Source organism: Coffea arabica, chromosome 10c (assembly GCF_036785885.1).
Source record: "Coffea arabica cultivar ET-39 chromosome 10c, Coffea Arabica ET-39 HiFi, whole genome shotgun sequence".
NCBI classification, from domain to species: Eukaryota; Viridiplantae; Streptophyta; class Magnoliopsida; order Gentianales; family Rubiaceae; genus Coffea; species Coffea arabica.
The window spans coordinates 6,464,170-6,572,115 of record NC_092329.1 but is presented as its reverse complement, the minus strand read 5'-3'; the positions used below and the strand labels follow the sequence as shown (position 1 = coordinate 6,572,115).

At 36.2% G+C, this 107,946-nt stretch overlaps 20 protein-coding genes and 1 non-coding gene across 64 annotated transcripts in view; 10 read left to right on the top strand and 11 right to left on the bottom strand.

The window, feature by feature from the left end:
• The first annotated feature begins 2,724 nt into the window (after window positions 1-2,724).
• LOC113714768 (exocyst complex component SEC6) lies at window positions 2,725-17,015 on the top strand. Of its 2 annotated transcripts, none has more exons than XM_027238829.2 (25): window positions 2,725-3,003; window positions 4,698-4,736; window positions 4,891-4,979; window positions 5,125-5,215; window positions 5,394-5,483; window positions 5,586-5,665; window positions 6,350-6,442; window positions 7,434-7,460; window positions 7,661-7,768; window positions 7,928-8,066; window positions 8,210-8,245; window positions 8,653-8,708; window positions 9,330-9,438; window positions 10,616-10,756; window positions 10,860-11,039; window positions 11,847-11,930; window positions 12,027-12,113; window positions 13,437-13,481; window positions 13,984-14,062; window positions 15,140-15,209; window positions 15,372-15,459; window positions 15,575-15,664; window positions 16,019-16,135; window positions 16,252-16,314; window positions 16,682-17,015. In XM_027238829.2, the coding sequence occupies exons 1-25, from the start codon at window positions 2,875-2,877 to the stop codon at window positions 16,811-16,813; spliced, it is 2,262 nt and encodes a 753-aa protein (XP_027094630.1). In that variant the 5' UTR covers window positions 2,725-2,874; the 3' UTR covers window positions 16,814-17,015. The 2 variants fall into 2 exon arrangements, with proteins under 2 accessions (XP_027094630.1, XP_071925252.1); XM_072069151.1 differs by having other exon boundaries at window positions 7,661-7,792.
• A 1,343-nt stretch (window positions 17,016-18,358) lies between these two features.
• On the top strand, window positions 18,359-18,805 carry LOC113713206 (ethylene-responsive transcription factor ERF112-like). The gene has a single exon (XM_027236868.2). The coding sequence runs from the start codon at window positions 18,359-18,361 to the stop codon at window positions 18,803-18,805; it is 447 nt and encodes a 148-aa protein (XP_027092669.1).
• A 2,873-nt stretch (window positions 18,806-21,678) lies between these two features.
• Window positions 21,679-22,629, bottom strand: LOC113713341 (uncharacterized). Its single transcript, XM_027237053.2, has 2 exons — window positions 22,201-22,629; window positions 21,679-21,990 (listed from the first exon to the last, which is right to left on the bottom strand). Exons 1-2 carry the CDS (start codon window positions 22,489-22,491, stop codon window positions 21,907-21,909), a joined length of 375 nt encoding a protein of 124 aa, XP_027092854.1. The 5' UTR covers window positions 22,492-22,629; the 3' UTR covers window positions 21,679-21,906.
• A 6,137-nt stretch (window positions 22,630-28,766) lies between these two features.
• On the top strand, window positions 28,767-36,024 carry LOC113714551 (somatic embryogenesis receptor kinase 2). The gene is made up of 11 exons (XM_027238457.2): window positions 28,767-29,565; window positions 30,152-30,284; window positions 30,402-30,473; window positions 32,733-32,876; window positions 33,092-33,163; window positions 33,302-33,373; window positions 33,458-33,570; window positions 33,927-34,058; window positions 34,137-34,478; window positions 34,765-35,159; window positions 35,414-36,024. The coding sequence occupies exons 1-11, from the start codon at window positions 29,463-29,465 to the stop codon at window positions 35,726-35,728; spliced, it is 1,893 nt and encodes a 630-aa protein (XP_027094258.1). The 5' UTR covers window positions 28,767-29,462; the 3' UTR covers window positions 35,729-36,024.
• A 1,565-nt stretch (window positions 36,025-37,589) lies between these two features.
• On the bottom strand, window positions 37,590-41,697 carry LOC113714576 (uncharacterized). Of its 2 annotated transcripts, none has more exons than XM_027238486.2 (7): window positions 41,371-41,697; window positions 41,141-41,260; window positions 40,764-40,896; window positions 40,533-40,636; window positions 39,134-39,305; window positions 38,876-39,016; window positions 37,590-38,798 (listed from the first exon to the last, which is right to left on the bottom strand). In XM_027238486.2, exons 2-7 carry the CDS (start codon window positions 41,182-41,184, stop codon window positions 37,800-37,802), a joined length of 1,593 nt encoding a protein of 530 aa, XP_027094287.1. In that variant the 5' UTR covers window positions 41,185-41,260; window positions 41,371-41,697; the 3' UTR covers window positions 37,590-37,799. The 2 variants fall into 2 exon arrangements, with proteins under 2 accessions (XP_027094287.1, XP_027094286.1); XM_027238485.2 differs by having other exon boundaries at window positions 41,141-41,194; window positions 41,371-41,506.
• A 506-nt stretch (window positions 41,698-42,203) lies between these two features.
• On the top strand, window positions 42,204-43,834 carry LOC113715019 (transcription termination factor MTERF15, mitochondrial-like). Its single transcript, XM_027239170.2, has one exon. The coding sequence runs from the start codon at window positions 42,333-42,335 to the stop codon at window positions 43,497-43,499; it is 1,167 nt and encodes a 388-aa protein (XP_027094971.2). The 5' UTR covers window positions 42,204-42,332; the 3' UTR covers window positions 43,500-43,834.
• Window positions 43,835-44,490: 656 nt separating this feature from the next.
• Window positions 44,491-45,639, bottom strand: LOC113715017 (transcription termination factor MTERF8, chloroplastic-like). The gene has a single exon (XM_027239167.1). The coding sequence runs from the start codon at window positions 45,637-45,639 to the stop codon at window positions 44,491-44,493; it is 1,149 nt and encodes a 382-aa protein (XP_027094968.1).
• Window positions 45,640-47,050: 1,411 nt separating this feature from the next.
• Window positions 47,051-48,951, bottom strand: LOC113713213 (uncharacterized). Its single transcript, XM_072069413.1, has 2 exons — window positions 48,775-48,951; window positions 47,051-48,683 (listed from the first exon to the last, which is right to left on the bottom strand). Exon 2 carries the CDS (start codon window positions 48,479-48,481, stop codon window positions 47,531-47,533), a length of 951 nt encoding a protein of 316 aa, XP_071925514.1. The 5' UTR covers window positions 48,482-48,683; window positions 48,775-48,951; the 3' UTR covers window positions 47,051-47,530.
• Window positions 48,952-49,464: 513 nt separating this feature from the next.
• On the bottom strand, window positions 49,465-51,634 carry LOC113713215 (transcription termination factor MTERF8, chloroplastic). Of its 2 annotated transcripts, none has more exons than XM_027236879.2 (2): window positions 50,434-51,634; window positions 49,465-49,834 (listed from the first exon to the last, which is right to left on the bottom strand). In XM_027236879.2, the coding sequence occupies exon 1, from the start codon at window positions 51,615-51,617 to the stop codon at window positions 50,448-50,450; it is 1,170 nt and encodes a 389-aa protein (XP_027092680.1). In that variant the 5' UTR covers window positions 51,618-51,634; the 3' UTR covers window positions 49,465-49,834; window positions 50,434-50,447. The 2 variants fall into 2 exon arrangements, with proteins under 2 accessions (XP_027092680.1, XP_027092681.1); XM_027236880.2 differs by having other exon boundaries at window positions 49,465-49,825.
• On the top strand, window positions 51,629-52,449 carry LOC113715016 (protein GRAVITROPIC IN THE LIGHT 1-like; the record flags this gene model as incomplete). Its single annotated transcript, XM_027239165.2, has 1 exon — window positions 51,629-52,449. A coding segment is annotated over one exon (639 nt), but the record flags the coding sequence as incomplete, so codon positions are not given.
• A 1,860-nt stretch (window positions 52,450-54,309) lies between these two features.
• On the bottom strand, window positions 54,310-58,638 carry LOC113714548 (uncharacterized). Of its 9 annotated transcripts, XM_027238449.2 has the most exons (6): window positions 57,198-58,634; window positions 56,858-56,922; window positions 56,528-56,652; window positions 56,333-56,421; window positions 55,561-55,799; window positions 54,310-54,628 (listed from the first exon to the last, which is right to left on the bottom strand). In XM_027238449.2, exons 1-2 carry the CDS (start codon window positions 58,338-58,340, stop codon window positions 56,878-56,880), a joined length of 1,188 nt encoding a protein of 395 aa, XP_027094250.1. In that variant the 5' UTR covers window positions 58,341-58,634; the 3' UTR covers window positions 54,310-54,628; window positions 55,561-55,799; window positions 56,333-56,421; window positions 56,528-56,652; window positions 56,858-56,877. The 9 variants fall into 9 exon arrangements, with proteins under 9 accessions (XP_027094250.1, XP_027094246.1, XP_071925511.1 ...); XM_027238445.2 differs by having other exon boundaries at window positions 55,561-56,421; XM_072069410.1 differs by lacking the exons at window positions 56,333-56,421; window positions 56,858-56,922 and having other exon boundaries at window positions 57,198-58,638.
• A 225-nt stretch (window positions 58,639-58,863) lies between these two features.
• On the bottom strand, window positions 58,864-61,653 carry LOC113714549 (transcription termination factor MTERF8, chloroplastic-like). Of its 3 annotated transcripts, none has more exons than XM_027238454.2 (2): window positions 60,051-61,653; window positions 58,864-59,155 (listed from the first exon to the last, which is right to left on the bottom strand). In XM_027238454.2, exon 1 carries the CDS (start codon window positions 61,210-61,212, stop codon window positions 60,061-60,063), a length of 1,152 nt encoding a protein of 383 aa, XP_027094255.1. In that variant the 5' UTR covers window positions 61,213-61,653; the 3' UTR covers window positions 58,864-59,155; window positions 60,051-60,060. The 3 variants fall into 3 exon arrangements, with proteins under 3 accessions (XP_027094255.1, XP_027094256.1, XP_027094254.1); XM_027238455.2 differs by having other exon boundaries at window positions 58,864-59,212; window positions 60,051-61,652; XM_027238453.2 differs by having other exon boundaries at window positions 58,864-59,161; window positions 60,051-61,649.
• Window positions 61,654-62,440: 787 nt separating this feature from the next.
• Window positions 62,441-65,282, bottom strand: LOC113713705 (uncharacterized). Its single transcript, XM_027237492.2, has 2 exons — window positions 63,995-65,282; window positions 62,441-62,935 (listed from the first exon to the last, which is right to left on the bottom strand). Exon 1 carries the CDS (start codon window positions 65,142-65,144, stop codon window positions 64,005-64,007), a length of 1,140 nt encoding a protein of 379 aa, XP_027093293.1. The 5' UTR covers window positions 65,145-65,282; the 3' UTR covers window positions 62,441-62,935; window positions 63,995-64,004.
• A 4,198-nt stretch (window positions 65,283-69,480) lies between these two features.
• On the bottom strand, window positions 69,481-72,002 carry LOC113713369 (transcription termination factor MTERF8, chloroplastic-like). Of its 4 annotated transcripts, none has more exons than XM_072069066.1 (2): window positions 70,603-72,002; window positions 69,481-69,843 (listed from the first exon to the last, which is right to left on the bottom strand). In XM_072069066.1, exon 1 carries the CDS (start codon window positions 71,774-71,776, stop codon window positions 70,604-70,606), a length of 1,173 nt encoding a protein of 390 aa, XP_071925167.1. In that variant the 5' UTR covers window positions 71,777-72,002; the 3' UTR covers window positions 69,481-69,843; window position 70,603. The 4 variants fall into 4 exon arrangements, with proteins under 4 accessions (XP_071925167.1, XP_071925168.1, XP_027092888.1 ...); XM_072069067.1 differs by having other exon boundaries at window positions 69,481-69,818; XM_027237087.2 differs by having other exon boundaries at window positions 70,614-72,001.
• Window positions 72,003-75,246: 3,244 nt separating this feature from the next.
• LOC113713228 (ATP synthase delta chain, chloroplastic-like) lies at window positions 75,247-76,304 on the top strand. The gene has a single exon (XM_027236902.2). The coding sequence runs from the start codon at window positions 75,390-75,392 to the stop codon at window positions 76,155-76,157; it is 768 nt and encodes a 255-aa protein (XP_027092703.1). The 5' UTR covers window positions 75,247-75,389; the 3' UTR covers window positions 76,158-76,304.
• A 1,686-nt stretch (window positions 76,305-77,990) lies between these two features.
• LOC140015722 (protein EPIDERMAL PATTERNING FACTOR 2-like) lies at window positions 77,991-78,659 on the top strand. The gene is made up of 3 exons (XM_072068538.1): window positions 77,991-78,063; window positions 78,177-78,235; window positions 78,376-78,659. The coding sequence occupies exons 1-3, from the start codon at window positions 77,991-77,993 to the stop codon at window positions 78,574-78,576; spliced, it is 333 nt and encodes a 110-aa protein (XP_071924639.1). The 3' UTR covers window positions 78,577-78,659.
• Window positions 78,660-79,198: 539 nt separating this feature from the next.
• TRNAW-CCA (transfer RNA tryptophan (anticodon CCA)) lies at window positions 79,199-79,270 on the top strand. The gene has a single exon. It is a non-coding gene; the product is annotated as a tRNA-Trp (tRNA).
• Window positions 79,271-80,699: 1,429 nt separating this feature from the next.
• On the top strand, window positions 80,700-85,016 carry LOC113714594 (phosphopantothenate--cysteine ligase 2). 2 transcript variants are annotated; one of them, XM_027238515.2, is made up of 10 exons: window positions 80,700-80,839; window positions 81,691-81,856; window positions 81,966-82,089; window positions 82,175-82,219; window positions 82,342-82,427; window positions 82,935-82,987; window positions 83,066-83,125; window positions 83,286-83,387; window positions 84,079-84,198; window positions 84,597-85,016. In XM_027238515.2, exons 2-10 carry the CDS (start codon window positions 81,712-81,714, stop codon window positions 84,834-84,836), a joined length of 975 nt encoding a protein of 324 aa, XP_027094316.2. In that variant the 5' UTR covers window positions 80,700-80,839; window positions 81,691-81,711; the 3' UTR covers window positions 84,837-85,016. The 2 variants fall into 2 exon arrangements, with proteins under 2 accessions (XP_027094316.2, XP_071924505.1); XM_072068404.1 differs by having other exon boundaries at window positions 83,045-83,125.
• A 211-nt stretch (window positions 85,017-85,227) lies between these two features.
• On the bottom strand, window positions 85,228-89,262 carry LOC113714595 (uncharacterized). 2 transcript variants are annotated; one of them, XM_027238517.2, is made up of 6 exons: window positions 88,710-88,872; window positions 88,269-88,302; window positions 88,069-88,143; window positions 86,927-87,066; window positions 85,926-86,063; window positions 85,228-85,591 (listed from the first exon to the last, which is right to left on the bottom strand). In XM_027238517.2, the coding sequence occupies exons 1-6, from the start codon at window positions 88,719-88,721 to the stop codon at window positions 85,382-85,384; spliced, it is 609 nt and encodes a 202-aa protein (XP_027094318.2). In that variant the 5' UTR covers window positions 88,722-88,872; the 3' UTR covers window positions 85,228-85,381. The 2 variants fall into 2 exon arrangements, with proteins under 2 accessions (XP_027094318.2, XP_027094317.2); XM_027238516.2 differs by lacking the exon at window positions 88,269-88,302 and having other exon boundaries at window positions 88,710-89,262.
• A 580-nt stretch (window positions 89,263-89,842) lies between these two features.
• Window positions 89,843-94,913, bottom strand: LOC113713386 (transcription factor TGA7-like). 2 transcript variants are annotated; one of them, XM_027237110.2, is made up of 9 exons: window positions 94,639-94,913; window positions 93,698-93,880; window positions 93,547-93,618; window positions 93,272-93,331; window positions 93,110-93,187; window positions 92,965-93,022; window positions 91,905-92,176; window positions 91,341-91,568; window positions 89,843-90,185 (listed from the first exon to the last, which is right to left on the bottom strand). In XM_027237110.2, exons 2-9 carry the CDS (start codon window positions 93,860-93,862, stop codon window positions 90,030-90,032), a joined length of 1,089 nt encoding a protein of 362 aa, XP_027092911.1. In that variant the 5' UTR covers window positions 93,863-93,880; window positions 94,639-94,913; the 3' UTR covers window positions 89,843-90,029. The 2 variants fall into 2 exon arrangements, with proteins under 2 accessions (XP_027092911.1, XP_027092912.1); XM_027237111.2 differs by having other exon boundaries at window positions 93,698-93,870; window positions 94,639-94,777.
• A 7,611-nt stretch (window positions 94,914-102,524) lies between these two features.
• Window positions 102,525-107,946, top strand: part of LOC113714298 (ABSCISIC ACID-INSENSITIVE 5-like protein 3) — an 8,613-nt gene continuing 3,191 nt past the window's right edge. Inside the window, exons 1-6 of one of the 25 annotated variants that reach the window (XM_072069396.1) lie at window positions 102,525-103,425; window positions 103,801-103,876; window positions 104,307-104,338; window positions 104,425-104,453; window positions 106,546-106,619; window positions 107,328-107,946. The exon at window positions 107,328-107,946 is cut by the window's right edge and continues 2,068 nt beyond it. The gene's annotated coding sequence lies outside the window, so the exon portion shown is untranslated. Of the gene's footprint in view, window positions 103,507-103,800; window positions 103,877-104,306; window positions 104,339-104,424 lie in introns of all 25 variants that reach the window. The other 24 variants (XM_072069394.1, XM_072069395.1, XM_072069393.1 and 21 more) reach the window with 24 other exon arrangements.

The window sequence follows — 107,946 nt, the reverse complement described above, 5'->3', positions numbered from 1 at the left end:
TTACCATTTTTAATCACCAGCTTCTTCAACTGGCCGAGGACTTCCTCCTTTGTCACATATTAATATGCTTGTCCCTTCTTCTGTGGCTGGCCTCTTCTGAAGGCAAAACTTTGACAAGAATCTCTCTCTTCAATTTTTCGTTTTTGCTTTATGTGCATCTATGTGTTAAACAAATTATGGCCATTCCGTCATCTGAATATTGTCTTTCTAATTTCATAACTTTAACGTATTTAATACACGGAAAATTTTGTTTTTTAGCAAGGAAAGAGTAAAATTTAAGATGCGAAGAGGGAGAGATTATGTTATGTTAGTGGCACTCAAAAAATTGTTGTTCACACTCCCTTACAATTCTTTTCACCTGTAAAATGACAAATTTTGGAGAGGGAAAAAAGTGATAAAAGGAGTGAGAATAACGGGAGTTGGACCAATACAGTCAGGGTCTGGTACGGTTCAAATTGTTGTACTTTTACATTATCTTGTACATAATTATATCATATTATTGTATTCGGGATAAAAGTGGTATATATGAATAAAATATTTATCATATACTCAATATAATATTATGATGTATTTATATATAAAAAATTTAAACATGTACAATGTCAGGACAGAATTGTACAAAACGCAATTGCACTGAGTTCTTATTCAAAAATAACAATCTTGAGTGTGACATTAACATTTCTCTAATACACAATTTTTTTATTTCTTTGTTTTCAGTAATGCATATCACATCCACATTTTTGTTTTTGCCCGTATATTTGACAATTATTTTCTTTTTATTTTGGTGTTTTTCCCAAAGATAATGCGGGAAGACACTAATGCTATAATCACTCATTCGCAAGTCTCTAGAAAGTCAAGAATCCGGACTGGAGAATGAGAATAATTGCATTCACACACGTACACATCATAGTTTAAAAGTTCATTAATACTGGCTCCTTCATCAGATAATAAGATACAGAAAAAAAAAAATTATTAAAGCGCCTAATTGAGAACTTATCCAAGAAAATAAATGGACTAAAATATAATTTTGTGAATTAGTTTGCCACTTGAATATTGAATTTCCATGATTCGGGATCAATTAAATTGTTGATATGAAACTTTTTAATTTCCCAGCGAGAGGGATAAACCTCAACTGAAACTGTTACTACAACATATATTCAAGGAGCCTATATATTGCTTTGATCAGATTGTTGATTTCTTGGGAATGATTACGTCTTTAGATTACAGGTAAGTCAAAATTCTGGTGATACTTACTTGATTATGGAATTTCTGCATAAAATAACAAAAAAGTGAAGCTTCTACCTTCGTATACTTTTTGGAGTAAATCCTTTGTTAAGTATATGGTAGTACAAATCAAAAAAGCAAATCATTTGGCCAGGCATCATTTCAAAGCTAGAAAGATTAGAGTCTTTGATCATGATCATCAACTTTTCAAAATTACAAAAGGTATAAAATCTTGATTTCTTTTAATTTATAAAAAGCAAAATTTTATTCCCGAATTGCTGAAAACTATCCAGCATGATTTAATTTACATCATTGTCCTAATGGCCGATTAAACATACACTAGAATTAATAGATCAGATTGCAATTTACATATACAATATATCTGAAAAATCTTGATTTGTTTTTAGTTCCCTTTCATGATTTTGTTTAAACTTTAAAAGGCGTGGAGTTTGAATAAACTGTATTGATTTTGTCAAAGTTTGAAAATTAATTATCGGGATGAAGTTTGGGTACATTGCATTGATTTCGAGGAAGTTTGGCTTTAATTAGTTATTGGGATCTCTACAGAATTCGTGCATTGACGTTCATTAATCTTTCAGTCAAAGTAAATAAAAGCTTCTCTATTGAATTGAATATTGTTAATGATAGTTATATATGACTTTCATATTCTCAAAAAGAGATAGTAATTCCGTTAGGGTGTCACGTAATTAAATTTCGTGCATTGAAATTAAAAAATTTTAATTTTATGCACTTTTTAACTACTATGAAAAATATTGTGCTTTTCAACCATATTAAACATATAATAAAAATTTAATTGTCCGCAGGCGGTAGGACTACTAAGCCAATTATAGAAATTCCATGATCCAAACTACAAATATGCATATCCTTAGTGAAAATTAAATATCTTTTGTGTGACAAAATGAATGGTAATAGATTAGCAATTAAAAGTTTTAAACACCATTTTGAGAATAAATCAAATTGCTTAATTGGAGTAATTACCGATATTCCACATGTTAAGAATATGTAATCAAATGGTAATATATCCGTGAGAAAATTGGTTCCTTTTTAATTTTTTTTCCCGTACAGCTTAAAGGTGATTTAGAACGTTCTCGAAAAGTTTAAAAATCGAAAAATGCGTTGAGTGCATAATAAATTTAGCCAAACTGTATTTTAATAACTTTTACATTATCTATAGAGGCTTTTGGAATTCTGATTATATACCACCACTTTAATTTAGCTGGAAAAAATTAATCTTTTAATTTAGCTGCATATAGTTTTCCAACTTTTTTATTTGTACCCTCCATCTCCCTATTTTACATGTCTTTCGTAGTTGTTTTAATGTGACATGGGCCTTGAATCGAATATTGGCCCGTCGAACAGAAACAATAAAAGCCGCTGCGAGTTCGGCCCAAACTCCAGTCCCATTCGGGTCGGCTCCATATAGATCAGCCGTTATTCGCTGACCCATCGTATCTGAATTGCTCAAACTACACTATTAAAAACCAGAAAAATCAAAATTCGTTGGATTTCATTCATCCAGCTTAGATAATTTCCAAGGAAATTTCATGTAAATTTCGCATTTGATCGATTTGCTGTATGTTATACGCGTAGACAGAACAGTTGTGCATCAGCTAGCTAGAGAGAGAAAAGATGATGGTTGAAGATCTCGGCGTGGAGGCGAAAGAGGCGGCGGTTAGGGAGGTGGCGAAGCTCTTGCCGTTGCCGGAGCTTCTACAGTCAATTTCTTCCATTAAAGCCGATTACATTGCTCGTCAACAGGTATGAAATTCAAGGAAAAAAGAGAAAAAATTGGTCACTTTAGTTCATTTCTTCTGCTGTTTACGAAATTTTCTTATTCGCTCTACATAATTTTGTGGAAACAGTCAAAAGGAAGAATATCTGTCGAATGGAGCATTTTTTGTTAAATAACGAAAAGAAGATCATGTTTGGCTAGGTTCTCAGCTGGTTGATACGTTAATAATTAGATTGAGCTGACAAGCATGTAGAATTCTCTGTTTTAAGTGGCACTTGATATTTGAATAATTACTCGAAAATTATCTGAGAAAAAGCGAAAAGCCCATCAGTATGAAAGCGAAAATTATCTGAGAAAGCCCTGGATTCTGAACAACTAATCGTCTGGTTTATGCCCATTAGTATGAGTGCTTATCTCATTTTGAGTTAGTTTGCTCATAAGATCGGTATCTATCTTATGCTGATAAGAAGAGAGAAGTGTTATACCTGAGCATCTTGGGGGCTCGAAAATTTTTCTATTTAATTGATAGAATGCTTAAGCTTGGCACTTGCACGTCTGCATTGTATTGTAGCTGAATGAAATGTGTTATAGTGAAGTTTTGTAGCCAATGGACTTCTTCTTTTGAAGAATTCAGAGTGCTTCAGTAACATTATATAGTTTTCCCCATTTTATTTTATTTTTATTTTTTTAACTTTTTTTTTTGGACTGTAAAGAGTGAAATTGCACCTGATTTGTGCCTTTGGTTGAGAAGGGATGAAATTATGAAAAAGGCTCTCTAGGCACAAAGTCTGTTAACCTCAATTACCCTGTGGATATCGTGTTACAGACCAACTAATTCTCACATAATCTGCAAATATAGATGACTTACCCCTGTTGCTCTGTAGTTGGAACTTGTGAGATGCCATTAGGTAGTATCATCTTTAGCAAATATAAGCACCTGAGTTTCTCCATCCATATACTCTCCTTGTCCCTGTGTTTTATCCGACAATAATTCCTCAGACAAATTGACTTGATAACTACCTATCAGATGAACGAGTTGCCATTGTCAGAACACTGGTGATATTTTATATGGGTCTTCTTGTCATAAACATTATATTTGGATAATATTATTGTGCCATCTATCAGAAGACTTGAGCAAACCAGCTGTATACCTGCTTGTGTAGTTCTTGGTAGATGTTTTCTTTGATTTTATGTATTTATTAATGAGCCCTGGACCTTGTAAACTTGTGAGTCTTAACTGCACGCTGCACCTCTCCCTTGTGCTCATAATGTGAGCTTATGAGTTATTAAGGATTTTAGTTGAGATTTTAAGTTGACGTGTCTTTGGGGCTTTCGCTACATGTGTTAAAGCCAAAGAACATTATACTGTTTCTATTTCTTGGAAAATGTGAGTTTTGATCATTTTTGCTTGGGATAATCTGATTTCAAGATTTTCAATGTCTGTTTCATTTCTGAGTTTCCTCAATTAACCGAACAGATACATGCTTTTAGCTATTGATCTATCAGTTGGTCAGAGCTTGAAGATTTACACTCATGTATACTTGAAATTTCTGCATGGCTAGTTCTGTGTGGCTATTTCTGCAAGATCAGTAATTCCTTATGTGGATTTGGTGATTTTTGATATTTTGATCAATTTTCCTTACTTGGAAGAGATTGAAAAGACAAGCTGGAAAAGTTCTTTAGATTGTGCTCTCAGCTTCTAAATTCTCCTCCATTTCAGGCAAACGATGCACAACTCAGTACGATGGTGGTTGAACAGGTACATTGCTACTTATATTTTTGTTTATATACTAATTATTATTAAGCCTTTATTCTATGTTCTTGACTTATGACAAGCTTATAGAGACAGAGAACTCTGATCCCAAAGTTTATACCTAATGCATTTTGCTGCAATATATTCTACTATTATGCAGGTTGAACAGGCGCAAGGTGGTCTAGAATCACTTTCATTATCTCAAAAGACAATAAACGAGCTGAGGGAGAACTTTGTTTCCATTGAGAAGTATGGGACTTGTATAATATTTGGTTAATGCAATTATTCCATATTTGTATTAGTGGATCCTAGTCTAGTATTGGTGCAGAAACTGGCTTTAAAGAAATGATGTGCTACGGTCTCGGTTTTCCTAAGAGCTTTGCTTGTGGATCAGGTTATGTCAGGAATGCCAAACGTTGATAGAAAATCATGATCAGATAAAGCTCCTCAGTAATGCAAGGAATAACTTAAATACAACTCTGAAGGTGCATAGGCACTTTATCCTCTGACTTTTTTACTTTAAGCCTTTATGGATCAACTACATAGTTGTGAATTGCTTGAAATTTTCATTAGATGTTTTGAGGCATCTGCAGTTACTAAAGTACAGTCCATACAATATTTTCCTAGGACTTTCCTTGCATCTAATTTCTCATTCTGTTATAGGATGTGGAGGGAATGATGTCAATTTCTGTTGAGGCCTCTGAAGCTAGGGATTCTTTGAGTGATGATATGGAACTTATAAACTCTTACGAGGTGAGCTCTTCTTGTATTACATGATTTCATTTCCTTTTTATTTGAATGACCTAATCATAATCTAACTTTTTGTTGCTAATGTCATCCCCTTATTGCATGTAGAGATTAACTGCTCTGGACGGAAAACGAAGATTTGCATTAGCAGCTGCAGAATCTCATAAGGAAGAGGTTGGTAGATTAAGGTCAGGATCTTATAATGCAGCTCACTAGGGTGCTTATGCTTGTCCTAAATTCCATGTGTTAGCTAGGGTTTTCTCGCAGATGTTGCAAATTCTTTTCACGCGTACCATGCAGCTTTATCTCTTTTTCAGCTGTATAGTCTCTTAATTTAAAGATTTTAGGTCCAGAGTGCTTGAGTTAGCAATATAGCCAATTCCACTGTAATTAGTGAGAACAATTGTTGGCATAGTTTCCTTGTACAAATATGTAAAAGAACTCTTTTCTGAAGTTTGAAATCCAGTAAAGCTTTGACTATATACGATTCACCATTGGCTTTACTCCAAGGTTTATCTAATACTTGGATTGGCCTTTATTTAGTGCCTAGAGAAATTATAATGAGACCGGTCTTGTATCAGAATGGATAAGTACTGTATAGCAGATGTTAATGAAAACCATGTTCAGAAATCCAACGTAAATAAATCTTACTTGCCTTATCTAATACTTGGATTTACCTTAATTAGTCCCTGGAGAAATGATGAGACCGGTATTGTATCAGAATAAATAAGTATCCTATAGCAGGTGTTAATGGAAACCATTGTCCAGTAGTCTAATGTAAATAGATCTTACATGCTTTAGTGAGGTTATGGACAATTTTGGATCAAGTTACTGAAGTTGTTGTTTGACATTAAATGTGTGCCGCTTTACAGAGAATATTTTGAAGATGTAGATCACACATGGGAGACATTTGAGAAGACACTATGGGGTCATATTTCAAATTTCTTTCAACTGGCTAAGGAGAGGTATTTGTTGCCTTATTTCAAGCTTAGATTGTATTTAGGCTGCCAAATTAGATTCCTAAAATGCTCGGATGTCAAGCATGAAATGACGTATGGATCTTTCATTTAAAATGTCTTAGTTGTGTATAAATTTGTTGTCACTGCTGATACTATACAATATTTAGCTAGCTTTCAGTGAGGTGGCTGCATAAGTTAGAGCATTTTTTGGTTGGTGCTGCAATTATCTTTTCTGCTCTCTTAGATGCATATAAAAGATCTGCTAAATTTTTCTCTCTACTTCAACAGTTTTGATAACATGTTTGATCTCAAATATTAAGTTGGCTTGTGTAGCATTTAAGTAGGTCTAAGCGAGATTGAGTATTAAGTTTTGGTAACTGAGTCAAATTTGAGCATATTTCCAGACCTTTCCTGGCTTCAGCTGACCTTGGGAGTGCCAATGTGGATTGAAACCTAGCTTTGAAGTGCATAAGTTCAGCTCGGCTCATTCAATTGCTCCTCACTCGCCTTCTCATAACTGACAAGCTTAGTATAAGACTATGCATATTATTCTAGTCTTGTTATTCAGGTCCAGGTAAAATTATTGTACATAAACAATCTGCATGAGAGCTGTAGTTGACTAATGCTAAGTTTACTTGTGAAAAAGAGATGTAAGTGGTAGTTACATTTTGTATTTGTTCTTGAGTGATGAAGAGAGTACATTTATTTTTTATTTAAAGGTGCACTCAGGGTATGGCAGTAATCACCCTAGGGTCTAAGAAATTCTCATTTTGATATGATAGTTCTGACGTTTGTTACGGTACTAATTAGCTATCATCTTTGGCATATGTTTAGTAGGCTGTAAATTTGGTTGTTTGTTACATTTGGTTGTTTCTACCATATCATGTTTGTAGAGCTTCTTGTGTGTGAATGTGGTCATCTGCAGTCCAAGCTAATATTAATTAAGTGTCTTGTGATTTCTCTGATGCTTATGTGACTTCATGTCTCCTGTTTGCAGCCCGCAAACACTTGTTCGTGCTTTGAGGTGTGTAACTTATCATGTATTCTTGTCATTTCTTTTGGAAAAGTAATGCATGAAACTGTCAGAATAGTATGAGATCTTGCAAATCTGACACATAACTTTTCATATTCTATACAATTATTCAATGACAGCACATGTCTGTATTTTATCTTCCCATCATCCCTTCATTGAAGTGGTGATATGATTTGGTTCTGCCATCCCAGGGTTGTTGAAATGCAAGAGATTCTAGATCAGCAACTTGCTGAAGAAGCAGCTGAGGCTGAGGGAGGTGGTGCAATGGCATCAATTGCTAATCCACGGAGAACTGCCAAGTACCTTTTGAATAGTTTTACAATGTGGATTTTCTTTAGAACTTGCTCATGTTTGCATTATCATACGCATAATCTGATATGAATTTTCAAATACGGTTCCCCATTTGACAAAAATGTTTTGTTGATGTGTTAATTCTAGTGACCACTTGTGGCATGCAGGAAATCTACCACTACAATGCCTTCTTCTAGAAACATTATGCAGCAAAAATTGAAGGTTCAGGGAAAAGGCTACAAAGATAAATGCTATGAGCAAATAAGAAAGTCAGTGGAAGCACGTTTCAACAAACTGCTTGCTGAGGTTCATCTTTCAGATACATTATTTTGATCCTTAACATACAAATTCAAATTTACGGGGCTCTTCCTTTTATAATTTGTGTTAATTTCCTTTTAGTTCTATATCCTATCATAGTGGTTCACCCCACAATTTTACTTATGATGCAGGAAGATTTAAAAGCAGCTATAGAGGAGGCTAAAACGGTAAGCCCTCTTATATTATATTTCACAATATGAATTTTGTTGATATGATGTTAAAATACTCTTAATTTTCTAAGGGGCAGAACTGGAAGAATTGAAGATGGTATTATGCTGTTATTAGATATTTCTTGATTGACATACTACTCAGCATCTTTGACTAACTGGCGACATGCAGAAATGACATATTAACATGAGCATATACATTTTCATATTCTTAGTGACTCGCCTTTTATCTACCATCCTTGTCAACTCTAAGTGTTATAGTCTTTGTTGATCTTTGCAGTTCTGTACTTCTTAACTCTTCATTTGTCCTCATCTTTCAAAGGCTACATGTTTATTTTTTATTTTTTTTATTTGACTTCTGGGTAAGCCTTTCTCCAACAAGTAATTGGATGCTTTATTTTCTTCAGATTGGTGAAGAGCTTGGAGATATATGTGACTACGTGGCTCCTTGCTTTCCCCCAAGGTTTGCTCAGCATCACATACACTTCAATTGGCTTTCTGTTTTTGTTGCAGCTTTTGACTTTACTAGCAGTTATTTCTTCTGATATATTTATTAGTTGAATCAGCTTATTGCCCTTCGTTCAGCCCACTTTTTCATTGCTTTGCTGAATTCAAGCTTTTAATCTTGGATTACTTAAGTTATCTTTTTTCCCCTCCCCTTTCAAATGCTGAATTCTGGTAATTTCTGTTTTTGGACATCTCACTTACCAGTTATATGATTCGTGCATGCCAAAATATTAATCTCTGGTATTATTTACTCAAATGTATATTTTCAGTGAATCTCATAATGGAAATTGTTGCACCTATAATTCTTTACACCAAATTAAGGAAAAGATATATAAGCAGACAAAAAGATCGTTTTCTACTGAACTGTATGCAATATCCTGATTTTGACTGGTTGTTAGTTGATACCATAATAAGCAACACAACTTCATGGGAATCGTCTTCTTTGGTGATGATTTTGTGCAGTTTGTTTCTTTCTTTAGCTTTGCAAATGGGTTACCATATGCCATGAATTGCATCTGTTTAATTGCTGTTGTTTCATTTCTCCAATGTTTTGTAATAACAATTTCCTTGGTTACAGATATGAAATATTCCAGCTCATGGTAAATCTTTATACGGAGAGGTTTATTCAGTGGTTGAGACTGCTCAGTGACAAAGCTAATGAACTGACAAACATTGAGATTTTAAAGGTACTTGCACCTTATTTCAGTGATTCTAATCTTGAGCCATCTATTTCAATAGGAAAGACAGTTAAACCTGTTCATTAGTCTTTGGTCCTTTCTCAGTTTTGGAGTAGTTTAAGTGGAATTGAAGCCAACAATACACTGTTTGATGTAAGATGTTTGTTCTTATATGATGGTGGCTGCACTTCAAACGGTCAAAAAAGTAAAGCTTTGCTTTCTCATTTCACTTTTTAGAAAGATTGTTGAATTTCCGTTTGATGTTTACCAAAGTATTTTTCTTTGCCATACTTTGGCACGCTTGTGCTGCTTAGAGGATTTAAAGGCATCTTAAAGAGGATCACCTGCTCCCAAATTAAAAATATGGGATCAAATGCTGTCACTCTTGGATATGTATAAAATCATGTGTTCTTTTGCTGTATCTATTTTCTTCATATTCTGGATTTAATTGGTGCTTTGTTATAGGTCAGGTTTGAAGATATGATGGTAAAATAAAGAATAGAGGACTAGCCATCTTATATTAGATTAAAATTTAGAAAAATAGAAATAACACATGACAGATCAAAACCTATTCTGATATGTTATCTTTAAGGATGAACTGCAGATTTCTGGATTCTTAAAATGTTAATGTCCTTTTCATCCACTTCCTAATATCTGAGTTTCCCCAGATTCTGAAATTCCTCTCTCAGTACGAATTTGAAATCCCCCAGTAGTGGTGTTATTTTGAAGATCTTTTACTTACAAATTATGTCTGAAACTGTTTCATCATTTGTTTTAAATGTATATTTGAAATCTGCAAGAATTTGTCTATAAGAAATGTCATAGTCAGAAGGTAAGTTTAGATTTTTTAGTGTTTCTTTTCCTGTCAATTCATAAATTAAAAGAGAAAACTCTCAGAAAGAGAAGGTCAGAGATTTTAATACATTCTAGAATGGATTTTGGGTTTTGTCAAGAGTGAAAAAGAAATAACTTCAAATAGGACTGCAAAACCATTCAGCCTAATTGCTCTTTGGTTTTCCTTTTCTCTATATATACACTATGTAAGTCCTGTGAGTATTTTTGGTGATAAAAAAACATGGCGCATATATTGGAAGCGTTTAATCTTCACTCTCTTTTACTCATATCAGTTAGTAATTTGGTTTTTCTTTTTCTTTTAAAGAAATTAATTCTCAATATATTCAATTAGGTTACAGGTTGGGTAGTTGAATACCAAGAAAATTTAATTGGACTTGGTGTGGACGAGTCCTTAGCTCAAGTTTGTTCCGAGAGTGGCTCAATGGATCCCCTCATGAATGCATATGTAGAAAGAATGCAAGCTACCACAAGGGTAATAACTATATGATGTCTACTTGGCTTTGCTATTTCTTCATTTTGCTCCTCTAACAAATATATTCAGCACTGCAAATTTCATTTTTAACTTTGTTCTGCAGAAATGGTATTTGAATATACTTGAGGCTGACAAGGTACAAGCACCTAAGAAAACAGATGATGGAAAGCTTTATACACCAGCTGCTGTTGACTTATTTAGAATCCTTGGAGAGCAAGTACAAATAGTTCGGGAGAATAGCACTGATGTCATGTTGTATAGAATCTCTTTGGCTATAATTCAGGTGAGTTTGAGATAGTTTTGTCAATCATATCATGTCAAAAGGAGCTGTTCATTTGAGGACATAACCGAACCAATTTCACCTCAAGTACTTTACATTTATAGTATTTTTTTTGTTTGTGCTATAGTAATTACTGTGTCAATGAACATTATCTGCTTAGATCCCTTTTGAATTTGCTGCCAACTCATACAGTTAACTGGGAAAGGTCCGAATTGAAACTGCATTTTCGTTGTCACTGTGCCCATTTTGTGCCAGAATCTGTTTCTAGCAATTTTACATGTTCCAATTTATTGATATTAATTCCCACTCCACTACTTGTTTCCTAAAAGCAAATTACTAGAGTAGGTTGGATCTATGTTGCTAGATCATTTAAGCTGTCAAGAACTCTAAGATTGGAAAATGTTCTTGTTTTTGCCTCATCTTTCTAGTGGACGTATTCTTTTATAGTACCTATGTTGTTGATACTTCTGAACAACATGATTAGCTGTATATCACTAAACAGTTTATACATTGTTAACACTTGTGCACAGTATGATTCTATAGTATTTTCTAGTTACAACAACATTTGAAAATTTGTTACTAGTCTCCAGCCTATCTTCTGCATGATCTGTGGTGTGCCCAAGTTCATCAGAAAATTCAATCTACATTTTCATACAGCATAGTCGAACAAATGCTACTACTTAATTTATATCTGGTTTTGTCCCTATCTTAATATATATTCCCTTCTCACTATGTTGTTAATTAATCATTATACCAGTTTGCCCATTCTCTCTCTTATTTTCTGCTAAATTGGTCATCTCTTCTCCTTAGGTGATGATTGATTTTCAAGCAGCTGAAAGGCAGAGATTAGAGGAACCTGCTTCTGAAATTGGTCTAGAACCTCTTTGTGCAGTGGTAAGTGAATTTTGTAAACTTCGTTTAGTCTAATTGATCTTTTATTATGATGACTTTTCAACTTTAGTTTGCTAAGGATATAACTGAATGTGATAGATAAATAATAATCTTCGCTGCTATGATCTTGCCATGGAGCTGAGTTCAAGCACCATTGAAGCTCTTCCGCCAAATTATGCTGAGCAGGTTTGCCTACCTCGGAATACTGTTGCTTCCCCCTCTTTAATTATGCTGGGCTCTACATGGTAGATCATTGTAGCATATGTTTTCTATGCATTGTCCACAAGCATCTATGTGCAACTTCTTGTCCCAAAAAAGTGCTTTCATTTGCTATAACATTCTATTTTAGCCCATCAATATTTTCACTGTCATATTTTAGGTTGTTAGCTTGGGGTGGAACACAATCAAAACAATGTGAGGTCAGGTTATGTGTTGTCAGAAAGCAACATCATTTTCCATGGACAGAAAGTTTATAGTACATAGATTTGAGATGTGAGGTGAGGAAGTACTCCTTTTTTGAGGAAATAAATTTTAAATAAAAAATAGGAAGATTCATGAGAACAAATGGAATAAGAGTAATTAGCAAATCACAGAGCTCTTCTTTCACTTAGCTATGAATCATACTGAAATAAGCTCTCTTCATATTTAGGATTGATCTTGGATCTTGACTACATTAGGTCTGAGGGTTTTTCTGCTCCATCATTATTATCAAAGTTGTTTGTGCATGCATCAAGAGATGGATATTTCAAATTTGACGTTATGATGAATACGTAGATGACTACATGATTCTGAAACCTAAACTCTTATAACTTTGTACATGTCCATTTAATTCTACAGAAAGTGAGATGATTGCATGTTTCTAGTACCTTAGAGTAGTTATCTTCTGATTACTACCTGTTTTAATGAATTATAGATTCTTCCACCAAAAATTAGTGCATATGTAGTTTTGTATTGCATGATGCATGACAAAAAGTTGATTAGATTTCTAATGATGTCTTCTGGAAAACATGTGAATATGTGTGTAAAGTTTTACAGAGATTGCTCAAGATGGAAAGTTAATTTTGTAAACTAGAACTGTGAACACAATATATTGGGCCTATGGTTTAAATGGGGGAGAATAAAGGAAATTGAAATGCGTAGAAAAGTCAAGTGAAATGGGGGGCACAAAGATTTAGAAGGGAGCAAAGAAAACAAGCATAAAGAAAAAACTTTGCTTCAGTCGGGAGGGTGAAAGAGGGTAGGTATTATTGTGTTACAAAACCTTAATTAATCAGGATAGCTAAGTGCATCAATCAGGAGCTACTTTCTTCACTAGAGACTACAGAATGTATGCCGGGCATAGCTCAGAAGATATTCATGCTTATAAATTTCTTATATTGTTGCATTTTTTCTTTTTGGCAGATGGACTTTACTGGCCATTTGCTTTTCTCCCACTCTACTTTTGTTATGCTACATGTACAGTATGATAATTATTCATGTATTCTGACGCGTGCTTACTCACATTTGCAGGTTAATTTTGAGGATACATGCAAAGGTTTTCTGGAGGTTGCAAAAGTATGTTGATGCTCCTACCTTTTTCTTTTATGAAGTTCCAAATCCATGTCTATAGTTTTGAAGCAATATGTATTGCCATTCTATTAGATGCATACAACTAAGCCCTATGCACTGTGTATATTGACAAGATGGGTATCACGTGTATGTGAGAGTTGAAAGAAAAAAAAAAAGTTTCTATCTCTGTTCTTTGATAAATTAGTTTTCCTTTAACCATATGTCCTATTACACTCCTAACCGATCATATTTGCATTTAATAGTGTATATTGATGCATTGTGTACATTTTTTGAGTTCTGTGAAAAGGTTTTCTCTTTTTGGAGAACTTTAAAATTGAAAATATTCTTTTACTAGTAATTGTATTTTTTGGAGAAGGGAGTGATAATGTTAGCTTGTTCTCATTATTCCTTCCGGATTGCAACTCAATCAGCTCTTCTGTGAAGACTCCATTAATTGTGTGCATGTGCTTGAATGATCATGTTTACTTAAATCTTCTATTAATTCCAGGAAGCTGTTCATCAAACTGTCAGCGTCATTTTTGAAGATCCAGGAGTGCAGGAGTTACTTGTCAAGCTATATCAAAAAGGTGAATAAATTACACCACTACACCCCTTCTTTTAGATTCAGTTTTTGGTAAATAAGTTCTTCTATGTCTGTGTTTCCGGAAATTATACTCGGTTTTGTTTTGTGGTAATGACAGTATTTCCTTTTTTGTTCAAATTTTAGTGTAAAAAGAGCCAGCACTTCCAATATCTTCAGATTTTGTAGGTTAACATCTGTAGTATGTTTCTTTTCAGAAATAATCTGTTAAGCGGTCTTGTTGTAATCATTTATCTACTTCAAGTAAGTAGTGGATTATTGATAGAAAAGTGCCATTAGAACTACTAGCCCATTATCATCCTTATAATTCCTGTGTCATACGTTTCATATCTTGTTGAATCAAGACAGCATTTTGAGCAGATTCATCTCAGTTTAGACGGAGAGAAAGAGAACATCCAGCAATACTTCTGTAAAAACAGATGGATGAAGTTACTGGAAAATTGTACATATTGTTGGAAAATTCTTGTTGAATTGCATTGTGAAGCTAGTATGATTTGATATAGCATATAATGAAAATGTAATTTTGTGCATCCACTACATTGTTCCCGTTCTTTTTGGGAAAAATTTTAGCAACTTGTCTCTTCGCCGAAGACTCACATTAACTCCCTAAATGAGTAAAGTGCTTCTGATTTCAAGGACATATTGGGCCTTGTTTTTTTGGGGTGGGGGGGGGGGGAGGGGGTTGTGGAGAAGGCTTTGGCAACTTGTCTTTTCAATTAAAGAATCACCTTAACTCTCTAAAGCTGTAAAAGTGCTTGTCATTCCAAGGAAATCTAACCAAAATGATTTAAAGACAGTTTTGTAAAATGGTTTAATCCTTAATGAAGCTGATAGTTACCTTGCATGCAGATATCCTAAACGATTAATTTGCATTGTGTGGGTGAACTGGATATGAGCTCTGGTTCATCTAAGCAAGTTGGTCGTTTGTATAGATTTTTGCCCAGAAGTTCTTTTAGGTGATCTCACTGTTATTAATTCCTTTAATTAGATAAACAAAGAACTTTTGTTTGCCTTCGGACATGTTTCTATTTGGTCTGCTTACCTCTGCTGTTGTAAAGCCCAGATTGGTTGGAAGGACAGGTCACTGAGTACCTAGTTGCAACATTTGGTGATTATTTTACAGATGTGAAAATGTAAGTTGTCATCAACTTGAGTAATTCATTCATTCTGAGATCCTCAAAGTTTGGCAATTCTGAAATTCCGGGCTGATATAATTTTTAGTTCTTGAATGACCTGCTTTCCGGTTCATGCACCAACGTTGCGTCTTATGATTTTGTGTGCTCTTGTCTAACAAGGTACATAGAAGAAAGATCATTCAGGAGATTCGTTGAGGCTTGCCTGGAGGAAACTGTTGTGGTTTATGTTGATCATCTTCTCACCCAGGTTTCATTGCTACACAATTTGCCATTTTGTCCTGATTCTTTTTGTATTGCAAGTACTTTGAGATGATACTTTTTCTCTCAAGAAATTGATATTCTTTACTGGATATGTTCTATAGAAAAATTATATCAAGGAAGAAACAATTGAAAGGATGAGGCTGGATGAGGAGGTTATCCTGGACTTTTTCCGAGAGTACATCAGTGTTTCTGTAAGTCATTCTCCCTTGATATTTCCATAATTTTTAGATTCCCCTTGCCTTTTGATTCCAAAACCTTTACATTCTTGGCGTCTTTGTATTGACTTATCAGAGGACGACAAGTTATTGTTTGTGAAAATATTACTTTTATTAAATTCCTGTATATAGGTGATTTGATTATTATTATTATAGTGCATACTGTCCCCATCCATTGTTGCATTTGTTGGCCTCTTAACATTTGTGCTTATAATGGATTGCAGAGTTAAGCTATATATTTTTGCATCTGTACGTGGAGTTGGACCCATTTTTCTTCCTCTATTATTTAAATATTACAGCTTGATGTGGATTCTCTTTCCTTTTGGACAGAAAATTGAGGGCAGAATAAAAATACTCGGTGACTTAAGAGAACTTGCTTCATCTGAGAGTCCAGATTCGTTTACTCTCGTTTATACCAATATTCTTGACCATCAACCTGATTGTCCTGTAAGTCCTATTAAGCAGTGACTTTTGCTTCTTAACTTTTTGGGTGTGAGACGCGTGCATCATATATCCATTTTTATATTTGTTTCACCACTATTAACCTCCATTCTGTACTACAGCCTGAAGTTGTTGAGAAAATTGTGGGACTCCGAGAAGGTATACCGCGTAAAGATGCCAAAGAGGTAAATTTACATCTGTAGTAGGTTTGAGAATAGTAAGTTTGAAATCATTTAATCAGGATTTTTTGGAAACTGCCGATATGCTTTGCTGAAGCATCTAAAGAATGCTCTTTGGATTTGAAACTCTTTAGCGCATTTGAAGTAAATATGATCACAGATTCTAGGAAAACATTCTTGATACACAATGAGTAAAAAGTGCGCTACTGGTGAAATTTAGAATCGACTGGTAATTGTTAGTCAACATTTACTGATGTCAAAATGACAGTCTTAATGAGCTAGCATTAGCACTTAATTTGTCTGACACTGGGAGAACCTTGAATCTCTCTCGAGTTATTATGCATATAATAACAAGATTTTATTCGGCCACCAGGTTGTTCAGGAATGCAAAGACATCTACGAGCATTCTCTTGTGGATGGCAATCCTCCCAAGGCCGGTTTTGTATTTCCAAGAGTGAAGTGCTTATCAGTTTCTAAAGTCTCGTTGTGGCGAAAGCTTACATAGTCTGTAATAATCCGTCTATTTCTCTCAATCTTTTACAATTTCTGCACTTGTATAGATTTTTTTTTTTTTGGCATCGACGTTTCATTTGAGTCCTGTCCAGCTTGAAAGATTTCATAGGCCAAGTGCAAAAGTTAAGGTCAACGTTTTTCGTGTGTGTAAAATCTAAGTGTGATTCAAAGAGGCTTTGGTTCAAGGCCCTCAATATGCGTGCTTCCTCGTGACTGCCACGACAATTACTTGAAGCTTATTCTCATTTTGCAACTCCAAATCATCAGCAACCGAGCTCAATTTATCTTCAACACATCCAACATTGCTAAGGTGTTTTCTCCTTTACTTTCTTTTTCTCGTTTGCCCCATTTCCTGGATGTGGGGTTATCGAATTCAACCAAAAGTAGTGATTGATTCAAAAATTAAAGGATGAGGCATGCTTTTGCACGTATAGCAACACATTGACGCAATTATGTCATGTTTGATTTGGAGCCAAGAAAACCACGGGTAGAAAGCTCCATGTCATGTTTCATGCCTGAAATTGACAAATCTCATGCCGCATATTTGTGGGGGTAATGCGTTTATTCTAAGAACGCACTGTGAGTTTTTCCCCCAACAAGGCTGATGGCACGCATCTTTGTCATGCATGTTCGTGCTTTTTAATTTGTAGTATGTATAATTACACATTTTTCCGCAAGTTTGTCTCCCAACATTTTCTCAGCTTGAAGAAACCGTCCTTTGTGACTAAACTCCAATATCATAGCCCTACACACGTGCTAATTATATAATAGCACCAGCTTTCTATCATGTCATTTTGGATATTGACAGACAATGGGAACTAGTTGAGTGAAGTGCAATGCATTGCATCTAAAATATGAGAAATAAATAATTCCTCAGGAAGGAAGAGAGATGTTTGTAGCCAACAAGTGTAATAATGCAACATGGATTTGCAAGAATTTGGGCATTTTGCTCACCTTAGTCATGTCACTTGGGAGGAAAATAAGGATGTAATGCCACCACATAAACGTCCATTAGAGAAACAATTGACTGGTGTGTTTACACTATTATATTGTGATCAAATGAGCAATGCTGCCCAACTCAACTGCCCCACTTGACTAATAAATAGTTAAATAACACTGGGGGTTAGAAAAATGAATCAGTTTTGTCAAATTTACTAGGGATACTCGATGGAGTGTCGCTAAATTGGGACTTAATTATTTAATTTGACGTACCCCATCGAAAGCTACTGTGACATTTATTTGTGGGATTCGAAACCAAAATCATCGAATTAACAAACAAACAAATCCCCTTTTCTTTGAACGAGAGTTTCGACAATTTGATTGAAGTAAGCTAGCGAGCAGGCCAAACCCACTAGGATTTGAAAACATTATCGCGAAAGTATCCGCCTAGTTTTAAATCACAAAGAAAGAGCCACTTCAATTCATGTCATTCGCTAGTATAAATTACAAGCCTCGTTCATTTTAGTTCTTGGGCAGCAGATCTCTGAATACCTATACATATTGTCTTGCTTCTCAAGAGAAACCGGGTCCAAATAACATGGAAAATTTTTCTCAAATGGTCGCCAGAGATCAAGGGAGAAGAAGCTCAAGACGCTCGACTAGATACCTAGGAGTTAGAAGGAGGCAATGGGGAAGATACGCAGCTGAGATAAGGAATCCATACACAAAAGAAAGACATTGGTTAGGCACATTTGACACTGCTGAAGAAGCTGCTGTGGCTTATGATCTTGCGTCCATTTCTTTCAGTGGCATTCAAAAAGCCCGCACCAATTTCGTTTACCCTTTTTTGGCTTTGCCAACACCATCGCCGCCGTCACCGCCTCCGCCTCCGCCTCCACCACCAACTCCTGATTTGGAAGAAGTTGATCAAAGCTGCGCGGAAGTAAGCAGTTTCGAAGATGATGATGATGATGAGTCTCTTTTCATTGCTTCTGTCTTGGAGTCCTTCCGCCAATCCAGCTTTGATGGCATACAAAAGGATTGAGTGCCTCTTATTTATGGATGATTTTTAGTTACGGTTAAATGGAATTTTTTGCACTCTCTCACTATCTTTGATGGTTACAGAATTAAATGTCATTGTTTTTGCATGCTTAAACTGAAATGATCAAATTGAAGGGTTCTTCTTTTACCTAATCTTTTTCACTTTAAGAGGGTGAAATACGACACTAAAAGTTTCTGTGCAATCGTGAAGACATTATATCTCTTACATAATACGGTGTATGCTTGTAATTAGTATCTTGAAAGAAGGAAAACAACCACACCAATTCCTATTCAAAAGCAAGTAGGCTTCCGTTGGCAGTTCATTTTCGACTTCGTTTTCATTAGCACAGGATTGAGGCTAGGGAAATAATTCCTAGATTTTATGCTAACCCTCTCATTTTTGTTCCAACAGACATCCAGAAGAGATATATATTTGAACAAATAGGTTTCACAATTCTAGATTAATTAGCCGAAAGAGCCCATGTGGACCAAAATGACCAATTCTACTATTGCCCTGTGGAGCAACTCGCAACCTTCTATTATGTTTGAGACATGTCTATATATAGGATACATCCTTAATTGATTGAGTTAGAAAGTACAGAGAACGACAGCAGAGATATAATATATTAGTGGACATGAAAACGTTGGTAGGTCGAGATCGCAAAGGTGTGGAGTAATAACATGAATTTCTGTAAAATCGTGGACCTTTGTGTCTCCTCTGCTGGAGAAACATAAATTTCTTGTAACTTGATTTCATATTCTTTTTTATGTTCGTAGGAGTTAGAACTGTCGGTGTATGTTGGTGGTCCAAAATTTTGTCTTCCACGACCACGATTCGAGTTTTTGACAACGTTGTTCTAGAGTCTATGTTTTGCTGTTCCTTTTTTTTTTTTTTTTTGGTGCAGTTTTCCCTAGAAGAAATACAGGAGAATCCAGTCGAATTAACGAAGTGAACACAATCTGGATAAATTTCCAACGCGCTATCTACTCGTAATTGGTTTCTTCAAGGTTGAGAGGAGGAAAAACCATTAGAGAGAGGAGGGAGCACCAAAAATAAGGTAAAAAAGGAGTAGGCTTCTATTCGATGCATTAGAGAGAACTACTCTAGATCATACTCAACAAAATTATTTTAAAAAATTAACACCATTCATTAAATATTTCATTACTTGTGTTAGTCATACAAAAAAATTTAAATAAAATTGATTAAATCTTACCGTCTGATTAATCATTATAAATTTTGTTATAATTTTGACCTATTTTTCAATATTCAAATGTTTCATATAAATTGAACACCAAAATATTCTTGAAAGAACATCATTGTTTAGTATATTAATCTAGAGATCAAAAGTAAAGTAATAATATAATTAGATGACTTTATAAAATTATAGGCTCCGTTTGGATTGGCCTATTTTTCAAAAACTAATTTTTTTTAAATACAATACTACAGTAATTCACAAATTAAAACAACTCAAAAAATCCCATTCATACAATATATTAAAAATAACTCACAAACACACACAAAAAATTAAAAAAAATTCTACAAAATTTTTCTCCTATTACCACCACCCACTACCACTCACCACCCCCACCCACCATCGCCACCACCCTTTCCCTCCTCCTTTCTCCTCCCTTTTCCTCTTCCTCCTCCTCCTTCTCCCTCTCCTTCCCTCTTTCTCCTCCCCTCCCCTTTCCCCACTCCCGCCCCTCCCCTTCCCTTTCCCCCTCGATCTAGTCGAGGCCTCTGGTTGCAACCAGAGACCGCAATCTAGTCACGGCTAGATCGCGACCAGAAGGTCGCAACTTTCTGGTTATGATCTAGCAGTGACCAAATCAAGGGAGGGGATGGGAGGGCGGGGGAGTGGAGGAGAAGGAGAAAGAGAAAGGGGTGGCGGCGGTGGCGATTGTGCTTATGAGTGACAGTATTAATTTTTAAATAATATCCTAAAAATATTTTAATTTTAAAAGTACCCCAAAATATATTCCAAAAATCCCTTCAAAAACATCACCAAAAATTTCTACAGTAAAATTTTTTCATATACACTGTTACAGTAAAATATTTCAAAAACACTCCTAAAAACAGCTAATCCACATGGGTAATATGCTTACAGTTTAGAAACAAAACAAAAGGAGAAAGAAAGCACACAAGAATAGATAGTAAAAAATTGTTGCAGCCTTCAAACGAAATGATTGCACTTGAATCAATTGCATTCAAGATAGATGATGATGTTCCTTGAATGCAGAACCATTGATTCAAGATTGATGATGATGTAGAAGAAATTGCATAGATAAATAATACTACTAAACTGAAGTACCTGGCATTCCAGATACAGATGAAAAGTTTTGGCAACTTTTTATTTTAGTCGCAAATAAGATTCCATATTTCCATTAAAGTTTGACCAAGAATTAGATTTAAATGGACACAATTCTAAAATCCATCATATAAACCAACTACATTCAAAGTTGAAGCTTTTTTTTTTTTTGTGAGGGAGAATTGTGTAGATATATTGAAAATTAAACTAATTCGAAGCATATGTACTGCTACTTCGTAAGTTGAAATCCTAAAAGCTCTCTGTACAATAATCTCGTTGTGGACTACAGTAATGAAATTTGAGAATCCCAACAGTCAGGTATTCCATAGACGCCAATGAGAATCCAATCCGCTTAAATTTAAAAAAAAAATTTTTACTCAACCAAAAAATAAAAAAATCAGAACAAGTAAACAAGAAATTACTAAGCTAAAGCTTGTCAGGCTTATCAATCATCTCTTTGGGGCAAATTGTAATACTAGTTTTTACCATTTTTTGTGACCTTGTTGGTCGGAAAACCATCATGTTTATTTATTTCATTTATATGTTTTCGTTCTAAATAAAAAACATGTTCATTCAAACCACCATCAATGTCTATCAGCCATTAAACACACAGGTAGCAATAATCAGTACGCATAATTTACAAATAAAATATGAAACTTATTCTAGTAATCTCTGTCAAGCCAAAGAGTTACAAAAACCGGGGAAAAATATTCAGCCACAAACACATAGATTATATGTTTGATTATATATGTAAACTGACGCATGCAAATCAAAGAGCAAACTGGTGAAATATTAATCACGAGGAACTGGAGTTGGTTTGAGGATTTCCTGTGCGAATTCCTGGCCTGGGAGGAGTTCTTCCACGCCCTGCTAAATCCTCCTGATTACACTCATAATTAGCAGTACAGCATCAGATTAGAAACCCTCCAAAAATTAATCAAATTTCACATCACACGCGACACAAAAAAGAAATATGAATAAACATGGTACCCCATCAGCTAAGAGGAAGTATATGGGCCAACAATTAAAAAGCAAAAGAAAGTGGTAGCTAAGAAAATGAAAGAATGAATCTAGTAGGTCTCTTAATTACCATGGGGGGATCATCTGCTGGATCCATTGATGAAGGTGGATCTAGAGGTGAGCAGGAGGACTGGTCATCTTGACCACTGCAACCGTTTCGTTCATTGTTAAACTTTTCCTCATCCTTCTCCTTGGAGCATGATGAAGATTTGTTACCATGATCATCAACATATGGTTTTGCTTCATCAAAACCTAAGCACTTTAGCATGGCACTTACAGCTTTCCTTAGAAAACTGCATGGATTACAAACATCATGATCACCAACTCCAGAACTTCGTCTTGTTGAAGTTGTGTCTTCCATATTCTCCTTCTTCTTCTTCTTCTTCTTCTTGATAGCGGTAATTTTTTATTGTGTTCTTCGACCAGTATTTATTTCTACATAGGATACACACTGTACCTGTATTTAATGCGATCGAGATCGGTGGGGTGGGGTTTGGTTAAATTAAATGACTTCTGTTTCTTCCTGCAGTTTTTTTTTTTGGATTGCTCATTTGATTTTCTTATTTTATTTTATTACATTTTTGTTGTATAAAAATACCTCAGGTTTTGTGTCTGATGGAGTTGAACGTGGCACATGCATGTATAACAACGTTGCGTTGTTCTAAGCAGACAAAAATTAGCCTAGAAATTATCGAAATCTGAATCTGATTTATGCTTCAGATTATGACGATTGTAATTTTTATAGGTGTTTTTTAAGAAAAATTATTACAACACTTTTTGCTTTGTTTTATAAATGAATGTATACGTTGAAAATGTAATTTAAAAACGTCTTAAGAAGCTTTAAGAAATGCGTATACTATCACAATTAGATGCATCACATATGCAAAATTAGATTTTAAATTCAAATTCAAATTAGTATTTGTTATACATTCAATGATGATAATGTATATATTGTCAAATATTGTATAAAAGATTAATCCTTTTTTTTTCTTTATCTGTAAATCTTTTAGGTTTCAGGACTTCAATTATCTAGCCTTAAGAAATTACGTCTTGCTGTTAACTAATGCTTACAAGATTGGCATAACTAGTGTCTCGATCGGGAGCATTTATTAATTGGAATTTTGGGAATGAATATTTTGATAAATAAGACTATAAATTGTCTGGCCTTAAGAGACTGAATTGTAATTATATGCGTTAATTTATATTATATAGTAAATCGCCCGTTAAGAAAAAAAAAAAATCTTTTCAAGTATCAACATCATCAGCTTCTTAGATATTATCGTCAGTCAACTGAGATATGCACAGCACAGCTAGGGTTAAACCTAAATTTACTTGTATTTTTTTCTTTTTAATAAAATACTCCACCACTTAATTGGTGCTGAAAAATACCTGCTCCTGGCCCTGGGGGAGGGGATGTCAGATGACAGATGTTAACTGTTGGCCTTTCCTATTTGTCTCGTCCCATAACATTAACACCTGCTCTCTCATATTAAACTTCTCCCAACTAATTAGATTCCCGTATTAAATTAAGACTGGTTTGTTTAAGTGACTACAGTCAAATAAAGAAAACCACAATTAAATTCGCTTGTTCCGTAACCAAACATGTCCCGAGATTTTCTAACGGGTGTCCATTCAACACTCATCACTAATAATTATTACTCTTTTTTGTATTTATCTATTTTTTTTCTATTTAATCTTACTTACTGTCGCTTATACTTATTTTTAATTAACAGGTGTTTAATTGGCACTCATTAGGTAGACCCTTTCCAAATTTTAAAAAAATTGAGTGAAAAGAATAGAAGTTTAGACTCATATAAGCTCTTCATTTTCGTCTTCTATATTTAAAAATTTTTCGGTCACTTAACTTGTTAACTTTTATTTTTCTCTTTTTTTTTTTAAAGGATTTGAATTTAAAATTTTTCTTACAAACTAATAAAGCCAGCCTAAAATGTCTACTTGCCGGAGTTTTACCAAGGTCCCATTATAAGTGATTGGATTTCTATTGGGCTCTGGACGTTCATCTGAAGAAGGCATCTACATGATCTATTGGGCTTTTTAAGCTTTCTAAACGATCCGTTCTGGGGCACTTACGACGTTGGATCCAACTTGAAGAGCAACCGAAAAGCGTTCGCTGAAGGAACCATTTAGGTTGGTTTTCGGGCTCAACAACTCACGGTTGTATCATCTATGTATGTTTCTCCTAGAGATTCTGTTTCTTTTTTTATGCTTAAATCATGCTGACGAAATTTTGATTTTTATCTTCATTTTAGTGACAGATTTTGCATACAACTTTGACTAGGTATTGGAACCCATCCAAATCATTGCACTCCGCAGATAGGCGTTACGTGTAGCAAATTATTCCTAGTTCGTTTGTACTAAAATACATGTTATGATGCTATTATTACTCGAATTGGAAGTCGAAAATTTTGAGTTTCGTCAATTTTTTTCCGAAAAAAGAAAGAAGAAATAGGAATTGATCTTTTAAGGCAATTATATTGTAACGAAAAACGTACTGTAATGATTTGATGTATATGAAATAAAAATTAAGATAATTAAAAGATGTATTCACGAAAAACGTAAATTTTTTTACGCTGAAAACTACAATTCAAACAAAGCATCCCTATCCTTGCAACTAGTCTGTTGCGTAAGAGCAGCAGTGCACCATCCCAATAAGAAATTGAAAAGAAAAAGAAATTGTGCACATGACACCTATGGCAATAATTACGCAGCTTTTTGAATTAGACTAGTGATAATTTGGCAAAGAATTAAGGCAGACGAGAGGTCAACACTCGACACTTAGTTATCATCATTCTAGCCATTTAGTCGTAGATGGATGATGAATGGTAGTTTTTTCGGCTTGAAAAGAAGCAAAAGGAAGATGCCGTATCATGATCTGTTTTCAAAACCAAAGATTGGTCAAAAATTTTCTCTTCTCAAAAACCAAAAAAATCAAGACTTTTTTGTCACTGCATAATCCACTCGTGCCGTGCCGCAAAGCTTATCCCAACTAAGACCCCCCTTTTCCCCAACCTTTGGTATTCTTTGCTTGGATGACTCGACCGGAATCTTACTAATCATCTTTAACCCACAATTGCAAATCAACCTAAGAGGTGGTCGGAGTTGAGACAAAAGTAGAAGAAACTCAAGAAGTAGACAAAATGAAACTAGTCGATTCAGTTCACAAAAATCTTTTTTCCCTTATTCTCCATCTTAACTATTCACGTAAATTCGAGCGATTTATTCGCGAATGACTTTAAAATAATTAGTTTTCTGTCGGAGTTTGAATAATCACCGTAACACAAAAACTAACGTAATTTATTGTCGAGATATATATAACTTAACCTTTTGTCTGCCAACTAAAACCTAGTTCAATGCCAGTGGGAAAATGTCACAGCCAAGTCCATTATTCCAAGATAGGCAATAGGAACAAAGGGAATTTAAAAGCATGATGTTGATTTGGGTTCAATTGCAATCACCCAAAAATTAATTCAAAGTAGGAACAAGAACCTAAACAGTGACCACAACAAATCAAAGACTACGGGACAAAGACAAGAACAAATGTTCCAAACTCTTTATTACCCCATTGAACTAGAAAATGTGTGGAGTCCAAGTTGACTCAAATGTGTACCCTCTGATGGTGATGATGGGATTCCTTAAATTTGTAAACCAGTAGTATTCGGAAGCCCTTTTCCCAACTCCGTTAGTATCCTCAAAACGGAATATTGACTAGGATTTGGACTCTACGACCTGGGCGACCTGGGCTGGGCTCCACACTTGTCCTTAAACGGTGTTATGCTTCTACAGTCCCGTCACTTTCCACGATTTATGTGTTTGGATATCGATGTAATGCAAATATATCTAATCTCACAGGTCACTTTCCAACTATGTGTGAAAGGGGGGAAGCAAATTTGGTGCAGGGCTCCCAACCCAATAACTTACACATTGCACATATTTTCTTCTGAAATGAGTACACCTTGTTTGGGATACCTTTTTTTTTTTTTGGAGTTTTTCAAAAATATTATATTGGATTAATTATATATATACTGTCAGTATACACTATCACTGTTAAATATATGATACATGTATAAAATTTAAATTTGAGATTCAAAATTTGCTCATGTGTCATCCAACCAACCGTAACAGTGTATCCACTGATAGTGTATGTAAAATTTACTCAAAAATATTATTGTAATATTTTGATGAAATGTGGTGTATGTAAGATAAAAAATTATTTTAAAATGTGTTAAAAATATACTTCAAAAAATCAAAATCAGCAATTCTTTTTCTTTTTTTTTTAACAGGATGATCAATAGTGATTTCTCACTTATTCCATTTGATGATTTAAATTCGTAATCTGTCAGTTAAACGTCTTACTAATTATGCTATGTTTTATTATCCAAAACCAGCAATTCAAACGAGACTAAAAGCTTGTTTGGATTGCATTTTCTATGATTTTTTGTAGAAAAATTACTGTAACGATTTGATGTATGTAAGGAAAAAAGGTAATAGGGAAATGTGATCACAGAAAACGACGCAATTTTCCGACAGAAAATGGCTGTCCAAGTATTTGCTAAAAATTACTGGACCAGTTGAATTAACTACAGTCTTATACTAAGTGTCTACTTATAATTGGTAGTTGTATATGCCTAAAGACAGTTCCATGAGGTTTAGTCGTACCAAAAGAAAAACATGGGCTAGTCAATACACATGTCTAAATTATAAAATGGGCTTACATAATTAACTACTATAAAAAGTTTTCCAATAAAAAACAAAATCAAGGAAGCATCTATCAATTCCTTTAACTTAATTGGACAAAGTATTGTCTATGGACTTTCATCCCCCACGTGCAATGCTATTGTTTACGTGCTCCCACGTCCAACCATTTGACAATTGGGTATTTTGCTTAGGATATACTTAATTAAAGAATTGCTTAGGTGTAAGTTGAATTTAATTAACGCGATTACGTCATTTTCAAATGTTAAATAGTGGTAGTCTATGATTAATGATAAAATGACGGCTTCACTAACCATCTATCTAACTTCAAACCACAAAGAAGTATTCTATATGGTCTTTGATTATCTACTTGGAGCAGCAAATATGCAGCTCAGATATTGAAGGACTTGAAATCTACTAGAAGGTGCTACCCATAAAAAAAAAAAAAAGGAATAATGGAATAGTTAAAGAAATTATTATGCTTTTTTGCTTTACTTGTCATAAAATATGCAATAGCAATTCTGTAACTTAAGCACTCAAAATTACGCAAGAAAGATGTTCCAATTACAAAAATATGATGCTGCATGGGACATTTAATAGATCAAATCTTTAACACGCATGTAACTGTATGTCCTGACTATAATTATTTGACCTTTTGCCTATTCGCAAATATTGGCTCTTTCAAGTGCAAAGTTGTACTACCATTAGCTGTTTTTTGGTGTATTTTTGAAAAATTTTACTGTAGCAGTGTATACGAATTTTTGTTTTGAGATTTTTTTGAGTTGTATATATTTGTGTGTTACCGTAATACTGTATTTGAAAAACAGACAAATCTAAACGGAGTTGCCCAAAAATAGACTTAATCAGTTTTAGTGACCACTGAGCCAAAACTCGGTGGTTAACTCATGACTAAAAATGAACGCTTGTCAAAATCAAGGGTTCAACATTTCCTGAATCCCTAAAATGAAACGGAAGATCCAAATTATGTACAATGGATACTAATTACGACAAATATTATAACTGCATCATTTCACTACTTAAATATAGCTATCATTAAAAAATGGCAACCTTTTTAGAGGAAGACTGGTTAATCACTTCTAACATTTTGAAGTATTTCAAATGTTCTTCATAAGTGGTTTTTGAATGGTTGGTCCGGAATCGCGTTCAGATACATCCAATTCAAGTTTGCTGTTCTTGTTGCATAAATCAATTCGGCACAAGTTCCATTGGCAACAATGTGTAAATTAATCCTAAAGGTTCAAGAAAAAGTTAAATCCATTGCAGATATAGATGAATCATATATCCAATATTTGAATCAACTTGGTAAAAGATTCTTTGAATTTAGTTCGTGAACAAGTTAGATCACGATTGAAAAAATATTTTATATTCGATCATTTTAATTAAAAATCGATAAAAAAGTACGTTCAAATTCGATTCAATAAATAAATAAGTCAAATTTATACAAAATTTTAATCTAGTTAAAATAATCAAACAAATCTAAATACTAAATTATTCGATTTGATTAGTCTCATTCACACCCTAATTGGAGAGGCCTAACAAGATAATTGTTGTTGTTATCTCAACATATCTCTCTGCCGCTAAAGGTAGTCAAAATGCACAACTTTAGGTACACTTTTATGCATTTATTACCATCACACTCTAAAAGTAAAGAAAAAAGTTAGTGCTAATCACATTTGTGCATTTAATTACTTTGACTTAACAAAATTGAGGTCATTAATAAAGAAGATATAGTTATATACGTAAATCTTTAGATTTCCAAAACCAAAATGAGAATTACCAGAGAGCTTGAATGTAACAAAAGAGCACAAAACAAAAACAATAAAAGAAAAGGAAACCGTGGTCTGTCAAGACTGGAAATAAGGGAAAGCGCGAAGCTGTTTGGAAGTTAAAAAGAGCTTTCGGGCAGGTGTCCGGGCAACAAGCCCACCGTTCGGGCAACACCCCTCCTCAGAAGCCCACTGCAGAGCGCACACACACGCCCAAAAAGATAATAATCTCTCTCACACACTCACGCACTCTCTCTCTCTCTCTCTCTTCTTTCTCTGTGCAGCAAAGAAACTGAGTAGAGAGAGAGAGAACAGAGGAGAGGCTTCTAGTTTGGAGAGAGAAAAAGCATTAGTACTGTACAACAAATACAATACAATACAATCCACATTAGTCATTACAGAGGTGAAAAGTTTGCAGGGTGATAAAAAGGGGTGCAACATTAACAATGGAAAAAAAAGAAAAGCCCAGAAAAATAAAAGGCCACATTTATCACCTTACTGACTGAGGAAGCAAAAGAAAGAGAAAAAGATAGAATCTTTGAGGGAAAAAAAGGGATTTTTAGAAATGGGTTTTTGGTAAAGTACGGTTAAGTGATAAGATCAGGTTTTTTGGGTTTTTTATTTTTTTACTGTAGTTAATTAATGGTGGTTTTCTTTGGGTGTAAAATGGTGGTTTTTGGGGGAAATGAGGGATAGGGGTTTGCGTGTTTTGTTGTTAATGCTACTTTTAAGTGTGTTTTATTTGGATCTGAGGGATTAATTGTTTTGGAGCTGGTGGGTTAAGAAAATATACGTTCTTATATATGAATTTGTGGGGGTTTTGTTGGTGATAATGAAGTTGAGGATGATGGCAAGGGAGGAGGGATTAGTTTCAGTGGTGCTCTGGTTGATCATGGTTTTTCATCCACTCAAGCTCATTCTTGCTAACATGGAAGGTCTGTATTTTGAAGTTTACTTTTTGTTGAATTTTTAAAGCTGCTTTTTTAATTTTTTGTTGCCTTGTTTGATTTTATGCATGCAAGGGTTATTTTTTTTTTGGTGGGTTATGGAATTTTCGTCAGAAACATTTAAGTTTGCCGTGATAATGGCCATGGTTGTTAATTTGTGGAAATTGGTTTGCGGTTTATTTTTTGTGAGAATTTCTGAGAAGGATGACGATCAAGTATTTATTGGACTTTTGGAGCTGGTCTTAAAAACTAATGAAGTGTCTTGATCTCCTTTCTTTTGTAATGTGGTATTTTCTCGTGTGTGGGTGTCTCTGTGTGTGGTTGCATTACTTGATTGATGTCTCCTAATGCTGTAGCTGAAGATAACTGTAGCATATTCAAATCATATTGTGCATGTGAAACTCGTGACTGTTTTGTGTGTATCTTGTTGATGACTTACAATTTGGTGAAATGCTAATTTGGCAAGTCTAAGAGTATATAGCGAACTGCTTGTTCTAGTTCCTTGATGATTTTTAGAGTTTATTTGACGGACAAAGAAGTAGTATCTCATTGATTTAATCTGGCACTTATGCAGGTGATGCTTTGCATAGCCTACGGACGAACTTACAAGATCCCAACAATGTATTACAGAGTTGGGACCCTACTCTTGTTAATCCATGTACCTGGTTTCATGTTACTTGCAATAATGATAACAGTGTTATAAGAGTGTAAGATGTTTTATTGGTGAAATGCCATAAATTTTGTATTTGGGTTGGTGAGGATACTGAATAAGTCAATTATAGTGTGACTCATATTCATTACATAAACTAATTTTGTTTCTGCAGAGATCTGGGTAATGCTGCTTTATCTGGTCAACTAGTCCCACAGCTTGGTTTGCTGAAGAATTTGCAGTATTTGTAAGCCTTTTGTACAGTCAATGTTTTGTCACTCTCATCCTGTATACCCGCTTTAAGTTTACTTCTGTTAATATTCCTTTGTTCATCTTTGATGTTGCTGTTGCTTTTGTAATGCGGAGCAACAGATTTTATTTTATTTTTTTGACCAATTATGAAGCTGTAGTTCTTATTTGAGTTAATTTTTTTTCTTAAAACCTGTCTTGGTTCCTTTTAGCATAGTATAGGTAGCTAAAGGTGTAAAAACTGTTTATTTTGGTAGTACTGGTACCATTTGAGTTGCCATATAGGCCAAATTTCGATAATGGAAATGGAAGTAGGAAGCAGATTCAGAAGGTTTAATTCCCCAGAAGTTCTCTTTTGAGTATGGGGGAATTGAGGCTGAATGGAATGGATGGCATGGAGAAAGAGCTTAAAACTGTTCAGTTGATCCTAAATTAAAACTATTCAGAAGGTCAATGTAGAAATTGGACTAGGCAGACAAATTTAACAAAATACCTAATATAAGTGATTGAAGGATTGGTGACTTGTGCTGAAAAATGCATTCGAGTTCTCTAAAGGATTAATCTTCAACTAAGTTGATTTGACAATTAACAGCATTTTGAAACATATAACATAAGTTCTCTCTAAAAGATCTATTAAGAGTAGCTGGACTTGAAATTTTATGAGGCAACCTGGACATCATGATTAGTTTCCTGACATCCTTTACTTTTTTCTGTCAAAATTTGTCAAATGAAGGGCCATCATGGATAAGATTATATGGATATTGCACGCTGATAGTGTTGTATCTGACAAAGTAAGATGACAAGCTGACAGAACAACATGGCCTGTTAGATGATTTGCTTGTCAGATCTCTGAAAAGCCGTTATTATATAGATATTAAGCTGATATGAGGAAGTGCTGTTTCTGTTCTTTAAATGCAGATAAAACACCTTCTAGATTTTGATTGGCTGGACTTTTGGCTGCATTTACTGCCCTTGGCATTTAGTTCTTTGCTCTCCATCTGGGTCGAATGAATGATTTAGATGCTTTGTTTTTCGGTTATTTTTTTCATTCTGTTGACATCATTTTCACTTTCTTTGAGAGGGATATCTACTCGGAAAAGCATTACTGGGATGTGATTCTACGCTATTAATGTACTTTAGATGCAAAAGTAGCTTGCGTCCCCACTTGTTTCTTATTCATTCTATATGTTGCAGACACACACACATATACATGTATATGTGTATGTATATGTATATGTATATGTATATCTTACCTAAAACAAGATGAGCGTAAACCAGTTGCTTGCAGTATTTTTTGAAGGTCCTCATTTCTAAGTTACAGGACTGTTTATTCTATTCAGTTTTAACTCGCATATCAAGCTTGATACATGTTATCACAGAGCTAGCTTGATAGAAATTTCCTAAGGCAGTAAGAAAAATGTGCACATTTAGCAATTTTCTTGTATCTCAAACCTCTAATGTAATAAGTTGAATTTCACTAAAGTTTTCTTTAGTTTGTGGAGTTATTTCGGCATACAGGATGGGGCCTGTAGTTCTTGTGGATTGTTCAGTCTTGGTTTTGAATGGATAATTATCAATGATGGAGACTCAACAGCCTCAAACAATAGTAAGAAATTATGAGCAGAAGTCATTTTAAGATGGTAATCACACGTTCGGATTTAAGGCCAGAAGATTGTGGTAAACTGATCTTAGCGGCATCTAAAGCAAATCTTCCTTGGACTATTTCTCCATGTGTCATTGATTAGCTGTTTACGATGAAGGATTGTCATTACTTGCTGTCTTATTTGTGTGGTAAAATGTTATCTTAGACTGTAAATTTACAGGGAGTGGCCCATTTTGCTTGAAAATATTTTCAAGGCAAAGCCAGTACTCAATTATGTTCAGAAGTGAAACTCTAAAACTTGCAAACTTTGGGCATGCCAGTCATGAGTCCAAGTATGGTAGGGCAGTGGTAAATTGATTGAAGAACTTCTAAGAAAAATTGAATGATGAAAGAAGCTGCAGTTTTTGCATTTAACTTGAGGTCGATTTATTTGTTGGAACTTTGAACAGGAGTATATCGTTTATGAATCCATAGAACGTAATCATATACAGTGTCAATTGACAATTGTTTACTTCACTTACCTGTGTATAGCCACCAAATATCTAAAATAAACTGTACATGGGATAATTTGTACTCATCTTGTCAACCCAAATTTTAAGAGGTAAAGATTTTGCAGGATATGCATATTCAAATATTAAATATTTTTGGTTGCAGGGAGCTCTATAGCAATAACATTAGTGGACCAATACCCAGTGATCTTGGAAATCTTACTAATTTGGTGAGCTTGGATCTCTATCTGAATAGTTTCAATGGTCCAATCCCAGACACATTGGGAAAGCTATCAAAATTGCGATTCCTGTAAGTTTGTAGTCATTGATTTATTCATTTAAACTGTTATGACTGGTCATATCTTTGCTTCTCAGTATCACATCCTTATTTGGAAAAATTCCTTAAATAGTAAAAGTTATGCATAATCTAGGTTACTGGTTGCTTGCCAATTATTTTCTGGTTATATCCGTTCAATGGTCTTAATCTTTGTGTTATGTGGTTCTCTGATGCTGGTGTAAGGATAGGCGGCTCAACAACAACAGCTTGACAGGTCCCATCCCGTTGTCATTGACTAACATATCATCGCTACAAGTCTTGTAAGTTTTTTCTTTTCTTTTTTTTCTCTGATTTGAGGTCTTGATCTTAGAAGTGCTGTCTGAACATATGCTTGATTTGGTCTACTCAAACATTCTTATCGCAAGAAGGTGATGGTTTGACATTGTATTCATTTGCAGGGATCTCTCTAACAATCGTCTTTCTGGTGCTGTTCCAGATAATGGTTCCTTTTCCCTATTTACACCAATTAGGTATTTCACTTATCTGATGCATTTAGCATTTTATTTGACTGAAGATCTTGTAGTAATGATATAACCAATTTGTTGAATCCACAGTTTCGCTAATAACTTGGATCTATGTGGCCCTGTTACTGGACGCCCTTGCCCAGGATCTCCTCCATTCTCTCCTCCGCCTCCGTTTGTCCCACCACCTCCAATTGCTACTCCAGGTAGTTGTCATCATTGTTGCTAGAATTGTTTCATGTGTTGTATTGTCTTCCAGGCTCTGGTGTTAACCTTTTTCGTGATCTAGCTATTGAAATACAAATAAAAGAAAAGAAAAGGTTTTGATAGAGGTTTAGCAGAAGTAATCTATCTTGTATCCATTTTCTTTTGAAAGGAGTTCCATTTATTTTACATGTTAGCTAAACTAGAATAATCATTAGAAGGGGCCGGTATTATACTTACAAATACTTCTAAGCATTTCTGGGGAGAATTTGTTTCCCTCTACTGCAAGATACTACAACCCTCTCTCCAGTGAGTATGTACTCAACTATTCATCTTTGGGCATGGTTCTAAAATTCAGGAGGGAATAGTGCTACTGGAGCTATTGCTGGAGGAGTTGCAGCTGGGGCTGCTCTGCTGTTTGCTGCTCCTGCCATTGCATTTGCATGGTGGCGTCGGCGAAAACCACAAGAATATTTCTTTGATGTACCAGGTATGTTGTTTGTCCAAGCAAGCTTGTAAGATGTTATATTACTCTTTTGACTCCATATCATTTGCATTATCTTTGCAGCTGAGGAGGATCCTGAGGTGCATCTAGGGCAGCTTAAAAGGTTCTCCCTGAGAGAATTACAAGTTGCAACGGATAGTTTTAGTAATAAAAACATTCTGGGTAGAGGTGGGTTTGGGAAGGTTTACAAGGGTCGACTTGCTGATGGTTCCTTAGTGGCTGTTAAGCGACTAAAGGAGGAGCGAACACCAGGTGGAGAGCTGCAGTTTCAAACGGAAGTTGAGATGATCAGCATGGCAGTGCATAGGAATCTCCTTCGACTGCGTGGTTTTTGTATGACACCAACTGAACGGTTGCTTGTTTATCCATACATGGCCAATGGAAGTGTTGCATCGTGTTTGAGGGGTAAGCTTGCTTAAGACTGTAATTGTGCTTCACATATTTGTTTCCTTTTCTGTCACACAAAGGATCTTCTGTCCTTATTGTTGACACTTATTCTGCTTGATATCATTGGTCTAATTACCAAGACTTTCATTGATTTGAAAGTGTAACAAGGGTTCCCTCAGATTGTGCTAGTAAATCTGTTGAACTTCTAAATATATGCATTTTCTTCTTGTTGCCAAGCAAATGCTCAAGATAGTCCTTTTTGTCGATCGTGAATGACAGATAAATATTTATCTGTATTTTGTAGAACGGCCACCAAATGAACCACCCCTAAATTGGTCAACCAGGAAGCGCATTGCATTGGGATCTGCAAGAGGATTGTCTTATTTGCATGATCATTGCGACCCAAAGATTATTCACCGTGATGTCAAAGCTGCAAACATTTTGTTAGATGAAGAGTTTGAGGCTGTGGTTGGAGATTTTGGCTTGGCTAAACTCATGGATTATAAGGATACCCATGTTACAACTGCTGTACGTGGTACAATTGGGCATATCGCTCCAGAGTACCTGTCTACTGGTAAATCTTCTGAGAAAACTGATGTCTTTGGGTACGGGATCATGCTTCTTGAGCTTATCACCGGACAAAGGGCATTTGATCTTGCTCGCCTTGCAAATGATGATGATGTCATGTTGCTTGATTGGGTAAACACTGGTCATTTTCTCCTACAAGACAGTACGAGTGTTGGATTAGTGTAGTCACCTTCATCTTTAGGCAGCATTCTGTGTTTGATGTTACTGTTTTCATCCCTTTAAACTTCTGTTTTTCCATTTTAAAAAAAAAAAATTTAAAAAAATCTAAATCCTAACTACTTGTATTGGATTTGTGAATTTTTTAGGCCATGAACTTTCCTCTATAGCTAGTACAAATCTGACACTGAAATAATACTGTATTACAGGTCAAGGGACTCCTAAAGGAGAAAAAATTGGAAATGCTGGTTGATCCTGATTTGCAGAACAATTATGTCGAGTCTGAAGTTGAGCAATTAATACAGGTTGCCTTGCTATGCACTCAGGGCAATCCAATGGACCGGCCAAAAATGTCGGAAGTGGTGAGAATGCTTGAAGGTGACGGCTTGGCTGAAAGATGGGATGAGTGGCAAAAGGTAGAAGTTCTTCGTCAGGAGGTGGAACTGGCACCACCTCCAAACTCGGATTGGATTGTTGACTCAACAGAGAATTTACATGCAGTCGAACTGTCTGGTCCTAGGTGACCTTCTATAGCCAAATTCAAGAAATGAAAATTGTTAGGAGCTCTCCTTTTTTAATTTTTTTCCTCCTTTTTTGGGGTATAATGTTTTCTTTTGTTCTGTTATTTATTATGATCATGAAATTATTGACATTCAGGCCGCCTGCAAGCCCATTGTGAAATGTATTTCAATTTGTGCATAAGAATGTGTATTTGTAGGCATTTTAGAATCCAAATCCTGATGAATTGCAGCACATAGGCGCAGTTTTGTAATTTACACTTTACATGGTGAAGCTTTTGGTTCTTTCCTTTTTGCTTTTAGCCCCTACGATGTTCTCCAGTTTCTCATGCGAGGAGTAAGTCCATGTTTAGGAGGCACATTGTCAGTGGCCCCATACCGTCTTGATTCAAATTCTCTTTTCTGTTTTACTAAAGAAATCAGGAAAGTTGGTTATCACTTATCATTATAGCCATAGGTATGCTAGCAGCTAGATCTGGTTCATTTGGGTCGTTTTTCATCATTCATACCCTCCCTCACTTGTGTGCCTTGGGACTGTACACAACTTTCAAAGAGTACTTGGGACTCGATTGGGTATTGACCTTCCTCCTGCGTATTGGCAGCATTATTTATTGTAGACTTCTGCATGCCCACAGCTGTAGGTACTTGAAGAAACAATTATAGCTTGTGGTAACCAGGGTATCCCTTAGGATACTGTCCTGGTGTAGCCAGAGCAGACCCAATGGGAAAATGGAAATTGGTTGTGGTAAAATAAAAAAAATAGCACTGCCGTGCTCTCTCCAATGCAACGAATTCAGTAATTCGAAATTTTTTGAAAATTTGACAACAGAACTATTAATCAAATTCGATTTTGAATTCACCAATTTCGAATTTGAATTCGATTCACTGAATTTGGAAACCTTTTTTCCCTTTTTCGTTATATGTATTGTTATATAATATAAATTTTATATTGCATATATTATAAAAAATATTATTACATAAAAATATATATTAATATATATATATATACATATATTATAAAACGAATTGAAATAAGAAATTTCTATTTCTACTTCCGATTTCAAAAACTCAATTACCGAATTCGAATCAAATTCGCATAATTCGAAATTAGAAATTTCGATTTCAGTGTCAAATTTCGAATTACCGATTTCAAAAATTTCAAATTTAATTCAAATTCCGTCGATAAATCGAAATTTTTTGATTTTGCATACTCCTACTCCGAATGCATCAGCACTGCCAGGTGTTTCAGGTTTTGAACTTCTAATGCGAAGATGTCCGTTATAACCTCTTAAATCCTACTTGTTATTTGCAGAAAGGGAATGCAAAATTGGAATTCCGTCGATTTTACGTTAGATGAATGTAAAGGCAAAATAGCAAGAGGCATGTAGAAGTCGGTCAAACACAGTTTTTACCAAACAAATTGAGCAATTGGTGCAGATCCAAAAATTAATATTAGGCCATCACGGTAAGTGTTACATATCAATTGTATTCATAAGTTGAGTATATAATATAGATTGATCTTCTACTAACCCACATTTTTATATTTCCAACCATCTTTTTATCTCACATATATCACATGACAAAAAATGCTACAGTAATTATTTCAAATAATAACCTATCCAAACAGACATATACCCCATTATGAGAATTGAATATTTCCCAACTAATCTGAATTTAAATTTGAAATTCAAACTTCACATATATCATGCATCTAACCATAATTGTGTAAATATTGTCATATTTTCTTGTGCAAGTATTGGCACAAACTTGACAGTATATATATATATATATATATATATATATTGTCATATTTCCTTGCACAAGCGTTTGGCACAAATTGTTTGCTATAACTATAAGCTAAGGGGCCTATGTAAATGCCGGTCTTTACTGAATTCCTTCACAACTAGGAAATGACTGACTGCTCAATACATCCCATACAAGCCTCCGATAATCCAAACAACGCCCCTAATTTACGGATGACACTGAATAATCAGAACAATTCCATAAATTCACAAATACTCAAACGAATGACACTCGATTTACAATGGCACTCCATAAATTCACAATGACACTCGATTTACGGTTCGTGCGTGGATCTCGAATGATCTGCAAACGAATTTGCACGAGATCCAAAATGTGAAGTCTGGGATGTGAACAAGTTTGGGTATGAAGGGTCATCATCCATCGAAGGCAACCTCTGAAATTGGTGATTGGCTTCTCCAAGATTCGGAACATGGACATTGGATGGAAAGGGATCATAATCCACTTTATTATCATCAGAGGAAGGGACAGGAGTGATCCGAGGGCCAGTGAGATTTTCATCTATGTGATGTGGGCTTGGGGACCTCAAAACACCATCAGAATCATCTAAGGAGCTTTGATGATCTAAATGAGGTTTCTCTGAAAAGTTGGACTTCTCTGATTCGGCATGGAATGGATTCTCATGATTGCCATCAGGTACCCCGCTCTTTTGCTTGACAAGTTCACTTATCCTAACCTGAGCAAGACTAGCAGCTGCACGAGCAGCAGTGGCAGCACGTTCAGCAGTTTCGGCAGCAGCTTGAGCAGCAGCCAGTACATCCTGCAAATCTATATTGGTCTCGCTTTTGGGTCTTGAGACAGAAGGTGAAGGCTCATCTTTCTTCACAGGAAATGGTGTAGAAGTTTGTGATGGGGGTGTTATAAATGGCACAAACTGTTTTTCCGGTGAATGGGATGAATGACTTGGAGATGATTCAAATTCTTTGGTCACTGATCTCTGCTCTATTACTTTCTCAGGCTTCAAGTGAAATTCCTCTGGTAGACCTTCATCTGTCCCTGTAGGTCTTGAGGATTCATGCTCTAGTTCAGAAAGTGCAGAGGCAGGGAAAGGGAGCATTTGTGGTGCAGATGCATCCCCTGTATTTGACCTCAGTGGCTGCTTCGGAACTTCTGGAAAGTCTAGTGAATCTAGCCCTGCATCAGAATCAGATTGTTCACCAGAGCTTTGTCCAGAACCAGCAGCATACAGCGGTTCTTCAATATTTTCTTTTGGAAGCGGAACTTTGGATCCACTGACAAATTGAGTTGGTCCATTCTGGAACAATAAAGGTCAAATATCAGTCTAAAGAATAAAATAATCAAGCGCCTAAACTTCAAAGTAGTTAAATATACCAGTAAGTCTTCATGTGGCTTCAACAACTCATTTTCGGAGGCACTTGCATCCCAATCAAGCTCATGCTCTTCTGCAATTTCCTTTAATAGCTTCAATTTCACATCAGGAGCAGGAGCTCTAACAGACAAAAGTTCTATTAACTGAAAAATAATATGAAATATTTTGATGAGAAGCAAATCAAAATTACAAAAAAGACAAAAGCAAAAACAAACCATTATCTCAAAATCTTCTCATGCTAAAAAACAAAGTCCAATAACCTGACGATTGACACCACACTCTGGCCTGAGCTCTGTTGCTGCAGCAACAAACTCTTTACCATATTTGGCAGCAAACAGCATTTGAACCTGTAGCAACTCTTGTAAATCAGCACATCTTGGTGCTGCAAAACATACACTGGATATAGCTTCTTTCAAATCTATAGGACATTCCCTGAAAATTGTATTTTAAAACATGGTTCAAAGTCAGATGCCAGTTCAGAAACAATGACAACATGTAACAGAAATCCAGTCGCAATCATGAAATCAATAACTTCAGGTGTTAGTATAAAATGTACTCCTAAAAGAGTAAAGAACATAATCATACATTCATGGGTAAAATCTCAATTCCCATCATGCCCTTTTCTTCCCTAACAAAGAGCCCGGAAGCCAGATACAGCACATCAATAATGGTGAAGAAAATGAAATTCACTTTTAAGAAGTTTGGTCCATAAGAATTACAAAAATTTCTTCTAATACACATAAATTCATCATGGTAAACTACAAAGAGAGTGCAGATGGAGAGGATGAGAAAAGACGTGAATACAGAGAGCAGGAGGCAACAACATTAATGATAGCAGGCTGCAAGCACTTTACCATGTAGAAATTTTGACATAACTGTAACAGTAACAAATTTTATTTACTACATCTTATCCAAGACATTTAAAAGCAATGCTAGCAGTTTGTACACACACACACAAAGTTGGCTATGAAAGAGGTTCCCATGACAATGTTCATTTTGCTTTTTTCAAGATTTCTTCTTCACTGCCAGTTTTGTGGTTGATTAAATGTCAACTTAACCTTATCAACTAAATTGCGTTTGGGAGCCCAAGCAATGAAGAGTTACTTGTGGTGTAAGCATGCACCAACTGATAGAACTACAACTCAAGAACAAAATAAACAAGTAAAATTCCTTATAACTGAGAGAAGATCATGTAACCCCTAATATTCCCCTAAAAGAGAATTAAAAGGACACCCATTATTCCACAAAAAGATGAATTAGTCACAGTTCCCTCCACTCTTAGTACAAAGTATCAGCAAGCAAAGCCAAAAGCAATGCCATAGAATAAGGGTCTTTAAGCAGGTTCTAGAGAAGTTTAAGCAAGAACTTGCTTTGCAACCTGTCATTCTATATATTGTACATATCTTCCAATTTCTGCTTTATAGAAGAAAAAAAAAAATTTTTTTTTTGGAAGAGCCGTACTTCTTAAAATCCTGTTAATTTGTTGAATTTCTCCCTCTCAAAACACACTTGCACATAAAAATAGAGATAGAAGTAATTAATTCCTATACAGGCATACAAACCAAAAACAGCACATTCATAATTACCATTTAAGTACAGAGCAAAGCTAAAAGAAGAATCTTGTAAACTAAATAGTATTACAGATTGTAAAAAAGATACCTTTGAGCTTCGATTATAGGTAGACGAACAACTATAAGCTCGCAGAACAGCTCAATGATCTCTTGAGCAGCCATCATTTTCTCTTCTCTTATAATATGCTCCACCTAAACATAATCACAAAGGAACACAAAAAACAAGTAAACATTAAAATCTTAAACCGCTTCATTCATAAATCCCACAACTTGTTTGCACAAAATGCTCACTTAAACCTCAAAACAGGGAAATCAATACCCGAATTCTGGCAGTAGCTTCTTGACCAGTCTCAAGAAGATTGGCGATATCTCTCCGCATTTGCTTGATCTGGATCTCTCTCCTATTCCTCAATAACTTAATCCGTGGAATCGACAACTTTAGCAAGGTTTTGCTGTCAATTACTCGATATAAACCAGATTAAATCAATAAACAACATCACCCCAAATATCCACAAAACCAGGTACCCCAAAAAAAAAGGAACAAAAAAGCAATACTCAAAATTAGATCAACATGATGACTAAATTTCTTCCAAAAGTGAAAATTCTCGTCAAATTCAATCCAATCATCAAAACCCTAGCTGAACTAAAAACCAAGGAAATTTCAAAAAAAAAATGATAAGAACAAATTAGTAGTACCATTTAGAAGCTTTGAAGCCGCCTTTGCTGAAGAAGGAATCCATAACCGATTATCTGCTCAAAAATTTCAACCGAGGAGTGAAATCCCAATCAAAGATTTAAACTTTTTCTTTTAATTTTCTGAAAAAAAAGAGAGTAAACGAATAGAAGAAAATTGTTGAGAAATAAGTTAAGAGATGTAACAGAGTAATTGGGGGAAACTGGAAAGGTAGGGGTTAATGATGGAATACCTGCTCCTCTATGGGACAAACGACGACGGATTAGACGCGTTCGAGAAGTCCAGTTTCCTTAGGAACGAAGGCTCTTTTAGTTGGTTTCTTATTTTTTGTCTTTTTTATTCTGGAAAATATATAAAATAACTAAAGGTCATTATTATAGGAACTTCCTTTTTTCTGACGATATAGGAAATTACTGAAATTGAAATGAGTTTTGCTGCGTAATACAATATTTTTTTTAATCAAAAAAAGATACATAATTACATAATTGTTTTAAACTGAGAAAAATCTCTTGATTCGGATTAAGATTAGTACAGATTTAGGATAACAAGATGACAAGATATAGCATATGGCCCAATGCAAATCAAAATTAGCCTATGGGCTTCTTTGTCATACCAGGCGATACAGTATGTGGCCTGCCTAATTTGTGTTCTTGTTACAGCCCCCGAGAGAGAGGTGGTTTTACGTTTCCAAAACTCATTTTTGATTGTTCAATTGTTACTTTGAGTTGGAGCAGATTTTGTACTTAAAATCAACCATACGAAAGTTAAAAACAAAACAAAAACCCTCTTTACAACTTAAGGCTTAGTTTGGGAGTTTAGGATAGATAAGAGAAGAAGGGAAAACTTTGAAGTTACGGGAGAAGAGAAGGAATTTTTATGTTATTTGGAGGTTTTGAGAGTTAGTTGAATAATTTTAGATATGAAAATCATTAAATATTTATTCAAGATCTTTTTAAGAATAAAATATGTATTTTTAAAAAAATTTCCCAAGCTTCCTCCAATTTTCTCTTCAAATTTGGAAGGAAAATTTTTATGTACTATTCATCCTCTCATTTCCTTTATTTTCTTTCTTATTATTAAAAACTCACAGGCAAAAGGAAAACCAAACTCCCTCTTCTTTCTCTTTCTTTCCCGTCCAAATCCTCAACTTCCAAACGAAGCCTCAAACCCCAACCCTCCCTCGTTTCATTCGAAATGATGTCAAAGCTTCTCCTTCAAATCAATGGAGTTGGGAGGATTCTTTCCTGTAAGCCTCTCTGGCACCTGCACTACTACTCCTCAAATACAGCGGCATCATCTAGAAATCAACCCCAGAATCCTGATTCCATGGTAGGACACCTCATCGACTCGCTTGGGTTCTCCCAAACCCAAGCCCTCTCCGTCCGGAAAAGGTTGAGTGCCTATAAAAGCTTCAAGCAAGACCCAGATTTAGTCGTCAGTTTCTTTCAAGGATTAGGTCTAGACAAAACCCAAATCAAAAGATTCATTTCTACAGAGCCCAGATTGCTTTTTTGCAGCGTAGACAAAGCCCTCAAACCTAGAGTTCAGATCTTCCAAGACCTTGGTCTATCGGGGCCGGACCTTACCGCGTTCTTGGCTTACCATGCTTACATTTTGAGGAGAACAGATTGTTACATAAGACGCCCGATCGAATGTTTAAGAGATATGTTAGGATGTGACGAAATTGTTGTCGAGGTTGTAAAGCGTTGTGGCCGGTTGCTTGATCCTTATGCACCCTTAGCAATAGAACCAAATGTTGCGTTGCTGCGAAAATTCGGCTGGTCAGGTGACAAGATTTCCAAGCTTATAGTCAACAAGCCTTGGATTATATTGCGAGAGACGAAGTGGCTTGAGGGGTTGTTGCAGGGTGTGGAGACTGATTTTGGGATTCCTCGCGAGTGCAAGATGTTCTATCATGGGGTTTTGGTCTATGCTTCGCTTAAGAAGTCGACGTTTGATGAAAAAATTGAGAATTTTAGGAGCTGTGGCTGGACTGATACGAGTATCCGAAGCTTGGTTAGGAATTTGCCTTTTACTTTCACTTTATCCGAAGCTAATGTTCGCAAATCTGCGGGTTTTTTCATGGGGGAGCTTGGATATACAGACGAGTACTTGGCTTCTCATCCCGTTCTTTTAAGTCTAAGTTTGGAGAGGAGGGTGAAGCCGAGGTATGAGATTTTGAAGATTCTGATTGAGAAGAAGTTGATAAGTGAGAAAGTGAATCATTATAATGCTTTCTGCTTTAACGATCTAAAGTTTGTGAATCTTTATCTTCACCCCTACAAGGATGAGATACCGGAGAAGTATGAATCTTACATGAGTAATTGCAGAAGAGGTATGGTTAGAAGGGCTGAGAATTAGAACCTTGGTGGCACTTTCAGTAGATTGACTATCACTCCTTTTGCACAAAATGGGCAGCCAGAGTTCAAATGCGAGTATCGGATCGTCGGTGCAAGATTATGGATTTGGCAATTCATGACACTGATGAATTGGCTTTTGAAGAGTCTATTATAAAATAGGATGCCATAACATTTTCTCTGTTGTCTCAGATCAGTGATACTAGAAAATATTAAGAGGCAACATATTTTGTAAAATGCACAAATTGTAAAACTAATCAACTAGGCACCTATTGTGATGTATTTGGAGATTCCGCAGCTTGTCTGAACATGAAAACTTTTGCTTTCTTTAGGAATGAAGAGGAATGCGCATTTTGACAAGACATAAACCATATTTACTAAATAGAAAAGAGTCCTCAAATCATATCTGCAACGTATTACAAAGCAATTGCATGATTCAGCTTTGTGCAATGCATATATCCTCCACAACCACAAGGCAATTGCATAAGCAAAGTCCAGTTCAGTTACACATACACGAACAGAAGATATTTCCAAACAGAAGCATAATTCTACTGAAACGGATTAAATAACAATTCCTAGATCTTAGTAGCAGTGATCAGATTGGGCTGTACTCACTACTCACAAAGGGAAGTTTTACTTCCACATACAACTTCTATCTAATCAACAAAAAAATTGGTCTAGAATCCATCTAAGAGTCTTCACTTTCCAGTCTGTTAAATTTTCTGAAATTAGCCTATCCAGGAGGACATTAAAAAATCCTGGGAATTTGCAGCTCCGGGTTAAGCAAAATTCCCCATTTCCATTGCTTTGGTCAGTACAACAAGCTAATCCCCATCTCCATCTGCAGCTCCAGTTGAGTCAGTACACAAGAATATTCCCCGAACAACTACTTCAAAACTGAGAGTCCCTCAACATTTCCTTTGTGTACAAGAAGTAATAAAGAGCACTCTTGCATCAAATTCTGACCTGCCACTAACTAAACTACCTCAAACAAATCAAAGTTTCTCAAATTTCCTATCTTCTAACATCTCGATATATGATCCATAGACATCAGGTATCTCATCCTTGTGAGGCAGAAGATAACGCTTGACAAATTTCAACTCTGGTAAGCAGACAATGGAATGAAGTGACGTCTTTCTCTTGATCAACTTCCTTTCGTTCAGGATTTTCAAAACTTCATTCCTACGCTTAACCCTTCTATCCAAACTCACAGAGAAAAGCTTAGGGTGAGAAGCCAAGTAACCAGAATCATAACCAAGCTCGTTCATGAAAAAATCCAAACTTTTTCTCGCTCGATCCACTGACATGTTAAAAGTTACAGGTAGAGACCTAAACATTCTCCATATATCCGCATCCGACCATCCAAAACTTCTCAAAATTTCCAACTTTCTCTCGATATTCTCCTTACCAAGCAAAGAGATCACGTCAACTGCATAATAAAACATGGGGGATTCGCGAGGAATCCCATAATCATTCTCAATCCTCTGCAATACATCCTCAACCCAATCAGGTTTCTGTATGAAAACCCGCCTGGGATTCCTACTGATGAACTTGGCAATTTGCTCATCCCTCCAACCAAACTTCTTCAACAATACTACATTGGCTTGGATTCGAGTCTCTGCATAAAAATCAAGCAACCTAGGAAATCTCTTTATAGCTAAAACAACTCCCTTATCACTACCCAGCAATTGCCTAAGATATTCAATCCGAGGTCTAATAAAAGAGTCCAACCCTCTACCGAAGACAGATCTACAGCCTATTATAACCTTGACCAGGTCCGACCTAGATAGGCCAAGTTCTTCCAGAACCCTGATTTTGGGTTTCAGGGTCTTCTCCACATTGGTTAACAAGAATTTGGGATCTGAGGAAGCGATGGTTTTCATCTGGGTTTTATCTAAACCCAAATTTTCAAAATAACTGATGAACAAATCGATGTCTTTCTTGTATAATTTGGAGCATTGTACCTTTCCGGCGGCGGAGATGGCTTCTTCTCTGGAGAACCCAAGTGAGCGTTCGAGGCAGCCGATGAAGAGATGATTCTGAGGTTGCACGGCTGCCAAATTTGTTGAGTAGTTAAGGAAATATTTGCAGAACAAATTCCGCTCGCCGCCATTGTTGCGAAGCTTGGAAATGCGGGCAAGCATCGTCTCGAAATTAGACTCCGATAGCAAGCAGCAGCAGACTACTCGATTCGACTGTCGAGCAAATCCCCCGAATAGTCCAACTTTTTTGACTAATTCATGTTTGGTCCTTCATTATTTGTTTTTTCAAATAATATTTCATCTGTATTATAAACACATTTTTAACTCACTTTTTTATCTTATATACATCACATTTTAAAAAGTGTTACAGTAATTATTTCAAAAAATACCAAAATTCAAATCTGACTATCGCTTTGATCCAATTTTTTCTTGACTGCTCCGCTATATTGAAAAGATTTTATTGAAAAACCATTTTATCCCATTTTTAAAACAAGGATCAATCGTGAAACGACTCCGAAGCTTTTAGGCTTTATGTGGATACTTTAGTGGTTACAAGATCAAATTCATTGCCTGCAAGATAGAATGGAAGACGGTGACAGCGACAGCGACAGCGACATAGCCATAGCAAGGACAGAAGGCAAGATTGAAGCTTCTGTGGATAATTTAGCGGGCTTTTCGATGGAACACTGTCATTAAATAGATCGACAGTGATATAATACTTTGAGATTTACTGTGTCAACTCTTGCAGCATTAAGATGAAAAATGCAGATAACGAATATGACACTTTGAGACTTAACCGGCTCTCTCGTATATGATGTATAAAACTACTGCTAACATGAGCATACAGCCCTTCTGCCATAACCCCAAAAAAAAAAAAAAAAAAGAGAGAGAGAGAGAGAGAAGGAAAGGGATTATACGTTCCCAGGAGAGGGGAAAAGAAAATCATTTGGTGTAGAGAATCCATCTATTGATGGCTAGGGTGCATGCACTCTGATTCAGAGTTTGTGAAGTCGACAAAGAAATCCATATTCTTGAAGCGCATCGGCCCTGCGAAGGCTTTTCGGAGAGTAATTCACTAATTTGGCTGGTCCACATCCTTTGGTTCATCATCGGCAAGCCTAATGAAAAAAATTCACTGGCATGGTGGTCCACCGTCCATGTCCATCGGCAAACCGGCAGGCTATCAGAATAATCCACTGGTTGACTCATATTTCGGGTCACCAATGGACTCAAGGGACTTTAATAAGATCCAATGAGCAGAGCAGCCAAGGCGAAAAAGCATGAGAAGTAGCATTCCCATAATAGCGGTAGCACCACCCTCTCTTGAAGCCATTGCCCTTGTTGTCAGAACTGAATTGCTATTGATGCCGTGAAGATTGCTCAGGCTTCCGCTTTATATTCTCAAAAGCTGTTCAGTGAGTGGAGAACCAGGTGTAAGTCAATCAAAGCTAACACGAGAGGTCTTGCACTAGGTTTTACTGGTATTAAGGGGTCACTCACCTTTGTGTGAATTGAAGCTCGGGGAAACTTTTTTTCCAAAGAAACATGAAAACGAAGTGATTTGTGAGAAGTATATTGGAAGAGAGCGCACTACTACTCTTTAGATGCACAAAAAAATGGTTATTTCTACAAACCAATGGCAAGCTAAAGTGAGCCTTTCCATTAAAAAAAAAAAATCCACGAAACATACAAAATGAGGAGACAAGAATCAAATCCCAAAATCCAGTCGTCAGTCTAAAGCATTACAACAAAGTGCATTACCTACTGCATATCAAAGTCTGCAAACCTTCTTCTACCTTGCAACAGCTTCCAGCCATGATTTATGCAGATCAGGTATCTTATCCTTGTAGGGCAGGCAGAAGATCATCCTCAAGAATGTGGATGCATGTTCTATTTCTGGTTTTCATAATAAGCATTGGCAATTTCTCCAATCAATTGTGAAGTAAGACTACCTTCTCTAAAACAGCTACCCATACAAACAAAGAAAATGACAAAGACAAAATTCAGATCTCGTTAATCTTCCTAAAGAAGAGAGCAAATCACTCTGAACAATTTAAAAGTTCTCAATTTTTTTCTTCAGATGTCTTGTGATGTACGATTCATAGACGTCAGGTATCTCATCCTTGTAGCGCAGAAGATAAACCTTGATAAATCTTGATTCTGAGTAGCTCGCGACAGAATACAGGCTTGCATTTCTCTTTTTCAGCTTTTTCTCACTCAGAATTTTCATAACCTCAACTCTTGGCTTTATGAGATCTTCCAAACTCAGAGAAAAAATCTTAGGCCGGGAAGCTAGGTAAGCAGGACTATAGCCAAGGTCATTCATGAATAAATCTAAACTTTTCCTCATTTTAGCCTCTGACACTTTTAAAGTATAAGGTAGATTTCTCATTAGGTTATGTATATCCGCATCAGACCAACCAAAACTCCTCAAAACTCCCCATTTCATATCGATAGTCGACTGTTTAATCGAAGACATGACTGTAAATCCATGGAAGAACATGGGCGTCCCTCGTGGTATGCCAAGATAGTTCTCCACTTTATCGAATACTAACTCAATCTTGTCAGGGTTTAACCACAGAGTTCCCCTCGGATTTTGAATAATAAGCTTGGTGATCTGGTCATTGGAAAAGCCAAGTTTCTGCAACAAAAGAATAATTCCAGCCATTTTCCTGGGCGCATAATAGCCAAGCAAATAAGAACATCTTTTCAAAGCCAAAACTACTTTATCATCACTGCCAAACAAATTCCTCAAGAATTCAAGCTGGGGTTTGATGTGAGAATCTAAACCCCTCCCTAAAAGGGTTTTGTTACCCATAAGAACCTTGACTAGGTCCGATCCGGATAGCCCTAAATCTTGGAGGAACCGGATTTTGGGTTTAAGGGTTCTGTCCAGATCATTGAATAGTAAATGGGGGTCTACCAAAAGAAGACTTTTGATCTGGGTTTTGCTGAAGCCCAAATCTTGGAAGAAATTGACAATTAAACTGAATTCTTTTTTCATGGGTTTCAAGCGCGTTACCTTCTTCAGGGATGAAGAGGAGTTGGCTTCTTCTCTTGAGAACCCAATTGAGTTTATCAGGAATTCTTCCAAGACATGATTTTTCTGGGGTTTTGCAGATGATACTGCTGCTGTAGCGGTGGAGCATTGGAGGAGGGTTTTGAAGACGAACAAATTCCTGGCGCCATCATTGATGTTAAGCCTTCTGGATATATGGGCAAGCATTGTGAAAACTAGAAATTTAAAGCTTAAGAAAAGCAGAAAAAACTCGGCAGAATCAGGAGGAACCAACTGACAGAGTAATCTCAGAGATCGTAGGTGAAACCGCCGCCGCCGACGAAATTTTTGCCCACTCAAATTTTGGAGGGCTTTTGTGTAGGAAATGCAATTCACAACTAAACCCCTCTCCTTGAACTCCTTGAAAGCGTGAAAAGGTCTTGAAGAAAGGAGCCACGCTCTCACGCTCTAAGTTAAGTTAATTTAAAATGCCAGTAGTGTTGACTTAAAGAAAAATGGTACTACGATATTAGAACTAATTTTGCATCATGTCATTCATTACTATTTCTAAGGAAGTAGTAATAAAAGTTTATGCATGATAATTAGGGGAAGAAATGGTATCAATTAAGCACAAAACAGTAAAACACCTTAATTAATTATCCTATAATTAGGAAAAATGGACTATTATCCTGTGATTAGGGATACATTAGGTCATTATCATATGGCTGGATGATCGAATGGAATCTTAAAACCTTAATGATTTAGCCTAACCCAACGGGAGAGGAAAGCTGAGAGCCTGAGAGGTCTTCCATTCCCACATAGGAACCAGCTCCTTCAGTACCTTTCTTCTTCTCCCCTGTGCCAACTGCCAAATTAAGAGAAATCCCATTATGGACCCTATTCACAAAAACTAGAAGCCAAACGCAAAAAAGAGAAAATAATAGAACAACATTTGCAGCTGCTCAAAACGAAAAAAGAAAAATTGCAACTATGATGACATCTTGCGATTATATTACATTCAGGAATCGAAACAGTAATTGTAATGACAGTCTGTCTAGTTTTTTGTATCAATTCCAGATACAAAGTGAACAAGTTTGAGGCTTTGCATGGATGCCGGTCTTAATTCTCATCTCAGTTTCAGAGAATTAGATTTGGATGAACTGATGGGAATGTTTGCCAACAACAAGGCTTCCCAAAACTCTCAATGAAAAAAACTAGAAGCTATCATAAAGGTCCCATAAGATTTCAGGTCCCTTTATGCTACTTCAAATGAGTGCTTTCCGGCAGCTAAGCTGAGTCCTTGACGTTGTGCTCGAAGGATTTTCCGGCATGGAAGTCATAACCCACAACCTACAACAGCTGTGAGCATGTTAGAAAGACAACCTTTGCAGAAAGCCGTAAGGAGAAGATAGGGGATCAATCGATTCATTTCATTCACCAAGAACAGACCCAACTCAGAGACCAAAATTCTTTCATATGACACAAGGATGAGAAAACAAAAGCCAAGCGAAAAAGGAAGCTGGATAGAAACAGAATACTTCAGTAAATGTCAACAAAATGATGGTGAATGTCCTCTACTCATCTATCCAATACTTTAGACCTTAGGTGTGCCTGGTTGCAAAAATTAGTGAGCCTCAGAGAATCGTACTCATCATATAGTGAGCCTCCGAGCTTGAACACGAGATTCTCTCCTGAGACAGCATCTTTGAAGTAAAAAAATTATCCAAATCACAAATTTGGAGAACATCCAGTTCTTGATTTCTGTCACGACTCACTGCAAATTTCTGCAGCTGAGAGGACTCCCAAGTTTTAATTTTTGATAACCAGCCTTAGCAAAATCTACTACATGGTACAGATTAAAGAACAAAATTTCCACAGTATTACCAAAATGAACAAGCAAAGGACCACAAGACAAGAATCAGATGACGTGAACTACCAAACTGAAAATGGAGCATTACCTCAAACCTAGGCATCAAACTTTTTGAACTTTGGATCCTCCAACAACCTCCATGTATGATCGGTATACATCTGGTATCTCCTCCTTGTAAGGCAGAAGAAAATCCTTGACAAATTTGGATTCAGGTAAGGTCACAAATGAATACAGATTCCAACTCCTCTTACTCAACTTCTTTTCATTCAGAACTTTGACAACTTCATTCCTCGGTTTGACCCTTTTCTCCAAACATAGTGTAATTAACGCAGGGCGGTAAGCCAAGTAATTAGAGGTATATCCCAGTTCCTTCATGAAAAAATTCAAAGCTTCCCTAATTTTAGACTCTGACAACCGTAAACGAAGAGGATGCTTGCCATCAATTGTTCGTACATCAGCATCAGACCAGCCAAAACTTCTTAAAATGTCAAATTTCCTGTCAATGGTGGACTTGGCAATCGTACTAACGACTTCAAAGCCGTAGTAAAACATGGGCGATCCACGAGGAATCCCAAAATCATTTTCCACCACGCACGACATTTCCTCAAAATTTTCAGGTTCTAGTATAAAAATGCGCCTAGGAATCCTAAGAGCAAAGTTAGCAACATTCTTATCCGAAAAGCCATAATTCTTCAACAAAGCAGCAGCCGCAGCCACTTTTTCAGATGCATCATAACGAAGCAGCGAAGAACATCTCTTCACAGCTCTGGTTACTTTCTTCTCATCGGTGCCTAACAAAATCCTAACATAAGCAAGTCGGGTTCTGAAAAAATCCAACCCTGACTTGAAAAGATGTTTTTGAAACATAAAAAGCCTGACAATTTCCGACCCGGATAAACCAAGATCCCGGAAAAACTGGAGCTTGGGTTCAAGTGTTTTGTCCGGCTGATAATAGAGTAACCCGGGAAGTACGGAAACAATGCTTTTGATCTGGGATTTGCTAAAACCCTGCTTAACCAAGAAATGAATGACTAAATTTGGGTCTTTTCTGAAGGTTTTAAGAGATACCTTTTTTGAAGCGGAAAAAGCTTCTTCTTTTGAGAAGCCAAGTGAGTTTACGAGGTATTCTTCCAAGAAACGGTTTTTCTGGTGTTCTGGGACGGCTGCTGCTCTAGTTGTGTAGTGAGGCAGAGGCTCGGAGAAGAGAACCACCCTGGTGCAGGCGCTCGTGCCGCCATTGATGCGAAGCCTTCTAAAAATCTGAGCAAACATTTGTGTTTTAGTGCTTAATTGGGGCTTATAGAGAAAATTTCCAGAACCCGCGAGTTAAATTGAGTCCAGATGCTCAATTTTACTATGTTAACCGGAAAATGTTTCAGGGGTTCGACCACGAGACCTTTCACATGGACAGCAGCCTCTCCTCATTGATTCATCCCGATCAGCACCGTCGCGATTGCTTCACTCAGTACCGCGACATGAAAGCCATGGATCCAATTGAACTGTTAGGGATACTTCCAACTTGCAGCTTCGGGAACTTCTGTTTCAAGAAGTATTTGGCAATTGTTCATCCTAAAATGGAGGAGTCGTTATTCGGGGACTTGGAGCAGCGCCGCCTAGTTTTGGCCGGAAACCACCCCAGGAGTCAATTTTATGGGGAGTTTTTGGGCCTTGCTAAGGCAGTTTGGCTGCTACATTTGCTGGCATTTTCGATGGACCCACCGTCTAGTCATTTTGAGGCGACTAAGGGAGCTGATTTCCATCCGCAGTATATGGACAGTGTGGTGAGGGTTCCTGGTGGTGGACGAACGGGTGGTGGCGTGCCTCAGGTGGTGGGCTTTCCGGTGAGTCTTGGGTTTAAGCTTGGAAGTGGGTCGCTAATTAAAGCTGGGGTATACCTTGTTCCCAAGTACTATTTAACCTAGTTAAAACTTCGAAGACATGGACGAGGTCGAGCTCTGAGGTGCTTCGGTTATGGAAGTTTTCTCGGCTATAGTAGATTCAAGTCTTCGGTCAGTAGATTTGTTTAAGGGTGCATAATTCCTCTGTATCTTAAGAGAATTAATCACTATGTTGTAAGATTGATAAAGCTGTAGCATTTAGCACTTGAATGTTTCTTATCTGTTCGCTCGATACTCATATTGCAAAGATCATTCCCGATAAAATTGGAAGAGCCTCTAGAGCTCTCTCAGTTTTTGGGCATGGAACCTGGAAAGCTCATACAGGTACCCTGCATGAAAAAGTATCTCATAAGATCAGAATAATCAGAATATACAAATCTTCCACTATTAAGTACAGTATATTGGTATATGAATTTCTTCCTCTATTTTCTCGCTACTCGAAGGTTTCCCCAATTTGGATGCAAAATGGGTGCTGTCTTGCTTGTCGTAGAAATTCTATTGTGTACTTCTAAAAAAGCCCTTGCCTCGTCGTTGGTTTCTGTACAGAAACATGTGTTTTGGGTGGCGACACCGCATATGTCCTCAATTGGCACAAGAATTTTAGTTAATGGATTTAATTCATGCGATAAAATGTTGAGGGACCAAATCAGCTTTAGTAAAATAGTTTGAGGACTAAATTGATGATTTTTCCTTTTTTTTAATGGAGAATAGTTGAAGATCAAATCAAAAGAAAGGAGTTTAACTATTCAGATCATGTGGTATGACAAATGCATGCTTGCCCAGAAATAAATACATGTTATCAGGATAACGTGCCCTGAACAATTGGATAATTCAGCTATGATGGCATGCAACTCATTTGCAAATATGATGTCCCGGAATTAGTAGATAATTAGACATCTACAACATATTCACAATTTCTAGATTCGAAATCCTCTTCTCCAAAATTGATTTTACATCAGAAAAGTATCGATTGCTAGATGGCATTTCGTCTCTCTGTGCTAGAAACCAGTTAAACAAATACAAATCCCCTTTCTCTGAAGCCACTTTTCTTTCCTAGGATTGACCGGAACAAGTGTGAGTACTTGGCAGCAATTGGTGATTTCTCATACTTTTCAAAAAGCCAAGTGCAAAGATGCTTGATAGCTGCAATCCTTCATTTTCTCCCTCCTTGTTCAACATGTCCCTCAAGGCAGCAATTACACTAGTAGTATCTCTTTCCAAGTGCTAAAATTGAAAAATCACAATTGCAGTAAACATGTTCGAGACAGAACATTCTTCGAGATGTCCCAGGGGCCAAGCTACATAAGTCAAGCATGTAAACCCAAGCCCCAAGGTAAACCCAAGCTACATTTTATCAGCCTTTTATTTGTGGTCTTTATAAAGTTTATTATGATTTAAGAAAATTAGATCAATGGAAGTATAGTTATATCAGATACCAATTATATCTAGGAGTCAGGGCAACAAGATTGTTACCAATGATACATGCATTATCTTACACAGTTTGCAGAATGCATACTTTTATACAGAGGGTCCAACCATTCAAAAGCCGATAGTCTGCAGTCACTCAATAGCAGCAGAAAAAATTAAGTTCAACTTGACACATTACAAGGCATACCAAAAGAATGAATAGAATGTGCAGACCTTGAGCACATCAAAGTGGCTTAATCTTTTGTGCTCCAACCCTTTACAAATATGATTCGATTCATACGTCTGGCAAAATATCCTAGTATGGGAGAAGATACTTGTTCTGAAACCTTTTTCAAAGTTGCTTAATTTTTTTCTTTTGGGTATCTTTTTTTTATTGAAAACTTTTTTTTTTTGGGATATCTTTTGAGTACCTGCAAATAAAATCATAGCATCATTTCATTAGGACATAGTTTACTACTATACTGGTGATGCTATATATTTGCTATGTTCTTTCTGTATCCTGTTTTTTCATGTTTTTGGGATGCTTGGATGTGAAAGGTAGACGATTCTAGAAAGCAAGATCCAGATGACTGCTTTAATCAATCTATCACTTCAGAAAGCAAAAATAATTTTCATCTCTAGAATTAGGGGCTGTTGAATGTTGATGAAGAATTAACCATGCATTTGAATACTCGGATGAACCCTCAACCATTTTCAGTACTATAACCACGTCTGTCCAGCCAAAATTTCTAAATATAGCGAATTTCATGTCAACTGTAGACATGAAGCTTTTATAAGGTACAACCACGTTAACTAGGCTTGCCCCAGATATGCCATGGTCCAGGAGAAACTTTGACTCTAGGTCTCAGGGTTCTGTCCACACTGGAAACACGGTTCTGAGTATGCAACTTCTTTAAAGTGCATGATGAATCGATCATCTGCACTTCTATAGCCCATAGCCAACTGCTAAATCAATTCCTGGGCAATCAAACACAAGTTAAGAACCAGCAAATGCACTACAGAACTATAAAATAATAATCCTAATGATCTACAATCAGACAGGCTTGTTCTGATGTGCAAGAAAAAGACAAATTAGAATGAATTTTCTGGAATTCTCCTCACAGGAAAGTCTGGTACACAGACCAGAGCGACCTTTTGGCATTTGGAGGATTCAAAATTTCTGGTCAGACCTAGAGGTTTGACATCATTTGCCAGCAAAACTTGCCGCCAACAGTGGGCACCTAGAGGGAGGTGTTTCAATAGTACTTCAAACTTGCTTAAAACAGAAACAACATGTTGGTTTCCAGCATAGAAACTCCTCTAATTTGCAAAAGCAGTAAAAATCAGTTAGCAATCAACAAAAAAAAATTTAAATCGCAACTCCTAATAAGGCAAAAGAAAGTCATTCTTTCCTGCGCATCTTCTTTCTAGTTAATCATTAATGAATCATATGAAACATCCCACAAAATCCAATGACCTGTGGCATTATCTCCCTGATGTCAATAATAGCCACAGTGTAAAGCACTACACAGAAATCTTGGTGCCTGTTATTTCCATTACTGAACATTTACCGATCAGAACACTATGCATAAACAACCAAGAGTAATATTGGTATAAGTATTGACTCATAAAATCTTAGAAAGACTGCAGAAACTTTGGATTTTCACCAGCTAAGAGTATAATCACACTTTCAGATGATGAGGTATCAAGACAGTTCCTTGGAGCTAAGCACCAAAGCATGTAACATGGAAAAGCAACCTATTCCTGTTATCCATCATTCACGTGATAATGCTGCAGTGAATTCAGAATTAAAACTAACCACTCAATAATAGCCACCAGAAAAATAAGCAAACATAAAAAAGAGCCAAGATTAATATCACATGAACCACCAATGAAAGAAAGTGTGTTACCTCGAAGAAGGTCAAAGTTTTCCTTGTCTTCTTCTTTCCAGTAATTTGCACACATAATTTCTAACGATCAGGAATATTATCATTGTAGGGCAGAAGATAAACCTTGAGAAACTTTTACCCCGATAAGCACAGGGCAGTATAAAAGCTTGCTGCCCTCTTGTTCAACTTCTTCTCATTCAGAAATTTGAGAATTTTGTACCTAGGCTTTACCCATTTGTCCTTATCCAAACAGAACCGCACTGGATCAGAATCCAAATAGTCAGCGGTATATCCAACTTCATGCATGAAAAAGTTCAAAGTCTTTCTTATCCTATCTTATGATATACCTAAAGTATAAGGAAGGTCCCTAAACATTGTATGTGCATTTGCATCTGTCCAACCAAAACCCCTTAATAAACCAAATCTCATTTCAATTGTTGACTATCAAAGTCTAGATAAAACTTCAACTCTATAGTAAAACATAGTGGAATCGCGAGGAATCCCAAATTCATTTTCCACTCTAACCAATATGTTCTGAAAATACTCAATGTCACATAACTTCATAGGAGTTCCTCAATGTAAATTTGAAAACATTTTCCTTATGAGAGCCCATAATTCCTAATTTCATCCATTTTCCACAGCACACAATAATCGAGCAATCTCACATGATTCTTTAAAGCCATGGCCACATTTTCGTCACTACCCAAGAACTCTCTCCAATAATTAATACAGCGTTTAATATGATAATCCAATCCTTCAACCCAACCCAAAATGTTTTATACAACGTAATAACCTTGATGACGTCCAACCCAGATAAGCCAAGGTCTTGAAGGACCTAAACTTTGCGTTTTAAGATCTTCACCGGATGGAAAAATAGCAATCCTGGGTAAGAGGAAATGAGACTTTTGATCTGGGTATTGTTTAAACCCATGTCTTGAAAAAAATTGACAACTAAATCAGGATTTCTTTTGGTTGGTTTCTATCTTACCTTATTTGAGACAGAGATGGCCTGATTGACTTGACAAGGGATTCCACCAATTCAAAAGAAAGTCGCGCTCTGTCCTATGGATCTTGTTTCTATGTGGCAATGTCTGATGTAAGACAATATGTTACCTGTTATCATGAATCAGAAAACATCACTGAACCATATATGCTTTAAAAATCAATAATCTGCCTGTCCATATAAAATTTAGAGTCACCACCTTCACTCACTACACATTATTTGAATTGAACACCTCGTGAACTACACCAGTCAATGGCAAACTAAGACATGCATATTCCAAGCCATAGAAATACCAGGATATTACCAAAGACATACCTTCACAGGATATATGCCAGTCACCAAATCCATTTTAAGTAGCAGGTGGTAATCTGACAAATATGCTGTAAAAGAAAATTGTCTCATTAGAAATCCCTTTGACCTAAGCACCCCCTACTGCAAGGAGGAAGCCAACCTATGTATGTATTCTTCTAAACTAATCAGACAATATTTCTACTAATTGTTGTATGCCAAGCTAAACTTCCAACAAGTACCCCAGTGGAGAAAAAGCAGAAAAAACCAAAATTCACAATAACTTCATTGACAGAATACATGACATGACAAACTGAAACAGTCTGTTACTTCAAGCACATCAAAGTTGCTTTTTCCGGCTACCAACCTTCTTCAAATATGACTCATACATGTCAGGTAAAATATCCTTGTAAGGGAGAAGACACCTGTTCTGAAACTGCAATTCTGACAAAGACAAAATGTTAACAAGACCGGCTTTGCTCAACTTCTTGTCATTCAGAATTTTCAAAACTTCATGCCTGGGCTTCACCCTGCCTTCCAAACTAAAGGTGAAAACCGAACGTCGGGAAGCCAAGTAATCAGCACTAAATCCAACCTCCTTCATGAAATAATCTAGGATTTTTCTCATCTTAGAATGGGACGTATCCAGAACACGAGGTAAACTCCTAACCATTCTGATTATCTCTGAATTGGACCAACCATAACTCCTTAAAATCTCAAACTTCATATCAATTTTTGATTTACTACCAGAACATAGCACATCAATTCCCTGAGCAAACATGTTAGTATCGCGAGGAATCCCCCAATCATGTTCAAGCCGGTGCAACACCTCCTGCAATTTTTCACTCTTTGCAATGAAAAGGGTGGGACTTTTGAGAACAAATTTGGCAATGAAATCATTAGAAAATCCATTATTCTGCAACACTGCAACATTTTGTTCCATTCTCTCTACCGCATTATTACTAGGCACGAAAACAATCTTCCTCAAAGCTAAAACTACTTTCTCATCATCTCCCAACAATTTTCTCAGGCACTCAATCCGGGGAACAAGATGATTATCTAACCCTCTGAAGAAAATTCGGTGATACCTCACTACCAATTTGACGAGCTCGTACCCTGACAGGCCGAGTGTTTGGAGATAGCTGATTTTTGGTTTAAGGGTTTTCTCGACGCTGGAGAGTAGTAACTGGGGGCTCTTGGAAATAACTTTTTTGATGTCGGTTTTTGTTAAACCCAAATTAAACAAGAAATTGATGACTAAATTGGGATCTTTCTTGATGGCATTCAAGCGGATTAACTTACTTAAAGCGGAGATGGCTTCTTGTTTTGAGAACCCAAGTGAGTTTATCAAGCATTCTTCCAAGAAGCTACCAGTGGTAGGCGTAATTTTCTTTGTTTGAGGGGCGGCGACTAGTGCGGCTGGGGTGGAGCAGTAATCTAGGAGGGATTTGAAGAAGAAAGGACTGCCGCGGCCATGGACGTGAAGCTTGCTGGATACGCGAGCAAACATTTGCACTGTACTGCTCACCTGCTAGTGCCGGCCAGCCATACAAGGGAGAGGCAAGGCCGCCACAATTCCAGCGAGCAGAAACCTAGGAATCGATGCAATTCGTGACGGCAGAACACGCCCCTGTTAGTTAGTCACTCTTCTGGATGGGTACGAGGATATGTGCCTAACCCGAGGTTATCTTTGGGGGTTATTTGACTGGAACCCTTACAGTAAATTGTCGATATCATATCTCAGCGGTTTGGTATGATTATTTTCGCAACACAATTTATTATGTAATAATCGCAGAAAAACAAGTTATTTTGTATCCTTGTCATTCCTCGTTCGTTGCTTTTCAGATTTAATTCCGCTTTATTGCAAAATTAACAGCGGAGTAATTAGCAAATACGAGATGAACATGACTGGGGGAAAATACGCTCAGCCACTTTTGGGTTCAGTTTTGGCATACCATTTCTTGATATTTGCAATCCAGCTTCTAGGATATTCGCTCATGCAAATACTCCTACACGTTATCAAGACCAAAACGGAAAGCGACAATCCAAAGCTTTGACATGCACATCATTAGAAATAGAGCAGTCAGAATGTACACGGACACTTTCAGTCAATGTTTACTTGTCCAAATTATGTTGGCTAAATGCTGAAGGCTAGGACCACAATAACACTTCTTTAGAGCATCTTTCCTTTCAAAAAAATTGAGCTGGCTTAGAGATGGTGCAAATGCTGCAGCTGCACGAATTGCTGGAACTACTGGCAAGAAACCAAATGCTGCTGGAGAGCTGCAATGCGTATGCTTACTGGAACCCAATCTGCGTGGACCTCTGTACCTACAATCGTGTAACATATCAACTTCGTACCTTTGAGTCTCGCGGGACGAGCTGCATAAGATCAAACCCAAAGGCAAACTTGCTCTCAAAATAAATGAGCGTAATTTGGGACCAAACAATCAGTTCTTAGTGAAACAATAAAACAATCAGGATTTAGTGAAGAAAATAGAAAATGGAGGAGAAATTGTAAGGCCAAGAAAGGAGAATGAAAGAGTTTAAAAGAAATTGCTGTACTTATTATCATCTCATTTATCCTGTTCTCAGATCTTAGACGAGTACCCTGGCAACAATTGATGCAGCTGTTTGATAAAATTATGACGTAGTAAAACTTCCGCCTAACGTCAATTCGTCTTTCTTTTTTTGTCTTTGTTACGTATCTTGACATAATAAATATCTACAAACAAAAAGGGGTCTAAGCAGATTTGTACTGTCACATCGCATGATTCAATACTCATGGAATTCAGGTCCAGTTGTTCCAGAAGTCAAAACAGAATTCAGTATCCATCAAAGAAAGGTAATGTTATCCACGAGTCAACACTACAAAATAACACAAATCTCGATTTACAGATAACAAAAAGCACCAATGGGACTTTATGTATTCATACTGATTTCTTCAAATTTACATCTTCTCTATATAATGGGTTTCATAGCCTAATATGATTGTCAATCACGACAACCCGTTAGCAAGTGCTTTTGAAAAACTCAGTGTTCATGAATCATGAAAAATTGCGTCCAGCCACAAATTGGAGCTACTAAAAGTAATTTTTCCACCAAAAGCACCCAAAAGAAGCTTATCAAGAAGATGATAATAGCAACCACAAGAGGACTTGCCAGAACAATAATACAAGAACCACATCACATAAATATGCAACGAAAGAGATTGTGTCACCTTAAGCATTTCATAGTGTTCCAATCTGCTGTGCACCAACATTTCTGACATAGGACTCAAACATGTTGGGAAATTCATCCTTGTAAGGTAAAAGATAATCCTGCACAAACTTCAATTCTCTCAAGCACACAACTTGACAAAGGTCCCCCTTCCTCGTGCTCTTATTCTTTTCATTTAGAATCTTCAAAACTTCATTCCTTGGCTTAACTCGTTTTTCCAAACTCAAAGTAAATAAGAAAGGGCGCGAAGCCAAGTAAGCAGGAGTATATCCAAGTTCATTCATGAAATAATCCAAAGATTTTCTCATTCTATTCCCAGACATGGTTAAAGTTAGAGGTAAACGCCTAACCATTTTAAAGATATGCACATTAGACCAGCCATAACTCCTCAGGATGTCAAATTTGTTGTCGATTGTTGATTTCTGCCTGCCACATAGTATCTGAACCCCATAATAGAACATGGTTGACTCTCGTGGAATCCCCAAAAAATTTTCCACTAGACGCAATTTCTCCTCAATCCGTTCAGGGGTCGTCAAGAAAATGTGTCTAGGATTGTTTGCAATGAAAGCGGCAATCTTCTCCTTTGAAAAGCCATAATTCTGCAACAACAGGACATTTTTGTCCACTTTTTCGCACTCAATAGGACCAAGCAGCAAAGCATATTTCTTCAAAGCTAGAACTACCTTCTCATCAGTACCCAACAATTCTCTCAAGTAGTTAATGCGGGGTTTAAAGTGACCATCCAAACCTCTACCCCAAATGAGTTGTTTACAAGCCAAGATTACCTTGATCAGGGCTGGCCCAGAAACGCCCAGGTCTTGAAGAAACCTGATTTTTGGTTTGAGGGATTTGTCCACCTCACATAACAGCACTTTGGGGTAGGAAGAAACAATGCTTTTGATGTGGTATTTGTTCAGACCCAAATTCTCAAAATAATTGACGACTAAATTTGGGTCTTTTTTGATGGGCTTTGTGCGATTAACCTTCTTCAAAGCAGAAACAGCCTCTTGTTTCGAGAACCCAAGAGAGTTTAACAGATATTCTTCCAAAAAACTGTTTTTCTCCAGCTGCGCCGTGTTTGAAGTGGTAGAGTAGTGAAGAAGGCATCTGAAGGAAACGGTTCTGCTGCCACTGAACTGAATCTTGGACACGTAAGTCATCATATTCTCTGTCTGGGACAAAAAGCAAACAGCTGATAGGCACGGATAAAACAAACATTTAGGTGTACCTGTCAATGATTAATATAGGATTGCCATGGCGGCGGAGCTGCGGTTTAAAAAAATTCAAGGCCTGCAAAACTTCAAATATTGAAAATGTATCTTCAGCATGGCTCCCTAAAGCCGTAGAATGTCAGCCAGTGAAAACTTGCGCCTTCATGCTTGTGCGGAAAACTTGCGCTTTAATGCCTTTTTTTCGTTTTCCTTTTTTTTTTGGGGCGTCATGATTGCATTAGGACAGACACCACACAGGAAAAAAATATGGGTCCGGTAAACTACGAGGATTTTCTTCATTTTATCAAGGCATAATTCCAGATTCCTTCCTTAAAGTTTCGAGTAATATCACTTAGTACCCCTATACTTTTAGAATATCACTTATCGTTCTTGTCGCCCTATCAGCATCACACAACCCTCATTTGACACCTTTACCCTAGTGTCTGGGCTTATCTTGTGGAATATTTTTTCATCAAAAAGGTTTGGCATATTTCTTTTCCTTTTTTTCTTTTTTTAAAATAAAAAATTTTACTCTATCATTTAAAAGAAAAATGCATAAAACTTTAGCACCAATTTAGGAGCCTGTGTGTTTGATAGTTTAATTTTTCGACGCTAATCTACCGACCATTAAAAAGTGCAGTTGTGGAATGAAACTATGCTCTCTCCATTAAAATTCTTTTTAAGCTTACTTTTTTTTTTTCGTAGAAGCCAAACATCTTACAAAAAAGTAATATTGACGAAAATCTCAGGAGATGTTTCAACGTTATCCCTTTTATCAATGGCATGCAAAAAGATTTGGGCTATTACTTCACACAATGCCAAAAAGATTTGTTACCTCTAGATTTGGGTATTATTGAAACGGATTGCTAATTGAGGGAGTACTTTTCAAGAGTAGCTTCAAAAATGAGGAGGCGGCTTACCCCTTCTCTAAGCTTTTATTGCCAATGAAACAACTCATTTCTAGTTTAATAATATCTTTTATTACCCCGAATATTCAGGAGCCATAACTGATTGACTGGTAAAAGTTTTTTGACAGATGGCCCTTAGTGTATATAGTCTCCTGAATACTTGAGAACAGCTTACTGGTTCGTGTAAACATTCCGCAGAAATGCATGACACAAGCGGATGAGAGAGTGGAAAATGAATAAAATTTCAGTAAGATCCCAGAAACACTAGGCTATTAGCAGCAACAATTTATATGCTCTCAACTTGGTGCTTTACTTACTTCTAGTAAATGGGACAAAATGTCAAGGTTTGGATGCCTATCCTCGTGCAAGAAATAAGCTGAAACACGGTTTGAAGTGGCACATCAGAGTGCAGTCCTAATCGTCCTCTTTTGGTTGGAGGAAAATAGGCAATGATCTGGAGCAAATCCAGTGGAAATTCTTTTCAGCACCTAGGCTTCTGAAAATCTCAAATGATGAAACTGAAAGCTGCTTGAAAGCAGGAACAGTTTGTTTTTCCCCTCCAGGCAGCAGGGACCTTTAAAGCAGAATGATTGAGTCCATTCTGCAGTGTTCCCTTAGGGCTTAGAGTATAAGCCTTTTCAAATACTGAAGTGGCAACCAAGGTGAACATTAATCTGGGAGCAAGCTCGCTGTCAACGGTTCAACCTAACTTCCCCAGATGTTCAGAGCCCAATGTACCATATTAGTCTACCAAGGAAAAGATGCCACTGCAAGATGAAAAAACTATTAAACAAAAAAGAACACATGAAAGAAAAACTGACAAGACTGATTTGGTTGTTCTTCTGCTTGAATATTGTGATTTTCGGCAGACCATAAGGGTTATAGGTCCATTGGTGTGAGACCCGACATTCAGGAAACCGGTCCATAATGTAACAAATTCAGGTCATTGCAGAATCAAGTACAACATGGTGTAAGCCTCTTTAGGGTTGTCATGGTTGGGAGAATTAAGATCCAAACCCATATTAGAGTATTACCATTAAGTCAACAAATAAGTCAAGAATACAGTTCCCAGTGCCTTGATTTCAGAAAAATTACATTCAAGACAATGACAAGAAGAATCTAATGACAAAGCACGAAAACATGTTCCCTATTTAGTTATGTTCTCTACAAACAGTAAGGAATTTCATCCTGACGAAATCTTTGACTGCATTATCTGAGCACAGAAAGTGCAGTCCCTCAAGAAAACAGAAGTTTCTCAAAATAATAGCTTGCAATGGCTTTGATGTAAAATTGTTATATATCAGGAAAAGAAGATAATCTTCCATATAGAAAGATTTTAGTTAGCATGACCTTTTGAGTTAAGAAATTTCAGAACTTCAAATAAGGCTTCACTTATTCAAAACTGAAACATAACAAAACAGCATGGCATGCCAAGCAATCAGGGGCATATCTGAGTTCCTTCATGAAGAGTTCCAAACGCATCCTCAGTTTAGCATTTGATGCAGCTAGAATACGTAGATGAATCCTCAATATTTTAAGTATGTATTTACACTGAATTCTTCAAATTTGCATTATTTGGGTTTTACAGCATAATATGATTGTCAATAACACATCCACATGAGAAGTCCCTCAGAAAAACCATAGTATTCACGACTACTAACGAATTACATCTGGCCACAACATTGGAGTTATTAAAAGTTATATTTCAATGAAAAGTACCCAAATGAGAGATAACAGAGAAAAAGAAGATAGTGACAAAGACAAAAGGAGTTGTCAGGAGAATAATACAAGAATCATATCAAACCAATGTAAAGAGATTGTGCCACCTTGAGCATTTCATAGTGGCCGATACTTCTGCTCCAACTTCTTGATGTAGGACTCAAACACATCAGGCAATTCATCCTTGTAAGGCAAAAGATAATCCTGCACAAACTTCGATTCTGTCAAGCACATAGCTTTACCAAGGTCCCTCTTCCTCGTGTTCAAATTCTTTTCACTCAGAATCTTCAAAACTTCATTCCTTGGCTTAATTCGTTTTTCCAGACTCAAAGTAAATAAGAAAGGGCGCAAAGCCAAGTAATCAGGAGTATATCCAAGTTCATTCATGAAATAATCCAAAGATTTTCTCATTCTAGTCTCAGACAGGCCTAAAAATAGAGGTAAACACCTAACCATCCGAAGTATGTCCTCATTAGACCAGCCATAACTCCTCAAAATGTCAAATTTCTTGTCAATTGTCGACTTCCGCAAGCCACAGAGTATTTTAAGCCCATAGGGGAACATGGCGGACTCGCGAGGAATCCCCAAATAGTTTTCCACTAATTGCAACCGTTTCTCAAACCATTCAGGACTCGTCATGAAAATCCGCATGGGACTGTTTGCAATGAAAGTGGCGACCTTCTCCTTTGAAAAGCCATATTTCTGCAACAACAGAACATTGTTGTCCACTTTTTCGTATTCAATGTTACCGAGTAGCAATGCATATTTCTTCAAAGCTACAACTACTCTCTCATCAGTATTCAACACTTGTCTTAAATACTCAATTCGGGGTTTGATGTGACTATCCAAACCTCTATAAATCAGTGGCTTATAACCCAATAGTAACTTGACAAGGGCAGGCCCAGAAATTCCCAGGTCTTGGAGAAATCTGATTTTTGGTTTCAGGGTTTTATCCACATTAGACCATAGTACTTTAGGACAGGAAGAAACAATGATTTTGATGTGGGTTTTGCTGAATCCCAAATTCTCAAAAAAATTGACCGCTAAACTTGGATAGATGGGCTTTAAGCGAGGTGCCTTGTTTGAAACAAAGATGGCCTCTGGTTTTGAGAACCCAAGCGAGTTTATCAGATAATCTTCCAACAAACACTTATGTTGGGGTGCCGCAGTTGGTGAAGTAGTAGAGTATTGAAGGAGGGATCTCCATAAAACTGTCCTGCTGCCACTCAAATGGATCTTGTAAATGTAGGCCAACATTCTAATGTCTGGGACAAAAGAGCAAACAGATGATGGGCACAGACAAAGCTAAGTAAATAAAACGGAATACAAGGTATCTGGACTGACTATAAATGGCTGGTATGGGATAATCAACCATATTTAAATCAACGGCGGAATAAATTGTAGAGGGAAAGACTTTAGGTGGATTTGCAAAATATTAAGGTAAGCCCGAAATTTCCCCTCCGAAATCCGAATAAGCATCTTCGCAAGCCCCCATAAAGCCTTGTAGGCGTACAAGTGTTACCCGGTAAAATTTGAGCCTTTAGGCAGTCGCGGGCAATCACAACTTGGAGTGAAACCGTGTCTATTGTAATCCGATTTTGAGATCGCACAGAATTATAGTTGCCTTAGTTTGGAAATTTAGGTTTGAGAAGGGCAGAAAAAAAGATTAAATTGTATTTTGTGTTGTTTGTGTGTCTTAATTAAGAAGGAATAGGAGAGAAAAGATGAGTAGCATGTTAATGTTTGTTTAATCGGTAAAAATAACAACATTACAAGAAAGCTTACCCCCATTTTTTGCACCCCACCCAAGGAAAGAGATGTGACATTTTGTGTTGGTTAAATCCTTACATTTCTATTTCTATCATTTTCTTGCCAACTCGAATTCTATATAAAATCCATCTGCCTCTTAAATTAAATTGTTGACTATCATAAACGTTCTAAGTGTTTTTGTTGATTGGGAGATCAAGAATTTGAATTTTAATATCGTATTTCTTCTAAATTCAGCTATAAGAGTTTACGGCCAGAACTTCACAAAAGGTTGTCAGATTTGACGCATATTTTAGAAATTATTTCAAGAATATTCTCCAAACAAATTTTCCAACTATATTTGTGTCACGTAGATGCTTATTTAAGAGGCATTACAGTAATATTTTCTCCAAGCTAAACGACTTTCAAAAATTTGAAACTTGTAAGCTTAATCAACTGATTCTCTTATACAGAAAGACACAGCTTAAAAGGAGGCAAGTTCCAGATGGGTGAGTAGGTGGTTCAGTCTCCACTAGTTTTGTCTTGGACTTTTTCAGTCCCCTTTCTATAACATAGAATAAATGTAGATCCATCGTATCCGAAAAAAGAAAAAAATTAAAAGCAGGCAGGTTCAATGGAAGTAGCTGGGATGGGAATAGGATTAAAGATGGTGAAGGTATAACGCTTATACTATATCAATAAAATTTTCTCAAGGAATGGGGATCTGAATCACTGGGCTATATTTGATTCTGTAAATAACAATAAATTATAGTAACTTCTAATTGCAAATTTGTAATTTAAGACAAACTAGGCGGAAAACCGTAGGGCTGTAACTCAATTTGGTCTCCTGCCTAATGCCTATTAGTCAAGCAAGTAATATACTTGCATGAAGAAATGCACCATTGACTCATACATGTATATATATAACGAAATTGCAAATTTCACCGTTGATGGGAGACCATCGGCTGCATAAATGGACTAAATGTTAAGAAACTTGATTTAGCCCATCAAACAAGCCCCTCAAATCATGCGAAAACTCATATGCTCTTCACCGACTTCATTGGTACAGTTTAGAAGTTGACATTGTTACTCTTCTAAGACTGTAATGAAGTAAAGAAACATAATAGGGAAGGATGTCAAAAGAAACTTGAAAGATAACCTTTCAAGGATTTCACTTCAGATCAGTGTCTTTCTTAAAGTTGTTTCTATTTTCTGTTGTTGGTTTTTTTTTCCCACTTTTTCTGGAAAAATATAAGGTCGTCTATTTTTTCAATTTTCCTTTACATGTTACTGTTGGCAATTTCAGGTTGTGTCGCGTATCTTTATTTTGATTGGTTTAAACTTTCCACTTTTCTCAGTTCAAATTTTGTGTAGATTCTGTAAATTGGAAAAACAAGATGGTAAAACAAGGAGTTATTATCTTTTGCAGGGGAAGAAAAAATTAAAACAAAAAGGAAGGAAAAGTGACTTGAAACTCTTCTTAATTTGAAGACAAAAAACAGAAAACTCTTGCAAATACATGGCAGTAAACAACTCATAATTATAGCTGCCTCTTAAGGTTTTTGCATGGACTGGTGTGTTATCATCATACAAACTGTTGACTGCGAGAAACAAATCATAATAGCCGAAAGTTCTGGTACAAAATTTATGAAAACTACAAATTAATGTTGAAACAAACTGCAATGTCTCAGCTGCCCATTATTAATCCCTTCATGCTTCATCTAGACTTCCAACTTCCAAGACGAAAATACTAATTTAAGGGCTCATCTGCCCTTCATTGCAACAAGTAAAGTTTATGGGAATTACAAAGTAATATTACAACAAACTACAAAATCTCAAGCGGCTATTAGTATCATCATGCTTCAACTGGACTTCCAAGAGGTAAATACACTGATTTCGGAGTTGTGATCAATGGCTAAGGTCTCTTTGTTGAAAGATCACAGAAGAAAGTAACCGAATTTGGATGCAGATTGTGGCATGGAGAAGAACCTGAAGGAGGCACGTAACCCTTAGGAAGCATAGCCGAAAATGGCCTGCTGGATGAAGGAACACTGAAGTTCTTGGTCTTCTTTCTCTTGCTTTTCGTAAAACCCTTGTTTTTCTTGAACCCTTTTCGGTTCAAGAAAAATACTTTTGAGTTCTTGAAGTTATAAACTTGGTACTGCGAGGACTGGGAGGGCAGATTGGAACTGGATGGTGCAATGTTGGGTTTGATCAACTGATGATGATCGTCAGATGATGATGATGGTGGTGAGAGAGAAGAACTGGGAATGACAATGAGTAGGAGGAGGAGAAGAAAGAAGAGAGAGTTGCAATTACTCAAGGTATGATGGTATTGATCTGCCATAGTCTACCTTGGTGACTGTAGATTGCGATGAATATGTTTACGTGAAGAAAAAGTGCTGTTGATCTCGAGTAGAGGAAAATAGGGATGGATTTATTGTTGCAAGAAAATAAGGAATGATGGTCTATTCTATTCTATTATATAGCACATTAATATGTATATGCAAATGCAAAGTACGCACATATATTTATATATATATAATGATCTGAGAGGATTACGAGGACAATTAAACAGAAAGCATCTCCTAAGCAAAGTATGAAGCTTTTTTTAAGCCTTGGCCAGACCATCCCTTGACACAAACTGCAGTTTCTCTTGCCCGGAAAATACATCTCCTAGGCATTAAGCATTTGATGCAAGCATGGTTGTCAAAATCGCGATCTGGATCATTAATATCGATTCATATCGTACTCAAGATTGAAATTTGTCTTAATACCAGTAGGATTGTATATAGGATCGCACGATCCTACTAATTGTACCACTTGAAATATGTTCAATGCATAAAAATCTTGATTCACGTGTGATCTTGTGATGTTCAAATTATGAAGCTTTTAAGCCATGGAAAACCATCCCTTTGCACAAACTGCAGTTCTCTTGCACGGAAAATGTATCCTAGGCATTAAGCACTTTTTGTGGCCTGGATCAGAGCTCTGCTTCATTGTATCAAAGTGACCCTTTCCCTCCCGGCTTTCTCTTTTTTTTTTCAACAGCCTGAATCAGACTTTTGTTGTTTTATAAACCTAATCCCAGAATTAACCTCAAAAGCCGGCAACTCTTGAGGCAATCCCAGGGACTTATATCCCAACCCAAACCCAACCCCAACCCCGATGTGGGACAAATGTACCTATAGGGGGGACCTGCTGCTAAGTGGGATACTACCACCCAATACCCTTTCAACTCATTCACCCCTTCGTTCTACTCACGAAAATATATATATATATATATATATATATATATATATATATATATATATTGCTATATCTTTAGCATTTGTGTCAGTTTCATCTTTATATTATGAGTTTACTAGAGTCATAAAATTTTTATCTTGTTTTTTCTTTTAAAGAAACTTTTTCTGAAAAATATACGCCACTGAGCAACAACTAAGCCACGACTACTGCGAACTATTATTATTAACCGAAATGCAGAGCATATCGTACTCTTAACATTGCAATGCAGATTTTGCTAATTGTACTCTTAACATTTAGACAACTAGCTGTCCATATTGGATATTTACAACTTAAAAAATCAATTACTTTCACACTCAAAATCATCTTTGATCCATAAACGGGGTCAGAAGTAAATTCAGTATGGCGTATATATCTAATCTGAGCATACCTAATCAAGGCTTAAAAGAATATAAACAAGTAGCAGATCACAAGATGGTCTAAAGTCTCCACTTTGCAGAAGCACCTTTTCTTCTAAAGAATCAACCCAAATGAAAATGTGTGGAAGTGCCAGGCAGGGGCTTCACTTCCTGAAAATATAGGCTATAAAACGCACTAAAGGTATTTGAAACCTGCAATATGCATTCCCAGCTGCAGCGGCCTTTACATTTGGTCTAAATCATGTCTTTCTACCAGTTAGGAAAACACAAAGTGAACACCTTAGTAAACAAAAGCTTTTTCAAAAAGGTCCAAATGGCCAGATATACACTGATTTTCTACATCAATGGCAGACTCAATGAACGGACTGTATGCTTATCTAATCACATTATTGTAAACAGAAGCTCCCTGCCTTCGTTGCTCTGATGAAACTTTGCCTCACCTTTAACATTCCGTTATAATGGAATGGTGCTTCACCTTTAACAATGTTTGCTGGGACGAAACTCTGCTTCACCTTTAACACTGTCCAGACACAAGGTTAATGACTCTGTTAAGATTAGCAAAACAAAGGAAAAGTGGAAACTAGTTAAAAGCACTGACCATAGAAAAATTCCAAGAACATGTGCTGTCATTTGTAAAATACTTATTAGATGCTATGTGAGCTGATACCAAAGTTTGTGCCAGACATCTACACATCCCGGTAATTCACGATACCTCTTTTCTACTATGCACTTATCAAAACAGTGACAATGATGAGGCACAAAAGAGATGCTATGTAATCAATTATACTTCCTAGTATCAGAAGACACAGATGTGATATGCCTAGCTGCAGTTGCAGAAATTCAGAAGACATGTCAACAGTGTGATATGATACACCGATAATTACTACTCATAGTTGTTTAACTTTACCAAGAAAAAGGAAGGAGAAAATGCTAGCACAAGAGTTTTGCAAAAATCTACTCTAACAAAATAAATCCACGTGGAATAGCAAAAACAACAAAAACGTTGAAGGGTGTCCAATTTAATATGCACAAGGACATTCTCTTGATGAATATTTTCAATTAACTTACAAATTACCTATGAAACCACAACCACTTCAAAGTAAAGATATCATTCCTTTATAAAAGATAAAAGAATCAATCTTCTCAAAGTTGACAGTTAAATAGGCATAACATCCGATACCCCTTGATAAGGGGTCAAGAATATATATATATGAATATATATATCCTTGCAGCTATTCAAACATAATTAGAAATAAGAGAATAACCATATCACTTGAAACACAAGAACGAAGACAGCGTGGCACCTCAAACATACCAGAGTTCCTTTGCCTTCTGTTGTCCAACACTCTTTAGATACTGTTCATACATATTAGGTAATATATCCTTGTGCGGGAGAAGAAAATTGTTCACAAACTTTGATTCAGGCATGCCCAAAACTCTATCAAGGCCTGTATTCTTCGTGTTCAACTTCTTCTTATTAAGAGTCTCCAAAACTCTAACTCTTGGCTTAACCCTTCTCTCCAAGTCAAAACTAAAAAACACTGGGCGCGAAGCCAGGTAATCCGGAGTACATCCAAGTTCCTTCATGTAAAAATCTAAAGCTGCTCCTACTTTACCCACCGACAGGTTCAAAATAAAGGGTAGCTTCCTAATCAATTGGAATATTTCCTCATCAGGCCAGCCAAAACTTCTCAAGTTATCAAGCTTCATCTCCAGTGTTGACTTGCTAACAGAAGCTAGAGCTTCAATTCCATAGAAGAACATCCTAGATTCGCGAGGAATCCCCAATTCATTTTCCACTCTATGCAATATATCCTCTATCCATCCAGGCTTTATTACCAAACTTCGCTTCGGATTCCTCATTATAAATCTAACAACATTCTCATCAGAAAACCCCACCTTCTGCAATAACGAGACAGTGGATGCTAACCTTTCGGGGGCACGATGATCAAGCAACATACCATACTTTTTCAAAGCTAAAGCAACTTTCTCATCACTCCCCAACACAGTTCTCAAATAATTAACATGGTGCTTAAGATGATTATCCAATCCCAATAGAAAAAAGGTTCTATAGTTCATGACAACCTTAACAAGGTCCGACCCAGATAAGCCAATATCTCGGAGAATTTGGAGCTTGGGTTTCAGAGTTTTGTCCACTTTGCTCAAAAGTACTTGGGGTGTCACGGAAACAAGGCTTTTGATCTGGGACTGGTTCAGTCCCGTTTTCTTCAAAAAATCAACGACTAAATCGAAATCTTTCTCGATGGAATTCAAGCGTTTTACCTTGTTAGAAGCGGAGATGGCTTCTTGCTTTGAGAATCCGAGTGAGTTTATCAAGTACTCCGCCAAGAATTGGTTTTGAGGCTTCAGAGCAGCTGCTGGGACGGCTGTGGAGGTGGAGGAGTAGTACTGAAGGAGAGATTTGAAGCAGAAAATCCTGGTAGGGTTCCCCTCAAGCCGGGAAATGCGGGCAAACATTGCTGATAAGTAAAAGCTAAACAGGACAGCGACGGAGTTAGTGAGGAATTGCTGCGGCGGAGGTGAGATCCAGAAAGCTGAAGCATAATATAACAATGTCGGAAGCCGAAGTTTTTGAGCACTTATTGGCGGCAGCCGCAGGGTTTAGAAGTGGCTGGACCAATTTTCAAGCGAATTCCTTGCGGTACAAATCGTGGAGTAAGAGACGCGCCTTCAGTTTGCATAAAGGGAGTGATTTGCTCGGGCTGTATGTGGGCTGGAGAGAACTCCTGTGAATGCGCACCCAATATGGGCTATATTAACAGGCCCGAATTTCACACCACGTGAAAAGTCATGGCTTTTTACACTTGAAAGTTTCCTTTAAATTTTAAGCCTTAAGGTGTAGTACCGTTGAGCGTGTTTGGATGGGAGATTATTTGAGATAATTTTAAAAAAAAAAAAAAAAATATTGTAGCATTTTTTTAATATGACGTATGTGAGATAAAAAAGTGATTGAAAAATGTACTAATGATGCATGCAAGTCAAGTCAGTGTGTAAATAAGGTGCAATCTAAACACATTCTGTATTTTTGTTAAATTGAGAAAAAGGAAAAAGAAAAACACACACACACATACACATACAAAAGAAGAAATTGTTAGCCCATTTATTTGCTTTGGTGATGGATTCCAAGTTTCCAACCATGGATTAGGTGCATTTTTTTTTATAAGACTAAAAGAAATCCATAGTGATAAAATGAACCCAAATCAAAACGCAGATACCGTAAAACATGATGAATCGAGAACTTTAATCTTGTGTACTGGACGAAGGTCGCATGGATGTGTTAATGTAGCTCAGCGGCGTAAATGAATTAACTCAATTGATGATCTATTCATCATGAATTTGATTGGTCAATGTTCGAATTCGAACTCAAAATTGAGCCATACATACGTACGAGGCTCGGAGGCGAGTTCAATCAAAAATTCATATGTTGATGTTAGATAATAAAAAAAATGTGAAATGTGTATCACATTCCTTGTTTTAATTATATAATGTATTAATTAATATAACTCAAGCTTGATTGAGTTTAGTTAATCTAGATTCGATCCAATTTTAGTAAGTTAAAACTTGATCTAGGTAAAAGTTATAAAAATTCAATGAGCTCTAGTTCAACTTTTAAGGATTCGACAAATTAAAACTCGTACATCTTATTTCGAATCGAGTCCAGGTAGTACTACACTACTACTTAAGTTTGAATCAATACAGTCGCAATCCTAAAATGTAGATTAGTTGCTTACATATGTTGAACTACAAAATTCTACTTTGAAGCACAAGAGGAGGATTTCGATTAAATAGAAGGAAAACACGAAGAATTTTCATAGCATAACAATCAAAACTATTTCTATTGAAATCAATCTAACCGACAATCTGCAGTATATAGCAAAACTATTCACTTTGAATCACAATTCTCAGCCCCCCACCTGCACACACATAGAAAGACAGCTTGAGACAAATCCAATGTTAAACTGCCCACTCATCATCACTATACCTGGCAATTGGGCGGGTTGGATGGATTTTAGACGGGTTAATATTGGGTTTTCATTTAAATGGGTTACACCCAACCCCCAACTTTAGATTGAGTTAATTTTGGGTTGGGTCATATTGGGTCATCTCAAACTAGGGCTGCAAACGAATCGAGCCGTTCGCGAGCGGCTCAAGTCGAGTTTGAGCTGGCTCGAGTCAAACTCGAGCTCGAACTTGAGCTCAAAATATTAAGTTCGTGAGGCTCGCGAGCTCGAGTATATATATATATATATATATATATATATATATTTTTTTTTTTTTATTTTAAGTATATATATATATTTTTTTTATTTTAAGTATATATATTTTTTATTTTTTAATTTTAATAGTAAAATTACATATATATCCTTAATATTTTATTATTTATTAAGAAAAAAAATATTATTTTATTTATTTTTTAAAAAATAAAATAATTATTTTTTATTTTTTCGAGCTCGAGTTCGAGTTTTAAATTGTCAACTCGTCGAGCTCGAGCTTGAGTTCGAGTTCAATGAAATTATGTCGAGGCTCGGCTCGATTAGGCCAAAACTCGACTCGACTCGACTCGTTTGCAGCCCTATCTCAAACCCATGATCCAATATATTAATTAATAGATTTTGATACATAAATTCTCTCAAATATATTTTCACGCACAAAAAAAAAAATTTAAGTGGATGCCCAACACAAATACCCAAATCGCACAAAAAAAGATTTTATTCTAATATTTTCACAAAGAAAGTATGGTAATTTTGGATTTATGTAGTTTTTACATATTGAGAATACGGTTTATAAAAACAAAAATCTTTTAGCATGAATGAGTTATGTGGTAGTTACTAAGCACCGAGGGCACGAGTAGTTGTAAGTTGACATTAATGTCTCAAAATTAATTTCGAATTTAATAATGTTCAAATTCTTCATACTGCACATTTTGATGACGATAATATAAATGAAAAAAAAAAAGTCACATTCGAACTCACATTGTCACGATGAATCTGGCAATTATTCTAACACATCTAGCCTTTCCATATCTAGGGTAATACCCTATTAAGTATGTAACCAAGGAATTAAAAATAGGCCAAGTAAAAAAATTTTAACTTGCTTGGCGAATTATGTTATAATCACAAAAGATGTTTATAGCAAAAAATAATAAAAAAAAGTCTACAGTTGATGCTTTTGAGTAACCATTCACCCTTTTAAAATTGTGTTGATTATTCACTTGATTCAATTAGCATAAGTTGGGTAATGGGTGCCCAACACAAATACTCAAACCGCCCAAAATATATGTGAATTTTTATTATCCAATCCAAAATTGATCCAATACCCAACTTACCCAACCCAACCTCTCAAATTAATAGGTGGGTTGGGTGGGTTATTAGGTTTTGGATATAATTGCCAGGTCTAATCATCACACACTAATAAAGTGAACTTACCAGCATATTCCAGAATTTCAAGCAAGCAAAAACATTGAGCAAGTAGACAGACCCGACAATAATAATGCTTTGTTAATTGTGTTAATTAATTATCTTGTGGCTTAGCAATTTGTTTGCGATGTTTTTTCATATCATGGAACAAAGAAACAATAATAATCTCGATATGGAATCTGTTTAAGTAACAATCACTCTAAGCTGCTAAAACAAACCTTTGCCTTTCAGCGTCGGACCATCAACTATTCTAGTTTAAACTTTTTTCATATTTGGGCCAATTCTTTTTTTTTTTTTTAAATTTGCCTGATCCCCATAGATTTATTTATTTATTTGGAGCTTGGGACAAATTTTGATTTATTTTTTCTTTCTTGAGTTAGGGAATGCAGCACCATATCATATGCGACAGCTCGGACTTGAGGAACACACGTGTCACTCTCTTATCTCCAGTAGATAAGAGGCCTTCCCTCTCCTACCGTCGCCAGATAATCCATCCCTCTCCTACCGTTGATCTCCCCAGCCCCCTCAATCCGTACCGTCCATTCCCATAAAAAATAATCCAAACCCTCTCCCCAAAACACACACTACTCTCTCTCACAAGTCTCACCCACACAAACTCACACTACACTCATAGGAAGTGAAATCTGACTGAAATGGCAGCAAGTCTCCAACAAACTCCGATCGCGTTCGGGTGCCGTTCACCGCCGTCGACTCAAATCCCCACGGCACCCACCGCCAAGCTCTCCCTCACTTCCACCTTCACCACCGGCCTCAAAATCCCCAAACTCACCATAAAACCCCGCTCCTCCTCCTCCTCCAACACCAACCGCAGCCACGGCGCCGCCGGGGCACGAATGGCAGACACTGCAGCCGGAAGCTACGCCACCGCCTTAGCCGAGGTCGCCCAGTCCAACGGAACCCTAGAGCAAACCGCAGCCGACGTGGAGAAGATTGAGCAGCTCTTCTCCGACCCGGAGGTCTCTGCCTTCTTCGCAAACCCCACTGTCGACGAAGAGAAGAAGCGTAACGTCGTCGACGAGATAGTGAAGTCATCGGAATTACAGCCCCACGTGGCGAACTTCCTCAACATCCTCGTGGACATGAAGAGAACGGACATCGTGAACGACATCGTAAAGGAGTTTGAGCTGGTGTATAATTCTCTGACGGAAACTGAGATGGCGGTGGTGACGTCAGTTGTGCAATTGGACTCCCAGCATTTGGCCCAAATTGCGAAGGGGGTCCAGAGATTGACTGGGTCCAAGAATGTGAGGATTAAGACTGTAATCGACCCGTCTCTTGTGGCTGGGTTTACAATTAGGTATGGGCTCTCCGGGTCAAAATTGATCGATATGAGTGTGAAGAAGCAACTTGAGGATATTGCTGCTCAGCTTGATCTGGGGGATATTCAATTAGCTGTATAACTTTTTCTTTTTCTTAAACAAAAAAAAAAAGAAGAATTAGTTGTTTTTAGTTTTGGCTTTACGGATGATTTTTTTGTACAAGTAATATTATTGTTTTTGGTAAGGACAAGCCAAGTAAAGATATTGTCTGAATTTTCTTTGGTAGCATTTGGATGCGCAAGTGGGTAAAATTTGGGATCATAATTTGAAAGGTGAAATTGTGGTTGAATGGTATATGGGCTTTTAATGGAGGGGTAATCTACACTAATTTTCCCTAACCTTGAACTCATAGTTTGTAATTAAAAGGACTATACAAAGTTACAAACATAATCATTGTTGGATCATTTTCAGCAATTGTTCTTTTATCAGTTGAAATTAGAAAATTTTAATGACCAGAACTCAAATTTCTTTGGTAAAACACAGGGCACCAATTCAATTGGTACACATCCCAAACACGAAGGACGAAATACACAGGTCTCTCTTGCCAAGAATGGCAGTCATGTTCCAAACAATCTCTTATTCTTTTGTTGCATTTTGTTTAGAAAGTTGAATGGCCGGATGGCATGTATTATTGTTAGGATAGGGCAACAGCCAGTGATTTGATCTGTTGGTCATTATCAAGACTTGAGTCTTGATCGGAGGTAAAAGGTCAAAAATTCAAATTTTATTTCTTACCGGTCACTATTTATAGCTTGCCATTACTTCTTCGATGGTGTCTTTCATTGATTAGGTTTTTTCTAGAATATGATAGAATAGGTTATACAAATGTTATCATTGGTCTTATTTGGCAAGTAAGTTTTTGATCAAGTTTGTCTGCTATAAGTTTTTGAACAACTTTAATTACAGTAACATCAAAAAACTTCTCAAAATTTTTAAACTATACATTTCAAAATGTTAAAAAATTTGCACACTCCAAAAAAATTTTTTTTTTCACAACTTCTGCAATAAGTTATAGTAAAGTTTTAGACAAACATTCAAAAAACTCATTTGTCAAATGTGGCCATTGTTAGAAAAAAAAAAAAAGCGTATTCTTGTGAGCATAGGTAGGGTCTGTTGGGTTGCAGGCTTGCTTTTTCACTTGAACTAATAAAGTGATAAAACCAAAAATGTTAAGTCTGAAATTTCTCCTCATCTTTTGTCCACCAGTAACTTCATATATTCCCACCCATTAATGGAACTGTGAGGAGATATCCTAACCTACTGTAACGTCGTCAACTTGGTTTCTACCTCCAAAGCTGTAAACAAGAGAATAGCATAGAGACATCACCATCCATCGAGAATGGAAGAAGTGAAAGTAAATAGTAGAAACAAAAAGTTCATTTAATTTCATGCCACAGACCTTCACGTTTATGGCAGGCATTCTTCAATTAACTCTCTTTCCTTCCCTTCGCCACTTCTTTTGTCTATGACTGCAATTAAGTCTATGTCCGGATATAGTGCTTCATGTCTCAAAAGTCCATAATTTCCCTCGCTCGATCATTAATTTCTTCAGAAGCAACCTTTTTTTGCTTTCATGGCCGGACGCACCAATAGTTCAAATTGAATGCGGTTTTTTTGTCTCTGTTTCTGCAGAGGAGGAAATCTGAAGCTACGTATTCCACTATTGGTATGCTACTTTGATTTATTTATTTCGGGTGAATCAGTCAAAGAAAGCATGTGAATCTTCAGAAGATGGCCATGTATCATGTGATGTACTGTAACAGATGTGCTTCCTACATTAAAAACCCTCCTCAAAAAATTTCATATATAAGTCAAGATTCCTACTCCCATATTACTGCAAATCTTCAGTTTTCTCTTCTGATCCGTTTAGCGTAATTTTTTTTTTTTAAAAAAAAAGAAAAGGAAAGAAAGAAAATGAGGACCTGCCCCTCAGTTGGATTGCGCAGATTGGCACTTGTGACAGTTTGCTTCACGGTTCTTGCCATCAGTAAAGTCCTTTGACCTCAATATCTTTAAACTCATCAAATTTCTCTTTCATGAATAGATATATACAAGTATTGGTTACTTACAATATTGCTGCTTGATCATATATTTCATCAGTTGCATTCCATGGAAAAGGTGCTTACAAGAGCCATTCAAGTCACATTCACCAAGAAGAGGTTCGTCCCATTTTCTCCCTCTCAAAACACACTCCTTGTATTTCGAATTTTCTTTTTTCACATACTTCTAATTGATACTCTAGTCTCCACCCCTGGTGAGTGGTGACCTTATATACTAGTTAGTATTTGTCAATGTTCAGGTTCAGGATGGAGGAAAGGGTGACCTGGGGATGGAGCTATATCCTACAGGGTCCAGACTGCCAGACTGCTCCCATGCATGCGGACCCTGTTTTCCATGCAAGAGGGTTATGGTGAGCTTCAAATGCTCAAATTCGGAGTCTTGCCCAATTGTATACAGGTGCATGTGTAAAGGGAAATTCTACCATGTTCCCTCCAACTGAGAAAGGCATACATATATATATAGGACGATTAGCTAGCTGGCCAATGTGGGTTCTCTGTTAGTACAAGGATAGTTCAAGATTTGAAGGGTTTTTTTTTTTTTTTTTTTTTTCTCTTTTTGTGGGTTGTTCTGCTAGCTTTTGCTCTATTCAGATGTTTACTAGGGAGTAGTAATTTCTTTTGGATGGTGCGGACATGATCAATTTGAAGCCACTTGGACTTGGTTCTATATATATATATGTCTTGTGGATATTGTGACCGGAAGAATTTTGCTAGCTATTATATTATTGTTCTCTCTTTTGACTTTGTTTATTTAATTTTAGATAACATTTTATTATTATTTTTCTAATGGCTTATTGATTAATGAAATGACAACTCGGAGAATTCTTTCATGAGTTTGTTGAAATTGCGTGAAAGAATGGATAGGGTTTTAGAGAAATAAGAATGTGACTCTTTCCTTTCTCAGTCTGTTGCTAATTAAAAGTTGTCTGGAAAGCTTGGAACGAACCAGAGCTTGCAACTATCTTTGGAAACATATGCACACATACGTTTGCAAGCACGTGAAGGCGTGAAGCTAAGGTACTTTATACTGATATATAAAAGAAAAGATCACTTGCACAAAGTGGATCCGTGGCGCAATGGTAGCGCGTCTGACTCCAGATCAGAAGGTTGCGTGTTCGATTCACGTCGGGTTCAAATCCCGCTTTTTGTTTTACTCCTTTTGGGCTGGTCTTTACTTTTCTTTTCTTTTCTTTTTTCCAAAGGAAAAAAAAAATTAAAGAGAGTATTAGCCTTTTGGTCTGCTCTTAACATAAATGAAATTAAAGTTAAAAAGAATGAACGCCTTTCAGTTTTTCCTACATGAGAAAATAAGTCAAAATTATATAAATGTAAAATCTTGCGTTCTTCCTTTTTATTTATTTATTCTCTATTTTAGTTTTAAAATTTTTTGGTGTGCTATTATGGTAATTTATTAAAACCTCACTGGCTGCTAATTTGCCACCAAATTGGATGGACTAATTCCTTAGATTATATGTGAAAAAAATCGATGAATTGTTGCGTTTTTCCATACTATACCTATCGTGCTGATTAAATACAGCAGGGGAATCATTTTTTTTTTTTTAAAAGAAAGGGTAAAGGCTGCCGTGCTTGCCAACATATATTAGAAAAGATGAAAAAATGGTGGAAGATGTCTATATCGATGAGAGAAGAGGCACTTGATGCCGCACTAAACAATAGCACGTGATTGATAACAATCCATTCATCAGACTGATAGAGTCGCATGTAGAAGAAGAAGAAGAAACTTATAGATTAGTGAAGGAAGAAAAAGAAATGTAAACAGGAAACAACTTTAAAAGTTTTTGAGAAACCAACTTTAGACTATATTAAAAAAAATAAAAAAAAAGCTTTAAACTTTAGATTTCCAGGAAATCAACTTCTCTGAATATTTATTTTCTCTTTCAATATTTACTATGAAAATGTCAATAATTCCGTTAACAACCCAACCCCAATCAAAAGATTGTCTTTTTATCCATTCTTTTTTGCCAAAATAAGGTAAATAAACATTTTACCAATATCCGAACAAGGTTTAAGTTTATCAAAAGGAAGCAAAAATTGCAGGAAAACATTTAAAATTCCATATAAATGAATGTACCACAAATTTATTCCTAAGCGCTATCAAAATAAATTCCCAAGACTTTTCATGCAGAAATCAGCTAATTTGACAATTAAAAATACGAGATCTAGTAAAATTTAAATATTCACATTGACGAAAATAAAAATTTTCTTCTTTTTTAAATACAAGACATCTTCCACCTTTTTGTTTCTTCTTTTCTAATTTTTCTTCTTTTCTATTTTTTTTTTTTTGCTTTTATTTTTTTAATCTCAAGTACAACAATTTTATATCTTTTTCAATCCAAACAATATAATTAATTATGTTAATAATTTTAACTATTTATACCCTAAACCCTAAAACCTTATTAATCGATATGACCCAAATCATTGGTTGCCGTGTTGACTACCTTTGCCGTTTGAAAAAAAAAAAAAAAAAAAGGCTCCAATTCCGTGTTTCACTAGCACGGTGGCTATAACATGGAATTAAAACTTTGTCAGACCAACAATTCATCGACTTTTTCCTTTTTCAGCTGTAATATAAGGAATTAGCCAATTGGATGAGACAGAGAGTATCCTTAGTTCTATCCTCGACCAGTCTTCGGAGAAATTGAGGTTTTCTTGGGCCCTGCTGCTGCTGTTGTATCAGACCAGGTGAAGCTCAGCTCCAGCGATATTCTCCTGTATTTTTTTTCTTTTTATCCTGATTTTTCAAATTTTGGAATAAAATTACTTGAATGCGTAAAGTCTTTCATTTTGGTTTAGATTTGGTGGCATTTTAGTCTGGAAATCGTGTGGCTGTGATCCATATTAATACTGTGGTTAATGGATGCGGATTCTTGTTTCTCTCGTCTAGGATCCAGAGTTCAATTCTCAGCCACCCTGATTCTCTAAATTCACTCTTCGTCCTCCCATTCTATTGTCAAAAAGGCGAAAAGTGAAAATAGTGTGGAGCTTTTACTACTGATTTGAATTTCCATTAGGATAGGCAATTCTTGACTGAATCTTGGGAGATACCTTTTCCTTATCATGGCGAGTCTGTTTATTTTTTATTTTATTTTTTGGAGTCTTGACTGGGACTATATCTAGATATGGTAGTTGCCCGTCTGCACGCTTTAAGCTAGATGGTTTATCTTAACCAACCCCTGTGGATAGTTCGTCGGTTTGTGCCACTGAAAAGGGCAAGCATGGAATCGTGTATCATTGTGCATGACTAGCTGTTGATACTAATGGCTCTTTATCCTATTGAAGCTGCACAATAACTTACTGAATCTTTTTATGTTTCACTTCATGGAGTTCCCAAGATGCATAGCTCTTGATTCTTTTACCACAAGGAAGCCATGTAGCAGATGCAATTCTCTCAAGCAAATAACATTAAGAATATGGCTATTTCAACTTGGGTCGTGTCATTCTTTGTTTGTTGACATGTTTAGAGAGTTGATTGTATTTCTGAATCTGATGCATTGGACTTATTTTGGATTGTAAATGCTGGGAACTGTGCATAGAGGTTTTGATAAGTATCTTCTATGGATGCAACACATTCGGAAGTATTACAAGAAACTCCTTCAGTGGAAATCAAGTCCTTCTTTGATTCAGCTCCTCCTTTGAAGGATGCTGATGAAATCAGCAGAAAGTTGAAAGAATTTGTTGAAAGGAATTCTTCAACACCAGGCAAGCATTAGCATTCCAATCGACAATATGCATGCATGGTGTTATTAGGCTACTTTCTCTCTTTGTAGTTAACATGTCTTTGGTCTATTATTTTGATGATAATTTCCAGAGAATGGAAGAGTTACAAGGGTGGTGTGTGTGACATCTGGTGGTACTACAGTTCCTTTGGAGCAACGATGTGTTCGTTACATTGACAACTTTAGCTCTGGACATAGAGGAGCTGCATCCACAGAGTAAATCGACTGGTTTAATTTACTTGCTTGATTTACACCCAATACAGTGGATATATTGCTGATAAATTGAATGGTGATTATGCAGATACTTTTTGAAGGCTGGTTATTCTGTCATCTTTCTGTATCGTAGGTGTGCTTCAATACCTCCTGTTTTTGTTTTTTGTGTAATTGAATCGTGGTTTCTCCTTCACAACAATGTCTATGCTTCTTTTTTGTTTGAAAGTAATGATGATAACTGGATTCTATATGTAGAGGAACCTGTCAGCCATACTGTTCATCTCTTCCTGATGATCCATTACTTGAATGTTTTGATATTACGGATGATTCCAAAATTCAAGGTTTGTGGTTTCTATGTTTAATTTAAGAGAAATCTACGTAGTTCAGTGCATTTAGTTGAATAAGCATGGTAGGCATAACATCTGGGGATGCTTTAAGATACTTTTCAGTGAATGACCTGCACTACTTACAGTGTGTTAATCATGCATAACTATTCTGATGTAGACTTTTTCTTTTGTACCAGCTACTCTTGTGCTACAGTCATATAATGTCACTAGAGGAGCATCTCATAGATGTAAAAGCATTTAGTGTGTTGCATTGCATGTTATTCACATACTTAAGAAGGAAATGAATCTTACTTTGTCCTTATACATACGAATTTATCTTCTGGCTTTTTTTTTATTTTTATTTTAAAATGTCTTGGCTGTCTATGATGTTTGTTGGGTGTATGCCACTGTTTTGCAGTTTCTTTTGTCTTGCAGATCTATTTCCATATTGAATATATGAAACAATTTTTTGGGTTTGTCTAACTTTGGATTTTGATGGATTAATATGCATCTATATGCCAGTGCACCCATCACATGCTGAAGTGGTGAAGAGAGCCATCAGTGAACATCGTGCGGTATGTATAAATGCTATTTCTGACTTATATCATTCATCTATATTCTCTATAATTTAGAGATGCCAATTGAATATGCAGGCAGTAGTGGGAGGCAACTTGTTGAAACTACCTTTCACAACAATTTTTGAGTATCTTCAGGTTAGTATGTAACATCTGGTTTCACATGTAATTAGTAATCCATGAGTATCTTCAGACTTCAGCTGCGAGTTATTCCATGGGATTCCTATAGCTCACATGATGACCAGGGAGGTTACATGTTTTGTCTGGTAAAGCTTATCATTCATCATGTCTTTGGCAGATCTTACAATTGATTGCAGATTCAGTCAGCAAACTTGGACGAAGTGCTATGTTTTATTTTGCTGCTGCAGTGTCTGACTTCTATGTCCCTTGGGAATTACTGGTATTTCCCTCACCATCCCTTGGGTGTGTCTATGCGCATTCACCATTCATCCCCCAATATTTGCAGTTGTCTTCATCCTGATGTCTCAATTGCTTTTGCATGTCCAATAGTATGTAATCTACTGCTAGGTTTAGTGATACAAAATGGTAATCCATGTTAATATTATTATTTTGCCTGTTAAACCTGTCCATAATGTCAATGAGATATTGAAATCCATGCTCTGTTTAATCAAATTCTTGAGTAATAAAAATGCTCATATATGGGTAATCTAGGCAATAGCATAAGATTTGAGAAAGATAAGTTAGATTTTTCTGAGAACTAATTATATAGGTGATCTTGTTAGATTTAGATGTTTCTTTTATGGTTTATGGGAGTCTATTAGTCTGTTATAGCATGCCTGTAAAAAGCATCCTGATTTAGAACATTTTTTAAGTTTTTCCAATGTTCCTTTGTAAATTTTTTGCTTCACTTGCTCCATTGCTAATACTTCTTCTGTTATCCTTCACTCTTCGCCTGCTACGATTGACTAACACAGTGGGGAGGGAATCAATATTGTTTGGAAAATATATTTCATGTTAATTTGAACCATTTTACCATCATATAAATATTTTATGTTAATTCTTAGTCCTCTCCTAAAACGTGAAGGAGTTTGTTTATCCGGTAAGTTGTTTTTTTCGGTTTCATTTTGCAGACAGAACATAAACTTCAGTCAGCATCTGGTCCTCTAGACATACGACTTGCTCAGGTCCCTAAAATGATTTCAGTGCTGAGGAAAGCTTGGGCACCAATGGCTTTTTGCATATCCTTCAAGGTTGATATTCGGTCCTAGCTTGTCTTTGCTTCTAGCTTATGTTCAACAACACCTATTAGATTATGAAATAAATTACAACATTTGGCACAAAAGTTTTAGGTAACAGGAAAAGGGAACTTGGGAGGAGTGACTGTTCTCTCACAAACGTTCAGCTCTATGAGATAATTTAAAATAATTCTGAACCTCAGTTAATTTGGAAGTGGGATGATCTCTAGAGTTATGCTTTTGTTTCCTGTTAGTATCTCATTTCTACATTATAGATGCACAGACATAAGAGTAAATGTAGTCAATGATTCATCTAAAACATGCAATTGTCAAAGATGTTTCAGTACATGGATTTTCTTGTTTTGCTGATATACGAAACCAAATGATGGTGTTTTTTTTTTTTTTTTTCACAGCTGGAGACAGATTCAAATATCCTTTTAGCAAAGGCTGCCATGGCTCTCAAAAAGAACAAGGTACATATGGTGGTAGCTAATGAGCTTTCAACCCGTAAAGATGAAGTGATCGTAGTTGCAAAGAGTGGAAATATAGTAGTTCGCAGAGACAAGGCTCAGCCAGGGGCTGAGGTGGAGAGCCCCCTTGTTGAACTTCTGGTGGATAGACATTCAGCTTATATAAAGGAAGCTGGTGTATAGTCTCTGCGCCAACAACAGTTGGTGGATTAATCCTCCTCGTACTTAGAGAAGCATTTATAAGAGGAGGAGGAGGAGGAGGAGAAGGGGGGGGGGGACTTCATACTATATTTGGGAAAACATTCATTTGTTGGATAAATCTAGAAAACAATAAAGACAATGGTCGTTGCCTAACTTCTTGCACTAGCATTCTACAAGGTTTAATTTTTTTTGCATTCATCAATGATGAATATCAACCCAGCCAGTTGTCAAATGCTTTGACCAGGCATGGCTAGGTAGACAGCATTCGTTTTTTCCATGGAAGTGTATTTTGTCTTTGGCCAGGCATGGCTAGGTAATCCTCCTGAAAATGGAACGATTGCAAGGGATGAAGAGATTGAAACAATCTCAAGGGTGCTGTATTCACTAATCTTCTTTATATCAAACGAAAATCCGTATGTACAATGTCCTTTTCTTTATATACAATACAACAGATTTCTTTGCCTGAAAAGCCCTCTGATAACATTTTATGGTTTTAAGTACCAGAATTCAGACACATGGATCAACCTTTACAAATCTTCATTCTCATCTTTTTCAAGCTCTAGGCCTTCAGCAGCCAAAAGCCTGCTGATGGCTTTTTTCTTCTCTTCTTCGGCTTTTTTTCGCATTAAATCTCTCTTCTTTAATACCAGTGTATGACGCCTCAGAGTATTATTGAAATTCTCCAAAGATGCCTTCTTCTCTTTAGCGAGTATTTTCCTTTCTTCTTCAGGATCAATCTGGAAATCCCATTCAAAGATACATCCTCAGATAACAATTACAGTCTAAACAAGCATTTAATGAAATTGAGACGAAATGGTAAACAGAAATAGAAACAAACATAAAGAGAATGACAGTGCCAAGTCAGACAGATTATCCTTTACTCCTCACGTCTAAAAGACATAATGACTGAGCATGTTACCAACAAATTTCATGCAGCTGTCCTCAGCATACTTTAGTGAAGCAGTCATCCATATTTAGCGAGAAACAGAAAAATGGTCTCTCTCTCTCTCTAAAACCATCGTGTACGCATTCAAGAATTAAAATAGATATACCAGGGGCGATATATCACACCTTTGATCCGGCAAGACGCCGTACACGGAGATTTAATTCACGCTGCTGCTGTTCAGCCCAGGCTGCAATTGCCATGTCACCCCGCTGATCAAATGCTTTTCGTTTTTTCATGATCCACTCCATCCATGCTTGAGATGCCTAATGCCAAAATGGATCAAGAACATATTCAGATCATGCTATGAAAGCTAGAGGGTGGAGAATTATATATCCCATTTGAAGAATTAAAGCCAAAATGAATACAAGTTATTTGTCCATAAACCAGTACTATTCTCTACATTTTAAACTCCTTTTCAAACCAACTGGTTTTCCCAAATGTATAGAAAAGCCAAAAGTACCATAAAGAAAACTGAGAGACAATTCCTGTTCAAATAGTACTATTTTTCTGTGCAAGTGAATCTTTGATTTTCCAATCTCTGTTCAACTTATACCAGTTCATATTTTGCATTTTTGTAAATCTATTAAAATTTATTTATTCCTGGGAAAGGAGGACTTAGCAACAAGACGATTGTTGACATGCTCCAAACAAGCTAAGTCAGCAAGTGGATGTCTTAAGGGAGTACGTAAATCATTTTAGAAATTTGTATCAGATGGCAGATAGAATTTCAAACCTTTTATACAAATATTTTGGCTTTCAAGTATCATTAACATCCAGAAAAAGCTATGTTTAGTTGATATATGCATCATTAGGGCTCTCAATGAAATGTGAATTATGCCACTTCCTAGAGTTCTATCTAGCTTCACAAGGTAAAGTAGAAAATATAACTATAAGATTGGATGTTTATTTATTTAGGTCTGCCAAAGCCTTCAAGTGTGGTATGCCAAAGGACTAAAAGTGAAGAACGGCTGTATAACTGCACCCACTAGCTCTATGGTTTATGGAAAGCCTACCTATTTCTTCTGTGAGCCATAACATTATAAATTGGATAATTGTGTGTTTAATATTTCCTAACAACGGTATACCTAACCATTCAACCCTGAATTGATAATGAAATAAATTTCACCTTCATTGGATTAACACGATTATCATTGTCATACTGCCTTCGCTTCTCCTGATCTATAAGCAACTCGTATGCAGCCTGAATCTTGATAAATCGAGCTTCAGCTGTTTCCCCTTCCTCAAGAGTCCCTTTACCATCATAAACTGGCATGGATAACACGAAAGGGATTAGTTACATCATTAACAATTATGTCAAAGTTTGAAAGCTTTTGGGAAATTAATTTACTTGTTGCATTCAAAACTTCAGAAAGAAATTAAAGATGCAACATACCTTAAGTAAAAATATCTCTGTCTTTTTTTTAGTGAACAGTTAATAGACTAAGCTTTATACAGACTAAAGTACATTTCATGTCAATACATAACCATGATACATACAACTATTGAGAAATATTCAATAGGGTTTTGTTCCCACATTCACCAAATTCTTTTTAAATCGCGTAAAGAGAACAGGAATTGAAATCATTCAAGATAAAACCTATGGACAAATAACCAAATACACATTGATTCACACTATATATACACAAAAAGTTAATAGAACAGGATGATTCTATATCCAGAATCTTCCAACAGCAGCTTTTACAATACATATGAGAGCACCCTATATTTCAATGACCCGAGAAACCAAGTATATGGACAAACATGAAACACTTCTTCAGTTATAAATTCAAAATACATGAATCATACCCAGCAACAGCAAGCCTTGAACATTTACATAGCATGCCGCTTATTGTACATACTTTAACATTGACAACTCACAAATCCAAACCCTATGCCATCTAAATAACAGTGGCATTAAGCATAGAATTACCACTAACGGAGAAAGGAACTAATAGCAGGTATGCATAGCAAGAAACACAAACAGGCCAACAGCCAGTTTTCTACTCAAGTGACATCAACACTAAGTTAAACCATAAATTAGACTATAAAAAAAGAACCAATGGAAGTGAAAACAAATTGAAATATATCCATGCAAGAGTAATAACTTATCAACTGAGATGAATATTAAAAAAAATCAGTGGTACTCATACACATCTTTAAATTCGAACATATTGAATGCAAATAATGTAGTCATATATATATATATATATATGAAGTAACAGAAAAATTAGATGAGGCACAACAACATTATACAGGTTAGGTACTAACCATCCGGATGATAGAACTTTGCTAAACGTCTGTATGCTACCTTTATTTGCTCCTCATCTGCATCTCTTTCCAACTCTGAGGTAACAGAATCCACTCATCACTTTCAGAATGCTACAAAGACTAAGAAAATGGAAGGGAAAGAAGAAGAACAGAGAGAGGAAAAAAAGGGAAAAAAGAAAGAAGAAGAAGAAGAAAGAAACCATCTTCCTCTCTAATCAAACAAATGCCCATTTTCTAGGCATTTGGAAAAACAGAACAAAAGCAAGCTTGATTAGCTACTATATCATATAAGTAACAACTCATATATTACAAAAGATGTATGATTATCAAAATTTTGCGAAATCTCTATCCTAAGCCGTCTCTAGAACACTAAGAGAGTCATAAAGTAGTCCCCCCTGTTCTAAAGAATCCCTCCGAAATATATTTTCTCGATGTCCTAGTATAGAAATTACCCCACATTTCAACCAAAGAAAATAAAAACATTTCTTTGATTTACTTTACTGGATAACAATTCACCTTCATTTCTTTTACCTAACAACCTAAATATAAACAACAATATATTTATCAAGGTTTTTACGACAATTACAAATATATATATATATATGCAAAAAGGTAAAGCAATATGAATAAGGAAAAATTACCAAGGGTGTCATAGGGAGATTTAGAGTCTGTCCAATTTGAGGAAGCCTTAACCCCCATTCTTCTCTGCTGATTCAATCTCCATCTGGTGGCCCAAGGTTCCATTTTTATGGCAGAATCCAACCCTAACAACGGCGGAGGAGATAAAAATACAGAAACAGAAGATTTCGGTGATAATGATGGAGACCCCAAATTAAAAGGGCTCCCAATTGAAACCCTAACCCTAACCACTGATCGGCAACAAGAGAACACTGCGTACGGCCTACAAATTGCTCTCAAATTACTCATTTTTCCCGTTTCTCTAACAGAAAACTGATGCAGATCACTTGAATTGCTTCAAACAAGGCTCAATTGGCAAATTAGGGCTTCTGAACTCTGCTTTTTCCTTTTTTTTTCTTCTTTTTTTATTTGATTAAATAGTTTCAGATGGTTGAAGGCGTGAAGGAAGTGAAGAGCTGAAGAATTATTGGAATCTTTGTGAATCTGTGTGGACTTTTTGTTTGTCTCTTTTCTATTTTTTTTGGTGGGAAAATATTTACGTTTTATTTTGTGGATAGTTTGGCTCCAAAATTAGTTGACAGTTGGGAAAATATAGTCATATTACAAGTATACCCACCATTCAATACCATCATTACCAAAATAGAAACAGTGAACTCTTCTTCTTTTTTTTTTTTTTTTTTCTTTTTCTTTAAAAAGGTTTTGAGACAATTTCCTGAAACGTAGAAGTTGAGTTGAAAACATCTCGATCTAGTAAAACTTCTTGGACTCAAAAAATTCAAAAAATGAAGAGAAGATTGTTTTCTATTAGACGTTTTCAACCTTTCTGATCTATTGGCCATAATAGTCATGCTAGAGAGCTGGGCTGTTAAAGTACCATAAAATGGCATTCAGCATCATCATCCCTGTTGATGTTCTTAATTGTTTGTTGATAACACAGAGTTAATGAAAACAAGAACGATCCATTTTGGTGGCTACAATTGAACTGATCTTTCCCCAGCAGAGTTGGTTCCATGTTGGTATCTTTCTTCTATGTATGCTGATCTTATAAATGTAGATGCATTCAATTGTTAGTTTCCCTGATAAAGGGTTCTGAAGAAAACTCTGCATTTTGCATTTAGGATAGTCGAGACAGGAATTGAGCATTCTAAAGATCAAACTGAGGAACTATAGAAATATGATTGTATCATCTTAATACATGTATACACATTCTGAACATATAAGTACGACAAGGTGGCTATAATACAAATAGGTTTACATGGTAGTGTTGCTAAGCAAAATTCTGGTTACATATTCTGCTCGAATATGGTTCCTGTTGTAGATGGCTAGGCTGCTGCATCGCAAGGTCGAGCAGCCCAAAGTGAGCTAAGAGCACGGAGACGTTGGAAATACTCCCCAAAAGCAAGCAATCCCCTTGCTGCCTGGCGAGTTGTTAAGAGGCTAGACATTCGCAGCAGAGTTTGCTGCCGAAGGTGATCTGCCTGTTTAATGACAAGCAAGTCATAAGCAACTATGGTCGAAACTGCTGAGGAGTAAACTGGTATATTCTCTTAACCTATTTTCCACATAATGATATTATTTTCGTTGACAGAAGAATCCACTCCAGTGGATCAATTCTAGACTAGCAATCTGATGTTGAGTCTGTGGCACCAAAGAGAATCATTAAAAGAAAAGAAGTTCACCTAGCAGGAAAAACCTGTGATTTGTAGCTAAAACCACAAACTAGCTTGATCAAGTGCAGACATTTACTTCTTTGGCCCTAGCTATTTTATACATGCTGGGCATACCTTTCACTAAGTGTGATTGTTGTTTATCAAAAAATATGCATTTATAGAGGACTTGGACTTCCAGTCGAGAAGTCAATAAATCTGGCAATGGACAAAGCTTTTAAGGATACAGCCAAATGACTAATTCAACCTACAGTATATGGTGTCAGTTCAATGCAGTTTAGTAATTTTTTTTTTCATCTTTTCTAGTATATGCATTGCAAGGGATTTGCTCCTATCTCCAAATTCTGGACAAAAGTCTAGGAACAAGTATTCTGCTACGAGAAAAAATTAGTCCTCTTCTTGACCAAAAAGTTCCTCTAAGCATTTGTTACTACAAGAAGAAGTGGTGCTTGAACAAGCGTATACTATTTTATTTTTTTTTTTTTTAATAAAGAACCACATCTGTTCAAACTAAGAAACTTCTGTGATAGGCTCTATACTGCCAAGGGACCTTGGACCTATTCTGATACATGAGATTGTGGAAGTGAAAAAATATGAGTTTATCCTGATCTCAGCCATGCCTAATAGATGTACATATTCAGTTTTGCATATTCCACACTTACACATCCACCTGTTTTAGTGAGACGTCAGGAGATGCTTAAAGGCCCAGAACTAATGCTTTGGATAAATAACCTAACTCCTTATTAAGGCATGCTCCCAAGTTCTCTCCCTATGCTTGGTTACCCAAACGAAATCGACACAAGCAGTTTCTTCTGGATGTTCATTGCATGTCAGACATATGAAACAATGGTGGCAGGTCTTATTTTTGTTACTGAACTGATCTTCCACAAACTAGACCGAATTGGAAGATAAACAGACTGGGAATATTCATAGATTCTTTTGTGGCGTAAACTAAGATAATATTACCTGGTTAACAAAGGTCTCCAGTGCTTCCAAGTCCTCTATAGAAGAAGCCATCTGGGAACCATAATTCCCCACTACCATTGGATCAGCTGCAATGCTTTGAGCCAGATTCTGCTGTAGCTTGTCAATTCCTTGTGAGAGAGCATCCTCAGCTTGCTGACATGAGTGACGCAGATTACAAACATCAACAAGCTGTTGATCAGTCAAGGGTTCCAGTGCTGGCATTAAAATCTGTTACAAACATGAATTCTATCAAGCTGTTTCGCAAGGACTCATAACTTGGAAGTAATTTCATAAAATTAAAATCTTCCCTGTATGTGTGGAAGTAGAATGAGGCTTATGTGTTATGAACAATACATTATCACTTGTTAGATATATGATATATCCCTAAATTGGAGCTCCTCCAATTTAGAAGACATCTGATAAGATATTGACTTATGCTTCCTTATGTTGTCTGAAGTCTAAGAAATTATATACATAAGCTCTATGTGTGGTAGAAAGACCAACTACTCAGATGATGTTAAAAAGAGATGAAAAATTATGTAGATGGAATGAACCGTGAGTTACATTTACAAGCTCTGATGGACGAAACCCTCCAATCCACTGGAAAAAGCGCTCCACTGAAGTTCTCCAGACACCAGAAACCAAGTAAAAGACATCAGCTTTGGCTGCATCTGCTTTCATCCGGAAGAGATCATGATAGTGGTTTAATAAATTGTCTACAACCATTTCTAGCTCCAAGTCACTTATTGGAGACTGCAAAAGATTCCTGAGTTCTGAAGTTTTTCTCTGTTGCTCATCTACCCAATGACCATACTCCATCTCAAAAGCAGCAATTCCTAGAAAAATAAAGTAAGAATCTCCAAATCAACCCAAGTTGGATTGAATGCATCTGGACAGCAAGCTAAATACTGTGCTTTGGCAATATCTCAGAAATCTCTATTAGCAAAAAGTAGGACTAACAGAACATAGACAAAATAAGAAATCCATTTCCTCAAGAAGTGACAAATCATGGGAAGTTTAAATCACGACTCATATGTTTCTCTAGTCATAATTGGTATGCATAGAGAAATTAATATGCTTCATCACTTGCTAATACTAAACAGCTGAAAAAAGATCTCATGTCATGCCTAAAATGATGTCAAACTTCATAAAACTTTCTGCTGTCCAACTTTTCCTCGGGGAAAAAAATTGTAGACTGTGAATGGTTAATTGATTTAGACTATTAGCTCACATGGCTACTAACTCAGATAAGTTGATCAGAGACTCTGCGAAAGATTCTCAATCACGATAATATCCTTTGCAATTTCAGTGGATTATCTGAGGGAACTCTGTTATCTTCTCTTTCCCTGTTGATTTTCTATACCTGAGAGCTTTATGCAGAATCAACAACCAACAAAAAGCAATGCTAAGCCACAAGCAAGTGAATGAGCCGCTCCATAGATTCTCATGTTACTGGTTGCCTTGATTATCATTATGTAAGTACATAAAAATCATATTCTGAGTAAAAATTCCAAGATTATGGCTTGCATATGGATTGAAGTAGATAACCAAATGAAGTTTATGAAATTAGAAGATTGATATGCCTGAGTGATAGGACCAATGACACAAAATTAAATTCAAGTACCTGGATTTATACTTCCAGTAAATCCCACATTAGCAACTGCACCTCCAATACAGGCACCCTATATGTCATCCCTTGAAATGTTAGGGAATAGGGAGTAAGTAGAATGACTACTGGTCATTTGTTAAAATGATCATAAGATATATACCTGCTGTCTAGCTCTGTCAATTTCCAATTCCAATTGGGCCAATTTCAAACGGCTGGTTTCCAGTTGCTGAACATAAGCCTGTGAAAAGAGTTCAACCATGTTTCAAATGAAGTTCTCCAAATATTGCTCGAGTAGATATCATATGAGCATGCAGTTGCATACCTTTTTCCTTAAACGGCTTTTACGGGCAGCTTCACGATTCTGTGCGAGACGTCTTAGTACCTGTCAGCAGATATTGATCCTTATTTAGTGACTTCATACGTGATTTGCTTTCTACTATTCCAAGTTGTTTAGCTATACTGCTGCATTGTCATGATTATTCATAAACTAATGTGGATTAAACCAATACATATTGCAGTTTATTGGTCTGCATAGACATCCCTGAATAATGGCACTAGAAAGAAAGAGGGGGGGGGGGAGGTAATCTTTGAAATCACCTTATCGGAAATACTTCTTGTTGCTTGACTCTCTATGGGAGGTATCAATGGTTCCTTGGATGTACATTCAGACTACGGAATTCCAATAGAAGTCAGCCATATAGTAATAGTCTAAATTTGGCAATTTCATTAAGAAGTAATAAAGCTTCACCTTGCTACTTAGACTTGGATCCGCTTTTGTGAATATGGAGACACCTGTGTCTGGTGTCATGTGAGCCCTTAATGTGTCTTCCCACATGCTCATCTGCTGCACGGCATCATATATACCCATCCTTCTCGAGGGAGCAAATTGAGTTGAAGAAGCCATATTCATCATCTAATTAACTACAGAATCCTTTATGTTACATCAGATAAATTTGGATTAGCTGCAGGAAAAAGTACTTCATCTTACCATACCTAAAGGAATTTCAGATATACGTCGATTAACATATTGCAACACCAGGAATATTTAAGTTCTACCAAGTATACACATTGGAAAATAGTACTTTTTGCTATTCAATTGGCCTAATAACAAATACTAAAGGAGGAGCAATATGTTTGCAACAAGAACAGAGAAGGTAAAGTAATTCTCATGAGTAAACAGTTCGATCAAGTCATGTCCAAGTGCTCGAGGAACTGTCAAGTTACTATTTATGAAGGTGCCATGTTCCAAACAAGAAACTCACAATCATCAATTCATGCAGAAAAGGCTTTAAATGCGCTTGATCCACCCTCAATCTGTCACAACAATTCTAATTCCTATGCTCAAATCTCTATGTACCAGCAATTTTAGTCAAGATTCGAGATAAGACACTAGAAACACAGACCTACAATAAAGACAATCTTAAAGTTAAAAAAAAAACTTAAATTTATAATTAGTCTATCCCAATAAGCTCAAGTTCTAATATAGCATTATAAAGTTTTAATGATAAAAGCTGTTTCTGCTACGTTTCTGTGTTCAAAAGGTTTACACACACATGAGAAAATATGCACAACGCTTATGATACAGGAACTGAATGATACCAAAAGTGAAGGAGAAGTTGAAGCAGATGAAAAGAGCTAAAATAGTCGAAGCAAAAAGATACTGAATATGCCTGAAGAGACCGACTGTACCTTTTCAGTACTTCACCGCTCTGAAAATTTTGTAGCGATGAAAGGTGACAATTTGCAAAGAGAGCGGCTACACCGTCTGTTATGATGAACCCCCAGAACTGAATTGAAAGTTTGAACCCTTAAAGAATCTTGATAATGGGTACTTATAATGGGGTGCAGAAGATACAACACCATTTATGGCTGTGTTGCAATTATGAGCTGCATCGTAAGGGGAAACTTAATTCAGTTTGACTCGCTAAAGCAAGAGAAGAGACGTCTAAAATACTATCTAAACTGACAAACTGAATTATAATCACAGGCTTTGAAAATGCACAACAACTCTTCCTATCCAACCTTAACAAACATACCCTCAAAGTGTACCACTTTCACTATTCTAATTTGGCTCAATTAATAAAAATGGATCAAAAGCCATGTTATCGATGTAAATATTTTATTATGATTTCGAAAACACAATCTAACCTACACCACCTAAAAACCTCCACCATCACGACCATTATATAGGCTACAATTTATATTAAATTGGGCCATGACACATTTTCACTAAGTTGCTTTAATTGAGACAATTGAAGCTGTTCAATTGGAAACAGTAACTATGGCACTAGTCTGGGTGTGGAGCTCCTACTTCGTATGCTACACATCTCAGGATATTTACAATCATAATTTTACACTTAATCCTTAGGCTAAAAGAATTTTTGACAGCAAGCAGAATCGCTTCAGCTTATATCTCATATATTTTGCAGTCTAGTGGACAAATAGGAATGAAGCATAAATTCCATACGGCACAAATGAAATTATAATCATTAGCTTAATCATAGCTGTGATATTCTTGTGGGCTTTCTCTGTCTCTGTTGCTGATTACAAACTGGATTATCAAATAGTGGTTTGCTATTATTGGAAACCGTGGTTGGATACTGCATAGTCAGGTTAGCGCATGTTGTTATGCAATCCACCAGCAAAATAAAAACACCGACTTCCTGACGTTTGGCGTGGATAAAATCCAGAAAACTGTAGATTATTCCCAAAACCAAAATGAAAAAGAAAATATTTATCTTACATTCTTATATATGCAGAAATGGCTGTCCCAGAATCCAAGAGTTCAGTCTGAGCAAAGATTTTATCACTTGTAGCCCATTTTATTGCTGGTTTAGTTATTGATTCCCACATCCGCCTTCCACATCCTTGATGAAATGCTGATTAGATATCATGCCCTTTTAGTAATTAATATATTGTTACATTTTCCACCAGAAAAAGATCTTCAAAATGTAATTTCTTGAATGCAAGATTATTAATTGAAGTGAAACTTGATGAATCCCATTGCTCTCGAACGGGTCTTACTATTTAATTCTAATGGATAGGGATCAGACTTGAGAGTACGAGGCTAGCAGCATCTTGTCACGTGTGATTTGGCTGTGATAGAATGTCCTTTTCATTTTCCTTTTGGGGAAACTTCCAATCTTTACAGGTGCAATGCAACAGCTAATCTTCCAGCCGAATTGGAAGAAATGGTAAGGCTTGTCCTGTCTATCTCGTAAGGCATTATGGTGGCAAGCTGCCAATACTTTAGGCTTTTACTAAGTTTTAGATACATTGCGTCCTGCCGGGGGAATCGTGGGAGAGGTACCAATAATTACTGAATCCCAGGTACAAAATTTTCTTTTTCTGCACTTTTTCTTTGGCTGGAAGCTAGCTAGCCTAGTTGCATAGGCAGTCCAAAAGTACATCTCTCTGGATTCTTATCATAAGTCACTACAATTTAAAGACTCTAGAAACACAATCGAATTTCGCAGTTGAAGACAATTTGGACGTTGCTGATTACATTTGTGATGACTCCTGCTGTACTAGAAGGTCAGGGACATAGGGCCCCCTCCTATCAGCCAGGCCTTTAGAAAAAGAGAAATGCACAAAGCAAGCATCATCTAACCACCAAAAATGAGAAAATAATGAAAATATAATCAGTTCCAATGTTTTTTGGTATACTATCGTTTATCTATTCTGGTCACTTTAATGATTTTATTTTTTAAACAAGGATAATCTCGATGTATTCATGAATTTCGTTACAGAGGATCGTTTTCAACATTTTAATACGTTAATCCAAATTATGAAAAAGTTATATATATATATATATATATATATATATAGCTTTTGAAATCGCAGAAGATTATATAAAAAATCAGTAAACCATATAACAGGCAAAGTGTATATCACCCATAAAAGATAGTTATTTGCAAAAGCAAAGGTTTGTCAACGTGTTCTACATGCAATAGTTGATGTATACTCCGGACGTCATGAGAGGGCTAAAGATGATCAGTAGAATGCTACCCTACCCCAGTGAGTGACTACTTTAATGGTGTTGCTTTGTCACAAGGAGCTTTGATGCAAAAAAGATAGAAAAAGGTTTTGAATCAGATTAGCATGATACATGGAAGGAAAAAGGGCAAGAAAACAAAGATAAGGGAGAAAAAAGGGCAGCAAAAATATGCCAAGTTGTCACATTCAAAATCATGTATGCCAATTATCAAGGATGCTTTTGTAACATGATCTCCACTGAAAATATTAGCTAGTTCATGTTATTTAGGGGAAACTAATTACTAGTATTTAACTTAAATATCTTGGTGCTAATGGCCCTTCCTCTAACGCCAAGACCAATTATTGTTGAACCCTCCAGATGATAGGGTTGAAGTCCCACGACACTGATAAGTTATTAATGCTAAGTAATATGGAGTTAATTGGTGAGCACAATGTTAATTTATTTGACAACGTTACTTATCTGTTGTCATGGTTTGTGCACACTAAATTTGTAAAATAAGTGATACCTATTAGGTGACTTTTAAAAGGGAAAAGTAAAATAATTAAGCTTTTTTTTTTCTTGGTAAGTGTGGAATATCATGTCCATACTCACATTTATTGACCTTTTAGTATTAAGCACCAGCTCAATTTAATTATACTTTTGCAGAAAGTTGACGCTCGAAACTTACTAAGTGTCTATTTCACCGGACACATGTTACAGAAAAAGTAATAATTGAACGTTTATGTTGCGACAACATTAATTGGAGTCTTGAATTCGAAATTTTTCACTTATAAAGAAAATTTGAAAAAAAAAAAAGAACACCTTAATTGATACCAGAACCTAAAATATTGAATCCTTGTTGTGTCTGCATGTATTTGCTTGCGTAAAGCTATTGACTTAAAGAACTCCAATGGATGAAGGAAACCCTCGTCCACTATTTACACTTTTTGGCTTTAAAACACCTTTAGGATTGGGGATTACTCATCCTCTGTCCTTTTTATCCTTCATCTACTGGCCTTCCCTTCCCAAAGCCCCATCATTCACGCAACGCAAGTTGAAGCAGCTTTTAATTGTATACTTAAAGATGAAAACCTCAAAAAGCAGGATAATGGGATAAATATTCAATTCAATCTTCTTTTTAGAACAAACATGGGAAAGCGACATTTTTATTTGAGAAAAATGAGAGAAAGGTACTTTAGTAGGCCAAACAGCAGTGTTTCTTTTATGTCTAAATTACTTAGGTACATACTTTATACTGCTGCATTTACAGCCTAATCATATTATTGTTTTACACTGATTTGATATTACAGATAGATTTGTAAGGAAATTTTGGTCTAACTATAAAAGAAATTAGAATGGAGGGTTTGGCTGAATGAATTTTTGGGAGTTTAATAAGTTCTTCCTGTATTATGTAAATTATATTCTAAAATTATACGGTCATGCATGTACAAGTTAATTTACATGACAAAGAAACGCAGTCCAATAATTTGTAAGACGCTTCACCAACAATCGACGGATCATGGTTCGAATCATCAAACAGACCCTCTTTTTTTTTAAAAAAAAAAACAGTTAATTTACATGAACAAGAACTTACAATCCTTGCTGTCACGAGAAAGAGAAAAGGAAGAAGAAAAAACTAGTAGGTGATTTATCTTTTGATGATGGGAACTTCAGTAATAAAAAAAACTAGTAGGTGATTAGGTCCCAGTGCAGGGAGAGGTGTCAAATGCTGGTGTTTGCATTCCTTTAACGAACAAAGAAAAATCAAGAAAATTGAGATTGATTGGTCAAGTGGCAAATATAGAAATCTCGAGTAGCATGTCACCAGCAAATTATAATGCAAAAAGCTTGGTATTTATAGATGGGTCAAGATTCAACAAATAGTTCCAAGCCTCCAAGGCAACTACTGAAGAAGACCGGCCTGGAGCTAAATAGTAAATACAGCAGACCAATATTCTGGGAGAAGGCGAACTGATCATGATAAGTGGAAATAAAAGGACCGACAAATGCTTCATTATTGATTCTAATCTGACTTGATTAGGACAACAATTTTATCATATTTCATGTTTCTATTCTACGCTTTTTTTCTAGCCTATGTTGCTCCAACACTTGTATGAAGTCGATTGCTCTGAAAATCCAGTTTGAAACTAGCCAAATTAAACAGACATTTTATTTGAATTTTTCATTGTTGCAGCAGCCGATCGAGTACTTTATATTACGATATTATTTTGATCTGAAAAAAAAAGGGTTCTGTGGACTATTGTCTGGCATAGCTAACCAAATTAAACTTGAAGTGACCAACATATTAATTGAAGCATTTGCCCGTCAGTGTTTAAATTCTGTGTTTGACAGTTGAGGGTGAAAAGGGTGCGAGTGGAGGAAATACATAATTCTTCCGAATAAGTTGACGTTCAAGGATTAACAAATATTACGTGCGTCCGCAAATTTTGGTCAAACTGTGCATTGATCACACCATCACTTTATTCTGGGCTTGTCCTCAATTTCACCGGCAATCCTAACCACTTCTACGGTGATTTTGGCGGTTGGAGAGCACAAATCAACCTGAGCCACTCGACTTGCTTTGCCTAATTCATTGGGTTGGATTGATTCTAAAGTGGGAATTGCACTACCATTGTATAGGGTCCCAATTCTCCAAAGCTGAGGATACTATGCTTCACAAGGCATAGCCATCACCAGCAGAATGTGAATAGATTCTGAATTATGCAACCCCCCATGAAGTCATCAACAAGAACTTTCATGCTTTGCTTCTTTTCATTGATTTTCTTTTTCACACACACACACACACACACCAAAAAGAAAAAAGGGTTAACTCTAGGACAACTCATTGGCCATGGTGGAACAAGTGAGATACAATTGGCCTCTAATGCTTATGCTTCTTCAATTATTTAAGATATAGCAAGTAAATGAGAACTATGGATATGTTCATCTTAGGAATTGTAGCCATAATTTTTTCTTTCTTTCTTTCTTTGTTTTTTTGTTACAGAATTGTTATCACAATCTTTGTGCTTGAGTAATTTGTAAGCTTATGTAACTTATAGGTGAAGATATTATTCTAGAAAAGAGCTTTAGAGGAAAAGAAGAAATAAGAACAAAAAAAAAAAATTAAAGTGAAGTATCCTCATAAAGGGTACCTTTTCCTCGTCGTAATCAAGAATCCGTTATCTACATAAAGGTTTCATGACGCAACCTAAATTGAAAAATAGTACAAAATCAAGGGCTAATTCCAAACTTTATATTTTCGTCTGTTAATTGATTGATTGGGGATAGGATTTATTATGCTACTTGATCTGGAGATTGGCTTTAAAAATTAACTTGGAATCTTATGTAGTGTTGATACAACAATTCATGGCTAAAAGGTAGAATTTTGAGTGTAAGATTTAACGCACGAAAATCAATCTTCTATGACTGTTGATTCAGAATTAGATCATAATTATAAGTGCTGCTACGCATTTCAATTATCATTTACCCAATTCTCTACTATTAACACCTAAATAGTTGCACCACTTTTATGAAGCAAACAAACCATATTTACACGGAAAAAAATGGCGAAAGGAATAGGCTATTCTTTTTTCTGAAGTGTCAATTATACAACAAGGAGAGCAGAAAAGTAACGAATGTGCTTTTGCGCAGGGGAATTACTAATGGATCTGTTTAGATGGTGTGTTTTTTAGGAGTTTTTATAAAATTTTACTCTAATTTACTGTAAAATTTTTAGTCGGCCCCATCTCTCCTATATAATGATTATGATCCCAAACCGACAGGTTAATATTTCCGTTTGTTGAACCTGAGGGATGAAGGAGGTTAGGTTAGTCGAAAGATAATTATCGATTCAAGAACGTAAGGTAACCCTACTTTTTCAGGGTAAGAAGGGATAGAGAAAATGTCTCGAGATAATGTTCGAGTACCAGGCGCTACGACGCTGAAATAACCCATGCTATACTCCCAGGAAAAGCTCGAAATGAAGAAAAGTAAAATATGTGATGTAAAAGTATGGATAAGTACAATTTTTTTTTTTTTTTTGAAAAGGAAGTTAGTACAAAGTTAGTAGTCCTAATTCACAAATTTTAAGGAGTCTGGTGTCTAACATTGTACTTCAATTTAAATGACTACAGATTCACCCAATCGAAAACATAGGGCCTCATTTTTGCATTAGAAAGAAAAAAAATGAAAATTGTCTAATTTGTGAATAAAAACTTTTCCAAAAACCTTAAAGAATGGTCTTATGGACATATGGGCTAATATCATATGACTGACAGATCAGCCTTTTACTTGTTGGCCGAACAGAAGCTGTACAAAACTTGTACTGTGTGCAAACCTCTGAACAAATAGTCAGCCCACACAAACCAACTGATTGTATGTTGCCATGTTGAAATGCCTTTAGCAAACTTCAATCTAATTATAGATTTTTATTTTAGATAATTATTTTTTGTGATATTATATTACCATTTGCTTTTGCGTTCAGATTATGAATTCTTTAATAGCCAAAAAAGTTAATACCTAGAATCAAACAAAGATTGGTTTTTGCTGATCTTGATTGTTTTTAATAATCACAGTTTTGTAAAATCTGAAGTAAACGAGAATGCCAGGCTTTTGAGCTCAATTACTCTTGCTTATTGTACTGTTTTGAGTTTTGACGCTATGAAAAGATTCTTTAAGACTTGTTGGTTTTGTGTAATTTCCATAATCTATAGCCAAAATGATTGTTCAACCCTCTTGGATGGCAACATTCTTTGTTATACTGCCTTGGCTGGAGTTTGGAGTTTGGAGGAAAGATACAGTTGAAGGCAGTAATTTTAAAATTTTTTTTTTGGGTTAATACTGAAATTGCCCCAATATCGTCTGTTGAAATGAGAAAGTAATCATAATTATGCGTGAAATTGGCTCGTTAGGCGGGAAATTCAACAAACCAAGGACGTTAAATTTTTTTTTTTTAATCGAACTTAATACACTAACTCGAGGAATTAAATTGGCTAGAGCATAACAAGATTATCTCGTTGATACCATCATTATACGAATGTTGTTCTTTGCTCTCAGAAGAAGAATGTTAGCTAAAAATCTAAAGTAAAAGTACAAAGAAAAAGGGAAAACAAAACCTATATAGCCCCCAAGTATACAAACATTTTGTATTTTTGTTATAGTAATTTCTTGACAAAGTAAATTACCTTTACGCGGCGATTATGTATTTCAAGAACCAAGAAGTGTTTATTGCAAAAACAAAGGGTAAGGACAACTAAAATCATTAATTCCTGGTTTCCCACTCGAATGTGTGGAATTGGTTAAACACCATGCAGCCCACTTAGTTTTCACAGAGGATCCCAAGAAAATAAAAAATCAATTGAGGCACAAATTTCTAGTCGATCAGGTCCATAACTCCGTTTTTGATCCCTTATCAACCTATATAGTAAAAGCGCGAATGGGATTGTTGAGGGTGGTGGTTGTTCTGCTGACGTGGCTGACTTTTATTGGCTGAAATTTGGTCGTCAATCGCGTGGGACTTGTGTGCTCTTGCTGGGAAGTGTAATTCTTCTTCTCTTGCTTTTGTCCAAGAGAAGAAGAAGAAGGACCTTCGGTTTTTTGGCTGAGATTTGGCCGTCAATCGCGTGGGCCTCGTGTGCTCTTGCTGGGAAGTGTAATTCTTCTTGTCTTGCTGGTTGTGCTGATGTGGCTACATTTCATTCGCTGGGGGGTCGTCGTCCATCACGTGGGGCTCGCGTGCTTTCGCTGGGAGGAGAATTCAGATTCTTGCTTTTGTCCGCTGGGAGGAGAAGTGCAACTGTTTTTTGTCCGAAAGACGAAAATGAAGACCAGCTGACCTGCTGAGTTCAATGTGGCTCAATGTGCTGACTTGCTGAGACGAAAGTGATGGGCTCAATGTGGGTTTCCATGGTTTTACGATTTTGCCCTTCTTTTAAAAAACAGATGCACCGTTGTTTGTTGCTGAGCTCAACCTATTATCCACTGGATTCAATCTAAGACGTGCAGTAGCAGAGAAAATCACATCAATTGAAGGTTGGTTAGTGGCTCGAGGATTACTACCATCAAATTCTTATCTTCTTCCTCTTCTGATTTCTGTACGATTGCGAAGAGGTTGAAGTTTGCTCTCTTGGCTCGAAGAACGACTTGACCATGTTGGTTCCTATAGCAGAAGACAGCCGCATAAGCGAACAAGTCCTGAGGAAGAAGGTATTTTCCTGTCCAACTTCCATTTGCATAAACCAGTAGCATGACACATTCAGGGCCGCCCGGATCATCATCGCTGTTGAAAGCTGAGGCCTTTACTCTTATAGATCTGCCTGGTTCGATCCTAACAATTTTCCTGAACCTATCAGGCCTAGAGCCATCCACCCACATCTTGATTTCTATGTTGAACCAAGTCCTGTTTTCTAGGATGGTAACCTTATTTCCCATTTTCCGACGGAGAGGGGAAGTTCCAGGTGCTCGTGTGCAGGTGTAATAGGGAAGTAGAAACGGAGCAAAAGGTGAGAGAGAAGTCACCGGCGGACCAACAATTCTTCCATACCTCTCCGATTTTTTCTGTATTGTTTTCTCTAAAAATTAAGGTCAACAACAGCCACAGATGATCTTCAATTTTCTAGCTTTTGTTTCTGATCTTTTTAGATGAGATGAGGTACAAATAACTTGTAGAGTTACTCAACTTTTCTCTGTTCTTCCAATGGTCTTTATTTGCTTAAAAATTAATAAAGCTTGGTTTAATATCTCTGTTAGTCAATTATTTTCTTAGCGATAAGAACTTTGATCTTCTAATCTTTATATCTTAAGATTTTTTATTTTATTTTATGTCTCTTATGTTTTATTTATCCGATTTCCTAATTTTTATAGTATTATCTTTGCAGGAAAAAGATGAAAACTTTTATGGGATGCAAATGCAAGTACTTGTGGATATATTCCATCCTTTTCTGTCCTCCAAAGGTCTGTTCTGCTTTATTTATCTATTGATTTATTTGTTTATTTATTTTTTGCCGATAAAACCTTCGTCCTTTTAATTTCGGTCTCTACTCTCAAATCACTTGAAGTTTTTATTTTATATTTTATTTTATTGGATTATACTATTATTTTTATAGAAAGGAAGATGAATTTATTAGGTTTTAGCTAAAAAATAGGCATGAACATCAATGTTTTCCTCTATAAACATTTTTTCTGGTGCTGTTTGACAGAAAGTATCAGTTATAGTGGTTTCTTAAAGCATTCTAGAAGCATTTAATCCCTAAAACACCTATGCATTCTAGAGCCCCTGTTGTAGAAACACTGATTGCTTCTTTTCTTGGCGCACATTCATCTGTGATTTTTCCCGTCTTTTTACTTCGTTTATACTTTCATATTACAATTTGCATTTTTACAGAGTGAGGAAGAAAAGGAAGAACAACCTCTGTGGTAAGAAACTTTTTAGCCCACAAGTTTTTTGCTCTGGTTTGTTTCCCTTTTCAATTTGTGACCTTCCCTCTTTCCCTCTATGACAGAAATTTGTGGAGGATGGCAAAAAATTGTGGTAAAACTCTTGCTCCTATTTTTTTCACGGTACTTTGGGCCTTTTGTTTTTAGATTTTAATATTCTTCTCTTAAATACTAGCTTTGAGTGAATCCTTTTACCTGTCAAAATGAAATCTGCCAAAATTATATCAAGTGCATCTGTTAAATCAGAAGCTAAATGATAAATAACATTAACTAATATGGAACAAAAGGGTCGAGTTTAAGACTTTTCACTTTGACTTTTACAGAGAAGTTTAAAGATTTTCCGAAGAAACCTCTAAGCTGGTTCAGGAATCATTTTTTGCTCAGTTAAAAGTTGAATCCTTTTGTTCTTTGCTTGTTTTTTCACTGAATATGAGACCTGGTCTTCATGCAATTTCTGTCTCTGCATCTTTTAGGACAAGTCAATATTTCTAAAGTAGTATATGTTTGAGAGTAAGACTAGAGAGATGATTGTCTACACAACCGAAGGTACTTTGCCTTTGCAATTTCTCAGGGATAAATTTTTCCCCGTCAGATTTTTATCTCTGACCTTTTCTTTCTTCTTTCTTCTTTTTCTGGTATCCACTACAGGAAGAAGCAATCTTTATTTGTGGTCCAGGAATAAACAAATGGTGAAGATAGCCTTTAAGTAGGTGTTTGTTCACCTTTTATTGTTGTTTTTCCTTTTTTGGGTTTTAATGATAGTATAAGTTCTAATTAATTCAGGTTCTGTTTAATTGATATGTGAGAATACCTTAAACTAGGTGACTTGGTTGAGCAGATATTGTGCACATCCGTATTTGGAACTCCATAGCATGTCAGCTTCCTTATTTGGCTATCTAGATAGACTATTTTGTAGTGTGAAAATGTCATCTTCTTTTGATGGGCTTTTGAATAACGAATCATTAGTTTCTTTTCATTGATTAATTTTATAGATTGATTACACTTTTGTTGTTAGAGTAAGTTTTACTTGGTAATAAATTTGTATATTTCATCTTTAACCTTTTGGGTTCATTTCTTGAACTTCAATATTTATAGGTATAAACTTGTTGAAAAAAGGATGAGAGGCATTGGCAGTGTGAGGAGGGACGTAAAAGAAAAGAAGAAAGGTGTGCGAAAAAGTGCAAGTTGAAATACTGATACTGAAATGATTATGGTCATTACTGTAATGATTAAAATGTTAAGAAAAAGCTAGAGATTGAGTTTCAAGAAAAGACCCTTGGGTTACTTGGCGCTAACATAGGCATTGGTCATTTAAGTTTCCTATTCTTTGGGAAATTCACTATTATTTGACCATTTCAATATTCTTTTACCATACTAGAGCTACTGTGTTTGGTTGACTGTATCATTGATAGCTATTTAATGTAACTTGTCTTTACTCCTCGCAGCTAAAATGGATTGATGAGGCTGTTGTTTTTTTATTATTGCTGTATTTGTGGTGTCATTTAAGCTTAGGAACCAAGCCATAAATAAGTTATCTCATCTGTTGGCTTTGGCTTTTAGTGCAAAAGTTTCATGCTTTTCAGTTTATGCTGTACTATATTACTTGATCATTTGGAGTCTTGGAGCTCAAAATCAAGATTGCATTGGTTATCACTCGACATGTTATATGCTCAAATTTCCCAGCTCTTGTTTAGTTGTTGCTTGGGATTTTCAAAATAACTTAAATTGTTAATTTTCTTTGTTTCTTTTTCATGTCTCTGCCATTGTCAATTTCCAATGGAATTGAACTTATTTCATCTTTTGATGACTTTAGTTTGAAGTTTTTAATTATAGTTTTGAATAATTTTCAACTAATTGTGGGAAAGGAGGTTAAAGTGGCAAAATTTGTTAGATTGGTTGGTAGATAACACTTTGGCCACAAATGCTGTTACGAAAGGTGTATGTTTACCAAAAAAACCTATTATTTAGAAGAAAAAATCCCTAGATCTCTTTTCCTTCTTTGACCATATAGTTTTGGATTCATGGGTTGTTTAAATTTTAGCACAATGTCTTTGGCTAAAAACTTGGTGATTATCTTTGTGTAACATTTTATAGCCTTCTTTTTTTCTACTTGTTTCCATTTTGCATATGAACAATTTATTTTTGCTCCTGTTTATTGTTGTTAACTTTTGGGTTGAATTTTATAGGGGTAATGCTTCGTTTAGTACCAGTCAGTCTAAGCCCAAGCTTTGGCCTTTTAGCATAATTCAGCTTTAGACAAGTAAGCTGTTTACACTTTATTTAAAAAAATATCTTAGTCAAATAGATGTGCTTGTATACTAATAATTAGTAGATGTCTCTGTTGATTATGTTTCTGTTAATTATGAGAAAATGATTAAGTTTCTGTTAATTATCTTTTCTACTATTTAACTTGCGAACCATTTCTTTGTGTCCTTATTTGGTGTTAAATTAGATGGATACCGGGCTCTTCATGATGGAATTAGGTATTAAAATTATCGGCATATAATAAAGCAAATAATGGCCTTCTACTACTTTTAAGATGCTGATTCTAACTTTTTTTCTTTCACCTTTCGGTTTAATATAACCATCTCTATGAATGGAATTTTTTTTTTACAACAGTGTCTATATTGTGTATATAATAATGTAATGGAAAATTGTTCATTTGTAGTTATTGCATGTTTTATATTGTAATTGAAGATTGTTCGTTTATTCTTTGGCTACACTGGTGCAGTATGGCCCGACCTATGAATTGTACAAAATCCTTTGCCCCATACTTTTGCCTTCAGGGATAATTATATGGAAAAAACTTGTCTGCCATATAGGTAATTGCATAGATAGGCGCTAATGTTGATGTTCCTGTAAGTGAAAAAAGTTAGATTAAAATGGAAGTGACAATGATAAAAGAAAAAAATCTATGATATATTTTTGAAGAATGTGGTAATTGTTACTAATATTTAACTGTATGAAGTGGATTTTTGCAGTACCACTCAAGAATGCCTCTGCCATTTGATTAACAAAACTACGTGTTTATTTATGTGGGAAGCAGAATCGGCCACCCTTGAAACTTTATCAAGATCAAAGCCTTGAAGCGTATGACCCTGGATACTAGATTTTGCACTAACTGTAGCTATCTGATCTTTGCATTACATGCTGTATATGTATGTCAGCTCTTGATGCATTATATCTCACGTGGATGGTGTTATCATAATATTTTTATTTGGTTTAAAATCTTGTGTAACTGGATGAGTTATTTTGTGCCAAGAGTTTGACCATCCCTTTTGCTACTGATGTATTGAGAGGATAGAAGTATGGCCTATATTAATAATCCTCCTCCTTTTTTGATCAAATACAATTTATCCCACTAAGGTTGATATGTAAGCACAGTTTATTTTCATTAGATTTCTTGAAGTTATATGCTAATGAAAACCTTTTTAGTTATTGTACTACAAAGTAATGCATTTTTCGGTCTTTCGGTTATTTTGAAGTGTATGATTCTAATAACAAGGAAAAGGCTTGATGCAATACTACACTGTGCATTTCTTTTTTCTTCTTTTTCTTATATTCCTTTTTGAGCTGGAACAGCTTTG

What these genes read in the sequence shown, in the direction of transcription:
- LOC113713228 (XM_027236902.2), top strand. Translation starts at nt 75,390, where the DNA reads ATGGCAGCAAGTCTCCAACAAACTCCGATCGCGTTCGGGTGCCGTTCA.
- LOC113714551 (XM_027238457.2), top strand. Translation starts at nt 29,463, where the DNA reads ATGAAGTTGAGGATGATGGCAAGGGAGGAGGGATTAGTTTCAGTGGTG. An exon ending in GATAACAGTGTTATAAGAGT is followed by an intron (nt 30,285 to 30,401) that starts GTAAGATGTTTT and finishes TTGTTTCTGCAG; the next exon opens with AGATCTGGGTAATGCTGCTT. An exon ending in CTATCAAAATTGCGATTCCT is followed by an intron (nt 32,877 to 33,091) that starts GTAAGTTTGTAG and finishes GTGTAAGGATAG; the next exon opens with GCGGCTCAACAACAACAGCT.
- LOC113714595 (XM_027238516.2), bottom strand. Translation starts at nt 88,995, where the DNA reads ATGAGTAATTTGAGAGCAATTTGTAGGCCGTACGCAGTGTTCTCTTGT. An exon ending in ATCTCCCTATGACACCCTTG is followed by an intron (nt 88,144 to 88,709) that starts GTAATTTTTCCT and finishes CTGTTACCTCAG; the next exon opens with AGTTGGAAAGAGATGCAGAT. An exon ending in ATCGTGTTAATCCAATGAAG is followed by an intron (nt 86,064 to 86,926) that starts GTGAAATTTATT and finishes TTTTGGCATTAG; the next exon opens with GCATCTCAAGCATGGATGGA.
- LOC113713369 (XM_027237086.2), bottom strand. Translation starts at nt 71,776, where the DNA reads ATGTTTGCCCGCATTTCCCGGCTTGAGGGGAACCCTACCAGGATTTTC. An exon ending in CAGAAGGCAAAGGAACTCTG is followed by an intron (nt 69,819 to 70,613) that starts GTATGTTTGAGG and finishes GTGTCTGGACAG; the next exon opens with TGTTAAAGGTGAAGCAGAGT.
- LOC113714576 (XM_027238486.2), bottom strand. Translation starts at nt 41,184, where the DNA reads ATGGATTCCTTCTTCAGCAAAGGCGGCTTCAAAGCTTCTAAATG. An exon ending in AAGCTACTGCCAGAATTCGG is followed by an intron (nt 40,637 to 40,763) that starts GTATTGATTTCC and finishes GATTATGTTTAG; the next exon opens with GTGGAGCATATTATAAGAGA. An exon ending in AGTGTGGTGTCAATCGTCAG is followed by an intron (nt 39,017 to 39,133) that starts GTTATTGGACTT and finishes ATTATTTTTCAG; the next exon opens with TTAATAGAACTTTTGTCTGT.
- LOC113714548 (XM_072069407.1), bottom strand. Translation starts at nt 58,340, where the DNA reads ATGTTTGCTCGCGTATCCAGCAAGCTTCACGTCCATGGCCGCGGCAGT. An exon ending in ATGAGTCATATTTGAAGAAG is followed by an intron (nt 56,923 to 57,197) that starts GTTGGTAGCCGG and finishes TTTCTTTTACAG; the next exon opens with CATATTTGTCAGATTACCAC.
- LOC113713213 (XM_072069413.1), bottom strand. Translation starts at nt 48,481, where the DNA reads ATGAAAAAAGAATTCAGTTTAATTGTCAATTTCTTCCAAGATTTGGGC.
- LOC113714768 (XM_072069151.1), top strand. Translation starts at nt 2,875, where the DNA reads ATGATGGTTGAAGATCTCGGCGTGGAGGCGAAAGAGGCGGCGGTTAGG. An exon ending in AACTTATAAACTCTTACGAG is followed by an intron (nt 5,484 to 5,585) that starts GTGAGCTCTTCT and finishes TATTGCATGTAG; the next exon opens with AGATTAACTGCTCTGGACGG. An exon ending in GCTCCTTGCTTTCCCCCAAG is followed by an intron (nt 8,709 to 9,329) that starts GTTTGCTCAGCA and finishes CCTTGGTTACAG; the next exon opens with ATATGAAATATTCCAGCTCA.
- LOC113713386 (XM_027237110.2), bottom strand. Translation starts at nt 93,862, where the DNA reads ATGATGAATATGGCTTCTTCAACTCAATTTGCTCCCTCGAGAAGGATG. An exon ending in TACTGGAAGTATAAATCCAG is followed by an intron (nt 92,177 to 92,964) that starts GTACTTGAATTT and finishes TTATTTTTCTAG; the next exon opens with GAATTGCTGCTTTTGAGATG. An exon ending in TGGAGACCTTTGTTAACCAG is followed by an intron (nt 90,186 to 91,340) that starts GTAATATTATCT and finishes GTCATTAAACAG; the next exon opens with GCAGATCACCTTCGGCAGCA.
- LOC113715017 (XM_027239167.1), bottom strand. Translation starts at nt 45,639, where the DNA reads ATGCTTGCCCGCATTTCCAAGCTTCGCAACAATGGCGGCGAGCGGAAT.
- LOC113713215 (XM_027236879.2), bottom strand. Translation starts at nt 51,617, where the DNA reads ATGTTTGCTCAGATTTTTAGAAGGCTTCGCATCAATGGCGGCACGAGC.
- LOC113713206 (XM_027236868.2), top strand. Translation starts at nt 18,359, where the DNA reads ATGGAAAATTTTTCTCAAATGGTCGCCAGAGATCAAGGGAGAAGAAGC.
- LOC113715019 (XM_027239170.2), top strand. Translation starts at nt 42,333, where the DNA reads ATGATGTCAAAGCTTCTCCTTCAAATCAATGGAGTTGGGAGGATTCTT.
- LOC140015722 (XM_072068538.1), top strand. Translation starts at nt 77,991, where the DNA reads ATGAGGACCTGCCCCTCAGTTGGATTGCGCAGATTGGCACTTGTGACA. An exon ending in CTTCACGGTTCTTGCCATCA is followed by an intron (nt 78,064 to 78,176) that starts GTAAAGTCCTTT and finishes ATATTTCATCAG; the next exon opens with TTGCATTCCATGGAAAAGGT. An exon ending in GTCACATTCACCAAGAAGAG is followed by an intron (nt 78,236 to 78,375) that starts GTTCGTCCCATT and finishes GTCAATGTTCAG; the next exon opens with GTTCAGGATGGAGGAAAGGG.
- LOC113713705 (XM_027237492.2), bottom strand. Translation starts at nt 65,144, where the DNA reads ATGTTGGCCTACATTTACAAGATCCATTTGAGTGGCAGCAGGACAGTT.
- LOC113714594 (XM_072068404.1), top strand. Translation starts at nt 81,712, where the DNA reads ATGGATGCAACACATTCGGAAGTATTACAAGAAACTCCTTCAGTGGAA. An exon ending in AAGGAATTCTTCAACACCAG is followed by an intron (nt 81,857 to 81,965) that starts GCAAGCATTAGC and finishes GATAATTTCCAG; the next exon opens with AGAATGGAAGAGTTACAAGG. An exon ending in CAATTTTTGAGTATCTTCAG is followed by an intron (nt 83,126 to 83,285) that starts GTTAGTATGTAA and finishes TGTCTTTGGCAG; the next exon opens with ATCTTACAATTGATTGCAGA.
- LOC113714549 (XM_027238454.2), bottom strand. Translation starts at nt 61,212, where the DNA reads ATGATGACTTACGTGTCCAAGATTCAGTTCAGTGGCAGCAGAACCGTT.
- LOC113713341 (XM_027237053.2), bottom strand. Translation starts at nt 22,491, where the DNA reads ATGGAAGACACAACTTCAACAAGACGAAGTTCTGGAGTTGGTGATCAT. An exon ending in CAGCAGATGATCCCCCCATG is followed by an intron (nt 21,991 to 22,200) that starts GTAATTAAGAGA and finishes GAGTGTAATCAG; the next exon opens with GAGGATTTAGCAGGGCGTGG.